This window comes from Amphibalanus amphitrite, unplaced genomic scaffold (genome assembly GCF_019059575.1).
Source record: "Amphibalanus amphitrite isolate SeventyFive unplaced genomic scaffold, NRLGWU_Aamphi_draft 000097F_arrow, whole genome shotgun sequence".
NCBI lineage: Eukaryota > Metazoa > Arthropoda > Thecostraca > Balanomorpha > Balanidae > Amphibalanus > Amphibalanus amphitrite.
This window is the reverse complement of record NW_024881592.1, coordinates 642,460-786,638: the sequence shown is the minus strand read 5'-3', so window position 1 is coordinate 786,638 and position 144,179 is coordinate 642,460. Positions and strand designations below refer to the sequence as shown.

The window sequence follows — 144,179 nt, the reverse complement described above, 5'->3', positions numbered from 1 at the left end:
CGCGTCAACTTACATGATGCGGATACGAACATTAACATGATGACATTAACACTTCGAAGGGCACAACACGGTTAGGACGGAAAAGCAGCGCCACGCGCTAGCTATCACTTTCAGAGATCGCACGAAGAGAGCCCAGCCAGACTCAGACAAAAATAGAACGCCAGGATTAGGCATCCAGCTCAGGAATGAGGTACTCCTCGCAAGTTCCAGCACCGTATGACTGCGCCTCAGTAGTTATATCACGGAGGGAAGACATATTTCTTGGAACAAACGCCAGCACGCTCCTCCCTAATCCCTCCAAGGCACCTCCATCAGCCCTGGCCTCTTCTCCACTTTGTACGTTAACAGCTTAGTATAGCTCACCAGAAGCTTTCGCCAGAAACAAGAAACGTCCTTCATACGCAGATTGTCTAGTATAAACTGCCTACCTCGCTCTGCAATTTCTCGCACCAGGGCGCCATTCTCTTGAGCAAACATAATTAAGTGTTCCAGCTCCTCCTGGGAAGGGTCCTGCCGAACCGGTATGTAGTGCACCCACGGCTTCAACTGCGGGTAGAAGAACTCGCTCCACTCGTCTCCCACGTGAAACACCAGGCTGCCGCAGAGGAAGAGGTGCTTGAAACGGAAGCTGGCGGCCACGCCGCGGAAGTTGAACAGGTAGCGGAAGCGACAGTGGTCCTCTAAGGGCACCTCCTCCGCCGGCGGAGCGCCCAGGGTGTCCTGGTCGGACTTCCAGGCCTGGTTCTTGGTGTACTGCGCGTCTGCCAGCTCGGGCCGCCTCCTGCTGAGAAGTACCAGAGGGTCGCGCTCTGAGGAGGTGCGCGAGCCGCGGAAGAACGCCCGCGCCTCCTTCTCCTCCCAGGGCCACTCCTGGGCGGCTCGAGAGATAGAGACGCGGTGTTTGTCCCAGCGTCCCAGGCCGGTCGGGTAGAGCCCGATGGCCGGCCCGCCCGTCCAGAAGGTCCACGCCGGGTACGTGATGTCCCAGTAGTCGGGCGTCTTGCTGAAGGAGAACACGGGCAGGCGGCGTCCCAAGAACGAGCCCACCATCGGCCAGTCGCGCGTGTTGAGCACAAACTCCGTGTCTGGTAATGTGTCGATCAGCTCTAGAATGAAGTGCTCCACACCGCGGCAGCGGAACTCAAACATGCACTCCTGCTGGCGGTACAGCTTGTGGTCTATGATCTGGTACAGGACACCGTGGTCCTTGGCTTCCTCGACCATCGATTTTGAGATCTTGGTCTTGGCGAAAATCGCGAGATCAGACTTGATGACGTCACTATGACAGCCACAGTTCTCTTGCTTGCACTCAACATATTTTGCCAGACTCTTTTCCACTAGGCTGATCTCCTTTTGCCATTTTGTGTTAGATTTCTTTGTATACTTTGCCTTTTCATGTTCTTCAGATATGTGGGCATCCTCTGCTTCATATTCATTGCAGGAGGTCAAGTGGGTAATCAAGATGAATGATGTTGTAAGCAGGACAAACTGGACCTTCTGAGAGCCCATCATGCAACCATGAGTGAGAACATAAATATCCCTGTAATATCAAACAGTTAATCCACAATAGGCATATACAATAATGACAAGTCACAACAGTGATGAAAAGAACTGACAGTAGCTATGAAACTAGGTGAAATGTTTCTTTTTTTGTGTAAGCACTAAGCAACTCCTATTTTTAGGAAGTATCACCCTATGATAAATTGGATGAGCAAATTACCACAGTAGCTCAAGTCTGAACTTGTGGTGATCCCAAAACCTGTCTCATGGTTCTTAACCATTAAAGATCTGATGACCTGACCCACTAGCAGATACAAGGGGGCTTTTGGAGCATTCACCATCTCCCTGACTACCACAGCATCCAGCAATAGCATAACCTCCATGCTTTTCTTGAAAAAAGAACTCTGGACCTTGACCAAAAACAACTTTGGAAATTGGAGTAACTTTCTGGACAGTATACTTCATTCTCAAACCCATAGGTATCCCAAATCGCTCTGGATCTGCCCATAAACTAACACATAATTTGTCGTACTTCTTGCTAAATGCCATATCACAAATGGTAATGACATAAGAAGTAATTGCATACCTATGGCATTTTCAAATAAAAAAAGACTCTGAAACCATTAATACGATTAATACTCTTTAAAGCAGAGCAGTCAATAGAGCTTAGGAAGCTTAGCTTTCACTTTCACCCTATCACCCTGTCCTCTTTCACCATTCCCTGTCATAAGCGGAATTTAACTTTTTGTATAGGTGCCTATCACCTATGTGCTTGATTTTAAATCTAGCATTAAATTGAAATTTCCCCAAGCCATTCTAGGTAGAATTTTTCAGCTAGAAGGAATGTTAACTACAGTGAGCTAACTACCTATACAAAAAGTGAATCTTTCCCAGAGCTTCTAAATCTATAACCATTCCAGATTTCATGTTTCTTTCCGGTTCAGGTTTCCCCAGTCTTTCTATTCATTCAAGAAGGACTGCAACCAGATAAAATAAATATATCATGAATGGATAATGAGATCAGAGAGTAATACTTCCCACCATGATGCATAAAGCTATGAAATGGCTTTCCAGCCAGCAGGAGCTGCTCACTTTATTCATTACTGTTGCCAGCTACCTTGACCTACTGCCTCAAATGTTTGTTTGTTTTAACACGGTCCAAGACTGAGGCAAAGGAAAAGAAGACGTCTTTCTCTGAAAAGTTGTAAGAACAAATTATTTTTCACGTTAAAACGGTTAAAACAAAGTTGCCTCTCAGCTCTCAAGAGTTTCAAGCAATGGTTAAAGACAAGGTGCACACTTAACAATGACCAGCATCAGCAATATTCAGCATTGAAGCATACAACAACAAGAAGAGAATATGACACCGGCAAATACTTTGAAATTACAAAGATAATAACGCAATGTACCTATAAACAGGTTACCCAAATACAAATCAAAATAATATCAGATCAAGCCAAAGAAAATTCAGACCTCTCAACGGGCCTTGGTAACAACTGGATTTCCATTACGTCATGGGTGATGATGTCACACCACGGGTGACGTTTCACTGCTGCTGCTGCTGTCCACGGAGGGCAGCGTTTGTGAGTGGAAAACAGTAGCAACATTGTAAATGAAGGCAGTATTGGCGCTTATGCTACATATGAAATTTATAACAACATATTGATATTGGTGAATGTTTATTTTTGTTACTTTTCATAAACCCTCCATTTCAGAGGGTCTGCATGCAAAATTTCTGTTATTTTTTAGAGTCAAGCTATTGTACTAAGGGATTTATTTTGGCAATTTAGTCATTTGTTAGGTTATAAGGCTGCAGAAACTTTTAGTTGAGGTTGGTATCCATTATCCAGTTGCAGCTATAATCGTGTCATATTTTGTATCATTTTCTGAACATGTAAACACCTACCTATATGAATTCAAATTTTGTGATTGTAGAAAAGCAGTTACCCTCACATTGCAGCGGGGATTAGAACAATTAACCACACTTGTTATACAAAAAGCCTGTTTGCCATCAATTTTGGGAATCCAAATTGGGTATTGGTAAGGTAGATGTAGCACAAGCTGCCCGATGCACGAGAATGGGTCTTTCTAACCAAACCTTACCTAACCTGACCTACAACCTACAGCCTTAAACCTAAAATTTACAACCTACGACCTAGTCCTACGGTATGGCATATCACAACAGCTTGTGCTACGTCTGCTAGTGCTACCATGACCCAACTTTGTGCCAATTCATACCAACTTGGGATGACAGTCACTGCAGATGACAGATGTGTGCTGACCATGCAGGTCTTTGTTACAATTGCAATTCTATTGTGTTACAGGTTCGGCGTTCTACAGCTGCGACCCGCCATGGCTGGGCCACCGCAGCGGCATCACCTTCAGGGTGGACCTGCCCGTGGCCACCCGCCGGTCGGACCCGCCTGCAGTCCGCAGGGAAGCTGCCCTGCGAGCCATTGCAGAGCTCCCGCACCCGGACGTCACTATCTGGTCGGACGGCTCGGCTCGCGGCGGACGGAACAGGGCGGCGCAGGCGCTGATCCAGTTCCACCACCTCAACAGAGAAGAGACCGTGCGCGCTCCTGCAGGGGCGGTCTGCTCCAGCCTAAGAGCAGAACTGACCGCCATGCGCGAGGCGTTCGCGGCTGTGGCCGGCCTGGAGGACGGGGAGTTGGCATCGACCAAGTCGGTCCGCCTCCTCACCGACTCAAGGTCTGGGCTCCAACTACTTGGCCGCGGCCCAGCTAACCAGACCATGGCCCTGGCCGCCGAGGTGTGGAGGCTGCTGAGTGCTGAGCACCCTCACCGAGAACGGCACCGAGACGGTGCTCCAGTGGGTGCCAGGCCATGCCGGGCTGGACGGCAACGAAACCGCCGACCTCCTGGCTGGCGAGGCCACGGCGGGCGACCAAGACAGCGCACCGATCGACCTGTCGAGTGCGCGGGCCGCCGTCACGCGCCATGTCCGGGAGCTGTCGCGACAGAGGGCAACCGCTGCCCACCCGCACCCGGACCCCACGCCTGGCCACGACTCCCTGGCGCGCTGGGGTCGGTGACGCTGTCCCAGCTGAGGACCGGCACATCACCGCTGACCCGTGACACGCTCCACAAGATTGGCCCGGAAGCCGACGACGAATGCCCCGCGTGCGGGGAGCCCGACCGCGCGGCGCACCTACTGACCGATTGTCCGGCCTATGAGGCGGCCCGCCGCCGCCGCTGGGGTGTCGACCCTCGCCTGGTCGACGTCCTCGGCGGCCCGGCGACGAAGGTCGTCACCTTCATCGAGGATGTTGGGCGGACCGAGCCGCCGCTCGACCCGCCTGCGCCGCCGCCCCCCTGAGCGGGTTGGCAATGGGATGCAGAAGAAGAAGAAGAAGCAACTGCCAGCGCGCCACGGCGGCGAAGCCGAGTTCCGCCGCTGGACCGCCCGCGCAATGGCCAGCACAGACAAGAGACAACCGAATCACAACACCTACAATTACGTTATTATGGTATTGACATTGTTACAATTAACCCTGCTCTTTCGAGCGTGGATGCACGCTGAAATTGTCGCATAATTCCATGCAGCTTCCACCCTTCTGCAATACAAAGTTTGAATACAAAGTAGTCTTACAATAGGTTTAGAACTTATGTGCAGATTGTCGATGCTGGTTGACTTGATGATTGGAATTGTGTTTATCTGTTTATCTGTTTTGACTTAAATATATGGCCATGTACTATGGCCTACCTTGGGAAGTGTCTCTGATTTCAACAAAACATTTTTCATCAGGATACGCTGCAGGGTACATAGTACATACGTAGTGAAAATTTTGAGCATGTATGGGTGCGCATGTGGAGATGTAGACTGCGAATGAGACGGACTACGACGGTTTTTGAACCAATTAAATCTGATTGACAACATAATGTAGGATTAAAAACTGACTGTCAGAAGAATATTCACAGAATATTCACTTCACCCAGTACAACGAAAAGGGAAAGTCAGGAAACAGGCAGGGTACATCTCGAAGATCAATCAAATTGCAGGTGCCGATTGGTTATGGATCATTGTAGCTCAATGTACTGCCTTGTGCTGCTTTATTGATTGAAATTGCTTCCAGCTTGTATTGAAAGAAGTCATTATGGAAGAATTAAAAAGGTTCTTGAAAAATTTAAATACTTTGAATTGATATTTATGCAGAATTATACACCCGTATCATTCTTTACATGTCAATATTTGTATATTATCTAGCATATAAGAAAATAGTGGCCTCAAGTTTCTAGAAAATATCTGATTTTACTCTCAGAGCCACTGCAGATCCCTAAAAAGTTAGGAGCCGTCTTCATTATTGAATGTATAAACCCAAATAAATTATCACTGCTCAAAAGTGGAAGAAATGACAAATGAAATAAAGTTTTCCTACAGCGTTGCAATCCAGATTTCAAGATAGTGATGGGCGCACTAGAAAGCAAGTAAAAGTACTCCACAAGGCAAAAGTAAGGAACAAGAATATCCTTATACTGTTTCAGAATTCGGTAACAAACATTTTTTGTGTGTTTTAAATACCCGAACAAATCGATTCCAGAATCAGTCTTGATAATATTATATGGTTTTTGTATGGTGTTGGTGGTACTTGAATGACCAAAGTCAGTACATGTCCATCACCTTTCGATATTTCCGTGGTGCTCGTTCCCATTTCATAGCTGCTCACGGTGTTTTCTGCTGACGTCATATGGTGCTGCTCCACTAGCGCCACCATACGGCGTCAGCTGGCGAATTATCCAGTTAATACCAGAGCCCCTCTCAACACACGTTGACATCTGACTGCGGCATTTTCGCCTGAACTGCGTTGTTTATGGTTTTTGGGTAAATGCCTGAAATCCCTTCAAGTACGAAGGAAACTTTACTACAGTCTTGCCTTCAATGAAGCTTTCCCTTTCCCGCCCTTATTCAAGTCAAGATTCTTACAGATTCAAGTTACGCCTTTTTTTGGCTACTAGCCGTTTATTGTTTCAAAGTTTGAAATTATAATAAATACATTCCCACCTTTATTTATTGTTTTCATTACCGCATTTCGAAGCAATTACCGCCCGAGCTCTTGGCTCGAACGAAGTTTGCAGTTCCGTTTAATTATAATTAACCCTCGCTGGCACAGGGGGGGGGGGGGGTGATGCAACCCCCCTAAGGTTTTTCGCGAATAACTCGCGTAAAAAGCGGCCGATCGCGACGAAACTTTCAGTACCCTCGCATTCATCAATTTTACACCTGTCAAGTGTCACCTACCCTGATTTCTGAAAATTTCATGACCCTGACCCAAATGACCTTTGACCTGTGACCTCTTTTCCGAGACCATGTTTGGACGGAATCGCGATTCGGCGTATGTCGGCTCGCATTAGCCGCGCGTTTGCACTTTGCAAGCTTTTCGTGGTTTCAAACATTCAAACATGTGACTTGATGTTGCTCCCATGCATTAGGGTGGGTGTCAAGGTCACCTGAAGGTCAGGTCAGGTTATTGACCTTAGGTGATCTCGGTTCACTTTTCGAGTTTTACATGTTTCCAGGCTAGTTTTTTTAGCTGAATTCGAATTTAGCAACCATTTGAGCATTTACGAAGTAGTTTTGGTGCCTTCGTAGCATGGTACGAAGCTGTCAGAGGCGGTTGACACGTACTACGAATACCCGTCACGACCCCTACCGGTTGACCTGACCTGACCTGACCCGACCTGGTCTAAACGCTTAACGACATCATCTGTGATCAAAACTAACACGATATTCGTGATCAGCACCCCGGAAAACTCCTTAGGAGCCACACTTAACGACTTTCTAACAGGTCCCGATATTTCCGATTTTTGGGTCATTGACCTGACCTGGAAGGTCAAACGATGACCTAGGACCTTAGCCCTCGCCGGCGCAGGGGAGGGGGGGGGGTCATAGGCGTCGCCAGAGATTTTCGGTTGGGGGGGCAAAATCAACTTTTGTGTTAAAACTTTCCTTTCCCCAGTCTTTACTCACTCGTTTTACATATCATTCGACGCGCAATGGTGCGAGGAATCAGATGTTGACAAAGGTTTCCTTCTAGCTATGACATGTAATTTTTACAGAAAAATTCGAAATTTTGAAATTTCATGACAAAAACGACTGGTGGAATTATACTATATAGTGGCTGCGATTGCCGACGCACTGTGCAGACGCTCGACGCTCATGATCATTACCCAGAAAAAGGTGAAAAACGTTCCATTTAATCGGATCACCCTGCTAAAACCTCCATTCACGCATGCATGCAGAGGTTTTACGTGAAATGCATAGGACTTATCCCAGCCGCCGATCGTAGCTAAGTTGGGCATTCGGCGGGGAGTGAGTGTCGTAAGTGTGAATCGGAAGCAATTCATCTTTGCTCCAGTGAGAGGAAGTGTTTTGTTCACTTGGGTGTGAGCAAAAGTTTCTCGTTTTTCGTGTGAAGGGAAGCGCTGCAAACGCGAACAAAAACTGTTAAACGGAACCAAAAGTTACGCACGGCATAGCGGCAAGGGATCCCTTAGAGATAGGTTTGGGCCTTCCAGGCCATTTCAGGCCACTCAGGGTCAGTGCTGACTCTCAGAAGCATGCTTAGGATCCCGGAGATCGGCGTGGGTCACCTCAAATATTTACGTGTACGTGGTGCTTTAGGGCTTTTTGAGCCCAAGGTGGGGTCCTCAGAACTGTCAGTGTGGGCGGCGGGCGCTAAGAGACTCAAGGCCCAGGGTGAGCCTGGAGCCCTCGGGTAACAGTGTGAACCCTCGGGGTCTGTGTCGAATCCTTAAGGACCTTACGTAGGGATATAATAAACACTTGTTGCGGACCTCAGAGGGACACGTGAGCTGTGACCCCTCAGATGCCGGCTTGGGGTTAGCAAAGTCTGTCGCCTCAAAAGTTTGACTGAACTAACTATCAGAGGCCAGTTAAGGTTCTCAGAAATGTTCGAAGGCTCAAAGATCCCTGTATGGACCCTCAGAGAACATGGACACCAGTGGGACTTTCAGAGGCCGGTTTGGGCCCTCTGAAAGCTTCTTTAGGGCTCAGTGGAGCAGTGGCGGCGGATTCGATTTTGGCGTGGGGGGGGGGGCAAGATCCCAGTGGAGATGATGTCATAGGCGGATCCAGAAAGGCGTTTTCGACGCTGTAGGGGACATACCCCCAAAAAAAGTGTCCAAAATCCAAAAACTCCTCGGATTCCGATTCCTTACGGATCTACTGCTGAACCGTATAAAGCAAAAAAAAAAAAATCCTGATAAAAGTGTTATTACTTCTTAAAAAGCTGAAACTCTGCTTGAGGCTCATGATGAATAATAATAAGATAAGAATAACCAGTAACCTCATAATATAAATCAGAAATGGAGCCAAAAGGTTATATTTAAAGTTATCGAATATTTCGCTCCTGGAGCTTCGTCAGCGATAATTACAGAAAAACATAGACGTTTTAAACATGGAACAACAAAGAACACTGCAGAATAAATAGCAAACTCATGCTACACTTCGCAAGGGACCGACATTTTTGGCGAAGTTTGAATAGGTACAATATGAATGTATGTATACAGTGTACGTATTTACAATATACACGTATATAGGTACAATAAACAATAGCTTTACATACAAACATAATCGACTACATGTACACTAACGTCTATGTTTTTCTGTAATTATCGCTGACGAAGCGCTCCAGGAGCGAAATATTCGATAACTTTAAATATAACCTTTTGGCTCCATTTCTGATTTATATTATGAGGTTACTGGTTATTCTTATCTTATTAAAAGTGTTATTATTAGTAAACATAGGTATGTTTTGTCTATTTCGGGCGATGCAGGGGCCAGGGGAGTGAGAGTAAATATTTGCTTTAAATGCCCGCTCCCTGGATCCGCCAGTGGACGATATAACGCTTTTCGTATTGCTGTATTAGAAAAAAAAAACTCCAATGGGAAAAGTTGTGCCATAACCCGATCGCATATTAGATGTTGAAGAACGGTTCCAAACCTTTTGAAGTAGGCGAGCGCTTTTCTTCAATGAGGTAACTCGTTACCATTTCCTCTGTTCATTTTACGTTCGATTTCCGTTTAACCTTCCTTTAAAAAGTATTTCTGAGACAGATATCAACTGAAACTAGCTCACAGCGGGAGGAGACCGCTCAAACCTTCAGAGACAGTCGGTCGCATCTAAACCTATTGGGACAGCGATCCGCCAGAAACCCTCCCCAAGGCAGTAGTTCGCCAACTAAGCTCACCGAGACGGGCTGTCTCGATGGGTTTATACAGTTAGCCTACAGCAAGGCTTAACTAAGGCCCAAATGCTCGTCAAGCTGGGAACGGAGGGCTGAGGTGAGGGAGCGTGGCGGTGGGCTGGGGTGAAGGAACGGTGGACTGGAACGAGAATCCAAAAGCTCTGGGTAGGGCGTTTCTTTATTAGGGCTTTAGGGTGCGCTGACTGCGGTAAGGTTCAAATTATCACACCAAATTTTGCCACGACATCTGCCGATTCAGGCACTCGAGAATCAGCGGCCAGTGATATCTGCAAAGACGAAGCATTTCCAACCTAGCTTCAGCCTGCGGTGTCAGGGTGCCTCAGGTGGCTTTAATTACAGTTGCACATACCAAACGACCTCAGTGCAGCCAGTCTGTGGCCGCAACCATTCGATGAAGCAAGAAAGGTCAGACATCACCGACACGATCGTCGGTGATGTCCATTCGTACAAATATTGATATATCAATACAAATCTTGATATTGTATAGTCAGCATTTAGACAGAGGGGGGCCCACTAATGATCAGTGCCCTAACCCTCAAAAGTTTCCAACATTAATTTTTACTTTTTTAATAGTGAAAACTGAAATAAAGCGGATACTGAACTGTGAGCATCCAGTTTTTACACTGGCCCCACACAAGCCTCCGAATGCCCAAAGCAGATCTCTGAAGCCTTTGGGTGTCATACCATACCGTGCATTGGTCAATGTCGTCAATGTGTACGACCTCGGCGTTTACCATTTTATGCGCTGGAAACTGTTGCGCTCGAAGAAATCAGGGGAGTGGCTTATTATGAGCGCTCATCATTCCTAACTACCCGCAAGCGAATGGCTAGCCCTTCCGTCTCCGCTCGCTTGCGATTTGGCATTTATACAGGTAAAATAGAGGCAAACGACCAATGAAGGTATGGGAACTGCATCTCTTGCACACATCTATAAATCGAATCTGAAAAGACAAAAACAAAATGATATACACCTTTTTTCATTGCGAGTCGGCATCTGTGCAGGTCATATAGACTTCTTTCATTTAAGCCGGCAACAGGCGTGGTCTTTCGACATTTGCGCGCCTCTCATCGACACAACGCGCCTTCACGATAAGGGGCATTGAAAATAGGCAGTGTGCACAACTTCGACACTGTTCAGTGGATTTAGACATAGCACACTGAATATGACAACGTCCATCTGATATAGACGGGCGTGAATTAATTTTGACAAAGGTCTTTTAACCCGCGCCCGGCTGGGGGTCCTGGATTTCCACGCCCTGCTGGGGGGGGTGTTCAAACACCCCCCCTTCTAACTCGGCTCCTGGGCCACGTAGCGATACGCCGAAGGCGGCGTTCGAAAGAGCGTCAAAAATAATGAAGAAATCACTTCGGTCAATTTTTTGGTCAGGTCAAAGGTCAGGTCACCAGAGGTCATTGAAGGCAAAATTTCGCCGATTTCCAGGTCGAATGTCGACAATTTCCAAGAAGCCAACGCATAACTCGGGAACCAATAGAGCTACAGCGCCGCGGAAAAGCGCATTCGATAGCCCTATTAACGCCCTTTCTGAGTAATTCCCTCAGATTTGACCTAACGTCAACGGTTTTGCCTGCAGGGGGCAAAAACTGCAAAAATAGCCGATTTTTTCGGAAACAGTTTTTCTGCAATAACTTTTGACCCAAGCCTTGTACGAGCTTACTTTTACCGGCATCGTGTTCCTCTCGTCAAGACGCGTCGAATGAACTATAACTTGACCTTGAAAGGTTAACTTGAAAATTTGACCTCAGGTCAAGGTCATGACCTGACCGGAAAGGGTCATGTTGCATATCAGTCGATCCGTATCGTCGAGCTGAACACATCTAAGGCGTTTTCATCGCTCTAGCATGCCTCTATCAAAAGTTATTTGCGAAAAACTGTTAGATACCATTCGTGACCTAAGATGACCTCAGGGCATAAACAGGGGTCACGGACACCATTTTCATGTTCAGTGTGTCTAAACCACTTGTAGTTCAGTGTTTGGGAGTGTTTATAATGTCCTTCGTCAAAAAGAGGCGCATTTCAATTTTCTCCCATTGACTTATAATGGGGAGGTCGCAAAATTGACCTGACCTTAGGTCATCGATATCAAAATTCTGAGATATACATTTTGTACATGCTATTGCTCTTTGCAATCGCTGAAAGTTTCAAAGCGATCGGTCACTCGGTGTAGCTTTGACAGACATTGAAACTTTTTATGAGGTGAGGTCACTTCAAGTTACCTGGTGACCTTACCTTGAATGACCTTGGTCTGAAATTTTAACAACTTGTGTAGAATTGATGTATGATAAGGTGTACCAAAAACGGCGGCGCTCCGCGCCGCCGTTTTTGAGATATTCGCGAAAAACCACAAGGGGGGGTGTTCAAACACCCCCCCCCAGCAGGGCGCGGGTTAATTTCGTTTACGATTATATCAAACTTCATCGTATACATATAATCAATATGTATGAGTTGAGCGTTCATAATCGACATACCCATAACTGAATTTGGTTTGATTGTCCTCGCGGCCTGTCTCTACGGATATACACTACGCAGATATACGCAGATAATGAATTGTTATCACGTTCATAAAACACCATAGAATTGCTTTTTAGTCTCATTGCACGATACAACACAATTTGGTTTCAATACAAGTAGAACTTTATTTATGTGTGTGTAATTCAACATTTTAAAACAAATAAATACAAGCAGTTAACAAATCAATTTAATCCACAGTAATGGCTCATCAGCTTGAAATGCCTCTGGTAAAAAAAGCAACATGATAAACAAAATTTCATTTGTGTATGGCCAATGGCCATGCCACATAAAAAAAACATTACGTAACACTGCAATAACAATGCACACAAGCAGCACAATCGGTGCTGTAACCGACCGCTCCGCCGCCGCCAGTTGTCGCCGCGCCGGTGCGGTCACCCGGCCCAGGTGTCCTCTCTGGCCAGGCAGGCGCCGATGAACGCGTTGGCGTGTTGATAAGCAGCTGCCACCTTCTCCTGGGTCATGGCAGCCATCGCTTGATCCGCCAGCTCCTCCAGGATGGCGCTCCTCCACGTTCCGATGCCACGGTGTCCTGCCGCCAGAGCCGTGCCGCGATCGTCCAGCGTATACCCTGCACCTGTCCAAGACGCTGCTTCAGGTCTGCTTTGTAGACAGAGAAACAGTTCTCAATGGGGTTCAAGAACGGCGAATACGCATCCACTTTGCCACGATGGACCAGGCGGTGGTCCTCTTTACGCTCAGCCGGCGGGCCACAGCGACGTAATCGTTGCCATCACGGTACGCTTGGATGATTCGCTCGCGGTCCGCGGCACAAACGGTATGGCGGAGTCTCGGCATCTTGATACCGAATGACGCAAGCACACTGACCTGGCTTGAGGTCACCTAGCCTACCGGGAACCAGTAGAGGTTCAAGTGTAAATGATATAGATGACGCCACGTGGTCAGTTTGCTACTTCAGCATAGTTTATCAACACAAAACAAAACATGTTTCATATTTTCATTGTCCTCATAGGCGTCGCCAGACATTTTCGGTTGGGGGGGCAAAATCAAGTTTTGTGTTAAATCTTGCCTTTCCCCAGCCGTTACTCACTCGTTTTACATATCATTCGACGCGCAATGGTGCGAGGAATCCGATGGTGACAAAGTTTTCCTTCTAGCTATAGCATGTATTTTTTTTTTACAAAAAAATCAAAATTTTGAAATTTCTGTACAAAAACGACCGTTAGAATTACAGTGGCTGCGATTGCCGACGTACTGCAGAGGGCCCCTGTGCAGACTCTCGTCGCTCATGATCATTACACAGAAGAAGGTGAAAAACGCTCCATTTGAATTGGATCACCTCGCTAAAACCTCCATTCACGCATGCATGCCGAGGTTTAACGTGAAATGCATAGGGCTTATCCCAGCCGCCGATTGTAGCTAAGAATTGGGCATTCGGCGGCGGGCGGAGACTGAGAGAGAATGTCGGAAGTGTGAATCGGAAGTACATCATTCATCCTTGCTGCAGTGAGTGTTTTGTTCACTCGAGTGTGAACAAAAAGTTTCTGGTTTTTCGAGTGAAGGGAAGCGCTGCAAACGCGACCAAGAATATTTAACGGAACCAAAAGTTACGCACGGCATGGCGGCAAGGGATCCCTTAGAGATAGGATTGCGACTTCCAGGCCATTTCAGGCCACTCAGGGTCAGTGTGGACTCTCAGAAGCCTGCTTAGGATCCCGGAGATCGGCGTGGGTCACCCCAAATATTTACGTGTATGTGGTGCTTTAGGGCTCTCCGAGCCTAAGGTGGGCCCGGAAAGCCCTTTAGGGCACACGAGCTTTCAGAAGGCAGTGTGGGCGGCGGGCGCTAAGAGACTAGGCCCAGGGTGAGCCTGGAGCCCTCGAATAACAGTGTGAACCGTCGGGGTCTGTGTCGAATCCTTAAGGACCCTACGTTGGTAGGGACATAAGAAACATGTGTTGCGGCTCTCAGAGGGACACGTGAGTTGTGACCCCTCAGATGCCGGGTTGGGTTTAGTAAAGTCTGTCGCCTCAAAAGTTCGGCTGAACTATCATAGGCCAGTTGAGGTTTTCAGAAATTTTCGAAGGCATCCTCAAAGATTCGTGTGGCCCTTCAGAGGTCTACGTATGTATAATGTCCTCAAAGATCCATGTATGGGCCCTCTAGAGAACATGGACACCAGTGGGACTCTCAGAGGCCGGTTTGGGCCCTCCGAAAGCTTCTTAGAGCTCAGTGGAGCTCCTTAGGAGCCTGTGTGAAAAGCAGGCTCATGAGCCCTGCGGCACTTGAACGGTACTTGTGCCTGTCGCAGACATTTGACGAGAGCTGAGAAAGGCCCCTAAGATTTCGTGTCACGCTTTGAACGAAAATTATGTGTCAGCACTCCAAAATTTATGAAAATCAGCTACAAAATGTAATAAAGAACCAACTAGGAACATGGCATGAATCATGGCATTGACATTTCCGAGTCTGGAGTCGGAGTCTTGAGGATTTTGGCGACTGCGACTCTGACTTTGGTTTGAACTGCACGCTCCAACAGAGTCTGACCTCACAGGCATTCTCAGAAAGGTACCCCCATTTTTCCCCGACTCCAAAATCTCATAGGATCTGTATCGATCTCAGGGGGTGCCCGGTCCGAGGTTGGGGGGGCAAGCTGCCCCGCTTGCCCCCCCGTGGCGACGCTAATGATTGTCCTACAAAAAAATCAAATGCAAATAAAAATCAAATTATCCATTAACGAAATCCATTTTGTATTGCCTAATTCAATCGAGAAGCGACTAAATTAAGTGAACTAAGACTAAATCTATTGTCAGTGTCGATATCAAATGCCCTTGTCGATATATACTGTGACACCGTTCGAAAATGAACAGCGGATAAACTAACGACATGAAAACTGTCGTACAGTCCAAAGTAAGTCTAACACAATGCTCATTTACCGAACTGGGCCGCCTATGGTTACGGTCAATTGAATCTATGCCGACTCGCAATGAAAAAAGGTGTACATAAAGCGGAAATGGTTAGCATTTACACATATTCAAAAGGCAACGTTGGAAAAACTGTAGGAGCGCATAGCTGCAATATCAGGTTATGGAAATTTTCCTCATGTTTAGGGCATAAATTATGGAGGGGCAAGAATATACGTTTGCCCCTCCAAAAGTTTCTTAGGGAACGATGCCTCCTCTGCCACCCCGTATCCGTCGCCCCTGTAAGCGGTCACTGAAGGCCTGGGTTTCCGCTGCGTCACGTTGACGCTTATAATGCCTGCAAAACTAGGTTGAAGAGAGGAAAACTTCAATTGAACGTGAACGCTTGCCATTTAAGAAAGGCAACGTACCAGTATAGCGCCTTTTGGGGCGACTAACGGAGCGAGCGAGGGGGTGAGTCTTGCACGTGCGAAATTTCGAGGGGGTACCTCCAACTGACTTGTGCACCGCACCCTACTGACCGGTTTCTAGCGATGTGCCAAATTTGAGCACAATCGGCCCAGCCGTTCTCGAGATCTGGGAGCGGCACCCTGCACGTGCGCACGTGCAAAATGGGTCCCAACTGACTTGTGCACGGCACCCTACTAACTGGTCCCTAACCGTGTACCAAATTTGAGCGCCATCGGTCCAGCCGTTCTCGAGATCTGGAAACGACCCCTGCACGTGCGCACGTGCAGCAGCACCCCAACTCTGGCACATGGATATGCAGTGCCTAGTGGGTGCCTACCTACATGCCAACTTTCAGCGCAATCGGCCAAGTAGTTACCGAGATATTGCAACAATTGCAAAACTGACACCTCTTCGTTTTGCGCGTGGCACGTGCATAAGCTCACTGAAAAAAACTTACACCTAGAGAGTTATTTTTGGAGTTTTTCCACTCCAGTTTGGCGAATAATCACGCACCAATGGCATATAATGATTATGTTTTGTAGCGTATTCTTACTCTCTGCATTGCATTAAGGGCGTTTTTGAAAGTTTTTCTTAAACCTGGTACTACAATCATCTCTTTTGTGTTTTAGCAAGTGGTAATTTTATCTTCTAATTTTATCACGTGTCCTTTTTATTCTTTCGGGTTATAAATTCATATCAGTCTCAAAGAGGCATGGGGTAATTTTAGCTTATTTCACAGTGATAAACAAGGTCATTGGAATATATTTGTGCTGAACTCCCATTAGGTGGTAATAAAATTGACAGCTAGAGTACTTTTATCAAAAGTGCATAAAAATAAACCGCTGTGGAGTAATTAGGGTAATTTTTATACTCCATTACGGCTGATAAATTGACGCGACAGAATAAAACTATTATCATGTAGGTGTAAAAATTACTTCCTTCGTGATAAAACTATCATGTCCGGACAATAATTTTATAACCATGGAGTAATATTATGTGGTAGCATTACTAACATTATTCTTCGGGAGTATTCGGGAGCGTATTTCAAGCAATACTGTATCACTTTCTTGATAATCCTATTCCGTTGTGACATAACTAATCTAAAAGTGATTAATCTATTCGTCCAGCACAGTATTATTCCAAGAATAATATTTTCGGAACGTCTCTTCAGTTCGCGACCATTCGCGACCGCCATTGTGCTCAAGTCGTCAGAACCAAGGCCTTCTGTCAGAGAACCGAGCAAGCGTCCCAGTCCTCGAAGGTAAGCTGAAATTACTGTATACTTTGTGTTTTGTTAGTATGACTTTACAGTAATCCGTAGTATGACCATACAATCCAAGAAATGCGTTGACGTAGATTTGCGAACGAAGATTTCCGCGATGATGAAATTCTGGAAGACAAATTGTCAAAACAAATTGACAAATTGTTGTTACAAAAAAAAAAACAAATTGTTAAAACGGTCATATCCGGACATCTACTTTTTGTTGTTTCTATCCTCCCAATATCACGATAGAAGAAAACACGTTTAATGAACGTATTTATATCTTGTTCAGTGTTCACTGCCTGATAAAGCTGTCCATGAAATTAAAAAAACGGTTCTTTTCTTTCTCAAAGGTGACTCTGCGGAAGAACAGCTTCCGACAGAAACTTCGGAACAGATTCAAGAACTGTCGAAAGCCACTGAGCATTGAGCAACGCCGTCATCGACACGGAAAGACGAGCCAGGGGCATCGTTGTGAAAAAGCGTGCGGCAGCTGAAGAGGGGATGCCGGGGATGTTTCCCAAAACGAAGAAGTCGAAGCTAGACATCTGCACCGAAACCGCCAAGTTCAGTGCCAAGCTAAAGCACGCCGATGTCACTCACAAGACATCTGCTCTCAAAGATTCCTCCGAGGTTCGGCGGATATGCCTCACGAGCAACCGAAACCGGAAGACTGGCGAGAAGATGAAGGAGATATTCCCGGATATGTACAGCGAAGCTGCCGTAAGTGTTGCTTTATTCGGTATTTAAAAGTCTTGTCTAATGTTATGTGTGATTGAACTCGAGATTCCTTTACTAACAGGGTAGTTCAGTAGGAAAATTTGACCGCCACGGTGACGTCACAGTGGCTATGCGTAAGCGTGGTGTAGTTAAAATGTCACATTTGACATCAGTGCCTTTTAAGGGTGGATTATCGAAAAACGGGGCTTCAAACATTCATGTAAACGTGTTTTTTATAAACTTCCCAATTATAAGCTCGCCAGTTGACCCAGATGATCACCATCTTCCTATGTATTATGAATGCGTGGGAACTTTTTCCCGCCAGCGCGGCAGCGTGATGTAACGGCAAAGGAATTTTGAAACTCGTTAACGGGGGATGGTTGAACTGAACTAACTATATAATTAGTGGCACCATTTTATATCCGCGCTATCAGGGAACAACATTGGATAGGAAAACATCTGGAAAATTTGTATAATGTTTAACCCAATCCCTCTGGTTTTTCTACCGCCTGCTGGGAAGTCCCCCCCCCCCCTCCCATCTAACTTGGCGGGTCCTAAGCAACGTAACCGTAACGAAACGCTCAAGGCGGAGTTGGGAATCTTGTCACAAACCATGACGAAAGCATTCCAGTCATTTTTATCAGGTAAAAGATCACCAGAGGTTGACACTTGACGTGGCGCGCTTTCAAACTTTTTGTGAGGAGTAACTTACCTGACCTGACCTTCCACAATGATATAATGTTCACTTGATGTTGCTTGATGTTAATTCCATTCATTAATGTGATTTTGCGATGTTTCCAGGTGTGGACTGACTTGGGAATGATCATGGGGCTCGAGGAGGACGTGAAGGAGCATGTCCTGCACAAAATCAGACATACCGCGAAGAAGTATGCCCAGACGATGATAAACGTGGAGCCGGCCGACAAAGACGGTGAGTTTTAAACGGGCACAAGCACACCTTTTCGGATGAGGTGTTCCGCTAGCAACAATCGTGCCAGGGGGGGGGGGGGATACTCTTCTTCTATATAACTGGGCTGGAGCCGATCATCGTAGACAATATATTCCTGGCCAGGGCTGGAATAATGTTTAGATCTGACTGATTTTTTTTTTTTTTAGCGAATGTAAAGTTAAGCCCGAGATATTTTCGATAAATACGAGGTCAGGCCAAAACATTAGCCAAGACCAAGTGTAGGAAGGTATTTCCCACGCATGCTTCTTCCTGCACGATGGAGAAATGACGTTTCACATATCCCAATGGCGTAATACATTAATAGCAGAGGGCAGGACAACTGTTTATTTTCTTGATGATTTTTTTTTACCCCCCAGCCCCCCCAGCCCGCGCGGGGCTGGGGGGTAAATTTTACCCACCCTCGCGAATTTTTGCAATAACTCAAAAACGGCGGCGCGCAGCGCCGCCAAACTTTCAGTACCTTTTTTTACATCAATTTGACACGTTCCCTGAAAATTTGAGCGAAATCCGTCGGAAAATTTTTGAGAAATTGACGTTTTAGTGACGTCATGTTCGCCATTTTCGCCTAAAAAACGGCAAAATTTCAAACGCCGCTAACATCTTCATTTTTAAAGGAATCAAGACGTAACAAAAAAGGTTATACGTAATTCTACTTTGTCTATCAAGTGGCTATCTCGGTTTTTTTTTGTAAATTTTGGATTTTGCCCAAACTTTTTTCAAAAAACTGACTTTTTTGGGAAAATAATTATAAAATCAAAAATTTTAAGTGTATCGAAAAAACCAGAATTTATTTCAGAGATGTGGTCTATGTGCACCTACATACCAATTTTTAGAAGAATCGGTTCAAAAATGTGGGAGTTATTAAAAATTTCATGACTTCACGACACACAAAAATTTTGAAAAATGAATTTTTTGGAAGTTCTAGACCTCGTACGGAAACAAAAATAGCACCATTCGATTCGCCGTGAAAAACTGCATCAGACAGACACCTTTTTAGGCCTTAACAACCAACTTCAAAATTTGACCTCACTTGACCTGACCTTGACCTGACCTCGACCTAAAATTCATCCAGATGTGGTCCATATCACCTATTGAGTGTGCCCATTGAATTCTATGAATAAAATGACCAATAAAGCATGTGTCGCACATGCCCTTTTCTATATTTTGTTTTTGGTGACCTGACCTGACTTGACCTGACCTTGACCTTGACCTCTGAATGATATTGTATGCAGCGAAAGTTGTCTTGGTAGCCTAAGAACACGTTTTGGGCAATCAGTCTCAGTCCATTCTTCGGCAACTACGGTGCAAGGCTGATACTGTAGAAACATGCAATTCGTACCCTTGACCTGACCTTGACCTTGACCTCAAGGCTCAAACTTTAAATTAAGTACATGTTTTTAGTTGTTCGTGATGAGATCTTTCTATTGGCGTTTGAATTTTCCAAATCGGACCATTAGTTCGGGAGATAACAGGGGGGGTAAAATTTACCCACCCCCAGCCCCGCGCGTTCGGCTGGAGACCCCAGCCCCGCGCGGGTTAAAGGAAGACTGCCACCTTTTTTACACAAAACGGTTTTCACTAGACCTAACCCACCTATGACCTACCCTGAAGTCTGTTTCCCGAAATTCGGCCTAGTTTTCAAGATATCCGCAATTGGACTTCAGATTAAAGCCATCACAAATGTGTGGAATATGGGAATGTAACATTACCATGTTAAAATCCCATCTCCCACACTTTTTGTGATGGCATCACTGTGAAGTTCGAATGCGGATATCTTGAAAACTAGGACGAATTTCGGGAAACGGACTTCAGGGTAGGTCATAGGTGGGTCAGGTCTACTGAAAACCGTTTTAAACCGAAAACCGTAAAAGGTGGCACTTCAACGACGGGCGGGACAACATGTTGTACCTCACCTTTGGACAGCCAATCGTCGTTGGTTTTGCTATTAGTCAAAAAGTGTTGTTTAACTCTAGTGATATTGAAAAGTCATGGTTGTCTCCATTCAGGTTGTCTCCATTCATGGTTGTCTTCATTGTCTCCAAATATACCACAGTTACATGCAGTTTGATACCTACTTGCACTCCATTTAACCATGACAGCGGAACATCGGGTACTAATTTCTTATTTCACTGAAATATTTTAACGATGTATAATTATTTTGTAATTATGCACCACGTTTAGTTGTAAGAGTGTATCGTACTACGCAAACGTACTACGCATCGCACTACGATTTTGAGAGTGAAAAGAAATCAGGAAGAAGCGAAGAATCGTCTCCAGATACTGTAGATGGCATAGCCAGCTACTGTACGAACGCGGTTCCTTGTTTCTCTCCTAGGTTTCCTTTACGTTTATTTGTACGATATGCATTGATGCCAACTGACTGCAATATTCTTTTTCACGGCAGACAACGAGCTGCTAGCTCTACTTGCCTATGGTTGTGGAACAACCATTGGCACCTTGGCGGATCCGAGAAACGGGGTTCGTCAGGCAGGTGAGGAACTATCGGTGGACGGCGTGGTGGTCTGCCAACTGCCGGCCACCAGGTTGGAGACCGTGGCCCTAATGACGGCCGCCCACGCTGTCTTCTACACAAAGTTCACGGGGCCCTGCAGGGCCCTGTTCGAGATTCTTTACCGGAGTGTGGGATTCGATGTAAACCTATCTGGCTTATCACAGAAGGTGTGGGAGGTTACCCAGGTAGTGTAGAACCAGCATCGGAGATGCCCACTTCGAATGACTGGCGACCTGTGGCTCACCTGTGGTTTAAGTGACTCGTGACTTGTTGCTCACCTGTGGCTCAAGTGACTCGCAACGTGTGGCTCACACTACTGGAGCCTCTGTATTATGACTAATTCAGCTGCGGCGGTCTCAGTACGCCAATGAGTCTCAGTACGTCTTTCATAGCCCAGATCACGCTCGTTTTATATGCCATCCGTGGCGGTGGTTCTGTGCGCAGATGTTATTCGTTAGCCTCAGTGTTAACCATTCACGCTCGTTTTATCTGCCATCCGTGGCGGTGGTTCTGTGCGCAGATGTTATTCGTTAGCCTCAGTGTTAACCATAACGCCCTTGTGAGTTGTGACCTTGAACGTCCTTCCAGTGATTTCGCATTGCGGACGGCAGAGACGAAGTTTTGCCTCCCAGTTGAGACGCCGCTTCTCAACTAGGAAGCAAAATTACGTCCCTGTCGGCCGCAATGCGCCATCACTGGAAGTGCGTCCAAATTAAGATGTACCTGCTGATGCTCATTGGCTCAGGTACCATTCGTTAATCAATTGTTGGTGTTTCAATACATTGTTTAAATGCATTCCTTATTTTACACTTGGTCATAATATTATCATATCACCCCGCATTATCAGGGGTGGTACTTTTACACCGGGGCTTGATTTTACCGGGGAGTTACTCCGGGGTAAAATTATCGAAAAAAGGAGTGCTTTTTGGCATGGCAATATTATTCCCCGAACGGGAGTAATTTTAGTATTAAGTTAATAAAATTATCATCTGGTGTAATTTTATCCAAAGATAGCATACTTTTGTCCTCCGTCATAAAATTACTCCCTAGCGCGAATAATATAAGCGTTCGGATACTAAATATATTCTATATGCTAGTTTTATTCCCCAAAACTCCCCATTTTAGGCGCTTATGCCAGGTCATAAAATTATTCGATTGCAGGAGTGCTTTTTGGCATTCTAAAATTAGAAAATGGGGAGTAAGTTTTTTTCAGTGAGGGGTCATCCACATGCATCGGGAATAGTCCAATACTTGGTAGAAGGAATGAAGCTACCCTACAAAAATCACCCCGTGTAAATCGGTCAAGTGGTTGCTGAGATATAAGCCTCGCAAAAGCGTCCGCACGGCCGGCCGGCCGGCCGGCCGCTCATACTCAGAAATTTCCGTTAATCTAAGGAAAGACTACGCTCGCTTCGCTCGCTCCGTAATGATAAAGTATATGGGCATCTGGTTACATCTTCAGATGATCGAACAGAATAATCAGGTACATGGTTTCTTGTCTAAGCTTTGTCACAAATTATGGGGGGGGGGGGGGCAAAAAGATACTTTTGCCCCCCCACGAGTTTGCCAGGGGGGGCAGCTGCCCCCCTGCCCCCCAAATCCGCCGCCCCTGCAGTGGAGCTCCCTAGGAGCCTTTGTTTAAAGCAAGCTCATGAGCCCTGCGACACTTGTACGGTACTTGAGCCTGTCGCAGACATTTGACGAGAGTTGAGAAAGGCCCCGAAGATTTCGTTTCACGCTTTGAACGAAAATTGTGTCAGCACTCCAAAAGTTATGAAAATCAGCTGTAAAATGTAATAAAGAACGAACTAGGAACATGGAATGAATCACAGCATTGACATTTCCGAGTCTGGACTCGGAGTCTTGAAGATTTGGCGACTGCGAGTCAGACTCTGGTTTGAACTGCACGCTCCAACCGAGTCTGACCTCACAGACATTCTCAGAAAGGTACCCCAATTTTTTTCCCGACTCCAAAATCTCATCGGATCTGTATCGATCTCAGGGGGTGCCCGGTCCGAGGTTGGGGGGGGGGGGGGCAAGCTGCCCCGCTTGCCCCCCCGTGGCGACGCTAATGGGGGGGGTTGATGCACCCCCTAAGGTTTTTCGCTAATAACTCGCGTAAAAAGCGACCGATCGCGACGAAGCTTTCAGCACCTTCGCATTATTCAATTTTACAACTACCCTGAAAATTTCATGACTCTGACCCAAATGACCTTTGACCTGTGACCTCTTTTCCGTGACCATATCTGGCCGGAATCGCGATTCGGCGTATGTCGACTCGCATTAGCCGCACGTTTGCAAGTTTTTCGTGGTTTCAAACGTTCAAACATGTGATTTGATGTTGCTCCCATGCATTTTTGTGGGTGTCAAGGTCACTTGAAGGTCAGGTCAGGTCATTGACCTTTGGTGACCTCGGTTCACTTTTTCGAATTTTACATGTTTCTAGGTAAGTTTTTGGAGCTGAATTCGAATTTAGCAACCATTTGGACATTTACGAAGTAGTTTTGGTGCCTTCGTAACATGTTACGAAGCTGTCAGAGGCGGATGACAGGTACTACGAATACCCGTCACGACCCTTACCGGTTGACTTGACCTGACCTGACCTGACCTGACCTGACCTGGTCTAAACGCTTAACGACATCATCTGTGATTAAAACTAGCACGGTATTCGTGATCAGCACCCCGGAAAACCCCTTAGCAGAGCAGCCACGCTTTACGACTTTTTAACAGGTCCCGATATTCCCGATTTTTGGGTCTTTGACCTGAGCTGGAAGGTCAACCAATGACCTACGACCTTAAAATTGGGTATCATTGGCTTCCTCTCGTGACGGGCAACACGCTCGTTTTTTTCCGCGAAGCTCTAGCTCCATCAGGGGCCAAACGCGAGGAGGGGGGGTCGTACCAACCCCCCCTCCCCTGTGCCGTCGAAGGACTCAAAATGGCCTGTGCCGGCGAGGCTTAAAATAAGGTAGGTACCTATCATTGGCTTCCTCTCGCGACGGGCAACACGCTCGTTTTTTTTCCGCGAAGCTCTAGCTCCATCATGATGGAGCTAGAGCTTCATCATGAAGCTCTCTCCCTGCAGGGGCCAAACGCGAGGGGGATCGTACCAACCCCCCAACCCCTTGTGCCGTCGAAGGACTCAAAATGGCCTGTGCCGGCGAGGGATATCTCAGCTCAGATAGTGACTGTATGTAGCACACACGGTGTAGGAACTAAAATGCATTTCGCAATTCGCATGCTCAAGCCTCAGCAATCAGCTCGTCCGTTGGTGAGAGGGTTGTTTTAACCAGGGCACTAAAGAGTCGTTTCAACTTAACCCTCCGGGCCTCGCCGGCCGAGGGGGGGGGGCGAGTGACGCCACCTCCCCCCCCCCCCATAGGCTTTTTTCGCGATAGCTCCGAACACGCCGGTGACAGAGAGCTGAAACTTGGCACACCTGACCTTTGATTAAGCCAGATCTTTTGACGCCAACCACATTTTCGAGTCAGGTCAGGTCACTGACCTAGGACGTCATAAGTGAACCTTTGCACGGTCTTCAGATGTCGCAGCTTCGCAACGCCCTCACTGCCAGAGGAGATTTCGCAGGGAAATAACGCTTGCAGAACCTAGTATCCATTAGGAGTCTAACACTTTGCTAACGTGGATTTTTCCTAAAGGTCATATGAGGCCAGGCCATTTTTGTGACCTCACCATTAGGTGCAAGTCTACGGGGATGATGAAAACTGCTATTCTGGCGCCGAAAACGATCTCCAGCTATTTCAAGCACACATAATCGTGATTTGATGCACTCCTTGCAAGTTTTGATGCGTCATTTGTGCAAGGTTGACCTTGCGTGACGTCTTTATGACGTCATTAGGGTCATATTAGTTTTCCGTCAATAACTCCCGATCAAATTGAGCTAGTGAGTCGGGAAAGCCACCAATGGACTCAGGAAGACATGCCGAATCGAATGATATGCGACATGACCTACCGACCAATTTCGTGACCTGGGGGCACTGACCTGACCGTGACCTGAGGTCAACACCCAAGTTGACCCACCCAAACAAAAAGTATATCATTCGACGCGCCTGAGCGAGACGAACACGATGCTGCACAATCGCGGCACTGCGATCGTTTTTTTGCGAAGTTATTCACCAAAAACGAAACCGTACCTTGGGGCACTTGACCTGACCTCAGAGGTCACCGGTTGACCTGGGACCTTAACCTTCGCCCCAGTGGGGGGGGGGGGGGCACATGTTACCACCCTGTCGCGTTTTTTTTTCGTATAAATAAAAAACCGCGGCGCTTAGCGCCGCGCCGCTTGGGGTAGCTTGCTGATAGCCTCTTGAAAGGTCATCCGAGGTCATTTGAGGCTACAAACAGTTTTTTGCCAATAACTCTCGATTGGAAAAAGATAGAACGCTGGGGTTGGCCTCATTGTGTTTGTCTTGCCGAGACGCATCGACTGATATGCAACATGACCTTTTCCGGTCAGGTCATGACCTTGACCTGAGGTCAAATTTTGAAGTTGGCCTTTTAAGGTCAAATTATAGTTCATTCGACGCGTCTCGGCGAGAGGAACACGATTCTGGCATTAGAAATGACCTAGCCTTTTTTTTAGTCAAAAGTTATTGTCGAAAACACTTTTCTTGAAAACAGCTATTTTTGGAGTTTTTGCCCTCTGGAGGCTAAACTGTTGACCTGAGGTCATTTTTTATGATGACCTTATCAAAAGAAGAGTTCAAAAGCTATCGATTGCTTTTCCCAGCGTTTTTCTAGCTATGATAGTTCCTGAGATAATGGCATGTTTTCTGAAAAATATAATGACAATTCGCAAATTTTGACCTTTGATGACGTCTGGTGACCCCAATATTGCTCTACTTTCTAGCCCTCTTAGTTTTTGAGTTAGAGGTGGGTGGTAACATATGCCCCCCCCCCACCAGGGCGAAGTTGGCGGAGACCGCCACTGAGGCGCGGGTTAAAATCGGGTACTAATCTCTGCTTCTCGTGACGGCGCACACGTTCGTTTTTTTTTCCGCGACGCGCTAGCTCCACCAGGGGCGAAACGGCGATGGGGGGGGAGGTGTTCTTCGTACCCGCCCCCCCCCCCCCCCTCGGTCGGCGCGTATGTAGAAAACCAATAGGTCCGACAAGGGCTAACTTCTGTGGGCGTGACGTAGACAAACCGCTGTCACAAGACGCCTTGACATCGAGAGAATTGTCGACTGGAGGCCAACACTTAATTGGTACGTGTCGTATACCGATACCAAACAAAAACCAACTTCGCACTTGGTATATATTTCAAACCTTTCAAAGCTTGTGACATTTTGTTGGTTTATTGAGCCTCACTGCCTCAGTATGGGTAATGCACATCATGTGCGGAAGTCGGTAAAAAGCTAGTGTTGCTCTCATTCATCCCTCTTGGCTAATTTGGTTTCCCCATTTTTCTCGTAGCTTTGGTCGGTAATTAGTTTGCTATCGGGTTCCGCAAATCACCATTGACTGACAGCAGTAGCACCACCCAACACCAGCAGGTTGGAATGTGTCATATGACACCCGATGACCATTAGCTGTGTATTGGTGTAACGCGCACTGATTACAGCATAGCGACGATTGCAACTGCGGCAAAATGACCATTCGACCACGCCGGTCAACAAAAGACGACTGCCATTCGCAATGGACGCTCGGCCTCACGCGTCAGCTCTGAATGTGTACAAGCAGTTCCGCGCGAACAGCCGCGCAGGGAAGCATAACTTAATCGCAGCGCCCACTTTGGTTTCAAACGCTAAATGCTGCGTGCTAGACAAACGCCTACGTCTGTACATGTACACAAAGTATCAAAACAACAGCCCAGCGTAAGAAGCGGAGCGCTCGCTCAGTATTATGCTGATAACGGGCGTACAAAAGCAGCTGGGATCGAGGGTAGTCGGGAGGCGGCGCCCCGCACTCACTCGAGAAAGTATTCAGTAGCACACACAGATCCTCACATCAGATCGACTCAGTCATTCCAGCGCCACCCAGGCCGCACTTTGATCATAAAATGTCGACGGGAATGCACATTGCACACCGTAGCGATATTGTGACATTATCCACTTGTCAGCGTCACGCATCACCCCGTTGCGTCACGTCACACCCACATCCCGTCATACAGCGTGACATCACCAGTCACCAGTCTTCCTCACTTAGGACTCACTTAGGGTCCCTCACATCCTCGTTCGCCGGCTTCCGAACCACTCCGCCCCACAGTTGGCACCAAATCAGTCCACAGAGCCACTGCATCGTGGCTCGCTCTGCTTTCAAACGCGCCGCCTAAAACACACAGTAGGTGGCGCATACGTCCAATAGAAAATAATATAGGCGGCGCTTGTGTCGCCTAGAACTCCCAATAGGTGGCGCGCTCCACGTCGGTGGTATCCAGCCGGAAGGAGCCGTTCTTCTGGGCGCACAGGTAGGATCCGTGCGCGTCCTTGATGCACATGCGTGTGGGCTCGCGCAATTCCATGTAGAAGGGGTACGGCTCGCGACTCGAGGCCGAAATGCCGTCCTCAGGTGACCAGTACAGGCCGCTCTGAGCTGCGGGAACACAGGCAGAGGTCGTTAGGTGAAGACCAAGAAAGGTGCGGTCAATCCTCCGTTCCGTCGTTTCCATCCTCAGGATACTGCAATCCTTCTCCTCCACGCCGCAACCCCCACCGGGAGCTGAACATGCACCTTTATCTCATGCGGGCTGCTCCCTTGGAGCGGCACCGCTGCTCCCAAGGGAGCGCACCCCGTAGCCGGATGCAGAGTGCTTGGGGGCGGGGGGCTGGTCGGCCTGTCCATTCGGACGGGTTCAGCCCCGGCGACTCTCTAGGGTGTCTGCCCAGACCAAGGTCTCCCCCTAAATCCTATCATCCCTCCGGCTCTGAAATGGTCTAATTGGACCGAAAAGGCCTAACCTAACAAACAAACAAACAAACAAACAAACAAAAGCAGTCAAGGAAGGGACCTAGCCTGAACTTAACCCTCGCCGGCCGAGGGGGGGGCGGGTGCCGCCCCCCATAGGGTTTTTTCGCGATAGCTCCGAACACGCTGGCGATAGAGAGCTGAAACTTGGCATACCTGACCTTTGATCCAAGCCGCATCTTTTGACACCAACCGCATTTTTGGGTCAGGTCAGGTCACTGACCTATGACGTCATAAGTGAACCTCTGCACGGTCTGCAGATGTCGCAACTTCGCAACGCCCTCACTGCCAGAGGAGATGTCACAGGGAAATGAAACTTGCAGGATCTAGTATCCATTATGAGTCCCACAATTTGTATATCTCGGATTTTTCCTAAAGGTCATATGAGGTCAGGTCATTTTCGTGACCTCACCATTATAAGTCAATGGGGAAAAATGAAAACTGCTATTCTGGCGCCGGGAACGATCTCCAACTATCTCAAGCACACAGAATCGTGATTTTATGCACTCCTTGCAAGGTTAGATGCGTCACTTTTGCAATGTTGACCTTGCGTGACGTCATTTATGACGTCATCAAGGTCATATTAGTTTTTCGTCAATAACTCTTGATCAAATTGAGCTAGCGAGTCGGAAAAGCCACCAATGGACTCAGGAAGACCTGCCGAATCGAATGATATGCGACATGACCTCTTTCGACCAACTTCGTGACCTGGGGGTGCTGACCTGACCTTGACCTGAGGTCAACACCCCAAGTTGACCTGACCCGGACAAAAAGTATACCATTCGACGCGCCTGAGCGAGACGAACACGATGCTGCCAAAATCGGCGCTCTGCGGCCGTTTTTTGCGAAGTTATTCACCAAAAACTGAACCGTACCTCGGGGCACTTGACCTGACCTCAGAGGTCACCGGTTGACCTAGGACCTTAAAATCGGGTACCAATCTCTGCGTCTCGTAACGGCGCACACGCTCGTTTTTTCCGCGACGCGCTAGCTCCACCAGGGGCGAAACGGCGAGGGGGGTCGTACCCGCCCCCCCCCCTCGGCCGGCGCGTATGTAGAAAACCAATAGGTCCGGCGAGGGTTAATAATTCCAACTCCAGTCCGAACAAAAATAATAAATGATTATAAAAAAAACTGAGAGCGTATATCGACAACTTGGCTGAGTGTCAGAAAATGCATTCCACAAAATTAGTTAGGCCGCGAAAACTTTCATATCACCGTTTCGCGATTCTATTTAAGCCCTGACGCCTTTTTTGCAATTAATCGCTAGGCACTAGGCAACAGCTACTAACATCCTAATTGAGAACTCCTTACCCCTCCCAAAATGATGACTTATCAGTTTCGGAGAGTCTGGAACGCTACAACACCCCTCTACTCGCTATGACCTGACTGACCTTTGAAGAACACCTTTCCGCGATCTCCACGCTCCACATGGATGGTCTCGTAGGTGGCCTTGTTGCACTCCAGCTTAGTGCTGCCCGTCTTGTAGCCTACGAAGCCCTGCTCCGACTTGAGCACCAGAATCGGCCTGAAAAGGTCACACACCGTCAACCGTCGCCGTCAAGGTGTCTCTTTATGACACCATGTAACAAAACAAAGGACTGGAGAGTTTCTTTCATCAAATGGTTGATGAAGAAGTAAGTACCATTTTGCTCATCAAGAGATTTGAAGCAAAATATATAAAAAGAGCCGTTACTCGTGTATTTACCTGAAAAGCCCAGAAACTCATTTGGTTTTAAATGCCAGGACTGAGTTAACCGACCAATATATTTCACTTTTATAACTTGTGTCATCTTTATGTTAAAAACATTTGCCTCTTGGTGGCCTGAAAAGGTAGAGTAGTTTTCTCCAAAATTCATTCGCATCCCCGGCAATATGCCATGTATTCTGCATTTGGTTCCGTACGGCCCGCACCTGTTGATGAGGTAGAAGTAGAACCTGGCCGCCTCCTCATTCTCCTCCGAGTTGGCGAACAGGTGGCCCGACTTCTTGGCCGCCAGACACTTGCCGTTGTTGGCGCGGAACGAGACGCTGCCGTCGCTGTGCCAGAGCATGTCGAACAGGCTGTTGGACGTCCTGGGGAAGGCAAAGGCACAGGACGAGAAGTTAGTCAAGTTGGTGATTCACTGAGATACTGATTCAAATTCATCGAAGCTTGCCCGCGCACCGACGGGGGGGGCGGATATCCGCCCCCCCTGAGGTTTTTCGCGGATAGCGGGAAAACCGCGGCGCGTAGCGCCGCGAAACTTGGTATGACTATTCTCTCATCAATTTTACACATGGTGTGCAAGTTTGAACCTCCTAACTTTTAAGGTCAGGTCACCAGGTCACTTTGAATGACCCAACCTCAAGTCACTTTTTTGCAACTTTGTCACTGTACCAGAGCTACAGTAGATGTCGGAGGCCTTTGAAAGTCGCAGGATGTTATTAGGTCATTAGTAGCTACAATTTGTATATCTCGGAAGTTTGATGTCGGTGACCTAAGGTCAGGTCAATTTCGCGACCTCCCCATTATAAGTCAATGGGGGAAAAATCAACTCCCTGTTTTTACCACTAAAACGGGTCGGAATGGCCCCATATACCATACATGACTTCACATACGATCAACCTTCACTACCTTGAGGTCTGTCTTGCTGTTGGGCAGCTGTAAGGTCATGTGACGTCATCAAAGGTCACCAAAGGTTTTTTTGCCAATAACTCCTTACAGGAACAAGATACAGCCGCGCGGATGGTTTCATTGTGTTCAGCTCGTCAAGACGCATCGAATGATATACATGATGACCTCGAGGTCACGTGACCTGAGGTCAACCTTTGACCTTGACCTTTCGAGGTCAACATATATATCATTCGATGCGGATTGACGAGAGGATCACGATGATGCCCTTAGTTTGTTCCTATCTTGACTACTTCGAAAGTTATTCGAGAAAAACCCTCTCCATATCTAGTGCCGCCATTTTGACTTTTTCGACCCCAGTGACGTCATCTTTGACCTGACCTGAAAATGACCTTAGTAAAAATTGTAGACCTTGTCCGTGCGTATCCGATGCCGTTTACCGCTTGTCGCTATCTTGCTTCGTTCTCGAGATCTCAGGGGGGGGGGGCGGTCATCCGCCCCCCCCCCGTCGGTACTAAGTTGGCGCAGAGTCGGTGCGCGGGTTAATGGTTCAGATGCATAAATGAGATACGGAAGTTCAGTTATTGAGGCAAGCTTATAGCGTAAGAGATAATCGACAAAACTCTTGGACACACAGAGACAAACATTATTCATTTAAGTCCACGTGAACATCGGGCGTTTCAACAGACGTAGGTATACGTATCTAGACACAAAAGGAAATGCGTACAGCGTAACATACACAAGGTCGTCAAAAAAGTGACCAATGACAACGCAATGAAATAGGGCAAATAAGCTGGGAGGGGGGGGGGAGGGACAAAAGGTAGCACAATAATTGCACCAATCAGCGCGTCTGATTGCTAGTTGATGCACAATGCACATACCGTGTCATGACCTGGCGACCGGCTGCTGATTGATTAGTAAAACGACGAGGACACTCGGGGCTGGACCGCCCTTTTTTTATCTAAACCTGGATTGCGCTCAAGGTTTTAACTCTTGTCATCCATAAATAGGGGTCTCAGTGGCTATCACACTGAGGAAAGCTCAATGGACAAGGGTTACGTTGAAAACTGCCTTGGTAAAAGGACACCACACGACACCCGACAAATCCACCAATACACGCTGACTGGACGACAGCTCAGTCGGCACATACTGAGAGAGGTGGTTCTGTTTACAGGGCTGAGCGCGCCACCAGACCTCCCCGTTCAGCGGCGCACGGTCTATCCTCTCTCTGTGAGGACCCTTCCGGTGGTTCGAGCTGTAAAGGCCGTCAGCGGCTAACCGTGGTGATAAAGGAACAGATAGACAGGGGAGATGGATAAACGGAACGGCAGCCAACAGCCGGGCGTCGATTTGACAGATATCTGTCGTAAACCATGGCAAGAAGTAACAACGTTTATTCTACAGTAGGGAATCATAGATTGACAAAGTAAAACTGGGAATCTTAAGTTACCACAATACCCGTACAGGTACCTAAAGCAGCTTGCATACATACCTTTCGGAGGAACACATGCCTACGACCCGTGTTCCTCCGAACTTACGAACCACATCTGCCGTTACACACTTCTCAACCCCAACATCCCCCATCCCTCGTATTGACTGACTTTTTGCCGGAGGCCGCCTGGATGCCTCCGGAGGTCTCCAGGGTCCAGTACTTGTCCTGCATGGTACGGATGTACCAGCGGTGGGTGGTCGGGTCAAACTCCATCAGGAACCGCTCGTGGTCGCTCACCTCGGCCTGGTTAGCGGTGAGGTCCACACCTGCGGCAGAGGAGGGCAGGGAGTGCGGGTCAGGGGAGCGTTCAGCGCAGAGGGCAGCACAGCAGACTTGGGCAGATCAGAGCGGGATGGGTCAGCACGGGGCGGCACGTTAGGGTGGTTAGGTCAGCGTCAGGCGCGCAAAGTGAGAAAAGAAATAAGGAAGAAAACGCGGTGCGTGGATAGGTTATACAGAAAACCGTTGTATATGTGATTTGCCTCAAATTTTCACGCTAGTTTATTTTATTTGCGAGATACATTTAAATTGAAATAAAGCAGGGAAGTATGTCATAGCTCAGCTAAAATGAATATAACAACATGGTTTCGGATGACAAATCGCTTTATGACGGATAAATCTCAACTATGACGAGTAAATTTTAGTTTTCTGCTTGGTATACCTTACAAGACACTTGCTGCATGTTTGACACTGACCCTGTTTGACACTGACGTATCGGTCGTTGAGCGCCGCCGAGAAGCACGCCTGAGGCAGAGAGTTCTCCAGCGAAAAGAGCTCGTCCTTTGTCACAGCCTGGCCACGCGTTTTGAGCACCGCCTGTGAATCAGAGATAGCGTTTGTGAATGTCCACGATTACTACAACACACAAAGCGTTCCGAAGAAGAGTTGAATGAACAATATGTATAAAAAACAGGCAAATGGGAGGATAGCTATCATAGGATAAAGCTAAATACATACACAAGAAATTAGAAACATGGTTATCGTTTACCGCATACGGTTAGATGCCATGTTCATTTGATCACTTTGCTGAGCCTTTGCGCACGACCAAGAGTCGAGACCTATGGGCGTTGCATGGAAAGAAGGGTGCCAAAAGTCGGCAGTGCCCCCTTAATTGAATGTGTTCCGCCGCTACTGGTCGAGACCCCACCAAACCCATCGTAATCCTACCGCAAACCGTCCAACTAGTCCACTTTCAGATCAATGGAGGACGGGTACCCAACTCTTGCCACTTTTAGCGACAAGTACCGGTACATACATGAACCTTATTGCCTATTATAATTTATACGGGAGCATTTACTCACCTTGGATCCTATGGGCGACAGGTACCGCCCGGCCCTGTCCCTGAGCGCCAGCTGGCCGTTGTGGTACTCGATGGCAAACAGACAGTCCTCGGAGCACGCCACCTGCAGGTGCCCCTCGCGCTGTAGGTAGAGGTTGTTACACGTGTGTAGCGCGTAGTGGTTGTCACGGAACTCGAGGGTGAAGAGTGTGTCCTCGCCCCAGGGGATGTTGGCGTCCACGTGAATCTCGTCTTGTTCCTCGGAGAGGTGCGCGAACCGCTTCCGGCCGACGCTGTACAGGTTGACCTGAGGTCGCGCCGCCAGGTGGATGTACCTGAGGGGTAAGGTCAGATGTCACACGAGAGAAAAGATTAGGTACTAGATAAATCGGTCAACCAAGAGAGGTCAGCATAACTACGGTACTTCAAGGTGCGAATTGCAAGCAACAAGTAACGATTAGTAATGAAACATTCAATTCTCAATATGAATAACTCCCTGGAACGCAACTACAATGCGAGATACGTTGTCAAGCTTTCACAAGTGGGCGTAACATGTGCTCAGATTTCACTTCTCACCCACCCCATCTCACACATTTCTCACCACAGCTCGCCGTCGCTCGGCGTTTTGGCGTTGCACAGCAGCTTATCTCCGGCCGCTCCCAGGAAGTACTTGCGCTCGACGTTGCGGAACGCCCACCGACCGCTGCCGTCGTCGGCCACGGCGATCTCGAACATGCCGCCCGCCTCCAGCTCGTCCGACTCGCAGGTGACGTTGCCGAAGGAGTCGACGGCCAGGTACTTGCCCAGGTGGGAGCGCAGGCAGACGTGGTCCTTCTGACCGGCCGGCGCCAGCGTCCACAGCTGCTTCTTCTTCAGAGAGGTGCCTGGGGAAGTGGGAAACAAATGGTGCCGCTGTTTTACAATGGGGTAGGTACCGGAATTGGGATAGATGAGAGTTTGCACTTCGCAGCACGCTTTTTTCGAAGAAAAATGTTATGCCTCGACCCTCGCGTCGTGCTCATTTTACTTCGCAGAGAAGCGAGCTAGCTTTGTGCAGATTGCCAACATCCATACAGCTCGGTCATGGAGTACCTAAGATCGATGTGCTCAAGCGTGCTCTTCATCGATATCGTTTGATGACCACTGAGTGTTCTATTTCATCGTTTGAGGACCACTGGTTATTCATCTAATAGTCTAACGTTTGGTCGATCTGAGTTTTAGCAGGCACCGTCGTCGTGGTAGCGTGGCCGAGTGGTCTAAGGCGCTGGTTTTAGGCACCAGTCCGAAAGGGCGTGGGTTCGAATCCCACCGCTGCCAAAATGCTTTTCCAACTCGATTCGGTGCTAGCCGTTTAGCTTCGTGGTTATCTACCACCCTCCAATTTGACACTCAGTTTTCCACGTCTTATCATCTGAAATGTGTTATTATTGATACAGACTAGATTACCACCCTCACTCTCCTTGTTCCGCTTCCCGTCTTTTCCTTCCACCACCCACCGTTGGCATTGATCTTGTATCCGAAGGTCTCAGCGGTGAGGTACTTTGCCCGGGAGTTGATGACGCCCACGGTCCACGCGCGCTCGTCATCACCAGAGCCGTGCCCTCCGTGCTGAGCGGAGCCGTTCATCTTGTCCAGCTGTAACGACACAGGGAGGAGGGGAGGGGAGGGTCAGGCGGCGGACGCTAGTAGTGCCAGTACATAGTCACAGGGCCGGTGAAGCGGAACCAACGGTGCTGACGGCTGAGTCGATCAGGGGATGGAGCACAGCGATACATAACCTGATCGAAATGGGGGGGGGGGGGAACTGGGGACAAACACGCTTCACTGAAATATAGTGAATAGTAGGTACTTGGGCGATAGATAGGCATTAGCTGGGTGAGATGTCGATAGATAACATTTGCGAATGTTGAAACGTATGAAATGCAATGGTAACGCAATACACCACACTCATGGGTGAACGGTCACATTTAGAGCTTCACTTATCACTACGCAAACAAAAATGCAGTTATTTATTTATCTGACCATGAAATTAGTTCAATGCTCTATGCAGTAGTCATTATTGTGGAGCCACTGACCAAGGCACAAACCTTGGATCATATAGACTCGGGACGATTGACAAATCTACAGAGATTCCCATATAACTTGTCTCGAGCATCCACATCTCAGCTGTTCGCCGCGCACATTTCTCACACTCTGACAGACTGCGTGATCAATCACCGGAAGCACTCCCACGTGACCGGAACTGGACGCTTCCGGCGGCGGCAGTTCCGGTCTGTCTGCAGCGAGCAGTGACGCGTTACGATCAGAGGTCAGTGAACGTTATGATGTTCCAAAACACTTAAAATCCTAAACTTCCAAAACCTTCCTTAACAAAACACTTAAAAAAACTAAAAAAGCCTTATATTGATTTTCACTTCAGAATATAACATTTAATGACGATCTTCAGTGTATCTACGGGTGTCGCAGAGCCTATCGTGGGTGCGTGCCTTCAAGACGTCCGCTGTATAGTGACAGAGCGACAACAGCCAGTACCTCGGAGACGGGGCGCGAACAATAAACACACTACAGCCGTCCAAACAGTGTGTCTGTCCGGGAGCGGACTGGGCACAGCCGCGCGGGTAGACACACAGTCCGGTCAGAACCCCACTAGTGTACACAGAGACCGGTCTGCGACGGGAGCAGCCAGCGGGACGCTGCAGGGCAGTACACGAACGAATTCCAATGACGTTCGCGCGGCCTTGGCGAAAGGGATGGGATGCAATGTGGAGGGATATATTTTCATTGATGGTTACATGCAACTGTAAGGAATGGCGAAGTTAACTGCACATTTTTTTGCATCTAACATAAGAAATGGCTTCCTAATCAAGGTCACCATTGTGCCGTAGAAGTCCTTCCGTGATTACCCATCGGTTTTCCCAATTCCATGTAAGCGCCGCGCCGTGAAAAGTTCTCACTCTTATTAGTGCTGACACAAGTTTACGAGCTTCACCACTCTAACAAAGCTCATCGTATATGTTGTATCCACTCAGGCGGTTGTGCAGTGACTCAGGCTGACATGAGTCGCAGCTGTCTTTGTTCGCTATAGCTTGAGGTGCCGTGTCCCCGTGTCGCGTCGCATCACCGTCTTGCTGGTCACATCAGGCATGCAGCGCTGTGTTGTATAACATCCACATGTTCAACGCCCGTCCGTAGCTTGCGCTTGGTAAGCCCTTTATGGTCGGCAAGTTGGGCCACACGGTCTTACAAGGCGATGAGGCCAGAGGCGCAGCCAGCGAGCTGGTGGCACGACTGATGGATGTGAGCGTACGAGCAGCGTGTCCGTCGCTTGTTTTGGTCGTGGAGGAGACAGGTAACGGCTGTAATATCTCATCCCGATAGTGTTAGCCATCAATGGAGGAGGAATGGGTCTGTCTAAACTGAGTCTGTTACGGCCTTCAAGTTCAGACGTTGGAGTTGACGAAAAAGAAACATTGAAGGGATCCTTATTGGAGCCCAGTGTCTACGCGTAGGCATGCACCAGTATGATCCGTTGCAAGTGGCTACCTACTTTTCTGTAGGTAGTTGGCAGATGCATAACAATCACAGGCAAACAACTTAAGAAATGTGGTGAAACTTTTATGCTTGAAAAATGTGAACGAACATAGTAAATGCAAGGATAGACCTCGCCATCGACGTAAGTGTTTAAAAGCATGTGTTGCATGAGCATCTAAGAACTAGGAGAAATAAATTAATACAATATAATTTATCATTCAGCTTAAATTAAAAGTAAAGACGCATTCAGAATGATACCTAATGAACCTCGAAATTCGAAAATTGCATATCTACAATCAGAGGCGGTGTCCCGTTGCGATAAAGTCGCATAACACCAATCCATGTTCAGAGTTCGATCGGTGTGAAAGTGGAAGGAAAGCAGACCAAAACGGACCTTCATGGCATGTCCCATCCAACAAGCTATCCACCTGCTGCTATGTTCTCGAGTCTCGGCTGTCGACCAACATCGGCGCGGGTGGCTATCGCTCCAGCTGTTTCAGGGTTACGCCTGTCTAGCGTCCACACCTGGCCGGACTTGTCAGACAAATAAATAAATAAGAGTCAAGAGCAAGAGTCGCGAGCTGCAAGTCGTGCACTATGAACCATGTCAGTTGAGACTGTGAGCCGCGCGCCTCGAGCCTTCCCTCAGGCGTTGTTGGAACGCGTGGGCCACTGAGGCGTGGACTGTGTGCTGCCAGCCTTCCCCCTGGGCGATTCTGTACTCTGTACAATAACGTGTGAGCTCTCAGTCTTCCTCAGATCTCTCCACAGACAATGTCCAACAGGTGATGTTCACGATTCAGTTTCACCAATTAAAGATTCCGTAGTGGGTCACATCTGCCGTCTGGGTGGCTGGTAACAAATGGCGAGCAAGTATGGGAAGATTAAAAACACATTGTCCAGGGGGAGGTAGATGTACAAGTGAAACTTTTGGATATTTATATGAAGATGCAGGGAAAGTGAGTGAGAGTGGCAGTCAAGAGTCCATAAACGCGCAACATGTGTGATGCTTTGTATTAAACGCACGCAAATCTCTGGGAAGAAAACCCACCATCATCGCTTATTTTATGCATGAACAACTCAGTGTTCCGCTCATTCGTTGACCACAACCTTGCTCTCTGGCTTTGCTTTTCATGCTTCGCTGCATCCCCGGCCTACTTGTGCAGAATACGGACGAGCGGGGAGCAGTTGATTTAAAAATTGGTGCACAGAACCTAAGGAATATTCAATGTCCAATCGAGGGAGAATGTTTCACCGTTTTATGGCCTTGGTTTCACCTAGTAATTTTGACCAGACATACATTCCACCCCGAAGGAAGCATTTGGATCAAAGTAACGCTGCACTACCGTCAAACATGATGAAACTTCTTAGTGCTTCACGGCTATAACCGTAGATAGGTCAAGGAATTCAAAATATTGCTCACCTTTGGGCTTTGTGAGGGTAGTCTACACATGTGTGAAATAAGACAGGTCGAGATTTAGACAGACCGATTTATGGATAATAGCGTCATGATATCGCTGCGACAACACCGTAATAACGCAAATAAAAAGCAGATAAGTCGTGTCAATAATTTCGCTGTTGCCCGCCTGTGGGCGTATTGAAAACCCGCACAGCCACGCCCATCCACCCCACCCACCGATCATCGTCACGTGACCCGGGACCACATCCGTAACGTGACGACAGCGTGAGTCACGTGACGGCCGGTGGCGTGACGCCATCCCGTGTCACACGAGTCAGACCGCACCGAGCTAATGGGGCATCACCGTCGCCGGCGGCAAACAACTCAGTCACAAACATGACATCAACGCAGGTCGCAGGTACCGTCGATAAACAACAAACCAACACGACTGCTTATCAAGTCGATGAATACCTATAGAATATAGGCGTGATAGCTGTTTCAACATGATACGGTTACAAGGCAAATAATACAATTTTTGACATAGGAACCTGTGAAATACCACATGAGCTTGACAGATATAGTCGGCCCCCGCCGAAGTTAGTTGGTAGCACTGCTGCTCCACGGCGTACATTTCCTACCAGCCCATAGGGTTTACATGTTAAATGGCCTGTTTTCGGCGAGCGATATCTCGGTCAACCTTTGAAGGAATCAATGGTTCTTAGTCTCAAATGATAGATCGATGAATTTTCTTTCGACAATTCCTCTACCATTTTTCACGAAACCCAGCCGATCTTCCACGGCGTACAGGGTAAAGATTTCTCTGCACGCCAGCACCCGCGATCCGCCTCTCCGATCGTCGGCGCGCGGTCCTCGGTAGCGCAGTCGGTAGCGTATCGGGCTACGGATCCGAGGGTCGTGAGTTCGAATCCTGGGAGCGCCGAGTGATTTTGGCTAGAATTGAATGATGTAGATTCTTGAATGTTTGCATAATCAATTATTAATAGCTAATTGAATGTATCTACCCACTAATCGGCCCCTAAAACCTGTTTTTAAGAAATTTAAGAAATGAATGTCACGTGCGCGCCACGACTGCCAACCATAAGCGCTACCATATTCTAGTTTGAACTAACTTTTTGCTAGTCCCGACCACATATAGTAGGTTTTCTAGTAGTTATACTAGAAATTCCTACCAAAGTTCGTCCTACCCTTCACTCAATATACCCTGGATATAGTAGCCAGGGTAGGTTCTGGAACGCTTCAATATTGCAGTACACTGTGAACAGCTGCTGTTAGTGGATGCTGACAAACTTTCCACATCTACTGTCCCCCATTCCTCTGGGATATCTACCCTGGGTCGACCTACGCTCGGCGCCGTAGTTCGGACATACCGTGCCCGTATACCGCAGCTATACTTACGGCGAGAGCCTAAGCGACTTTTGACTTTCGGTAAGAGCCTTTGGCTAAGCGACTTTCTGCATAGCGACTTTCGGCTAAGCGCCTTTCGGCTTAGTGGCTTTCGAAGATGCCTGCATACCTGGTTCACCTGAGGGCTAAGTTCAGGATGCATTTCTCACCATTTTACGAGAACATCACCAGAAGACGCAAATAGGTCCGGGCTCGCCCAGTCCTATGTTGCTACGAGCTTTTAGTTCAGGTAGAGAGAATGGTCAGCTTCCCGGCGCCAAAAGAAAGATCCAAAACATGGGATATAACGACGTAACAAAAAAGGCATCGGAAAACCGACGGGTGCTGACTGCTCGCGGAAGTTTGTTTTGAGTCGACGACTAATGAACAAGATATTTTCTAGAGGGTGTGTAGATTGTGGACTAGAAGGGATAATAGGACTCTGAATAGTTATGCATCCGAGGCATTCATTATTGATTACCTAGCGAAACAAATTACAACAAAGAATATAAAACTCACATGAGCGCATGAGCCCTAATAAACGCGAGACCTGCCGTTATCACGTTTCGGGTTCCACCCGGGAACATAACGGGTCGATGCGATCCCTCTCTGGCGGACTACGGGAGTCCACCAGGTGGAAAGCGGACTCTGACAGCCTCTCTGGCTCTCTGGCACGCGGTCCAATGGCACCGGTATCATTAGATTTCATCGACACTGTGGAGGTACCCCCCAAACCGGACTCCAGCTGGGCGTGGGAACTTATATAAAGGTGCACTGGGAACGAGGAGTTCCCTCCTCTCAATTTCATTCTACTGTGCCCACAGGAACTTGAGATAAAAACTTGCACGAATCCACCTACAAGTTCCGTAAGACGCAAATAAACCCAGGAAAGAATGCTCAATACAACATATCTTCTCGCTTAAAAATCTTCACGACAGGCCAATGTTGTCACATAAAAATATAATTGTACCTATACAATACATTCATCATTCAACCGTATTCCAACCGCATCGGGCTTTCCATTAATGAAACTCCTTTAAGCAGCATGTTCACGCCCAGTTCGAACTCAATAAAAGGCGGTGATTAACGTTCGACCGTTAATTTAACCAGCCGGCGTGGCTCACGGCACGTTAGTGTCACTTCTCAGTCGTAAATCGCCACCGGAGAAAGCCGGTGTCCCGCCTCCGACCGCCGTGATACACGGGCTCATGATTTGACAAAAACACAACAATAGAGGCGGGTTACACGCCTTCACCCAGTGCGCTAGATAGCGGCATGAACTGCCGGATATCTGCTACAGAGTTCCGCTGCTGCGACTGAGACAAACGGCTCTGCCGGGATACCAGCTTCACGGTTGAGTAAAGACTCATGGTCAGAGCGGTCGTGGATATAAAGGGTTACTCAAACAAGGTGTACGCTCGAGCAGAGATCGAGACCAGCGGTCGCCAGCTCTTGGAAAAGAGCGTGGATTGTGTGGGAAAACCGCCTGGAAAGTCAGCCGGCCAAGGCTGCTGTCGCACAGCCAGTGGGAAAGTGGAAACTGACTTCGCTTTGGAATCATGCAGCTTGTCTGGCACGACATCAAGCAGCTTGCTTTTCCTTCCAGCTTTCTTAAAAAAAAAAAATATTTCCATGACTGGAGCAAGGCCGTATATAGGGACTGGAGTACAGCTTTACAATGAGGTAATTGGATGACCTTCACTGCAGCCTCTTCCGACGTCAACGCTAGGCGGTGACACAACCTTCGGAGCAATTTAAACCACATTACAAGTCAAGACGTCCAAACCAGTTCCAGCAACAAAGAATGTCATAGCTTAGCGCACTCATCAGAGCTACAGGGGTATGAAATTCCCTAAAATCCGCTTAAGGAGCCTGCACTACATGTCATGTACTGAGCAGCACTCTACATCCCCACTAGCACATGATATCGACAGGATCACAAGATCACTCAACCGAGGCATATCCACCTAGGGAGGTAGGTAGTGGAAAGCTGACAGACGAGGATGTCTCGCCCTTCCGTGTGGCGGTACTCACATACGGCTGGATGAACCTCATGTCCTCCAGCTCCTCCCAGTCCAGGTCAGACTGACGGCGTATGGACATCACAGGCATCCTGACCACTGCTCTGAGCACGTCTCACTAGCTCAACAACAACTTCTCGTCACCTCACTCAGCTTCAACGTCTCTCACGCGGCGGCACTGGATCTGAGGAGAGTCGGATGACCTTTAAAGACTGTCAGATGGTCCGGAAGGTCCAACTGACGGTCTTTGAATCATCCGACAACCTCAAGGAGGGACGGCGCAAAGACCAAATGCTCTTGGTGGGACTATACGGATACTAAGTGACTGAAAGCGAAAATTATAAACAACTGAAATTCTTAGTAGTACATAAGAAATGGGATTTTTTACGCCAGATAAACATCGGACAATGACATAGTGGAGCTCTGAAGCATCTTGAAATAAGCGCAAGTAAATGCTCGCATTTTTTAGGTGGTCGAAATCGAAAGAATGGAAACAATTAGCAGCTAGTCAACAAATGACTTCCAAACATTTTTGTTTTTCAAGCCACCGAAAGCTTATCTTAGCGCCGCCCTCCCACCATTCTCTATATCTTCCACCCACAACACCACTGCACACCACGCTGGACACAGCACTGACTTCAGGCACGTCTGCTCGTCGCGGAGGCTAGACACCGAATGAACTGACCAATTCCAACGGCTCCGAGCTTTCCAGCCTGGCCAGCCAGCCGGAACGCCGTCTCTCCGCGTTCCGCCTCTAGCTCGGACGGGGAGAGAGACCACAGCACAACACCTGGCGCCCCACGCGCTGCATGTTCTGGGTCGCCGGCTGGACGAGACTGGAGGGCGAGGAAGGCTGGTGTGGTTACTGAAGAGTGAAGAGTGATGGACCGCAAAAGGAGGAACATGATGATGGATGACGACTGAAGGAGAAAGATGACTGAAGGAGGCTGAAGGCCAGTGAAAAGTGGTATAGGAAAATACGAAAATCGAGAGTAAGGCGACCTCAAGATGCTTCAGCGATAGTTGAAGGACAATGTAAGATGATTGACAGAGGATAATGGCTGACAGGATGGTGATGACTGAAAATGGATAAGGGTGAGTAAGGAACCGGATGAGTGACATTGTGGATGAGATGTCATCCGGGACAGAAAAGATTAGGCCACCAGCGAAAGAATAAGAGAGGCTATTATCAAAAGCAGGCGCAGATGCAGAAATTTTCCGCTAGAAATGCGTCCCACAGTGCAGCTGAACTGGGCGGCTACTGGGACTGACCAAACGAGCAGAGAGACGCTTGACGGATGTGAGATATCACCCAGATGGTGGCGTCGTCGGAGAGACATATGGAATGAGCTCTCCAAATAGAGCTATTTAGGTCGAAGAGGCAAATAATCCTCTCCAAATTCTACCTATCCAGCAGCAACGTTAAATAGAAGAATTATCACATGCATGCCATTATTGGATGATAAACAAGTACCAACTCATAGTTTGGTATCAAGTCCAGTAAGCTGGTCACCGCCTTCCTTTGGGTTTTCTATACGCGGAGTCCGACGGCGACGGATAAATCAGAGCAATGCGGTGTGGTGTGTAGGACGAGAAAGTCTGGGTACTGGCGCATATCGCCTGAGCACAGCGTAATTTAGACTGCTATTACAAAGACACGTCGTTACTGTAGAAATAGGTACTTAAAACGTTGAAATTAGCACGTTTTGTCCGCTGATTCCCTCAAAGGCATCGTTTGCTTGTAAGCGTATATCCAGTCAAATTGAGCTAGCTATCACTGGGCAGTCCCGTCTCACCTTTCTCTTCCGTCTCCTCTCGGCCCCCGAAGGCGGCAAGTCCACTCTCCACATATCCACCCTCTCCGCCACCCGCGCACTAGCAGTCCTTCCACAGAGCTTCAGCCCTTCACAGGAGACCACGGAGCCGCGCGGACCACACCGCACTGCCGCAGGCCACCCAACTGATGACCTGCTGACTTCCAGAATGTCTTATAACCACCGAAAATTTCCAGACGATGTTGACACAGACGAACTAAGCCCATCCATCTCATTACGGCCATGCGAGATGACAGCTCACCTCTTCTAATGACTTGCATTGGCGACTAAGCCGCGTTTGAAATAATTCCAAACAGAGCGCAGAATCGCCCGGTGTGAGTCCAGCACCTTACGAATACATCCTCAGGTGCACCTAATCAGTGTCCTATTTCCAGTCAATCATCGGACTAATCCGGGCTTCGATTTGGCTGAGTTGGCAGTTTCATCTGGCCCTTATCAGACCAGTTGATCCGTGAAGAGCAGTCTAAACAGGGCCCGAGCTTTCACGGCGCGGCAGGTGATCCGCCCCGGTGAGAACAGCTGGAGCTTTCACGGTGGTAGGGGGCACCGAATGCTCTAATGAGGTGCTAATGGGGACAAGGACAGGTGTACGGGTATTGGGTGGCGGCGAAGGGAGCAGTGGGCACGGATATCATGGCCACAGTGCACCCACAAATTGCCTTATATTATAGTTATATTCCTACTTTTGTGGTTGGTGCAGCATCGATGACGATTCCCATTCAGTCCATTGTCCAATGCCAAGTCGGAAGCCAAGGTCTAATAATCGACATTGATTACGGATGCGAGTTGATAAGCTTGGCAGTCTATGCCAGGGCTGCAACAACGCCTGAATTGTATACAGTCTGCACATATTCTCACGTTAAACCTTACTACACACGCGTCCCCCACATCACCAAACGTTACTTGAAGCTTCCATGAGCAAGACATGACAGCACATGATAAACAAATTATTGTGTTAAATATGACGCAAGGGGTCCCAGCAACCAACGCCCAGAACTCGCGTGCCTGTCCGTTTCAGCCATACAAGTGTCCACAGATAATCATATCCCCCACCAATCCTTCCTGTGAGAAACACTACCAAACCCACAACTCCATTCCCAACTAGGACCCAACGAACTCACCGGTCCTGGTCCTGGCAGAGAAGATAAAAGCTTGGACGAGCCCAGATGAGCTCAGAGCCAAACTCGGGAGCTCAGACGAGCTCAGAGCTCAGCGTGCAGGACGTGAGCTCGGCACAGCTCGGCAGTGGAGCCAGTGACCTTGCCACTGCCTGTCCCTGTTTCGCCACGTCTGGTTATCTGTGAAGAGAGACGAATCAATTAATGCGTGACCTGTCACATGACAATTAGCACGAGACATTTTACTCCTCAGTGGCGGAGACATTTTATAAACCAGCCAAGGAAGAGTAATTAACACATCACATGATCTTTTCTTTTTCTGGGGCAAAGAACACTCATTGGTCGAACGAAGGGAGGAGCTCACATAGCATGCGATTTTCCCCTCTCAGTGGCTCTCGGTGTCACTGACCCACCCACAACTGAACTGACATTTGACCCCAGTCACGCGACGGGCCGCCACCCGCCCGTCACGGCCACTGTCACGGGACGGTCGAGCCCCGTGTGACGCCGTCACAGGCCTCCGTCACGGTTCGTATCACACCGGTGCTGGGCATTGTGACGCGATGACTCTCAATGTGACGCGCTCCGCTGCGTTCGTAGTACCAGCCCGCCGCGCCGGATTGGCGCAGAAGGGACGATAGGTACTGGCGCGTAGACGGGCGATAATAGCTACTGGAGCAGATGGGTATGGCGGGAAGCTAGCGCAAGACGTAGCCGTGGCAAGAGAAAACGGAGAGAGAACGGATAGTCTGCCTGCACCTTCTGATTTGTTTTGCTAAATGTCCTTCACTGGCCCAAGCATAGGGATCTTTGTCTCTCTCGCCTGTCGGACAGTCGATAGCTTTAGCTGTTATCGGTTTTGTCGCAAAAATCCCATTATACGACAAAACAAAAGCTCGCCGCATTCCACACACAAACACCTGCAGTCCCTGTCAATATCATCCATCGACATTACGAAAAGCATTGAACAAAACCAGGATGGGAAGGTCGACAAGACACAAGTGAGTTTGCCGTCTATCAGTCATTCCCAATCCCTACTGTGTCCTGCCAGTGTCCCTGTCCGCCTAAAGGACAGGTGGACACAGTCCAAAAGGACACTGACCGGAGACACGGTCGGCGGTCCCCGGCGCGCGCCGCCCGAGCCGGGGGCGTTCCGTGTTGGTGACAATTGCGGCGCACGTCAGACATGCGCCACGTAATTGGAAGGCACGCAAACACCGGACGGAGAGTTGACCGACAGCTGGCGGCTTTCACTTCAGATCAGATGCCAATAGCAGGGCAAAGGCAGGCCCACGTCAAAATCTATTTCATATGGAAATTTGATTAGCGAACAGGCATTACCTCATAACGCCTACTTCACCTGTATGTGCTGAAAGCATCCCTACTAAAGACATGGCATAGCCTTTGTAGGGTATGGCGCATATCATTAATGAGATTCAAAGGGTGCATGTTAACAGAAATATCATGAAAAAAGAAAGTCACAGGCTGACATAGCAATTTGAATGGGCAATATGGGCAAATAGGTTCGAGAGCTAATTTGATCCAAACACGGTTCAAGGATTGACACGACTCACAAAGTCACAAGCAGGAAACCCACTATGAACCGAGCAAACAAATCGCCTGGAAACACGCAATTTGTTTTGCTCTTAATTTATACCTATGACGAAATGTACAAATAATTTGATGCAACTTCTTACCAAGAACTTAAATATAACCTCTTTAGAGACCAGGCAAGGTTACACCTCACGAGCAAGGTAAACAAGATCCCGAGTCGCGACATCAAGCCAGACCAGGCGATGTAGCTCGTGCCAAACCTTGCCTCACCGCCCGCTGATAGGTCGCCCGATCGGGCCCTCACCAGATGTGAATACATCACTTATAAACGGTTAGATTTGAATGACGATGATCCTTGGAATGTCGCATGTCTGAACAGAATCTACCTGACTACACATCTCTGGACAAGATACTTTTCAGTACAGAACTTCAGGCTTCTGAATCACTTTAGTCAGTCAACAACAAAGGAAGCTAACACATACAAATAAACACAACAAATAAAACAGTAAAATATGTGTAAGAAACAAACTATAAAAAACACATTTCGACTCCAGACTGTTATGAAGCACTGAAGACTGTGTGGAGTGTAGAGTGCAGTGTAGCGTGTAAAAATTGTCTAGGCTCTCATTTTGTCTATTGTCATTTCGTCATTTTGTCTTTGTGCTATTTTGTCACAATGGGGTTGGGAACTCGATTTTTTAAGAATGCATGAAAATGATCAAACTATTTTCACAGAATTTATGGTGCATACCATTGCCTCATAAAATCAATATGCTGAGAGAAATGGGGGAAGAAAGATAGGAAACTTGTTTTGAAAAGTTCTTGAAAAAAGATGCTCTTGATGCTGTTACGTCACATGTCACCTTCTGCGGTTGACAAATAATGGCGCATCTGGCGCACCACAGATTACATGTTATATCAATGGGTGAAAGTTGTTGTTTGTTTCACTCTGCCATTCGCGCTGTTTTTAACTTTAAATTATGCTAAAACATTTACGGATGAAATGTTCAGTGTCAAAAATTGATGTGTCTGCCGTGTACTATATTCCCACTTAACATTGAGCGCGTGATAAACATTTTATGTACCTCGAATTTTCAAATGATAAAGATGATGAATCGGAGGATGCTGAAAAGCAAAAGCTCATTCCAATATTTGGACTACTTTACGATTAAAATGTTTACATTCCTGTCATCTTATTGATCATTTATTTGTTCTTTTTTATGAAAATAACTTAAGGTGTTGAGAACCGAGGTAATTTCTATCTACCGTGCCTTAAGTTACCAGCAACAGCAATCTATCTACGCCCTACGGTGGCAAGGGAGACTGTGAAAGAAGCGTAAGATGGATTCTAAACAATTCTTTTGTGATATACTGAAGGGCAAAGTGCAGAGAAGAGCGTACAAGCCCTGTTTTGTGCCAGGCTGTTGCAGTAGCACTTATGAAACTCCGAAAACGATCTTCGTTCATGTCCCGAACAACATTACCCTGAGGAGATGATCGTCTGCAATAGCAGGAAGAGCTGATGCAAGTACTTTGAAATCCACTATCAAGTCGGTGCTATTGTTGTAATGATCACTGTGAGGTGAGATATTTTGTGCAAGGGCTGAGTGTAATGCCCAGGAGATGACCTCCATTCGCCCCCTGACCGGTCAGGGTTATAAAATTTGAGTGGATGGCGGTCCGTTTGGGGTTCAGATGTCAATTGTATTTTGTTACTGTCAAACAATACATGTTATGCTGGCAGCGAATGTGTGTAACGTCGGTTTTCGAAACAGAAGTTAGAACTGTAACGGCAGAGTGCTTGCTGGTCTCATCGTAAGTATTGTAAGTGTTGTAAGCAAAAGCATTGTCAATATTTTAAGTATTGTGAGCATTGATGTATGGTAGATATCACCTCACATGATCTCGGCTCAGATAACCCTCCCCGGTGTCCCTGTCAGTAAATGGCACCTGGATCATTACAGATAAGATAATTTGTCATAATTCTTAAAGAATTGGGTGGTTTTGACTCGTTTACCTCGAGGTGCAGGTCGCATTTCAATACTTTTCCATAGGCTTGCAATGTAAAAAGGTCACGACTCTGACCTAACCTCAGGTCACAGATCAAAAATTCTGAGATATACAAACGACACATACTGCAGGTACTGTTTTGAAGACTTGATGAGAGGAAATAACTTCGTGAAAAACTCAAGCTCTGACGTGTTTGCAAACTTTTCTGAGGTGGGGTCAACAAACCCGCTCTGGTTACCTGACCTGACCTGACCCGGCATTTTTTTATTTTTTTTTTTGCTGAGATGTGCGCAATGAGCATTTAGGAAAAGTCACCAAATATGAGCTGAATGTCTCGCGGCGTTTGGCAATTGTACAAGAAAATCCTGAAAGGCCTCCCCGTCCGAAATAGGGTTAATGTGTATATGAAGAGTTGCAGATGCCAAACATACCCAGATCTAAGACTGCAGTTCCCAGCGCCGCTGCAACGTTTTTAAAACAAACATACATAGGACATACAAACATGTTTATTTGCATCTGTTTTGGATAATAGCAACTCATGGCGCCATCACCCGCGATAACTGTTAGGATTTGAGATATATTTTTATTTAGGCCATTAGTTTGGCTGTAATGTTTATTAATATTAGTTGGGCGGAGTTTGACTCAACCCTACCCCTACACTACCCTACATGCGACTGGACGCTTTCCAAGCCCACAAGCATCACGACGCCGAGATGGAATGTAGCCGGGAAATCACCCTCGCCATCTGCTCTAGAGCTAATCGTGTGGGGCGGCGTGTGGGGCGCCGCTTAGCCTATGGGGGTGCACTTCTAGTGGATGGGGGACGGGGGTGCACCTGCACCCCTTTCATATGGAAAGTTACTTCCCTGATTACAGCTCCCCGTATTGCACCTAATCAGGGAACGGCCAGCAAACGAAGGAACTATTTCTGGATGACAGGCGAATAACCGCTCACGCAAGGAGCAGAGCTCCGCCCCGTCCAAAGTGGCCAACAAAGCAGAGACAGAGGCAGCATCACATCTTCCATCAAAGAACTGGTTTCTGGCTTGGAAGATGAGCTCCATCTTTGCATCCGAGTCGGTGCTGTCAGGAATCAGCTGGTCTAATGGAGTGAGAGTAGTGAGACGACTAGCTATTGTATCAGAGCTGCCTGGTCTTCGTAGCATTTGCACCGATTCTTCTCGATCGGACTCTGAATTCTGTCCCTCCTGCGTATTACTTGAGGCATTGCTATGTAGCTAAGTCTTTGGCAGAGTTTCATTATCCATGCTTTGCAAACAGTGCCATAACAACACAGTTAATTAATCACCAAGCTTCTTTGCAAGTTCCAATACAGTTGAATCGCACGCGATTTGAGTGCAAAAATCAAGAAAAGTGCCAACTTGTTCCCGTAAAATATTTTGAATATTGACCTAAAAAAATGAGTAATTTCCAGATAAAATAACAGCGAAATCAGTTTTCGCTTGCCAATAAAACTCACAGATATTGAAGCTCCATTATTAAAGGAACATTTTAGTATATGCCATTCTTGATAAAACTTCTTAGCCACGCAATACCAGCGCAAAATAAAGAGCACACTGAAAACACGACCAATCACTCCGATTTACCATAGGAAAATACATAGAAAATGTATGTCTCAACTGCGCCAAATATACAGACAGTTATATACCTACATGTGACGTCATGATTAGCCCGACCAATCAGAAGCAAGTTGTTTTCAGCCACAAATAATTAATTTCTGAACTAACTAGACATTTTTTTAACAAAGTGATTTTAAATTAAATCATTAAAAATTCTGAACTTTTTTATTTTACCAAAACATACAGAGCATGCAGATAGGTCCCAACCCTATTCATTGTCAGCTATCGGCCGTCGATACGTACGAGTATGCTTGCATATAGTGACACGTGGGATGGGAAGGAATTCCGATTGCTATGCTAATGGCTTAGTGAACACGGGACTCGCTAATGCAGGGGGATGTCACTACTTTGCTTCGCCATAGGTCCAGTACTGATATCGTCGGTTTCGATCCCGGTGACGTCAGTGCTGTCTACATCCGGGAACTTATTGCACTTGGTTCTCATTATAGGTGGCCATATTGTTTTGTCTCGTGACGACACATTTGCGTCATCGGGATCGAAACTGGCTGTAAACAAATCGCTCAGTGTCGCTACCTACTATATATGGCCTTGCGCTAATGTGTTCATTTGTAACAGTCAAAGGTCCCGTTGTGCAGAGTGGCGATAACTGATACGCATCATCATTACAAGAGTCCTTTATTCAGTGATATCATAGCTGATGCAACAGTCTGCTCCAAGGATCTGTGGTGAAGCATTACAGCGACGTTACGGGCGGAACAATTCTTTTCATTTTTAATGAGTAAGGGAAGTGGCAACGGCGAACAATGTAAATGCCTGTATCTTCTTATGTTAGCTTCAAATTATCATTTTTTTAATTAAGAGTTAGTCGCTAAATATGAAAACCATATTACCATAAAGACATAACAACATCTGTTCCGATCTTCTGATCAGTCTCTGGTAATTGTTTGAGTTCGTAGAACGCTTTCTGATACCATCTGCTACGAAAACCTCTTGTGCTTGCCAGGTGGGCCTACAGGAGATGCCGCTTCCCTTTTAAACAGAACAGACACACAGCAGGCGTTATTTACCGTTCAGCATATTTTCTCTTTAGCCGTTTCAAAAACCAGCAGCTATCTGCGTGCCGCAAACTAACAGCTCAGAGGACAAACGGCCTGAGAAAGCATAGCACGAGATTGTGGTAGAGTGGTTGCCGCCTTGACGACTTGCGATGAGGTATTGAAAAGGATACTATGGCGAGGAAAGAAGCTGGCTGCAAAAGCTAACGGTATGTCCGTACGGGAGCAAGTCCGCTGCCTGCACCGTCCTCTTTGTAACGCCATCAGGCAGCGGCTCGCCAGCTTTCAGCAACAAATGGTGACGGCATTGTATCATGTAACAATATTTGGTCTCCGCACAGCCGAGCCGGCTCGATGTAACTATTGCTTAGCCAAACAACAGGAATGTTATTCAGTGTTCGTAAGACCATCGCTCCATGAAACGACCGGCATCTGCGTCCAGTTCTGTCACATTCTGAGCAACAGAGCTTGGCCAGATGAAACAAAATGCATGCAAGCATACGTTGAAAACCCTGCAGTACAGTGTTGCCTGCAATGCTCTCTAAACTAGCTGTGGATGCAAATGCATAATTTTCCGGATGGAAACGTGGAATTATTGAGCAATCTAAAATACTGAAGGCTGTCTTTAGGGAAAGCAGCACAAAAGAACAACCAGCAAGATATCAGAGTGATATTTCAGAGCCAGGACTCATACTCCTGAAAGATATCAGCAAACTTTTCAAGTCACCTTCTTAGCAGCTTTCATTCAAGAGCCCAATGAGACCTCCCCCCCCCAAGCAACTTGCCCATGTCCAAATATATCCTGCCCTTCGACTACGACGTGGCAAAAATACCGTCCGTCTCAATATAGCCCCTGGCAGCGTGAGTGGTCGCCTGGGGTCAGACCGGTCCATCACCGCTGACCGGTCAACATATACTGAGCGGCGGGGACGCCCGTCACTCGACAGCTGGTTAAATCTCAGTGACGGGGGCTGCCTGCCGCGCTGAGGGAAGGGGAAGACGGGGCAGGCGGGTATACGAAAATTAAAAATTTCCTCATTTTGCGCATAAAACGTATGATATATTATGGTAGCAAACTATTATCTTCGATTGTTTGTTAACTAACTTTATATCTGAAATGCTCAAGTCATCAGTCGCCCATCACGCAATCAAAATGCAAGGTCATCAGGCGAATAGCTTAACTCACTTAGAGAGGTTCATTGCGAGCACGAAGGGTAGGAATAACGGCAAATAAATCCACCAAATCAGAATTCCGAAAATCAACATTAACCATAACCTTTCCCCCCAGAAACTGAGATATCGTTGATGGATATGGTGATTAGCAGAATAAAAATGAGGGCCTGAGGGTAGGGCGCCGGCATATCTTATAACGAGGAATATAGAGGCGACGATGGAGTTGATTAAGCAGGGATGTCAGCAGGGGCTTGGATTTCAGTAAATCCTTCTCATAAAATCACCATAAAACTATATAAAAGAGGCCGCCGTGCATGTACGACCAAACATGTTCGCTACATTGAGAAAAGGTACTATATGACTACATGAAACACATATTCACAGCTGTTTTACTTCAGAAAGCGAAGAATGAAAACGTTTACAACAATAAGCGTGACCTTTGCACTGCCGATGACATAAAGTGTAATCCTGGACTAGGGGGGGGGGGGGGTAGTAACATGTTAAAACGACGCAAACAAGAAATTTGCAGTAATGAGATGTCACAAACCTGCTGACATCTCACCGCGGAAAAGTCACAAATTATCTACAAGCATGGTGTTAGTCACAAAGCCTCCTAAGGTCCTTTGAGCATCACCAAAATAGAATCGACTGGCATCTACAAACAACTGAAATATTATAACCGTCAAGCAATCAGTACTTACAGACACAAAAGTCGTGTCTCTCTCTTCTAATCCATGACTGTATTACGAGTCACGACAAGTTTAGGTAGCTGACAGAACCAATTTTACTACTCCACACTCCTGCTAGACTTCTGCCAGACTTCACACTTCACACCTCTGGACCACTGACATCTGACAGAAAACCGCTCTAACACTCAGACCAGACTGCTCGGTCTCTCACGCTGGACTGCTCACCGGAGGCCGGTTGCAATGTCATCCGGTGTGCCGACTCCATTGTACCCCCCCCCCCGCACGCCCCCCTCCGTGTATCGATCTCGACGGGGGGCGTCGACGCCGACGGAGACCGACGACCTGGAGGGGCCGAGGGTCGTCGGTCGGCCCCACGTGCGCCGAGATCGGCCTCAGACTGAGAAAACGGTGGGTTCACAGGGCAGCCGAGGACACTGCGGCAGGGCAAGCATGAATAGAAGACGTCTTGTGGGGCTCGGAATTATTTCAATCTTGAGAAAACAGCTTCATGTGCAATGGAATGCAGATGTTACAGAAATGTAGCTCAACTGAGCAGTGAGCAACCAAGTGCATTTGGAACACAGTGCTGAATTCAATGAATTCAGTGACCAGCAGGCGTGAACCATTGAACATCAATGAGCTACCTAAGAGCACTAAAATGTTCTCCCAGACATGATAAAGTTAATTTTTCACTCAAACGAGCCGCTCAGTGAGACGTGCCATTGATACATCCGACCATCGTTCATATCGAGCCAGAGTCCGAACTTCGGTCGATCTATTCAATTCCACACCAGACCAATGCAGTTATCTCCGCGTCCGCCACTAGAAACAACCACTAGACTTGAAAGATCGAACCGTTCATTGGGCCATTTCATCAGAAAGCCAGCATAAACAACAACAGACACTGCCACTCGCGGAGGAATGCCGAAGTCTTTCACGATATGGTTTTCGTCAACAGTCTAAAATCAACATTCCTGAACAATATAACCGCAAGATCTTGCACAATGCACATGCTCCAACCGCGTTAACCCGGAAGAAGTTCGAATTGCCAACATTTTGCTATTGAATTCCACGATCGCGTCAATAACAAAGCATTGTCTGGTCGGATGTCAAACTGATGGGAGAGCGTGATGGTCATCATCGTGAGGCACACGCAAGCCGCATCAAACGCCTGGGGGGCTGCACGCATCCAACACCCTAGGGGCTGCACGCACCAAATGACTCCTGAACAGCACGGATCAAACGCTCTCGGAGACACAAACGCAGCGAGCTATAATCATTTAGGCGGACGCATGATTCAAAATCTTATACCGGAGAGCATGCCTACACATCTGCGTCGATGTCATGGGTATCGTGCAGTTGATGTCTACATCATATCTTTGACGAATTTTATGGACCAAATGTCGAAAAGTTCCTCGAAATGGGAATTCATAAGGCATAAGGTGGCCGTTTTGATTGGCAATCACCAAATAGCGGTAGCTCACACAAAGGGCCGATTTTACATTTACATGTGGCAGCGCGACCCTAACCACAGAACAAATTGGGCAACCACACGATGAAATTCGCCAATCTGTGGTAGGCTGTATTCCAGACAGGAAGGGCAGGGGACTGCAGCTATCTGAGCGGGAAGGAGCCACCGACGGGAGCCGGACACGTGGTAGTGATAGCTGGCCGGACACAGGATATGTGGCCAGCGGCCTCTGCAGGACTGGGGGAGGGCAGAGTCGCAGACGGCAGTCACCCGCCGGGGGATCGCTACCAGCTGTCTCGCATCAGTTCTTTAGGGGGAGCTGAAACGCGGTCTGCGCGCTTGAAAACTGTGTTCCGGGCTCAACACAGGAGGAGGGTCAAATGTCTCGTCCGTCCCAAAATGTCTGTTTCTAGGTTCCATACAAGATTCACTTGCAGTGTTATATGCCAGCCTTTCTAGTGCCCGTTCAGTTATTCACTGGATGGATAAAAACAACTCCAAAGCATCACGAATCGGTAGTTCGTGACAGGAGAGACATCACGTGATGTCTGCAGCACATTCCAGACCAGCTATTATCAGAGCTTGTTTGGGACAAATCGGTTGCCAGGGGCCGAGTAAAGCAACACGTGATACGGTATATCTTGGAAACGGACTGGCCTGGCAAGCTGCCAAATCCACATCTAAAGCATACAGAAACTAGTTGGGACTGACGACAAGAATAAACGAACTGACTGGCCGAGATAAGTCTGACAGGAATATCACACCTACAGAAGTCTGTAGAAAGGAGTCTGCGTACTGTCAACCCGTTAACGGCATTATAATATTTGCGTTCGCTTAAAACCTATTCATGGACACTAGAACTTGCATAAGTTGCGGATACGCTGCATCCAGCTTCGTTCCTGAACTATCCATCAACTGACTAACGCTTTAGTGGAATAAATCGCCACCCAAGCGGAACAAAACCAGGGAAAGCTATGCAGATTTCACTGAAACATGACACAAGGAAAGTGAACATGACTTTATTAGTGAGTTCATGAGTGAGTTCGGCAGACGGTGAACGGTAAATAATAGCCAGGAGAGAGCCTGCACGACGAAACAGCGTGGGCGCACCTGGCCTGCCGCAGCGCACAGTGACAGGCAGAATCACGCCAGAATCACGCCAGAATCACGATTACCATGCACTTCTCAAATAAAGTAGTTGAAAAGACAGCATTTGCTTTGCTATGTAAACACAGTAATAATGAGCGTCAGAGCTACAAGGAGGAAGGGAAAAGACGAGGAACAAAAAACAAGCAAAAGTCAATTAACAGCCTTAAAAAAAAAATGTTCTTTCAGTGCGGTGGTGGATCCGTATTCCGTGGTGTTGCATAAGCTCTTCTTAGCGGCACCCAGGTTCGTCGTAACCACCCAATAACCATCAATGTTAAATTGATCAATGTCATCTGAAAATGTGTGACGTCCCGAAATAAAGGTGAAATTATGAACAATTATTTGTGTCGATTCATCCATCGAGGAACCATAGAGGAAGGCTTGGACACATGTTTATCACACTGCACCACAACACCCTAATGAGTTATTCATTCATTCTTCTCCCTTTCACGACCGTGGGACTCCACACCCGGTCGGCGGCCATTTGGACCCCTCGGTCGGGTGTTCTACACGCTCCTAGGCGCACTGTCGGCAGGCTGGGCGTGCTCTCCGGGCCGCCACGTGGCCGGTCCGCTGGGCTGATCAATACTGCCGGCTGAACTGGGAGTGTGGAGGGACCGGGGACCCGGGGACTGCGAGAAGGGGAGCTCAGAGAGCGGGGGAGGATGCTGGGGAGGCCGCGCCGCGCGAGATGCGTGGATGGTAGAGATGGAAACAACATCAGCGGCAGTGAAAAATAACGTGAGGGGAGTGTTGATGGGGCAAGGTGATTGCTAACAGAATCAATCACATATCGAGCAACTACACTGGTATGCTAGATAAATTGAAAAGCAGCACACCGGTTCCGAACTCGCCACTTTTAACATTTCTAATGGACGGAGAAGCGAGAATACCCCACAATGGTCAAGCCTAACTTCGGTTCATCACACAGTGCAGAAATTTCGTTGATCAATCCAAAAATCAGAACTAATAAGCGCCCACACTTTGACAGTATCAAAAACATTCCACTGTTATTAAATAATAAATTCACACTGAGTGCTTTGTTTCAACGCAACCTTTGACAAGCGTTAGCTCAATGTCACTTTGGTAAAAAGGCCGACAGTTGGTGCTACGACTCCATCTTTGAGCAGCGGCTGGTGCTCGGCCGATGCGAGGCAGAGTTGGTCGTCAGTTGTTTGGGTAAAACGTCAAAGATTGACGGCCCACACCCCTCCCAGATGAGTCATTGAACGTCCGGCGTATTGGAGTTGTCTGCGGTCAATACGGCTTACGGCGCGGCGCTATCACGACGCGACGGAAGACGAACTTCGACGTAAATGGGAACAAAACTGAGCAGGCCGGGAACTGAGGCATAGCAAAGGAAACTGTGTGGAAGAAGAGTCCTAGACTGGGCTGGAACCGACCGGAAATGTAATTGGACCCCGAAATGGTATTCACAGTAGCAGCATAACCAGTAAGTTCATTTGCTACACGATTACTTTTCTATTAGCTCGCATGCCACACATATCTCCGAAAAAAAAAACAACACAAAATACCGGTGTTAAATTGGTGTAATGAAAATGATGCCATCCGTTTCTCTCCATCGAGCTTGTAGCTGCCTCGAGTCGATATTAGCAATCGATACCATCGCCAATCACAAAAAGCTAAAAAAAAAACTAGCAAGGAATAGGTACTGGGAAAAGACGGGCTAGGTGCCCTCATAGCCATAGCATCCAGCACACCAATCTTCCGGGACAGCCTCCACGCAGCTACTGTGGACGTCAAACCGCGTGGGACGCGACTTTTTCGCAATAACTTTTGAATGCGTTGCCTCTCAAGAACGAAACTTCGGCAATGGACGTTTCAGACCCCGGCCTAATTTTTATTACTAAGGTTTTTCAATGTCCGATCAATATTTAGGGCACTTCCCGTTCACTCGTAATGTTAAGTTTTGCTCCTGAAACTCTCTCGGTGAGCAGAGGCTACTCCACAAGGGCGGAGCCATAGTGTGACGTTGGAGCTAAGCTCCGCCTCGGCTGGCCGTTGCCTGAGGCGCTACCTGACCCGAGACCGGTCAGTCGCGGTCCGTAGGGGTTGGTACGCGGTGCTTCCTGCCAACACACCCAGCCGCATGGCGTACGTTATTCATGCTTGCCCTAAGGGCTGCAAGAAATATGCGCCAAATATTACGATGATTTAAGAGAGAGAGAGAGAGAGAGAGAGAGAGAGAGAGAGAGAGAGAGAGAGAGAGAGAGAGAGAGAGAGAGAGAGAGAGAGAGAGAGAGAGAGAGAGAGAGAGAGAGAGAGAGAGAGAGAGAGAGAGAGAGAGAGAGAGAGAGAGAGAGAGAGAGAGAGAGAGAGAGAGAGAGAGAGAGAGAGAGAGAGAGAGAGAGAGAGAGAGAGAGAGAGAGAGAGAGAGAGAGAGAGAGAGAGAGAGAGAGAGAGAGAGAGAGAGAGAGAGGAGAGAGAGAGAGAGAGAGAGAGAGAGAGAGAGAGAGAGAGAGAGAGAGAGAGAGAGAGAGGAGAGAGAGAGAGAGAGAGAGAGAGAGAGAGAGAGAGAGAGAGAGAGAGAGAGAGAGAGAGAGAGAGAGAGAGAGAGAGAGAGAGAGAGAGAGAGAGAGAGAGAGAGAGAGAGAGAGAGAGAGAGAGAGAGAGGAGAGAGAGAGAGAGAGAGAGAGAGAGAGAGAGAGAGAGAGAGAGAGAGAGAGAGAGAGAGAGAGAGAGAGAGAGAGAGAGAGAGAGAGAGAGAGAGAGAGAGAGAGAGAGAGAGAGAGAGAGAGAGAGAGAGAGAGAGAGAGAGAGAGAGAGAGAGAGAGAGAGAGAGAGAGAGAGAGAGAGAGAGAGAGAGAGAGAGAGAGAGAGAGAGAGAGAGAGAGAGAGAGAGAGAGGAGAGAGAGAGAGAGAGAGAGAGAGGAGAGAGAGAGAGAGGAGAGAGAGAGAGAGAGAGAGAGAGAGAGAGAGAGAGAGAGAGAGAGAGAGAGAGAGAGAGAGAGAGAGAGAGAGAGAGAGAGAGAGAGAGAGAGAGAGAGAGAGAGAGAGAGAGAGAGAGAGAGAGAGAACTTTGTATTTACAGACACTTAGTCCAATGCTACATAACATGAAGATTCATGGCACTCCCAGAGCATCATTCCATGCCGCTCTTAGCGGTGATCGCCGGCGTATGTCACTGTCAACCAGGACATTGATGATCGCGTTGGTGGAATATTCTAGAATATTCTGACTAGCCAAAGAATATTCTGACAGCATTGTTAAGACACACTTTGAATTTTCTTATAACCGCAGCACTATAAGCACGCCACAAGTGAACACAGTACACAGAAGCACAGTAGGTCGTGAATAAATACTTTTTCACAGCATAAGTACACATGCCAAATTTGCGAATGAGCGAATTGGTTCTACAGCACAGCATACGATATTGCTGCTGAATCTCAAGATCATCACGCACATTGTCAGTCATGAAGTAACCAAGATATTTGTACTCACTTACAACTCTTAATATTGTGCCACAAAGAGACAGCTCAGGAGTTTTAAGATTTTTCAAAGCCTTTGGACGCATAATCAAGCATACAATTTTCTTTGTGTTGTACTTGATATCATACTCCTCTGCAAATCGTTCGCAAGTATTCAAGAGCACTTGCAAGCCATGGTGAGATGGCGAAAGAAGGATGACATCATCAGCATAAGCAATGTGATTCATGCTGCCTAAATAACGGCAGCCAACGCCAGTTTCATCCAGTGCTGAAGAAAGAGAGTCTATATACACATTGAACATGAAGGGGGAAAGTACATATACCTCCCTGCCTCACGCCGTTACTTACATTAAAACCGCCAGTTGTGACACCACCCCATTTGACGTGAAAAAGCTGAGTACCGTACCATTCAACTAGAAGTTTAACGAGGCTTTTATCAATTCCACGCTTTAAAAGTTTGTCATAGAGTTTCCAGTGATTCACTCTATCAAAAGCTTTTGATGCATCCAGAAAACAAACATACACGGCACTATTGTTTCTAAGGTAATAATCTGAAATTTCTTTGACTGCATATATTGCCATATCAGTACCATGAGCTGGCTTAAAACCAAATTGATGGTCAGTTGTTTTTAGGTTCTCCTTGCAGCGCATAAAGATCAACGTCTCTAGAAGTTTAGAGCTAACACTGGCCAAAGCAATTGGTCTGTAGTTGTCCTTCTCCGAGATATTACCAGATTTATCCTTCACGATTGGGACCAATACAACTTTAGTAAGGGCATGAGGCAGATGCCCGTGCTTTACCATCATACTGAAACATAGCGAGAGGTGAACAACACATGATTGAGGTGCGAACTTTAAATGCTCCGTCTGTAGGTCGTCGTGCCCTGGGCTACGACCTGATGACAGATCACGTATCGATCTGGAAACTTCAGCAACCGAAATAAGTGGGATATCAGGAAGGTCAGCATCAAGCTGTGACAGTACGGAAGGCCTTAAGCTTTGGTCCGTTACTGAATTAAGTATTTCAGCAAAATGGCTCTTCCACATTTCACCAATATTAGAAGCACCAGTGACCCCACCAACCGTAGATGCTAGCGGTGGCGAACTGTTGAGCTTTCTAACTTCATTCCAAAAAGAGGATACATTTCGTGGATACCTGGCTAGCTTATCGGCCATCGACTTAGCCCGTAGATCTTTTTCGTTCCTAAGGCACCAACGCAATGAATACTTGAATCGAGCTTTAGCCAGTCTCAATTGATCATAGATGTAGCCATCTCTTGGTTTACCTACGAACGCCCACAGACAGTATATGTCCCCGAGAACTGAGTGGGCTTCTTTGACAAAGTCATTCCACCCTGGGATGGCCTTGCCATTCCCTGTTACCGCCTTGACAATGCTTCGGCGTGAAGACTCGCGCAGGCATGCCATTATGCTCTGGTAGTATTTGTCTATCTCATCTGAGTGCCTTCTACAAGCAGCGTCTGTGCAATCAAGGACATGGTACGGTACGTCTACGTCCTGGAGAAATTCCTCGACACAACTGCGGTACATCGCTATACTATGTTCGTCAAGAGACGACCAATCCACAACCCATTTAGTGCTCCCAACCTCTTCGTTAGGAGCTGTCACATGTCCAGGATCAGGGGTCGCAAGCGTTACGGTCATGGGAAAATGATCAGAGCCATGAATGTCACCAGAGATAATAATTTGCTGAACAAGATCGTAAGCACTTGAAGTACATACAACATGATCAAGCCATGATTCTGAGGCATGCCCATCATTGACATGAGTAACGGAATTTCTGTCAAGAAGTAAGTCGTCCGCTACAATCAAACTAGAGTCATCACAAAAACATTGAAGCTCTCTGCCAAAGGCCGTAAGTTTAACCAGATCAGCGTTGTAATCTCCAAGTATATAGACGAGTGGAGAGTCAAACTCTTCAATGATTGCTCTTATCTTCCCTAAACAGAACACAAACTCCTCAAAATTATGATTGGCGTTATAGGGCAAATAAATTCCAAGGAACAAGATCTTAAACTCGTTAGAACAATATTCCAGACCAATAATTCTGTCGTCATCAAAGGTCACTACTCTCATAAACGGTGCATACTTTCTTTTCCACATTACAGCTACCCCTCCATAAGGCCTCCCTATAACAATATTATCCTCGGGCTTCATAGAAGATACGCCATACGCCATAAAATCAGAATTGATATTATTTAAGCTCGGAAGATCGGAGGGAAAAAGCCAGTGCTCTTGCAAGAAGATGATATCAGAGCTGTCACAAAGCAACTGAATACTACCAATATTACGTTTCGATGACTGACAATTGTATGTGCTGACCTTCATAAAATTTACAGAGAAGAGGAAACACAGTAAAAATAAGGCAACACTCATGATACAGTTCCCGAGTACCCCAGCACGCATCCTCATACTGTAGCAGTCGCATGACCTTCAGACAGCGCGTTATCGGCTTTCTTTGAAAAGAAGCGTCGAACTAAAAGCCCCTGTGCCCAAATTTCAGGGTCGAGAACATTGTCAACTGACGGATCTGTCACGTCTAGCCTGTATGACTCATAAGAGTCGTACTTGGTCTTCAGCTTGGTCACGACGACCTCCGCTGCCCCTACCTGTTCCTTTGCATACTCCTTAACCCTCGCCCGCACATGGGGGGGGGGGGTGGTTGCCACCCCCCCCCCCCAGGTAGTCTTTCTGCTCTGCACTCAACATTTTTAGAGCTAGAAGGCTGATTTTTCGTATAGCTGCTCCTCTATCCTTTCTTGATATCCTCTGAAAATTTCAAGTTTCTGTGATTTTTGGTTTCGGAGATATGACCTTGTTAATCAGGTCATGTCATGACCCAAATGGCCAATTCTCAACATCTTGCGCTTGCCATGGGCCTTGTGAGCTTTTGACACCCTGATTTCGGCCTTTTTTTGCCAGTCTTACCTCCCACCTATCATGGAACATGTTGTTCGACGATGTACAGGGGTCAAGGTCAGGGTCAAGGTCAACCTAGGTCATCTAAGTTTTAGGCAAGCTGAATTTACTTTTTGTGAAGTTTTTTGACTGCATTTTTGGTAAAAGCTTCTCAGATCATGATTTCATGTAATATGGACCCAAAAACAATCGGTACACACATCAGTATACACACAGACACACACAGACATACAAACACATATAATTGACCTTGACCTAACTTGACCTGAAATGACCTCAGCAGCAAAATTCTGGTCGGGTAGTGTGACAAAGAGGTTCTAGCTGGCTTGGCACCAGAAAACAGCATCGTCATCGGTATTTGATAAGCAGCGCACTTGATATCCAACGGTGACCCAAAACAGCAATATTTTTTAGTTTGACCTGACCTGGAAGGTCAATGACTGACCTGAGAAGGTAAAACTGGGTATCATTGGATTCGTCTCTTCCCAAAGAATCTTTTTGGTCTTTACTGCTAAGCTCTATCTCCAACAGGAACGAAATGGCGCGGGGGGTGGCAACCACCCCCCCCATGTGCGTTCTAGGATGGGAAAATGGCATGTGCGGGCGAGGGTTAACCACCTCAGCATCAGTACCAGGGGGCAGGCGGGACACAAACAGCGACAGGCGCTTTACACTCTTTACAGATTTGATCAGACTGGACATCTGTTGTCCGACAACACTTTTCGGCTCAGCGTTTACTCGATAAGTCGATTTGACAGCAGGAGGCTTACCTCGTTTGGCCCTGTTGGCCACACTCCAACCCTCAGCACCAGGAGGCTCCGCTGCCACAGCCGCGTACGAGGCAGCCCCGGCACCGTCATCATCACGCCGGGGCTGTTGTGGGCCAGCAGCGTCCCGGCCACTGCTGCACGGCTGACCGTTCGCATCCCCACCTACCGCAGGGCCTATTGCCGAAGGAGTGACAGCAGCTGGCCGCGGTCGGGGCGGAGCTGCGGCCTGGCCGGCGGAAGAACTCCCAGCAGTCGCAAGAGCCTTCGGAGATGCAGTGGGGATGACAGGCGTCTGTGACATCACGCTCTCCACTTTCTTCGACATGTCGACACTCACTTGCATAATGCTGTTCATCATCGTTTTCATTTCCGTCATCTCCATTTCCATGAGTTGCTGTTTTCGCATCAGCGCGCTGACATCGATACAGTCCACCGACACTGGCGGCAGCTTGTTCAGGTCAAGAGCGACGAAATGTGGAAGCTCAGCTCTGTCGCATTCAAGAGCCATCTTGTAGATGTCCTGCAAGTTTAAAAGTTTCCTGTTTTGTCCACGTCGACTACCTGCCTTGATCGACTCGGGTACATGACAACACAGCAGACTCTTGGCGGCCTCGACTGCTTCATCGTTGAAAGCTTCAGATATAAGACGAACCAATGCATCTTGAGGGAGAAAATCAATTTTATTCATTACATAACATAACAACTCGTTAATAATAGTCGTCATGTTCACACGCTCACCGGTTACGCTGCCGGCAGCAGATTCCTCTTCAGGTAGATCGAAAGATCTTGCAACACAACGTCACGTTTATGTTGATCCAAAAAACGTGCAAGATTGTATGCAGTCGATCTCGATCACGGAGCAAGAAAACACGTAGTTACCTGTTTTCCAGGATATCTTTCATCTTTCTATCTTCAAGCGAGCAGCCTGACGATAGCCGCCATCCGGGCTGATATTTCACTTAGCATTACGAGTGAACGGGAAGTGCCCTAAACATTGATCGGACATTGAAAAACCTTAGTAATAAAAATTAGGCCGGGGTCTGAAACGTCCATTGCCGACGTTTCGTTCGTGAAAGGCAACGTATTCAAAAGTTATTGCGAAAAAGTCGCGTCCCACGCGGTTTGACGTCCACAGTAGGGCAGTCCGCTATAACTGGGATATCCATCCACCCCGGGGCAGCCCCTCCCCACGTCTATCCCTGGGGATCGCGGTGGGCCACATCAGCCCACCGTGCACCGCACCGTCCAGTCACGCCAGGAATGTGGCAGACAGGACGCGCCCTGTGCACGGCCCGGCTGAGCTGACCGTGTGTTTGGGTCGGCTGCACCGTGATACAACACGGCCAGCGCTGTGTCGGATGGGATCGGTGACAGCCGGGCGGTGTAAGGTGGCGAGGGAACGGAAAATGAACATGAGAAGGTTCGGTCAGTAACCGTGGTAATGTCATACAACTGGAGATTTGCAACGCATCTGGCCTATAATTTATAATCACCAAATTCAGGAAGGACATGTTATAGGCCACAGTCAATATCTAACACTTGCAGATTCCGAAAGGGTTTTGGTTTTTAGAATCAGAAAGTAAGCTGTGCATTCGTGCAACGTGCACTGCGTAGTCAGATGGGAAACACATACAACTAATGAACATTAGTAGTTAATGCATCTCCGGAAGAGGTGGACGAGCCCGGCAGGCCCCTCATCCTCGGGTGAGGCACAGGTCGCGTCCAATAGCTCACCTACCTACCAATTTATCAGATCACCGTCAGAACTGCACGCGACTGACGGGCAGTGGTCGATGGGATGGGCGCGCACGCGAGCGCCAGTACTGACCCAGGTGAAAGTCAGTGTATGATCATCAGGGTAACGCCACTGATTGTCAGTCTAATGCAAGGTCAGCAAGTTGATCAGGAGTCACCTGACTAGCGAAGGTAATCAGGTCCATGCCAGGCCATCAGGTCATCGCTATGGATCATCAGGTCACCTGCAGGTCAACAAACAAGGTCACCGTGCCATCAGATAAGATATGGCAATTTGTAGGTCCAACAGGTCATCGCAAGGCAGCCAGACGAGTGAGAATAGCGTGAGCCATAGCGCTTCTGCATCCGTCCGGAACTCCTAAATAGAAGCGCAGGACACGCGTCCAGAACCTTTGACCGTTGTGTAACAGTAATCTCATGACTATAACGTCATTATTTTCTTAGGAGTTTGCTTTGCTCGCACAGCCTCCAAATTAACTTTATAAGATGTCAAGTCTCCAAAAGAATGGAGAAGAGGCATGATAAACTTCTATAGAAAAACCTTTCCCGTTCAATTTTAAATAAAGTCATGAATAAGTGGATGACATGGGGTGAATATTCAACACTGGTGAGGTGAAGGGCCGCTGAAATATGGGAAAAACCACCCGGGAGCACCGTTACTCTTTATGGAAAGCAGCTACTTACGAAATCAACACCAACAGCATGCACCGGCACACATGCCCGGCAACCACAAAGCTTGAACAGAAGCTATGAAGTAAAAATCAGGGAAGACCAATCCAATCTAGAAATCGTGGGAGAGTAAAGCTGCTCCGTAGAACGCAAAGAAAGACAGTGAGAGTGGCATTCCGACAGAGCAGACACTTGAGTCCCAACAGGTTGGACAGAAGAATCCCAGGTGCTCCCGACAGTAGCACCGCACGGCACTTATCACATTTTTGTCGGGCCAACAGCTTTCACTTTTGCCGTGACATCTGAGTTCTGACGCATGGATAATGCGCGACTCGCAAGTACTCATGCTTCAGCAAATTGTTTAACTACCAAAACGTTTACAAAAAGGGCATTAGATAGATATGATACATGAGTGAGCTGTCTTTCCTTCAACGTCACGCAGTCACCACGTCAATGGCAGACATTAACTTCGTCACGAGCGTGTAACGCGTTACAGAGGTCACGTCACAACATCGTCACACAGTGCAGCGGCCCAGCGTACGGAGCCGTCACGGAGGTCACGGGTCGTCACGGACCAGGAGTAACACCGTGACGAGTGCACGTGGAGGCCCGGACACGCATCGTCGCGGATCTAAGAGCCATCAGCCAAGAACGTTGATTCCACCTATCCGTGCTTCTATCCACAGGATACTGAAATCCTTCTCCTCCACGCCGCTACCCCCCTCCGGGCTGGACAGGCAACTTTATCTCATGCGGGCTGCTCCCTTGGAGCGGCACCGCTGCTCCTGAGGGAGCGCACCCCGTAGCCGGGTGCAGTGAGTGCCTTGGGGCTGGGTGGCCTGTCCTCTGGACGGGCTCAGCCCCGGCTACTCACTAGGGTGCCTGCCCAGACCAATGTCTCCCCCTAATTCCTATCTTCCTTCCGGCTCTGCAATGGTCTTGTCGACCGAAAGGGCCTAACCCAACAAAACAAAAACAAACAAACGTTGATTCCGAACGTTGATTCCGCCCGCCCTTCGTTGGCGGGCGAGGTCCTTACCCCCCCCCCCCCCACTTCAGAGGAGCTGGGGGGGGGGGGGCTATCAAAGAGGAATGGTGCGAAGGATGGAATCCTTTGTTGCTCATTTCCGTCGTGCGGCACCTGAAATGGCGAGGTGAATGTTCCACGCCACGTGCCAGTGACCTGATATTGAGACCAGAAAACGTTCGGAGGGAAAAACTGCCTTTGTTCGTCGTTCATTTTAATTTCCTCGCACAGGTAAGATAAGCCAACTAATGTAATATAGTTGATTTCTAGAAGAGCATAGTTTCACCCTGGAAAAAAAACATCACGAGACACATATAACACTCATCTGATTCATGCAGAAGACGGGGAGCTGGAACGCCCGAAGTATAAAGCGGAATGTGGCAAACAGCCAGGTTCCGTCATGGCCAATGAATACCGCCTACATGACAACAAAACACTGCGGCGCGGCAGGCGCCTCAGACTACACCTAATGAGCGAGCATATGCGCACAGTCGGCAGCTTATGTGGGAACGGGGCTGAGTGACTTGACCATGTCCAAATTGAACTGGCCAAGATCTCCCACATATAAAAGAAGCACCTTCAGTTCCCAAAAAAACCGTGATTAAAGTTAGTTTGCTTTGAAAGACCAGCCAGTCGCTCATTGTAGATTGCACTACTTAGAAACCAGTCGCTTCACTGTTCAAGACAATCATCCATGCTCCCGACCATCACGCGTCTCTTCCCCCTCTTCTACTTTCTCTAACCCTCTCTTCACCCGTTCACCGTGCTCGTGCTCAGCAGCGCGCGGCGCCTGGTCACGGGTCACCGTTCACCAGCAGGTCACCGGGTTACCGGACCGGGCAGACGGCAGGCGGCGCGGCGGTGGGCAGCTATTTCACGGGGAGTGTCTTCACTGCACACGACGACAGATGGTCAAACGCTGCATGTCGGCACGAGCTGTAGGATGAGGATTGGCAAGGGGAAAGTCTAGAACTAGAACCATAATTGTTTTATGCATAGGGGAGAGTGGGGCAAAGCGGCCACCCTAACGCTTCTCACGATGTCAACGCTTGATTGTTAAACTTGGAAAGATTCTTTCTATACCAATGTGATCCCTATTAAGTTGCCTTTTATTTCAACTGCGTTTTATTTCCAAAGGCGTTCACATATGAAAGATATTGACAAAACTTTAAACCTACGCATATTGGCCACTTTGCCCCATACCCTGGGGCAAAGCGGCCACCGGCGTCTTCTCAAATCCCGATATGAGAAACAAAATAGTTGCCTCGTGTACGACTAGGGTATTTGATGGTGACAAGGTTAAGCGAGGATGGATTTTTACTTTATCATTTTCCACCTGTAGGTAAACAAAGAAAGGATTTTCATGAAAATAAACATTTAATTGCATTATTTGGTAACTCATGCAACTGAAAAGTGGCCAAGATGAATGCATGACGACACATTTGAATATAAATAATGTTTATTATCCAGATGGAAGCAGCTTATGGCCAAATGGGGGGTGGCCACTTTGCCCCGGCCACTTTGCCCCGCGCATACCGTCCGAGACAAAAATATTCCAGCTTAGCTATTAGTGGGGTAAAAAACATTAAAATTGGTAGAATACATGTACGATAACCATGCAATGCATGGACAAGAACGCTTATAAAAATTCCAAAGGGTTATGGAATAACATAACATTTAAAAATTGCAAACATAGTTGGTAACCTGGCAAGAAATGCTTTTCCGTGTTTCACAGAACAACGGTGATGGGCCTGAAACCGCGGTCTGGCTCATTCGAACGACCGTGAAGAGAAGTATAATTGGAAACCATAAATTGGAACTGACGCCAGCTATGAAGGGCTAAAACGATGGGTGGCCGCTTTGCCCCGGGTGGCCGCTTTGCCCCACTCTCCCCTACCTATATGAGAAATCAGGCAAAGGGCACAGCACAGGTAGTTCGAGATTAAATATCGAAGTCAAACAACATCATCATCAATAATGTAGGTATAAGCTACAGAGCGATCTTGCCCAGCAAGTAGCAACAAAATCTCCGGTTCTCGCAACTGACTGAGACCCATTAAGGCACTGAAGCCATCGCAAGTCTGCATATATGCTGCGACTGATCACTTTATGACAACTCAAACTTGGAGGGACCACCAATCACTCTAGCCCCACTGACAGGACCCGCAGCAACGACCACCAACTTGGGTCACATCACCGCCGGGAGCCCATTTCACTTAGCTGCTATCAGAGACATGTCCCTGGCCCCAGGCTACGACACCTATCGGTGACATCTAAACCAACAGCGACGTGCATGGCTGAACAGCTGCTGCGGGTCGACAGAGGCCGATATCACGGGGACAAAAGGTGGAGGGGAAACATTGTGACCCACAAAAGGCTGCGACTTGCGTCACAATGCTCCATGGTATGTCACAGGATGAGAGGTAGATTCCTTACTTAAATCACAGTAATTCAATCAGATGACTTGACCTCCACAGGCCAGACCGAAACAGACGCTCAAAGGAAACGGAACTTTTGCACATCTCGTAGTTGGAGCAGACAGGCGGAAATCACATGCAGCTTGCGGAAGTCATGTGGTTATAGGATGGCGGCAAGGATGAGATGGAGAGTGCATGCCGGTGGTCGCTTCTTCCGCGCAGTTCGTGCTGCAGGAGCCGTTTCCTGAAATCCTGGCAAGCCTGAGGTGATCAAAGTACCAGCCACTAAGCATCAGTCACCTCTTAACCCGCGCCCGGCTGGGGGTCCTGGATTTCCACGCCCTGCTGGGGGGGGGGGTGTTTGAACACCCCCCCTTCTAACTCGGCTCCTGGGCCACGTAGCGATACGCAGAAGGCGGCGTTCGAAAGAGCGTCAAAAATAATGACGAAATCACTTCGGTCAATTTTTTGGTCAGGTCAAAGGTCAGGTCACCAGAGGTCATTGAAGGCAAAATTTCGCCGATTTCCAGGTCGAATGTCGAAAATTTCCAAGAAGCCTACGCATAACTCAGGAACCAATAGAGCTAGAGCGCCGCGGAAAAGCGCATTGGATAGCCCTATTAACGCCCTTTCTGAGTAATTCTCTCAGATTTCACCTAACGTCAACGGTTTTGCCTGCAGGGGGCAAAAACTGCAAAAATAGCCGATTTTTTCGGAAACAGTTTTTCTGCAATAACTTTTGACCCAAGCCTTGTACGAGCTTTTTTTACCGGCATCGTGTTCCTCTCGTCAAGACGCATCGAATGAACTATAACTTGACCTTGAAAGGTCAACTTGAAAATTTGACCTCAGGTCAAGGTCATGACCTGACCAGAAAGGGTCATGTTGCATATCAGTCGATCCGTATCGTCGAGCTGAACACATCTAATGTGTTTTCATCGCTCTAGCATGCCTCTATCAAAAGTTATTTGCGAAAAACTGTTAGATACCATTCGTGACCTAAGATGACCTCAGGGCATAAACAGGGGTCACGGACACCATTTTCATGTTCAGTGTGTCTAAACCACTTGTAATTCAGTGTTTGGGAGTGTTTATAATGTCTTTCGTCCAAAAGAGACGCATTTCAATTTTCTCCCATTGACTTATAATGGGGAGGTCGCAAAATTGACCTGACCTTAGGTCATCGATATCAAAATTCTGAGATATACATTTTGTACATGCTATTGCTCTTAGCAATCGCTGAAAGTTTCAAAGCGATCGGTCACTCGGTGTAGCTATGACAGACATTGAAACTTTTTATGAGGTGAGGTCACTTCAAGTGACCTGGTGACCTGACCTTGAATGACCTTGGTCTGAAATTTTCACAACATGTGTAGAATTGATGCATGATAAGGTGTACCAAAAACGGCGGCGCGGAGCGCCGCCGTTTTTGAGATATTCGCGAAAAACCACAAGGGGGGGTGTTCAAACACCCCCCCCCCCAGCAGGGCGCGGGTTAATGCACCTCAGTGGAAGTGGGGCTTTGGTACGTAAATCGATCGGCCTTTGAAACAGCAGCATACCAGAATGCTGGCTATGTGAAACAAGGCAAAATGTTTTGGAAATGCTACCATAGATCAGCGTAAAATTGTCAAAGGTAGCTTATACGCGGCGAAGGAATATTTAGACTGTCATATGTATCAGTTATCATTCCACGCTACTTTGTCAAAAACATCACAACATACCTACCTCAGTCACTCATCGCCGGTTTTAAACAGAATTCAATTTTGAAAGGATTCATCTCATCATGGCACAGCTATTGAGTCCGCCACTCTCTCTGGCAGATTCAGAGAGTGCGGCGATACCGACGCAGGTGTTGTGTTCTTGGAACTATCGACAGCGATATCGCTAACAGATGTGTGACGAATCGGTCACAGTTTGGAACCGACACTAGTGAGATTGGTCGGAGGAGAAAAAAAAAAATAAAGCCGATGCTTAACGTTTAACGCAAGGAGGGCATTTTATGTATGCCACTGAACAACCTAAACATACTCGTATCTTTCCATGAGATATGAGGTCATTTCCCCATTCTCTGTGGGCCATCAAGCTTCCGATCTATGCTCTGACACGGTTCAGAGCACAGCGGCCCTGAACTCGACCCCTGCGGAACACCACACCGGACGCCAGCCGTTTCCGGCCGGAGAGGGAGGACCAGGGCGCGAAACCCTGCGTGAAGCCGTTTAATACGCCGGCGGCACCACCACCATTAGCCGCCGTCACGTGCATGGCACTGCCTTCCGGATGACTAATGTCATTCCTGTCGCAGGAAAACGCTGGAATAACGCTGGAGGTATCCAATTTTACAGGCCTAATATAATGCATGATTTATAAGAACCAGCATCAAGTTCTCGTGCATAATGAGGTGGTAGCTGAGCGCGGTTGTCGAGCACCGATTCAGTTGCCCATTCTGACGACGATCACGCCCTAAAGGCGCCACGAGATGAAGAGACACCAGTTCCAGGCGCCCCTGTCGGCTCAGTGCCGACAGTGGACATTTTTGATGATCTGCATTTTCAAATTTCATCACATCCAACATACGCTATAGAGGAACATTTTCAACGGGGCGTGATTGCAACGCTCCCGACTATGACTACATCGCTCAATTTTGCGGGTGTCATTATGAGGCGTTGTACCCTCGCTTTACCTTTGGCTGCACCGACTGCCGGGCGCTGAAGATTAGCGGCATGCACACTGCACACGGCTCGCCGCCGACCGGCCCCGATGGAACCTCTGATACCGCAGATTTACAGACACCACAACACCAGAACCGGTCTGTCGACGCCCCAAGGCTGGTACAGGGCTCAGCCGGATCATTACCAGAGAGCTAACAACGAGCAGGGAGACTGGAGACGTCAGATTCTGGTCCTCTGCGCGACGGGCATTAACGCGATGCAGTTCACGCGCTGGTGAGCAGTTGAATGAACGTTTTCTCAGCACGTGAATTCGTTGGTTTACTTTCACGAGGAACTGTACAGCCGGGCAGTCAGGGAGACGTATGATGATTGGTGGCGTTTCTCTGTTCTGGATAAGCATGGCAAAGCCTCAGGTCGACACAGGAATCAGGATGAATGCACATCAACCGCATTCACCAGCAATCATAATCAACACAATACACATGTAACTTGGAGCCTCTGTACAAATGTGGTTATGGCTATTGGCCAGAGACTTAGCCCATTATCAATATTAAATGTTTTTCTTTTTTCTTTTTGCAAGTCGATGTGGGCGTAGCTCAGGTGCATATTCCGATCGCAAATGTTTTTGAACTGAGCCTTCGAAGGTGTTTGAGGCATGGGCTCGGCCACGGTCATAGGATTGGGGGTTCAAGCCCAAAACATGTACACCCTTGTACATTAGGCTACATTACGAAAGTCAAGTTATTGGGGAATCCGGACACCCGCGACCCCCCTTGCAAAGTCCCTGAATTAAAAAAAAACTTCATGTTACCCGGAAGACGAAAAATGGCAGAAACTGTCCTGTGCTTTGCTAGATGGAATGTCACCAACAAAGAAAGTAGAAAACTGAAACATGAACTTTTGCAAACATGGACCCAATGTATAGCGCTGTCCGTATCGAAATATCCCACATACATTCCCCAGAGACAGGTGATAACTGGCTCCACTTCACTGCAGCACTCGTCTCTCCCGGGACTTGTTTTTGTTTTCATTGGCTGAAGGATACGGTTCCAGTTTAGCCCCGTCTAATTGGGATGCAGTGACCAGTGTGGAATTTCTGTTCAGGGGAGGTCTGAGACTTCATTTTTCTCGAGTGCGTGCGGGAATCGGCCGTACTAATGCAAACACATTTCACATCGGTCAACTGCCAAACCAAAAGAACCCCATATCCCCTCAAAGACAAGTGAAATCCATAGGAAACAATGTAATCGACAGACGCGACTCAACACACCGACCCTTCTTTAGGTAATATGTAGCAAAACGTTGGTAATCACAAAACTCCTGAACTCAATATCCGGTGTCCACTATCGAAAACATTTGTGGGAGTCGGTCAGGATCGGTCTGGTATCCGCGTGTGACAATATTGACCGCCGGCGGGCCTGTGCACATTATCGGTGCTGATAGAGGGCGCGACTAATTGGTCTGATCAATGTGGCGATTTTCATACGCATAGTGACAGGTAGCTGCAGGCAAAGCGCAGCTCTGTAGGTACACTGTGGTAGAGTGCGCATACGAGTACAACATTTGGGTGCATGGCAAATCTAAAGTATGCACATTGCACAATAAACCTACACGTGATAAAAACACACAAAGGATCAAGTAATACAACGCCATCTGGAATATTTTAGTCCTTTCTCAAGATCGTAGAATAAATTTGCCGTGGAGCCTCTCCTACCGCACCAGTCCACAAACAAGCACCGAGTGTCGGTTTTACAATCACCAATTGTTGATCACTCCAAACCAAGGCCGTCGGCACCGTTAGTGCTATGCACGCCATCGCATAGCTCACGGTCGGACCTTACGGTGACCCTTTTACCACCGCCGCCCACACGAACGATCAGGAAACCTTTTAAGTGCCTTTTAGCACACCTCGTTCACTCAAGCCCCAAGAGAAATTGATCACCAGCCAGTCTCGACTCTCCGCCTTTACTCCCTCTTTTATCTCTTAGCTGTGTGACCATCCGCAAATCAAGTTTCGACTCCTTTAACTGCACAATTTCGGAAGACTTTCATGGGCGTAGGAACCTAGCGAAAAGTGTGTGTGTGGGGGGGGGGGAGGCAGAGAAACTTCAATGTCACTTTGTGGGAGCCCCAATATCCCTATGAAGAAATTCTTCGCAGTTTTGTGCTCATATCACCTTGCTGAACCATTTCCTGCTCTTAGCTTTGTATTTAAATCAACTATAAAGATTTTATTTAAAAAATGGTTGAAAAGTGGGGGGCATGCTCCCCCCTGTTCCTACGCCTTTTAAGACTTTGCCAGGACAAGAACTCCGGAAAACGCTGAATTCTGCCCGAACTTCAACCACTTTGCACGGTTCGCGTTAGTCGTTACAATCACAGACTTTGATAAAAAGGGCGGGTGAACTCTAGCTCGACTCTAATAGTCAAAGAATGTCTCTTGTGTGCGCTGCCGGATCCAATGGTTGGAAACTTAACCACCGTAGCATCGATGCTTGACGGCATATCACAAGTGTTGGCTCAAAGCCCATGGGTATTGCCGGCAATTGCGTAATCCGAATTCCAGACGCTAGACGCCGGAAAGTCTCAAAACCACCGCCAACGATAATATGCAGCTGGCCTGTGTGCTAAGTTCGAACCCGGCGCGGCTTACTGAATAATGATGCCATGCGCATGACATTGAAAATGTCACAGACTACTCCGTAATAAGGTGGTCTATGAAAATGTGTATAACATAGGTAACCTTGCATCAGCTGTATCTTTATGAATAATTTCCAAGATCATCGCAGCCGTGTGCGCATTCACATCCGTGCAAAAACGGGCAATTAAAAGCGGACAATTATTACCGACAAAACGGACAATTAAATCGATGCAACAGCCTGTTGCCTTAGCGACCACGCACAATGCACCTATGATTGCCAAAGAAATAAATACAAAACAATCTAAATGAGTCAGAGCTGGTCAATGACACTGGTTATTGATCATTGATCGAACACGAAAAGCTGGCTACCAAAATAGGCCATGCCATCAAAAAAGAGAGTACATATAGTAAGTAGCAGAAGTGATCGCCTCAGCACGACGGTAGGTAAGCACTGCACTAGGGCTCTCATCACCGCATCAGTCGTCTCGGTTTGCTGCCTCAGAGGAAGACAACGGAACTGGTAATGACCTTCCTGAAGCCATATTGGTATGTGGCGGCTCAGAAATCGAACGCCGCCTAATCGCCCTGTTTTTCCCACAGACGTTCCCGACTGCGGGAAGTCGGCGACAGGATATCGAATTATCGTCACCGCCCCTTCCCAACCACCGCCGAGAAGGCGTCACTGTGGACTGTGGAGTGTGGACACGCGGCTCAGCATGTAACCAGGTAGGACGATCACGATAGCAGCAGAGATAATAGGACGGCAACTGAGACATCAGGGCGACAAGAGTAAGACAGACATCAGGATAGCAACAGAGGCATCAGGACGACGACGGAGACGCTGAGAGACAACAAACATCGGGATGACATTGGCGATGGAGATATGAGGCCGCCGCCACTTCGACTACCGCCGCCGTGCATGTGGATTACGATTGGTATAGATCCGCACTCAAGCAGTCGAATTCGGTTTTTGTTGTTGAGCGGTTTGCTAGTTGTCCTCATCATTTGACTTTATCTGTCCTCAATATAACATTCATAACGGAGTATCAATTGATTTTTTCCTCGTGCCTTGATTTCCGCAATGAATCAATGAGCAAAAGTTGAGACTCGAGATCGCCGGGTTGGCCGGTGTTTCTCATTGTTTCCGCATTAGCAGCTCGTTAATCGGTTGTTATTCTCCGGGCGCCCCGCCGTCGCCCAGGGCTCGTACAGATACAGATACAGATGTATTCAAAAGAAATCCATACAATATGGCTTTTCATTCTTCTACGTCAGTTACAATGCGGACACAATGAGGACACATTTACACTAAACACACAAACCCATCATACATACACCAACTGCTCACAGCGCGTCAGCCGATCTCTGACCTATCCGTGCTTCTATCCTCAGGATACTGAAATCCTTCTCTTCCACGCCGCAACCCCCCTCCGGGCTGGACAGGCAACTTTATCTCTTGCGGGCTGCTCCCTTGGAGCGGCACCGCTGCTCCTGATGGAGCGCACCCCGTAGCCGGGTGCAGTGAGTGCCTTGGGGCTGGGTGGCCTGTCTTTAGACGGGCTCAGCCCCGGCGACTCACTAGGGTGCCTGCCCAGACCAATGTCTCCCCCTAATTCCTACCATCCTTCCGGCTCTGCAATGGTCTTGTCGACCGAAAGGGCCTAACCCAACAAAACAAACAAACAGCCGATCTCACGAGCCGCCTGACAGTACGGCGGAACCCAGGCTCGCCGGGAACAGCTTGCACACTGTTCAGTAATCTCACTCCCCGAAAACACATTCTCCTCCTTCCAGCTTCGGTACGAATGTTGGGGCATGTGATTAGCCCCGACTGTCGTGTTGCATGGGCATGCCTTTGGTCCGCTCTCGGTCCAATGGTGTTGTACAGGTACTCAGGCTGTCCCGTCTCAATTATACGCGCTAGCGCACACACAGTGTGGTAGGCAGCAAGCTGCTCTGCGTTCAGCCAGCGGAGCTCCTGCAGCGCCCCGCTGACATGGTCAAAGCGTCGTTTGCCCGTCACGACTCGAACACAAAAGTGAACAACTTTCTGAATCCGGCCGAGCTGGGTCACACCACATGTGCCGTACACGGACAGGCAATATCGCACCACTGACATCGCCAGCGCCTCCACAATCACCTTCAATGTCTGTTTCGGTAGCACGTGACGCGCGTGTGACAGCCCTATCAGAATACCCGTACATTTCCGTGAGATGTATGTCACGTGAGCTTCGAAATTGAGGTGACGGTCGATGTACACACCGAGGTTCTTGACCTCTCTCGAGTCGGTAATCATGTCCCCGCAAAAACGGACAACGACAGGCGACAGTGTTCGGAGCATTGCAGGCGTTCCTAGCACGATCATCTGTGTCTTTTTAGTGTTTAGTTTCATGCCGTTGTGGCAAAACCAGTCATACACATGACAGAGCGCGTCCTCCATGCTACCGATAAGCCTCTGGATATCGCATTTACGGCCGGACACTAGGAGCTGCGTATCATCGGCGTACTGCACTATTGTGACGTCACTGGGCAGCCTCAGGCTCAAATCATTTGCAAAAAGCATATAGAGGATACAGCTGAGCGCTCCTCCCTGGAATACTCCTATGCTGTTCATTCGAGTGCGAGACAATAAATGACGCCCTCCGGTCGACTGCACGCGGACCTGCTGCGTGTGGCCGGACAGATAGCTACGAAACCACTCAGTGTCGATTCCGTAGAGGGCAAGCTTAGCCAGCAGCTTAGCATGTGACACCACCGGCGGGACTGGGAGCACGGACACCCCGTGGGACTCTGGGGCGGCCGGGCGCTCCCACCTGTTCCCACTCCCTCCCGCTCCCCGCCCCTCCCCCGGCACGGGCTCACCGGAAGTTACCAGGGGTTCACAAACCAGGCGCAGTGGGAATTGACTCGACGTTAGCCAGTAAGTCAGGAACCTGCAGTCAGGGTTGTGGAAGCGATTTACATATGTAGGGTTACGCTAGGACGGTAAACAGATGGATGTGCATTTGCTTGCAACTTCTCAATATTGCTTTGAGTTTTGCTGTGCACTGAGGATATTAGAGCATAGTCCCTACTGGAAACAGCACCCTATACCATTTTGCGGTGGCGACTTGTGGTAGGAAGCCACACAAGGCTCCTATAGGGTGGTTACTTATGACGGACATATAATTATAGTAATATCGCACCGACATGCAAACTACGTTGAACACACCAGTCTCTGGATCAGTACGGTTAAAACGCATCCTACTTGAGTTTTTGATTTCAGACATCACCCACATCAGATCCTGTTTCTACATTACCAGTCACTTCTGCACCAGGCCCGCTGATAACACTAACCAGGCCCCACAGACTGGCCGGCTGCCTCTGCAGTAATTAGCGGCATCGTGTTTGCTTACCGAAGATAGGGTGCTCGGCAGTGGCAGCCCGGAGTGTCTGGCATAGCTCGGATACAAGGTTTGATGACGTCAGAGGTCAGTGCAAATGCCATCGGTGATTGGATGCAAATGTCAAAATAAAAACTGAAATATATATGACTGCAAAATGTATGTTGAAGAGGCGGCGGATTGCTCTCAGCTCGAGGATGGGGGCACAAAATGTAGACGTCGTGGCGAAATATAAACAATGAGTGATTGAAAACAGAGAAGCGGATTCGCTGCCTCTATCTCAATGTGAACCGAATTATAGAGGGAGACGGGGCGCGGCAGGCGGCCATACAAGCCATCATATGCACGAGGTCATACTCAGTCGGATCGTCCCTACACTGCATGGGTTCCACTTCCATCCCCCAGCACCCTCCATCCCTCCCTCAACCTCACATCACCGCAGGACGACGGCAGGCATGGTAAATAATGCGGAGCTACCCTCACCCTCCGACCGACGAAAACAACAGGTCCACCAATCGATAGAGTTCGACGGACATCTGCGTAAATTAGTTATGAAACAGAATCAACAGTCGATAACCCGCACACGCAAGGAAATACCACTTTGAAAACACTGTACCACCATCAGGAAATGCTTGGTCAACGAATGTTTGCGAGCTCTGCAGAGCTACCCCAGGCGGGTCCCTGGTTCCTGTCCACTGTGGCAGGGCGCGAGTCCATCTGTGCTGTTTCTCCCCTCCTCCGACACCCCTCCCCTCCGCGGACGACCCCTCCACCGCTGGGGTCACCCCCTGTCCACAGGGGCGAGGGTCCGGTGTCGCCCTCGTATCCCGTGGGTATTTGCACACAAGGGCAGAAACTACGGAGGGGGGGGGGGGGCTTTCAGGCAGGCCGTCACGAATTACCGACTGAGGGCACAAATAACGTCTCACAGGGATGAGGATATCATATCCCGCGCCCTGGTGTGGGTCTGAGCCACCTTCGCCCTGGTGGGGGGGGGGGGGCCAAAATGACCCCCCCCGTCTAACTCGAAAACGAAGAGGGCTAGGAAGACGCGGAAAAAAGCAAACGAAAGCCCATAACAAGTACGTTCGAAAGTATTTCGGTCATTTTTTCGCTAAGGTCAATATTGAGGTCGCTAGAGGTCATCATAGGTCAAATTTCAGTGTTTTCGGTGTTGCCGGACATATTCCGCTGTAGCTCGGAAACTAGAAGAGCTAGAGAGCCGCGGAAAAAAGCAATCGATAGCTCTTTTCAAGCTCTTTCGCCAAGGTTCGTCAGATTTGACCTCAGCTCAACGGTTTGGCCTACAGAGGTCATGCAAGGTCAACTTGGCAAATTTCGTTGAAAATGTTTTTAACTATAGCATGCATTCACGAGAAAATAGAGAAACGATTCATGCACCATCGTGCTTGGCTCGTCGAGACGCGTCGAATGATATATAGTTTGACCTCGAAAGGTCATTTTGAAAATTTGACCTCAGGTCAAGGTCATGACCTTACCGAAATAGGTCATGCTGCATATCATTCGATCCGCATTGACGAGACAAACACGATAAACGTCGAACGGAGTCTCTATCTCTATTCAATAACAAGTAAGTGCAGAAAAACCGCTGGTGACCTCTGGTCACCAGGGAGATGACCTAGCGTGACCTCAGCGAGGTCACAAGCAAATGGTTTCACATGGGCTGTGATTTGCTGACCCAGGACACTTCAATAACGAAATATAGGAACAATCACGCCCGATTTAGCTGAAAAACAACTACTTTTCGATTCTCCCATTGACTTATAATGGGGAGCAGCGATGACCTGACCTGACCTTAGGTCACATTTATAAAAAATCCGAGATAGCCATTTTGTAGAGCTGGGTGACATCTTCAAGTACTGTAAATTTTACATCGATCGGATAAAAGCTGTGCCTTTGAGAGAGCTTTGAACTTTTTTAGAGGTGGTGTCAGTTTTGGTGACCTTGTGACCTGACCTGACCTGACCCGAACCCCCCAAAAAAGGACATGATGTAAAAATGTTGAATAAACAGCTATACAAAGTTTCAGGGCGCTAACTCAAGTGGTTTCTGAGTTATCGCTGAAAAACCACAGGGGGGGGGGCCAAAATGGCCCCCCCCACCAGGGCGAAGGATATGGGACTTGGAAGAACAGGAGAGAGGCTGCGGCAGTTTTCGGTAGCCATGTAACTTCAAGTTAAAGTCGATGAAGGCATTGCAGCCATTAATAGCGTCGAAAACTTCAGTCTCGATTGCGACGTCTCAACGCCAGACTGGAAGCATTCCACGGTAATCCACCGGGGAAACTTCGCCCCTAATTTTTATGGCGGCCCAGAAGACATGCCCAGCGCACATGATGAGCGGTAGGCCACTGCCCCAGCCGCCGCGCCGGCCTGGAGTTGAATCGATCGACCGGCCTGCCGGGCCGCGGGCGGCGGGCGGCAGAGCTGGGCTGCCTGGAGCGAACCGGACCTGGCCGGGCCGGCAGGGACCGCTACTCGGCGTCATGGCCGCAGTCGGTGGCGCGGAACGACGCTGCTGCATCTCTCTGGGTCGACAGGTCTCTGATGGATGTATTCCGGAGTCGGGTGGCGATGGGGTACCAGGAAAACCGCCGCGGGGGGGGGGGGGGGGGTTCGATCAACTGGTCGGGAGACAGACACGTGGCGGTTCGCCCCCCAGCGCCGGCAGAGGGAGGGGTCAGTGCACCACTCTCTCTGGCCACTGGGGAGAGAGTATCGGTAGGAGAGAGAGAGGGTGGGAGGGGCGGCAGATGGCTTACCTGAGCGGTGAATTCCAGCGACGCGGAGCGACACCCCACACTTTCACTACCGACTCGCAACTAGCGTGGCGTCCAGCCGGTCTTCTGCTACAGCCACCGGCAGCCAATCAGAGCGCTTGGTAGAGCCACGCCGGCTCCTGCGACCAATCAGAATGCAGTACACAACTGGATCCGTATACACGGCCAGGCCGGTGTAACCGGTGTAACTTCATGCATTTGACTTGGAGTTGGAGTGTAAACCAAGTGTAAACTGTAAGCGTTATGCAGACTGCAGTGGCTACACTATGTGTTTTCTGCGTGCGTTTTTTGCGAGTTTGCGTGATTTGTGGAATATCGTTCTAGAAAGAAACGACATTTCGTTTTTGTTATATGTTTTTCATATAAACTTTTAATTAACATTAACGTTTTATCAACTTGTTCTTGTGTATACTTATTTAAGAAGTTTAATTAATAATAACCTTTTTTCTAGAACAATATTACGCAAAACCCGCAAACACGCAAAAAACGCACGCAGAAAACGCATAGTGTAGCCAGGTCTTTAGTTGCTCCACCGCAGGTATGATAGTTTTACAACACATCGGTGATCGGAGTAATTCGAACTTCGGGGCTCAGGTTCAAATTAGGATACTTCTTGAAGATTCATGAACGTGGTCTGTAGAGCTCGGAGTGGAAGCGAAGTTGGGGTAATCAACATTAAAGGGACCCTCCCACCTTAACATTAGATTTGAGTTGAGATAGCCAAAATGGGGTCCCTGGCTCACAAGTACCGGTTTCGGCACTCACAACATCGAGAAATGCCTTAAATCGGAAATATTGAATTTCAAAATTGCAGCATTTTGAATTCAGAGGGCTAATGCATAGGAATACCCCTCTGAATGTGTGACGTCAGCGCAGATATCTAACGATTTTTAAATGTTTGACTAAAACGTTTTGTAGCACGCGGTGCAGTATATGCTGCTTTGCGCGCAACAAGTGCCGCACTTTCAGCTGCCAAAATATTGCTTCCAAATAAAATCGCTTATAGGAACAGCGGAGATCCCAAAAAGTAAACAAAAGTAAAAGTTCCTATTCCTGTTCCTATTCCCTGCCCGCCAGTAGCGCCACCTGTATATGAACTTGCACCTCATCATGTTCACTGTTTGCTCAATATACCGCCGGTGGAAACCGGTCATAGATTCAAGTCTAATATCTTGAAAATCGGTGAATATTTTTCGGTGAAATTTGGTAGATATTCGTTTTCGCTCTTTCTGAACCGAGCGACATCACTTTCATGCCAATTCATAAACTTTTTTGAAGGTGGGAGGGTCCCTTTAAACATAACGGGCACACGTGCAGGCGTGCAGCCCAAACCATAGGCGGCGGAACGGCGGGGCACTGGGGCAACGTGCCCCCTTTGATTTTTGTATTTTAACATTAGCCCATGGGCATTGCATGACAAGAATGGGCCAATGGGACCAAAAGTCGGCAGTGCCCCCCCCCCCCTACCTAATTGAAGGTGTTCCGCCGCCACTGGCCCAAACTGATCATTCAGAGACACCTCTTAGTGTGAATGAGGTATTGGTTCGAGGACTCTCTTCGGACGTTGACGGCTTATTTGGACATAGTGTGCATGAAGTATGTTAAAACTTATTTTCATAGTGATTTTGAAGACTCATCTTCTGTTAGTGACGACAAAATTTTGGTTGAGTGGGTAGGTATGTACCTACGGTACGCAGCCGAAAAAACGGATAGAAGTAAAAAATAATGCTATTAAAAATGTAAGACTCATGCTTTAATATGCTCACGAAACAGTCACTGCCCACTGGTGAATCCAGGGGAGGGGTGGTGGTAGGCAAAAGGCATTTGGGGCAACTGCCTCCCCCCTCACAACCGTAGCGCCCGAGGCGAGATGTCGACAAAAATTGAGTTTATTCGACAATAAAACGAAAACTAAACAATGTTTGGGGAAACGCCTATACGGGTGAGGGTTACCGTGCCTACTTTTGTATTACATACTTGAGCTGAGCGATACATCTTTTGTTCTCTCAGCCCATGCGATAGCTCTCACTGATAAATGAAGGCAAATCTGATGACACCACGTCATCTATAGAAGTTCCTTATAAGCGCTGCTTCATGAATTCCTGCTAGGTGGCAGTAGTACATATACAACAGGGGTTACGGACAAAAGTACGTATCGCTAAAGTACGTAGGACAAAAGTACGTAAGCAAAAGTACGTAGGATTTAAGTACGTATCGCAGAAGTACGTACAGTATAAAGTACGTATGGACAAAAGTACGTCAGGGACAAAAGTACGTATCGCAGAAGTACGTACAGTATAAAGTACGTATGGACAAAAGTACGTCAGGGACAAAAGTACGTATCGCAGAAGTACGTACAGTATAAAGTACGTATGGACAAAAGTACGTCAGGGACAAAAGTACGTATAGCTAATGTACGTAGGGTAAAAAGTACGTATGGACAAAAGTACGTCAGGGACAAAAGTACGTATCGCAGAAGTACGTAGGGTATAAAGTACGTATGGACAAAAGTACGTCACGGACAAAAGTACGTATAGCTAATGTACGTAGGGTAAAAAGTACGTATGGACAAAAGTACGTCACAGACAAAAGTACCTACGTATGGCAGAAGTACGTAAGGGTATAAAGTACGTAAACGTATGGACAAAAGTACGTCACGTACAAAAGTACATATAGCAAATGTACGTAGGGTATAATGAAGGATAAAGACGCAAGGTAAAGACCTTGGGCAAGACGCCCCAGATAATCTATTTTGCTGCATAGGCCTACCAGGCCGACCTAAATTTTGTGCTACATCACCTGGAAGGCCAAATTTGTGCTCAATGTATTCTTTGGACATTTTACTTTAAATTCCACCCCTCAAATTCATTCACTTATGATCGGACTCCCAGCTAGGAAGTGATTTGTGAAGCAACTGCAAATGGGACATTTTGCCCCAACCCCAGGGCAAAACGCCCCACGGCCTGAGGCAAGAAGCCCCATACTCTAGAGTCTAGCTTAAAGATTAAACATGGTAGTTGGCTAAATCTTATATGAGAGATCCGTTAGACCGCTGGAGGCACGGCACTGAAGTTAGCACCTTCCATCCTATCAGGTGTTCAGCTATGACACTATTGTATGAGCAGGTTTTTCACGTGCCTCATAAGGCCAAATAATAAATTATTGCAATGCAAATCAGTTAACAATACACTTCCTTTGCCATACAGTTGTTGAGAAAAATACATATATATAAATGCATAGAAACTTGCTGTTCGCCAGCTACCGAACATTAGGAAGTGGGTAGTCCGAACAACACATGAGGTAAAACGCCCCATGGGCCATGGGGCTTTTTGCCCCGCGACCTACTGGGGCGTTTTACCCCATCATGTAGTTCGGTCAGCGAACAGCGCCTTGCGCTCCAGCAAGACATAATTTAACACGAACCAACCCGGCATTATAAGCGTTAGACAATAGTTGTTCAAAATACATAAAAGTCGTTAAAGGTATTATCAGGGTTTTTTTCCAAAATTTCGGACTTACTCAGTGAAACGTGTAGAAGAAGGTGACTGAAGCCCCAATCCAAAGTCATTCGTCTCAAAATTGCCTAATTTTCCAATGGTGGGCCTCCAAAGTTTTCGCGGCTGCCAGCCGCGTAAACTTGCGAGTACTTGGTGGTCCATCTCTAAACGCCCATAGGGTTTACACTAGCGGAGACTTTTCTAAATATTTCTAGGGAAAATATAATGGATCTAGGGAAAATATAATGGATCTAGGGAAAATATAATGGATTACATGCTCCATTATATTTTCCCAAGACAAAATAGGGAAATATAGCATAGGTCCGTAACACAACGAACACAACCTTCTTCTCATTCTTCTCAGCTTCTCATTCTAGTTATCCTGTGGGTTATCAAAATAATTCAAATTAAAAAATTGTGTTGTGTGCGTTCAAACTAAGCTCATCCCGAGTGTAATTCAAGAATGTCTTAGTTCAAGTAATTAAACTTGAAAGTGATATAGCTCAAGCAATGAAGAAGCTTGGATGGAACTAGTGTTGAATCAAAGTTACCCGTATCATTTTTAATGCTAAGTGCTGAACGTTACCAATAATTCGAGACATCCGTTGTAAGATGTTTGACGCAGATCAACTTTGATCAAGTGAAGAAAATAGATTTCAGATGAAATAATGTCAATGTTCAAGGCTGAGCGACTGGCAGATTTCGGAGTGAGCACGAGTGGCCTTGAGACATTCTGTTTCTGTAGGTACTCAAAATAAATAAATTATCATGTTGTGTGCTTTGAGGTTAAGTGTTATCAGTGGTGCTTCATGGTTGTGCTTTGTTGTTGGTGTATAGGCATGTTTTGAGCACATTGCAGCATATATTGGTCGTGTGTAAAGCAACTGATCTCCGCAGACTTTGCACTTACTTGCAAAGCCTGCGGACTGACTTTGCAGACTTTGGCTGACAATGAGCAATGCATTGCTGACTGATATCATTTATTCTGTGTTTGTAGCACAAAGTACAGAAGTGGCACATACATTGTTACTTTGAAAACCTGATGTGAATTTTGATGTAGAAAATTGGTGGCTGACGTTGAGTCCTGACGTATTGTGAGTAGTGTACATCTGGTGCATTGAGCGCAGACTTGAGACCAGTGACGTTTGTATCAGTAGACTGTGTTTGAGTCTACTTATATGGGTAGTCATAAAGCAGGCGTCACACTTCTTTTTGCAACCAAGGAGATGCGCTATACCCAGAGATGCTTTCTCACCAAACGTTACCAAACCAAACCTAACCTACAGCGCCTCTCTTCGTTCGTTCATGGTTGCAAAAAAACAAGTGTGACGCCTGCTATACTACTACCCTTATATGGCCTTGGTTTGAGTGTGGTGACTGAGTAAGCTGGTGTGTATAGCCATGCAATAAGTGTTTTGAAATATATTTTTGGGACAGTATTGAAATGGTGTGTTTTGGCCATCTGGCATGGATGATGGAAAGTCACTAACTCAACTTCAGGAACGCTTCTTCATTATGCTCATCTAAAGCACAATGATCTATTTTCTCTTCGCAAGGATTGATTCCTAATTCACTGTCAATTATAACCTGGGCCAGAAGGTTTCGCTGAGCCACAGGGTTCATACAGATTCATCCACAGTGCTCAGCAGTGTATGTTTTCAGATTTCAACAGACTGTATTTTTTTCTGTATGTACATATGCATCATGCAAGGGTACAACAGATGCGGTATTTGGTAAGCAGTTGGCAGCAAGGTGGTGTTTGTACTTATTGGCAGAACTAGTTGAGCAGGACTAAAACTATCCTAGTTTCTCTCCAGTTTACTCAGATCCGTCTCAACACATTGAACATATTGAAAGCGTTCATCCATGAAATGTCTGCATGTATACTCATTTCCGAGAAGGCACGCTCGTCGCTCATCCATTGCCGAGCAGGCACGTGCGTGCCCATCGCCGGCGCGCATTAGCGCGCGTCCATGGCTGGGGCGCACGCGCGCGGCCATGGCCGGCATGCACGCGCGCGCGCCCATCGTCGGCACGCAAGCGCGCGCCGCGTCCTTACCCGGCGAGCACGCCGCGTCCGTACCCGGCGCGCACCCGCGCGCGTCCACAGCCGGGGCGCACCCAAGCGAGTTCGTACCCGGCACGTACCGGCGCGCACCCGCGCGCGTCCGTACCCGGCCCGCACCCGCGCGCGTCCACTGCCGGCACTGACAGACCCTGACAGACGGGCGTGCTGCCGTCGGCGGTCCTGACAGATGAGCGGCGGGCCCAGCTCCCGCAGCTCCGGCAGCGGGCGGCAGCCATGGTCGGCATACACGCGCGCGCGCCCATCGTCGGCACGCAAGCGCGCGCGCGTCCATAGCCGGCGCACACCCGTACCTGGCGCGCACCCGCGCGCGTCCGTACCCGGCCCGCACCCGCGCGCGTCCACTGCCGGCACTGACAGGCCCTGACAGACGGGCGTGCTGCCGTCGGCGGTCCTGACAGATGAGCGGCGGGCCCGGCTCCCGCAGCTCCGGCAGCGGGCGGCAGCTCCGGTGACTGTTCCGGCAGCTCCGGCAGCGAGCAGCGTCTCCGGCAGCGCTCAGCAGCGGCGCCAAGCAGCAGCAGCGGCTGAGCCAACAGGCGGCCGCGGAGGCACGCCCCCCCCCTTTGCACATTGTTCGTCCATGGGGATGTCTGCAAGCACGCCCATTGTTGAGAAGGCACGTGCATCCATGGCTGAGCACTGAGCAGGCACGTGCGACCCCTTTGCACATTGTTCATCCATACATATCAATATAATTTACCTTATGATTAGTGTGAGTCTTACAAAATCTTAAACTCAGAAATACCACAAGGCAGGCTGCCTGGGTGAGTTGCTAATATGAACATAATGAACATTATACATTAGTGCAGTACCTATAAGCATCCATGCTGTGTGAAGGACTTGGCCCTCACGTTCATTCGTTTGGTGATTGCACATGGTGGCATGTGTACCAATTGTTCTCCCTAACCCTTCTTACAACTTTGACTAGCAAGTAGAAGCTGGCAAAATGCAAGGAGCTTACAAAGCATGCCTATATGTAGATAACTGAGGATGATTCTCTCAATTGAAGCATGATCCGCACTCAGCAGCTTCTTCTGTTCTGTTCCACAAACTAAAACTGAAATGCCTCAATTTTCCTCAAAATATATTCATTTATCACTCATAAACAACAAAAATATACATTAAGTAGGTACCAGGGCAATAAAAAACATACAAGTTACATATTTTTTCATGTACCGTCCTTTCACAGCAGCAATATGTAGAAACGCACCAAGACGTTCACGGAGAGCCCACCCATAACAAACTATAGTTGAAGCCGGGGCTCTGCTGCAGCAGCAGGGGAGACGTACAGGACACAGAGGTCATGTCACAACATCATGTTGTACAACCTGTTGTTCGAAAAAACAGATCAACATAGATCTTGAAAAACTGTAGGTAGCGCTTTCTTCAGTCACTTAGGTAAGCTTTCTCGCAAGACGTTACATTAGATTGACCACTCTTGACAAAATAATCAGATTGAAACTTAGCTCTTGTGCCTGATGCACTTACATTTCAATTTATTGAAATAAAACACTCAAATTTACCCTTGAAAATTGTTGACATTTAAATGATATTAATCAAGATTTGATGATCAGCAAACAAGCTCAAGCTATTCAAATCACACCCAAATCAAAATAATAACTTTGGCAATGTTGAAACTCTTGCTGTCTTATTGAAAAGCAAATCTTCAATTTGTTCATATCCAAATTCAATGCCAAGCACTGAAATCTTGTTGCAAGGCCCTAAAAACAACAGACAAAAACAAAACAGACAAGGCCCGTCTTGTGGAAATCGACAGTGCGGTGCGGCGGCCTTGGCGAAATTCCCCAAGGCTGCTCTTTGTTTACATTTTAGTGATGGGCCAACTTGGCCGCCCAAGTACTTGTTTTGCGTGAGTAAGTACAATTTTGTCAATTTTGAAACGGCTATATCTCGCAAATTTTGGTACCGATTTACATTTTATGCATATATTTAGAATCGGCAGAGTCTGGGGAGTTCATTGATTGGAAATTTATGCCGATTCCTTTCAATTTTTAAACCCTGATAATCCCTTTAACCTGATGTGGACTACAAAAGAACGCGAGGATGCATAATCAGATGACCAAACATAAAAATCACTAAAAAAACAACACATTTTTGGCTATATCTCTCAGAGAGTTATCACAATTTCTTTCCAGAATGATCATATAGTGCACGTTTGAACAGAAGAGAGGACCTTTCCCCAGTCAGTTCCGAGAGATATCGGTGAGGCCGCCAGGCGTTTTACCTCGGCGGGGCGACTTGCCCCGGTCTACCCTACGTGTGGACCAAGTACGTCACGGACAAAAGTACGTATAGCAAATGTACGTAGGGTATAAAGTACGTACCCCACCCATGGGGTAAGTTGATCAATGTGTAATACCTTTCTTATTCTTTATTTAATGAGCATTTGTTACAAGGCATACTAGGAACAAATTCATGTCGTTGTAAGTGGTTAATAAAGGAGAAATTAGGAATAGGTAAGTTACAGCTAAAAGATTTTCACGTTATTTAGGCATGTAAATACCAAGAAAATTAGCAAGTTTTCAGTAGGTACATTAGCAAGTAGCAGGTGATACAGCAAGCTGGCAGGTGAACAATTGATACAATCAAGCCCCAGGAAAGGGAACATTGGGAATAGGTAAATTAAGATTGTAAGATTTTCACGGTATTTAGGCATATAAATACCAAGAAAATTAGCAAGTTTTCAGTACATTAGCAAGTAGCAGGTGATACAGCAAGCTGGCAGGTGAACAATTGATACAATCAAGCCCCAGGATACGCGTCACAAGCTTTTCACGGTATTTAGGCATGTAAATACCAAGTAAATTAGCAAGTTTTCAGTACATTAGCAAGTAGCAGGTGATACAGCAAGCTGGCAGGTATTTTGGCAAGTTCAACAAGTTTTTCGCGAATATCTACGCTTCTAGACGTCCGATCAACACGGGACGAACACCAATCGGTTCCAAATTTTCTCATAAGTTTTTCGCGAATAGCTACGCTTCTAGACGTCCGAACAACACGTAACGAACACCAATCGGTCCCAAATTTTCTCCTTAATCACTTTATGGCCAACGCGACGCGTAGCGAGCCAAGATATCTTGTTTGGTACCTATATGAATTTATCATGAGTTCCCTATAGTATGGCAAGAGGGCAGCAATAAAGAAAAAGTGGCTCAACTTACACTACTATACCCTACTTCTAGCATACGTACTTATACACTACGTGCTTTGGCATACGAACCGTACGTACTTTTGGCATACGTACTTTTTACACTACGTCCTTTTCATACGAACTTTTGCGTACGAACATTTGCGTACGTACTTTTGGCATACGTACTTTATACACTACGTACTTTTGCAAACGTACTTTTGCGTACGAACATTTGCGTACGTAATTTTGGCATACGTACTTTATACACTACGTACTTTTGCATACGAACTTTTGCGTACACTGAAAAAAAATTACACCAGAACTTTGGAGTAAATCTACGGTGCCAAAAAATCCAATATTTTCTGGTAAGTTTTTACTCCGGCGTAAAAACTCGAGTAAACTTACGCCGGAGTAAAAACTCACCAGAAAATATTGGATTTTTTGGCACCGTAGATTTACTCCAAAGTTCTGGTGTAATTTCTTTCTCTTTTCGAAGAATAATTTTACCACCCGTGGTAAAAATAGCAACCATAACTTGCACCAGTGGAAGAGTAATTTTACTACCCATGATATAAATAGTAACCTAATTATCGTCAAAATACACCCCGTTTGGAGTAAAATTGCACCGTGCCCAAAAACTACACCAGCCCAAAAGGTGTGAAAATAGCACATAAGCAATATAATAAATTTAGCATGTGAGAGTAAATTTACACTACGGTGTATTTATATCCAAATTATTTTTTACACTCTTGGTGCAAAAATAACAGGGGATGTGAAATAGGTATTGCAGTCGCATCATCCTGCATGGAGGGGCAGAGCGCATCCTTTGGAATGGACCAGTCAGGACATCCAAAAGATGCGCTCATAATCCCCTCCAGGCCTTCGGGATGTGCAACTGCATACCATGCATTACAGAATTCACAGCCCCTGAAATATTATACAAACGTCATTCAAGCAGATACAAGTGATAAAGCGCAGTGCAGGTGAGTGCACGGCGGCACGATCGACAAATTGAATACTATTCTATATGAAGACTCTGCGCGTGATTTTTATCGAGTTGCAAAGGAAACAAGTTCAATGAAAGACCGTTTATTCTGAGCTTTATCACATGGTGCATGTAAACTCCTGAAGGTATGTACGTGCGTTATCACAACCATTGCAACGGACTGAAACGGACTCATATGCCGTCTGTGTTTCTATGATATGCTGCGATATGATGCTTCGATAGCATATTCAACAAAAATAAAATGTCAGAATAATATTCATCGGAGTAACTTGAGTGATAGGTACATATATGTTCAAAAAAAAAAAAAAAATACATGCAAATATTTCGACACACTTTGCGGTAGTCTTTTTCAATGCAAATGGCACACAGTGCTAGTTTGTTAGGCACAACAAAAATCATCATTTTCCCATGCGATCGATAGAGCCGGATCCTTCACTACGATTATTAAACTAATTTATCACATCAGCGAAAACTACACTATTTACTATTACCACATCTAAATTTATATACCTGTGACTCCAGTCACAGGTACTTGTCCAGGTCCATGTCCAGGTACTTAAACTTAGATATGGTAGTAAATAGTGTACATATAGTGTTTTCGCTGATGTGATAAATTAGTTTAATAATCGTAGTGAAGGATCCGGCTCTATCGATCGCATGGAAAATGATGATTTTTGTTGTACCTAACAAACTAGCACTGTGTGCCATTTGCATCGAAAAAGACTATCGCAAAGTGTGTCGAAATATTTGCACAGCGGCGTATTTAGAAAATCGCGAAGGGGGGGCCAAGGGTTTGGAGGGCGCCACCTCACCCAAGGAGGGCGCCATACGGTCGCGAGATAAAAAATCACTCAACGGGGGGGGGGGGGGGGGTTGGGAGGCGTTTTTTACCATGCCACCAGTTTTTTTTTTTTGCGTAACCTCGTATAGGTCGTGCTGCATTGATTTTGCATCGTGTGTATTCTTTATACTCCAGGTCACAAAAGGTCAAGTGGTCTTGAAATGCTGCGCCGAAGGCGCGCGAAATTTTTGAAAACAACCTTTTCCTCCGCTTTTTAGGCACGCCTTTTATACGATCACTGTTCAAAGCTCCTCTCGCTCTTTTACCAAATTTGAAGGTATAAAAAATACCTAAGGTTTGGTCGGGCCGCTGCCACACAAACTGTATAGAAAGCTTGGCTCATGGGTGTCGATGTATAAAAGTTTATTGGCGGTGGCATATCTACGCACCAGATCACCGTATCGGATTGATACCGGAGCGCGAGATGCGTAAACATCATCCAAATTACCTCAGACCAGCCTTCATAGCCTTCTCACAGGTGCATACAGTGTACCCACATAACCAGTTTCAATCACCGAAACTTCAGATGCCTGCTGTTGCGGCCGAACCTGTTGACAATACTTAATCGTAATACATATAGATGCCATGATGCACGTAAAGTAGGATCAATCCGTTAAGACCAAAGACGTGTTTTATGCATCGTAGAGCGTAGATAGTTTTGGTAGGTATAGGTACTTCATTCATTGTGCTGAATGCACGTTCATTTGTGGCAGTTTTCACAGGCAAGACATCAACTATGTGCAATAGAACGACTAAGTTGAAGAACATGCCAAAGGAGTAAATAAATGATAGGAGGGCAGCGATCAACGGATGTTGCCAATAGGTAGAAGGGCTGCGATCCACAGGAGGGCGCTAATAGGTAGAAGAGCCCCGATCAACATCCCGAGTTTCGACAGTAGGGCACCGATAGGTAGGAAGTTGGCGAGCAGCAGGAGGGCGCCAATGGATAGAAGGGCAGCGATCAACAGGAGGGCACCAATAGGTAGGAGGGCCCCGATCAACAATCAACAGGAGGGCGCCACCAGGTAAGAGGGTGGCGAGGAACAGGAGAGCACCAATAGGAGGGTGGCGATCAACAAGAGGTCGCCAATAGGTGGGAGGGCGGTCATCAACTGCAAGTCGCCAATGAGCGGAAGGGTGACGATTAAAATGGGGGTGGCAATGGTGAGGAGGGCGCCTTTGCTCAAGAGGATGACACGAACAGGACGGCGTCTGTGCGGAGGGCGCTGGTCAACAGGAAGGTGCCAGTAGATAGGAGGGCGGTGATCAACAGGAGGGTGCCAGTGGTTAGGAGGGCGGCGATCAACACGAGGGCGCCAATAGGAGAAGGGCCCCGATTAGCATTCAACAGGAAGGACTAGGGAACCAATAGGTAGGAGGGCGGCACTGAACAAGAGGGTGCCAAAAGGGAGAAAGGCGGCCTTCAAAATTTCACATGAGGGCGCAATAGTTAGAAGAGCGCCAATAATTATGAGGACGCCGATCAGCAGAAGGGCGGCAATGTGTAGCAGGGTGGTGACCTACAGGAAGGCGCCTTCGGGTGAGAGGGCGCTTATTTACAGGACAGCGGCTTACATAGGCGACCACCGTTACGCTTAGAGAGCTACAGCCTACACATGTGGTTGGAGGGCGCCCGAGGGAGCCCTCCAACCGTATTTGGAGGGCGTATTTGGAATGGGCGTCCTCCGAGGGCGCCTTTCATCCGTATTTTCCCTGTAAACACATTCGCGATTGGAGGGCGCCCTCCAGTCGCGATTGTTTTTCGATTCGATTATATCACAATTGCATTTGCGATTGGAGGGCGCCTTCGGCGCCCTCCAATCGCAAAGGGCGCCTTCGGCGCCCAAGGGGGGGGGGGGGGGCATGGCCCAGTGCCCCCCCCCTGCCTACGCCCCTGTATTTGCATATATTTTTTTGAATATATACGAGTATGTACCTATCACTCAAGTTACTCCGATAAATATTATTCTGATATATAACATACTTGAGTAAAACAAGATGACTCTGAAGTCGTATAAAAATAAAATAGGTACCGTAAACCGGGGTCACTTTGAACGCCTAGGTGACTGAACTGAACGCCATTCCAGTGGCGGCACCTGGCGGCCGGCAGAGACAGAATTTTGCATCTCATGTTGAGAGGAGCTGCTCAACTGGGAGATAAAATCTCGTCTCGACCGGCCGCAATGCGCCACCGCTGAAAAGGCGTTCAAAGTTACCCTGGTTGACGGTACAACACAATACACGTAAGTATCCTGGCTGTGGCCACTTTTGTATGGCCCTGGCTATGGCTACCCGCGAACAGTTCCAGTGATCATCACGGCAGGGAGGTCGCGAGCTCGATTACACTGGCGTGTTTGTTTCGCACACTCGCGTTCACCACTTTATTTGAAGATATATTCCCAGAAGAAAAAAAATATATATTCCAGGTGATGGAGCTAACATTCCGTGATCGAGGTGATGGGCTCACATTCCGCGATCGAGATTTGTTTGGTAAACGATGGAGCGTTTAAATACGAAAGGTGAGTTCCAGCACCTGGGATATTGTTTTTTTTCGGGAATGTACGTTTAAACTCTACATCCACTGAAACTACTCCTACACCGTTCCTACACTGTACTCCTACACTTCCACACCGAGCACTGTCTTCGCGGCCTTGCTGAGCGGAATCCTGCCTTTCACCGCCCTATAATAGATGACCTCCATCAGGGTTTTGGAAGGCCCTCTGAATGGGCAGTAGAAGACCGCATGAGCCGCAGCTGCTGCGGCCACAGCTGCCAGCGGTGCCTCCTGATCAAGCGGGAGTTCCGCTCCCTGAACCTCCAATCCTGAACCCTCAATGCATCTCACCGCATTCCGGGGGTCCGCCAGCTCCCCCACCGTGGTGCCGCAGCCGTGGGCGAGGAACGACATGAGTTCTTCGTCTGTGAAAAGCGAGAGAAATATAGATGATTCCAATGCTACTTTAAACGTTGCGCTATCCACCAAGGTGCAGAAGTTTTAATGGAGGATGGAAGAGGAGTTTCTATCCAGAGGATAACTAAAAACGTTTTCCTGGATAACCTGGCGTGGAACAGTTAACCTATTCCGAGATATCCCTTTAACGCAAGCGCGAGCGTTTAGCGATCGGCATTTTCCATTTGCGACTGAGCGCTAAAAACCACGTCAAAATTTTTGTTCTATATAGGGCATCATAGGTGCAAAATTTGAGCGAATTGGAAGGGGCCATGGTGTATGTACATTAGGGTGGGGCGAAAAACACTTTTTTCGGAAAGTGCAAGGTATAACTAGTGAAAAACTTGGGCCATAGTTTCAAATGAACACATGCAAAATCTTAAGCCGATCGGTCAAGCCTAGACATGAGCGCATTTGCGATGAATGAAGGTCTGCAAACGCTTTCAGGCGTTGCAGTCTCTAATGCTAAGAAGCCGTTGCGATTGGTGTGTAACACCGGAATAAAAGCGATTCGCGAGAAAAGACGAGATCAGTGGACTAATGATGGCGTATTTCATCAATACTGAATCCCACGGGCCGACCCAGGGTCCCTTTATCATTAACATGGATCCGGATCCTGGATCTAACGAATCCCTGGATACAGGATCCGGGTGTCTACATACATCCTTATATTATATTTTCAAAGTCAATGGCCAATGCATAGGCTAATTGTTCATCCATGGATGCCGAATCCTGGATCCAGTGGATGCCGAAACCTGGATCCAGTGGATCCCAGGACCAGAATCCAGGTAGCTACATTCGTTCATTTGCTGTGTCATCAGTGATAAGGCAGATAGAAATTTGCCTGCAAGTACGAATTCTCGCAGAACAGGTTGGCTAAACGTTTGCCCTCGATACTGAGAGCAGCTTCATTCGCCAATATCAGCGGATCCTCCAGCCTCTCGAATTGGGCGGGGATTTGCTGTCAGCTGCTGGTTGTCCTCATGCCGCTTTGCGCCGATATGACCAACAGCGCGGTGATGCCTTTCGGCTTCCGGTAGCACAAACGACACGGTTCAGCTGTTCAGCTGCCTTCGATACACCAGCTTGAAATGAAATACGTTTTCAGTCTGAAGCTGACTGGATTCCGCTTGTGTCTAGTCCTTGAACAGGTTGTTTTCTTCGTGCCGCTTCAGCACTACCGTCAGGGTGAGCCCTGAGCCGTCATGTAGCTGGACACTTATTGTAGCCATCAGAACTGACTGTAGCTTCAGCGGCTCGATTCTCTCTGTCTCTCTTCATTATGAGCCATTGATGATCCATGTCAGATAATATGTGGACGGCACCGGCTTTAGCACACCTTCTCCCTTGATACTCGAATGGAATGGACCGCAAATTTCTATCTCCATTATCACTGATGACACAGCAAATGAACGAATGTAGCTACCTGGATTCTGGATCCTGGGATCCAGTGAATCCAGGTTTCGGCATCCACTGGATCCAGGATTCGGCATACACGGATGAACAATTAGCCTATGCATTGACTTTGAAAACTAATATAAGGATATATGTAGACATCCGGATCCTGTATCCAGGGATCCGGTAGATCCAGGATCCGGATCCATGCTGATGATAAAGGGACCCTGGGCCGGCCCGTGGGATTCATTATTGATGAAATACGCCATCATTAGTCCACTGATCTCGTCTTTTCTCGCGAATCGCTTTTATTCCGGTGTTACACACCAATCGCAACGGCTCCTTAGCATTAGAGACTGCAACGCCTGAAAGCGTTTGCAGATCTTCATCCATCGCAAATACGCTCATGTCTATGCTTGACCGATCGGCTAAGATTTTGCATGTGTTCATTTGAAACTATGGCCCAAGTTTTTCACTAGATGTACTTAGCACTTTCCAAAAAGTGTTTTTCGCCCCACCCTAAAGTACATGCCTTGGTGATCTGTCCTGGAACGCTCCTATAACGGAATGATTATACACTTACCACTGTTCGGTCTGGAATCAAGACCTAGAAGCAGTCGACTGGCAAACTCCTGGCAGAGCCGACGCGTCTCTTCAGTTACCTCCTTCTTCAGCGCCTCGTCTTCTTCGACGCCCCTTATCCGGGCCAGTTCCTCCCATAGCTGAAAAGAGGGGAACAGGAGGTTGGACTTGGCACCTGCTAACTATGATCCTGCCTGCAGCCCGTACATTCATAACTTTAAAAACACATACAACGATAAGAAAATCGCACTGTGATATTGAGAATACCACGCTTGAAGGCCAAAAAGTAAAAGAAGACATGCTAATACAGAACAACCATACTCTCGGTGATATATAAACACAACTCATGAAGTTGCCTCGACCATTTTTCGCTTAACAGGAAATCCCAGGCAAAAATTGACTATTTCGGACATTACCGGATAAATGCAACCGTAACTCGAAAACTGGAAAAGTTAGATTGACCGCACAACACATTCGACATGTCTTGCGAACTGGTTTCGAAAATAAAAATGCATGAAAAGTTGGTGGGACAAGTCTCCTGGTGCCGATATAACCCAATTTGGTGGTGAGAGTCTCCATTTTGGAATTGGGATGTTCTATTAATTTTGTCCCATTTAGATGGACTTGTTCGTTGAAAAATGCCTAAAACGTGGTTTAACCCTCGCCCGCACATGGGGGGGGGGGGGGGTTGCCACCCCCCAGGCAGTCTTTTTGCTCTGCACTCAACATTTTTATAGCTAGAAGGCTGATTTTTCGTATAGCTGCTCGTCTATCCTTTCTTGATGTCCACTGAAAATTTCAAGTTTCTGTGATTTTTGGTTTTGGAGATATGACTTTGTTTTCAGGTCATGTCATGACCCAAATGGCCAATTCTCAACATCTTGCGTTTGCCATGGGCCTTGTGAGCTTTTGACACCCTGATTTCGGCCTTTTTTGCCAGTCTTACCTCCCACCTATCATGGAACATGTTGTTCGACGATGTACAGGGGTCAAGGTCAGGGTCAAGGTCAACCTAGGTCATCTAAGATAATTGCGTTTTAGGCAAGCTGAATTTACTTTTTGTGAAGTTTTTTGACTGCATTTTTGGTAAAAGCTTCTCAGATCATGATTTCATGTGATATGGACCCAAAAACAATCGGTGCACACATCAGTATACACACAGACACACACAGACATACAAACACATATAATTGACCTTGACCTAACTTGACCTGAAATGACCTCAGCAGCAAAATTCTGGTTGGATAGTGTGACAAAGAGGTTCTAGCTGGCTTGGCACCAGAAAACAGCATCGTCATCGGTATCTGATAAGCAGCGCACTTGATATCCAACGGTGACCCAAAACAGCAACATTTTTTAGTTTGACCTGACCTGGAACTTGGAAGGTCAATGACTGACCTGAGAAGGTAAAACTGGGTATCATTGGATTCGTCTCTTCCCAAAGAATCTTTTTGGTCTTTACTACTAAGCTCTATCTCCAACAGGAACGAAATGGCGCGGGGGGGGTGGCAACCCCCCCCCCCATGTGCGTTCTAGGATGGGAAAATGGCATGTGCGGGCGAGGGTTAAGCATTATTGTGATAGATTAAAAAATAAATTTACTAGACAGAAATGTGGCCTGGTAAATAGGGAAAGACTGATTTGTGATGTCACAGATGACAATTTTGAGCAGAAGCTGAAGCCTGCAAACCTAAAATAGAAGCCAAATCCCTGATTGAACACCTCACTTAGCTGCGTTCCTGGATCATTTTCCCTAAATAGCAATACACTAATTTGAATTAACACCACATCTCAATCTCAATATCCACACTTTGACTTACCTTCGCAGTTCGACTTGTTGCTCTTCGCAAAATCACCGTTTTACACTGCAGCAGTGAGAACCAACCGCAAACTGAAACACCAGAAAATGGCGGCAACCGGAAACCATGTGCAGCGTGCACGTGCTACCTATAGTGCAAATTTACAAATATAGGTGCAAAATCAACTTTCAAAGAGTAATTTCACTCCACCCCACCGCCATGCTGGTTTGCTTTTACGCTTTATTTCAGACGTTCCTGACGCCCGGTATATTTTTATGTCTCAGATAGAAATTTTACTCTGAATATGTTCTAAAAATACTCTGCTTACCAATCATGGAGTAGAATTACACTAGACAATTGGTGTCAAATTACGCTTCGTTGAAAATAACTCTTAGTGGAGTATTTATGCACCCTATGAAACAGAGCGTACAATGTATGAAAGAGTGAAAGTACACTTCTCTTTCCTATAATGGAATAGTAATGCACCCAGGTGTAATTTTGCACTCACTTTTTTAGGAAAAGAGTATAAGTACTCCTAAAACTGGTGTAAACCGGATAGAAATATCTTGCATGACGGGTGGTAAAAATGTAACCCAGGTGTACTATTTTTTCAGTGTACGCTTTATTTCAGACGTTCCTGACGCCCGGTATATTTTTATGTCTCAGATAGAAATTTTACTCTGAATATGTTCTAAAAATACTCTGCTTACCAATCATGGAGTAGAATTACACTAGACAATTGGTGTCAAATTACGCTTCGTTGAAAATAACTCTTAGTGGAGTATTTATGCACCCTATGAAACAGAGCGTACAATGTATGAAAGAGTGAAAGTACACTTCTCTTTCCTATAATGGAATAGTAATGCACCCAGGTGTAATTTTGCACTCACTTTTTTAGGAAAAGAGTATAAGTACTCCTAAAACTGGTGTAAACCGGATAGAAATATCTTGCATGACGGGTGGTAAAAATGTAACCCAGGTGTACTATTTTTTCAGTGTACGAACATTTGCGTACGTACTTTTGGCATACGTACTTTTTACACTACGTACTTTTGCATACGTACTTTTGCGTACGAGCATTTGCGTACGTACTTTTGGCATACGTACTTTATGCACTACGTACTTTTTCATACGTACCTACTTTTGCGTACGAACATTTGCGTACGTACTTTTGACATACGTACTTTATGCACTACGTACTTTTGCATACGTACTTTTACGTACGAACATTTGCGTACGTACTTTTGGCATACGAACTTTAGCGCCTACGTATATTTGCGTACGAACATTTGCATACGTACTTTTGTCCTACGTACTTTAGCGATACGTACTTTAGTCCTAAAATCATACAACAGCTAGGTTCACTTTCCAAGCTGCTCAGCGCCTCAAGGGCATCGTGGTGAGCCTTATCGACTAGTAGTTGCTCTCAATCGGCACCAGGTGGCAGTGTCATGCAAGAGCTGCTGCTCATTCAATGCACGCATGGTTATGTATGTACATACATAGAAGCGTACCTACTAATTATTCGCCAGCTTCAAGAATGTAGATGTGTTGATAGGTAATACATATCAGGGTATATTGAGTGATACATATTACCTTGCTTAAAGGAAATAGTTCACTTTTTAACATGGGTTTTGAGCTGGAATAGCAGTTCCGTAGCTTGGGCTGAGACGAGCATAAATCAGGAGCTTTTACAGCCCAACGATCACCCTAGGCAAAGATATTCTATTTCTCGTCCCGAAAAAGGTGTCTTGCGTTGAGGATGTGTGCCTTGCATATATTTCCATCCAGTATGAAAAGAGCATGGGTCCCGAAAATTCTTCAGAAACTAGAGAAATTATCTACGAGAACTCTAGAGAAATTCTCGTACTGATCAATTAGGACATTCAGGGGAACATTATCAGATCGAGCAGATCGCCCAAATGCCGGTGGCTGCGATAATTTCTCTCAGGGGCGTCGCCACGGATTTTTGAGTGGGGGGGTCGGGTTTCTAGTCTTCACTCGATGGGTAGGGGTGTTTTTTTTTGCCACACTTCCCAGTTTTGTGCGTGCGTATGTGTGTGTGTGCGTGTGTAACAAATCGGCGCGCAGCGCCGCCAAATTTGGTATAGCCTATTAGGTAGGTATACCTACCTACATCACTTGCGTAAAAATTATCACTGGTCACTTAAGGTCAGGTCGCCATGTCAAGTTCAGTTATACGGTATACCTCTATAAAAACTTTCCCCTCTCGCCATTCTTGTAGCTTTTCTCCCATAACTTCGAAATTTGGTACACTGTATAGGTACCTAATGTATGGGGTTATACCTACGTGTCAGCAATTCATGATTCTAACTGAGGATTTACATCTATGATCTGAAGGCAGTTCAAATACGTGACCTCATCATTAGAAAATAATGAGAAATTAGAAAAAGCACGAATGCCTCCTGCTTTGAAAAAGTTCGTCAGAAACGCAAAATATCTTTGGAGCCATGACAAATCAGCTCATCATTGCCAGGGACAGGGTGCAACTTATGGCGAGTGATGACTCGAAAGGTCATTAGTGGAAATGTCCATCGATGGCCACCAGCATTTTTTTCTACAACTTTTGACGAAGACGCGGTAGAGCGATGACAGCACCTGGAAGGTGTTCACTGTTCAGTGTTCAGCTCAACAACACGGATCCATTCATATGCAGCAGGAGGTCCTTTTTCGATCAGGACATAACGTTGACCTGAGGTCGTTTTAACGTTAATTCTGAATGGTCAAATTTTAACTCATGTGACGCGTCTCAAAGAGATCAAGACGGTGGTGACAAGACAACATATGTACATACCATACAAATTCACGGAATCGAAAGTTATTGCAAAGCAGATGTTTCGGCAGAATCTGTCCAGTTAGCTGTTTGCCTTCTTATGGGCCAAACATAGACCTGAGATGAAATCTAACGCGAAGCTAGCGAAAGAGCGTTAAAAGAACTATCGAATAGTTTTCTGCTTCACTGTAGCCCTTCTATTGGTGGTTTCCCAGTCGCTAACGTATATCGTATACTAAACTAACGCTGAGGCATGCTTTCGACCCCTGATCGATCTACAGGTTTGCGGAAAAAAAGAGCATGCTGCCCGTGACGAGAGAAAGCCGATGATACCCGTTTACAAGTTTTCGGGTCATCTCAGGACTCAGGTCATCGCCAATAAGTAGAGAAACTCGGAACCTGCTAGAACTTAACGAATGTAAGTTGTGATGGTTTTTCGAGGTTCTGATTACGAATGTTATCTTAGTTTTGAACGAAGATGATGACTACATGCATTTGGGGTAGATCAGGTCAGGTCAGATCGACCAGTACCTAATAGTGGATGACCACCACCGACTGCTTCCTAGCATGTTATATGAATAAGCAACACAACTACTTCTTAAATGTTCAGATGGGCGCTAAGTTCAAAATCAGCTCCAAAAACTACCCTATCAATTAACCCGCGCGGGGCTGGGGTCTCCAGCCGAACGCGCGGGGCTGGGGGGGGGGGTAAATTTTACCCCCCCTGTTATCTCCCGAACTAATGGTCCGATTTGGAAAATTCAAACGCCAATCGAAAGCTCTCATCACGAACTACTAAAAACATGTACTTAATTTAAAGTTTGAGGTCAAGGTCAAGGTCAGGTCAAGGGTACAAATTGCAAGTTTCTACAGTATCGGCCTTGCACCGTAGTTGCCGAAGGATGGAGTCATGGACTGAGACTGATCGCCCAAAACGTGTTCTTAGGCTACCAAGACAATATTAGTTGCATACAATATCATTCAGAGGTCAAGGTCAAGGTCAGGTCAGGTCAGGTCAGGTCACCAAAAAACAAAATATAGAAAAGGGCATGTGCGACACATGTTTTATGGGTCATTTTACTCATAGAATTCAATAGGCACACTCAATAAGTGATATGGACCACCTCTGGATGAATTTCAGGTCGAGGTCAGGTCAAGGTCAGGTCAAGTGAGGTCAAATTTTGAAGTTGGTTGTTAAGGCCTAAAAAGGTGTCTATCTGATGCAGTTTTTCACGGCGAATCGAATGGTGCTATTTTTGTTTCCGTACGAGGTCTAGAACTTCCAAAAAAGTCATTTTTCAAAAATTTTGTGTGTCGTGACGTCATACAATTTTGAATAACTCCCACATTTTTGAACCGATTCTTCTAAAATTTGGTATGTAGGTGCACATAGACCACTTCTCTGACATATATTCCGGTTTTTTCGATAGACTCAAAATTTTGGATTTTATAATGATTTTCCCAAAAAAATCAGTTTTTTGAAAAAATTTAGGCCAAAATCCAAAATTTTCAAAAAACCGAGATAGCCATTTGATAGACAAAGTAAAATTACGTATAAGCTTTTTTGTTACGTCTTGATTCCTTTAAAAATGAAGATGTTAGCGGCGTTTGAACTTTTGCCGTTTTTGAGGCGAAAATGGCGAACATGATGTCACTAAAACGTCAATTTCTCTAAAATTTTCCGACGGATTTCGCTCAAATTTTCAGAGAAGGTGTCAAATTGATGTAAGAAAAGGTACTGAAAGTTTGGCGGCGCTGCGCGCCGCCGTTTTTGAGATATCGCAAAAATTCGCGAGGGGGGGTAAAATTTACCCCCCCCCCAGCCCCGCGCGGGTTAAAAGCACGTTATGAAAAAGTGAACTAAGGTCATCTTTATTTGAATCAGGGATATCGATTTATTTTAAATAGGTGATTAACTCGAGCGCACCGGAAGTTTTGTTGCAATCGGCTCCTTTTTGCGCGACTTCTTTGCGAAAGCCCGAGACGGTTCCATCTGACTCCCTTTCCCCTACATGTGCACTGTACAGCTAGTTGTGACGGTAGCCATGGGGCTGAGGCTAGTTTGTAGTTTTGTAGTTAGGTAGGTACTGATCCGACGAATCGACTGCGACCATTTTTTTTTTTAAACGATCAGACGAACGCTCGGGGCAGTTTTGGCGCGTCCAATCCTTTGAGGGATAAAAAGGTACTAGGATGGGGGCTACTTAAAAACATTGTTGTGCTGGTGTTTCCCGCCCACAGCTAATTGACCTTTAGGTAATTGGCTAATTGGCTTTAAGGAGCTCTTGAAGCGATTTTGAATCTGATGTATTTGTTGGTGTTGCTGACGCCTGCTTCACTGACATAAAAGCTAAAAAAGCATACTCAGCATCGCAAAAAGTGGGGGGGGGGGGGTCGACACCCCCAGTTTTCAAGAGTGGGGGGTCACGACCCCCCCGACCCCCCCGTCGGCGACGCCCCTGATTTCTCTGTTTCTGAAGAATTTTCGGGACCGCTCTTTTCATACTGGATCGCGTGTGCCTTACAGAAACTGAAAAGTTCTTCCTATGTGAAAATATAGAAAATAATATTTTGTTATAAAAAGGTTTTATTTTCTTTGCTGATTATTTTGAACATAAAAAATCATAAATCCGTTGCAAAAAAATAATTTCGTGAAAGTGAACTATTTCCTTTAAAGGGACTATCCCACCTTCTAAAATGTTGTTAAAACCAGTTAAATTGTGCCCGACTTTATAGATTGGATGACCAGGAATACGGTTCTGGCATTTATTTTTCATTAAACATCTTAGGCTTCCCATATTCCAAACACAAACTTTCAAATATGTGACGTCACAGCCCAAAATTACCTCCTTCCCCAGGCCACATTACTGTCATAAAGCTGATTCTTTTTACTCTGTAGATACCACAACAAAGTTCAGACCAAGTTTTAAGCGATTTTTCAACGAACAAACCCATTTAAATCAGAATGACTAAACGAGGTGACGTCACACTAACGGTCGTTCCATGTTGAAGATAGGGCCTTGTACAAGGCCCATTTTCAAATGAAGGGAACGAATTTCTTCACCACCAAGAGGCCGCGGGGGTTGCAACCTAGACGGATAGTGGTTTCTGAACCTCGCCGCAAACTTGGCTATCTCAACTCAAACCCCATGTTAACCCTCGCACGACCAGGCCATTTCTCATAACAAGAACGACCAGGGGGGGGGGGGTTGTTATGACCCCCCCCTGGCGTTTCGAAACGGAAGGTCGTAGAGCTTAGCGGAAAAAACCAACGGATGGCTCTCAACGAGATCTCGCGATTGGTGGTATATTTTTTGGTCCTAGGTCAACATTTGACCTACTTATGACCGGTCAAAGGTCAAATTTTCCGAAAAAATCAAACTTTTTCAACTTTCCGCGGCGATTGCGGCAAAACGGTGGGAGATATCGACTTGAAACCTTCACTATCGTGTTCCTTGATCAATTCTCTATCGTTTGGTATGTATTTCGTTTCCCTAGCTCTAAAAATGGCGCGTTGGGAGCGCCGGAAGTCGGCAAGGTCACAGTCGGCGGCAGAAATTCGAAAAATCAAAATTTAAATTTTTGAAATCTGATTGTATTTTTGGATTTGGGAGGTCCATTTGCTCCCTATAGAAGCTAATATTGCTGCATATTCCCATTGAGGTGACAAGAATTAGCAAAATAGTAGTTCGGGCGCTTTTCAAAAATAGTACCGGACGCTGTTCCTCTTGTGACGTCATAGCTCCGTGACCTGACCTGACCCGGTCAAATTTCTTATACCATATGATAGCAAATACTTGCCCCAACATGCATGGGAAGTTTCATCACGATCCATCAACCGATGTCCGTACCACCGGCAGGAAACCTCGGGCGTTGGCACTCAGTTTGTGAAAATCCGACCGGAGGCTGTACCTCTTATGACGTCATAACTCCGTGACCTGACATGACCCGATCAATTTTTTCGGCAAAAGATGCGCAAAGGTTGCCCCAGAGGGTATTGAAAATTTCAGCCCGCTACGACAAGCCGTTTAGCGTGCACTTCGAAAAAACCTCAGGGGGGGGGGTTGATACAACCCCCCCCCCTAGGCGTTCTAGGGTTAAAGGTGGGATAGTCCCTTTAAGGGAAATAATGAGGGAAATATGTTGTGTGGTTGGAAATTATTTCAATTTTCAACTTGCCTCAATTACATATTGCATGAAATCGTAATTTCATACCACTTTGCAAGGTCCGAGGTGGACCTTGCTTGCTGTCTTACTGCAGAGGGAAGGGGGGGGGGGTCCAGTTTTGTCACACCCCTCCAAGAGGGCCGACCAAGCCTTTGAACCGGCTGGCCCCCTTGGATCCACCAGTGAAAAAATTAACCCTCGCGGGCCCAGAGTTTTTCGCCCCCCCCCCCTCCTGGCGAATATTTGCGATAGCTCCCGAACGCTTAGGGATAGGAAAGCGAAACTTTCAGTACCTTTTCTCCCATCAATTTTACATCTTCTGAAGTAAAAATTTGGACCTAGCCCCCTTGATGACGTCACAGGGTCGATTTTTCTAGACCCCTGCACGGCAAACTTCGGCGTCACAGACGCAAACTTCAAATAGCCGCTAAAAATAGAGTTGTAGAGATAAAGACAAATTACGAACACGGTTGTGTAGCATTCGACGTAGATATTTTTTTTGGTGACCTGAGGTCAGGGGTCAGGTCAACGACGCCGAAATGTGGTTTTAGTTTTTCGCAAATAACTTCGACAAAATGGCCCTAAAGCGACGGCAGTGGTACACTCGGGGGCAGATTGATGTTCCACCACTCCCTACCTATCGGGCTCCCGTGCAGTGGTGGAACATCAATCTGCCCCCGAGTGTACCATCGCATTCGCCTTGTCAAGCCGTGTTGAATGATATATATTTTGTTTGGGAAAGGTCAATTTTTATGTTGACCTCATGTGACCTCGAATGACCTTTGGTTGACCTTTACACATGAAAGGTCGTGTATGATGGATTCGTACCCGCTGATCACGAATCTGGCATCTATTTTCCTCTAACCCTTTATTTAGAGCCTCCGGATGGCAAAATTGTCTTATTTATCATTACTAACTTGAATCAGTGAAATAGCATATAGCAAGGATACTCTTCTGTGACCTTGACCTTTGAGCAGCCTTGTATCGTAAGATGAACCACAAATAGGGACCTCATAGGCCTCAAAACATTTCAAAACATCTGGGAAATTAGTACGCAAGATGTACGATAAAGTGCAAAGTTTGAGGTCAATTTTGAGCATGACCTTGACCTGGACCTTTGATTTTTAGCACATTTACGGAATCCTCAGATTCTCTTATTTCGTTTGACCCCCAATTTTGCCGGTTTTATGCATCCTGCCGTCCTGTAGAACGCTTACTTTGAGATCACTACACATGTGCCGGTTTTTGCCTTTGACCTTGACCTCTGACCTTGAAAATTGAACTGAGGTCAAAAGTTTTAGGTGCTTTAGAATCGTCTCGTAAGGACTTACGTTTGGTATCGCTTTTGTTTCCGTAGCTCCCTTATTTACGGAGTTAGACAGGGGGGAGACGAAAACGCCCCCCCCCCGGGCCGCGGTGGTTGGAGGGATTACCCCCCGGGCCCGGCCGGGTTAACCCTATTAGTGGCAGGGGGGGGGGGGGTTGTTTTTATCCACCCCTCAGGTTTTTCGGGAATATCTCCGAAACCGCTAAAGCTACGATGCTGAAATTTTCTGACTTTTCCTAAAACTAAATTGGGCACATTCCCTGAAAATTTCAAGTTCATAACTTTACCAGGGGCGGCTCCAGAGCACTGGGAATTGGGGGTCCTATTCGTGAAGCGAGTCATTTGGGCGAAGATCACGATGCTGCACCAGTTTTACGAACAGTGAATGAAAGGTATCATGTGATAACATATACAAAGTTATTGTGCATCCTCTTTTGACACGTTTTTGCTATAATAGGCGGATCCAGGCGTCCAAAAAGGGGGGTTATTTTTTACCTCCCAACATAGGTGCCCTGACACCGCCTATGCATGACCAATACAATTTTAGTCGTTCTCTCATAAGAAAATTGTAACATAACAAGACCATTGCCACCCTTTTTAGAAACAGTACCAACAAAAACCTTATTTACTATACTTTTTGTGTACCCCCAATCTCAATGATCTGTATCCGCCTATGATTTTTGAAAATGCATATTTTTAGGATCCATGTGAATTCCTGGTTCATTCTCTATCGATCGGCAAAAGTTGCGTTAAGATTGGTTCAGAAACCTGGCCGTGATAAACAGTCTAAAATGTATCTGCAATTTGCCCGTTTTTACCCCCCTCTACCCCCCTATTGACATTTTTTAATTTTATTTTTTTTTAGAAATGTAGATCTCGTTGAGCCAAATCGAATGCCGTTTGAATTTTGAAAATCGGCCGGTTAGATCTCGAGATATCAAGGGGGGGTCGTAAACAGCCCCCCCCTGCCACTAATATGGGGTAGCCAGGAGCCTGCCACTAATAGGGTTAACTTCTCTGCACGCTACCTCTGTCATCAGTCATCACGTCAACCCTCCTCCACACTCCCCTCTCTACCAGGGATGACGTCACCGGTATGTTGGTGACGTCACAGCCGGCCCTGTGGGCGCCACCTGGCGGCTCACCTGGGGTATACCGGTGCCGAGTGAGAGCCCCGGCAGCAGGTGGGCAGTGAGGTGGTCGTGCCGGGGGTGAGAGGTGCGGTGAGACGCAGAGTGAGGTGAGCAAAAGGCGGTGTGAATCCGGAGAACGATAACGTGTCATTGAGTATAGGTGTGGCAGCGGGCGTCAGAGTGCCAAAGCCCAGAAGATTGTGTCGCCGAGTGTCAAGTGTCATCAAGTGTCACTGAGAGTCAAATTCCGCATTTTACCAGACTCTGCAGTGTTTCGAGTTAGGCAGCTGTGAGTGTAAACGCTGAAAGAACGGTCGGCTCGTGATAAGTCATTTTTTACCGAATTAACATCGGAGACAGAGTGCCTGCTTACGACGAAGAGAGACGGTGACGTAAACGGTAAGTTGTGTCTACTATCCCTTGGGTTAGGGAACGCAGCAGCAAGGTGCGCACACCTACATTTTGGGGAGTCTAAGAGTGATAATAAAGCACCAATCAGCTCTGATAGCTTTTGTTGCGTAACATTACTGCATTTCTTTACCTTTTCCGTCCTCAATTTGATAACAGAAGCAACTTCTGTAGATCTTACTTGATAATGCGTCGATGAATGTGTTATTCGAAATATCCGATTTGTTACTTATGATTCGTTTCAAACCTCGCGGCTTGAACGTTGATGAACATTGTGCCTACAATACATATAGATATCCGAAAATACCTCATTACTTCAGGTGATTATCTACATAGTATGCCTATCATGAGTTATGACGTAGATACTTGCTTCGTTGCTTTGAATATCTTTTTATGTTTACTTGGTCTGTTTTTTACTTACAGAACAGTTATTACAACAGGCCGCCGCTCTCTATTTCCTATGCATAATTACATTGCATTGTCCTAAACGTCTGCACAAACCGATGCAAACCATTAAGCAATGTTTTCTGGTGCTCTTTGTAGTCTAGTTACAATCACACTGGTTAATAACTAGCTCGACTTAACCCTCGCATGTGTGCGGCGTTTGCCAGCTTCTAATGTGTAGGGGGGGGGGGGGTCGGTTGGACCCCCCCCCCCTTGCCGTTTGGCCCCTGATCGAGCTAGAGCTTCGCGGAAAAAACGAGCGTGTTGCCCGTGACGAGAGAAAGCCGATGATACCCAATTTTAAGGTCCTAGGTCATTGGTTGACCTTCCAGGTCAGGTCAATGACCCAAAGTCGGGAAAATCGGGACCTGTTAGAAAGTCGTAAAGTGTGGCTGCTAAGGGGTTTTTCGGGGTGCTGATCACGAATATCGTGTCAGTTTTGATCACAGATGATGTCTTGAAGCATTTAGACCAGGTCGGGTCAGATCAGGTCAGGTCAACCAGTAGGCGTCGTGACGGGTATTCGTAGTACGTGTCAACCGCCTCTGACAGCTTCGTAACATGTTACGAAGTCACCAAAACTACTTCGTAAATGTTTAAATGGTTGCTAAATTCGAATTTAGCTCAAAAAACTAGCCTAGAAACATGTAAAACTCGAAAAAGTGAACCGAGGTCACCCGAGGTCACCAAAGGTCAATGACCTGACCTGACCTTCAGGTGACCTTGACACCCACGGGAGTAACATCAAATCACATGTTTGAACGTTTGAAACCACGAAAAGCTTGCAAACGCGCGGCTAGTGCGAGCCGACATACGCGAAATCGCGATTCCGGCCAAACATGGTCTCGGAAAAGAGGTCACAGGTCAAAGGTCATTTGGGTCAGGGTCATGAAATTTTCATGGTAGGTGTAAAATTGATCAATGCAAGGGTACTGAAAGTTTCGTCGCGATCGGCCGCTTTTTACGCGAGTTATTCGCGAAAAACCATGGGGGGGGGGTCCATCCGACCCCCCCCCCCTACACATGCGAGGGTTAAAGCAGCGTGCAAGCTACCGTGACGCTGCATGCACCACGATGAGTCAAGGTGCATGGCTGAGCATGAATCAGGCTGAAGCAGTCCTTGAGGTGGCTTCAAGGCTCTCAGACATTCGGAATTTATGTTGGTGACCGGAGCATGATCACTGATGGATACAACCATTGAAATTTTGTCCAGTGAGTTGCATATACTTCTTGAAAATGCAACAACACCTAGGTGACCTTGCATTGCAAACTGTGACACATATCCGATCTACACTCGTGTATGGAAAACTCAAAGCCGGCCCAATCTCCTATTATACAGCCCGTCTGGAACGTTAGGGGAGCAGAGCCGAATTCAGTACTTTCCTTGCTCCGGTGAATGTGTGTAGGTGAGTGTGTGTGGGTGGGGGGGGGGGAGGGGAGGGACGGAAAATGCACTGTCCTAGCGCCATGCTACCTCTTTTCTAATAGTGTTGGGTTGGGATGCATCGTCTAAGCTAAAACTCCTCCCCCACTCTAGTCTGTGAAGCCGGGAGGGGTGAGTCGCCGTCGCGATCCGACAAGGAAAGTCCCTCCATCTTCGGCACAAAGACCTTCCGTCGCGGTTAGGTCTGAACTCTAATGTCTAAGAAGGGGAGGCAGTGCGATTGGAAGGGTAGTGATGGCAAGGAGAGGGCCTCAGCGTTACTTTATACAGTTATACACAGTGCAGCACTGTACGCTTTTGACGAAGATACACAAATGCGATAGAAGTAAAGAGATTTGCTTTAACAGTAGCCCAAACATGCATTGTGTTTACTGTTTCTCAAAGCGCATTGTGTTATGCAAACCGATGCACCAGACAGTTCAAGAGGCAAGCGGCTCGGCCTTCTGTCACCAATGAAATTCACTGAGGAAACTCATGTTGCATTAAATGCATCCACATTTGTATTATGTTTTCCTGGAAGCAGAAACGTTGATGATATTTTTCTGCGACTTTGCTGCGTGTTTAGTATACATTGAACTTAAAAATACCCTGCCACTGTGACCTTTTCCTCTAGAGATGTGCGCAGACACGCTCCCTGGCAAACAGCGTGGCTAGGACAAATGACGCGCCTGTCTGCATTGTGCGCCGTTTTAGCGCCATTGTCTGACAGATTTGTAACGGAACGTGCGCGCTCAGAAAGTGAAACGGGACAGTGCAGGTATTGTAACAGCCGATCTGGCAAACCGAGAGTGACAAACTGTAAGCCTGTTAGCCTACCTCCTCCCTCTGCATTCCTTCCTCCTCCCTCCTCTCTCTCCTTCTCTCCTCCCTCCTTCCTTCATTCCTCCTCCTCTCTCTCTCTCTCTCTCTCTCTCTCTCTCTCTCTGTCTCTCTCTCTCTCTCTCTCTCTCTCTCTCTCTCTCTCTCTCTCTCTCTCTCTCTCTCTCTCTCTCTCTCTCTCTCTCTCTCTCTCTCTCTCTCTCTCTCTCTCTCTCTCTCTCTCTATCTCTCCTTCCACTCCCGTGGGATGCGCCGACGCTCCACGGCCCCGGCCCTCCCACGCTGTCCTAACGGTACGGCCGCTGCCGTTCGCGAACCGTGCCCAGTTTCGGCAGCACAGACAATGGTGACGACACGGGGACGAACGGACGGACGGCAGATGGTGAACCAGAGTGACCGACGATAGCAGACAATCAATGAAGAACACTGGATTTGCTCTGGACGGCCCTGGATTGACCTGCGCCTGATTGCATGCTGGATCAGCTGAATATGTGTTTGCTGATTTAGTTTGATATTACATATCAGATATGCTGGTGATAAAATATGTCAAGGCTGTGGAGTCGGATTTGGAGTCGGACTCGGAGCTGCTCGGAGACGACAATTCTACCCGGAGTCGGATTCAGAGTCGATTTTAAGAAGCCGGAGTTGGACTCGGAGTCGGACACACCGAAAATGCATCGACTCCAAAGCCCTGAAATACGAGACTGCGAACATTTATCCTGGGGGACATGAAGACCAAACAGCGTCCCACCACGCAGCTTTTCCATCGCATCCATAAACGGGAGAAAAATCGACCCAGTCCACCTCTATCATCATCAGAACAGGCCTATCAATCTCAGAGTCCACCCTATCCTACAATCATCCCAAAGTTAGCCCACATCGCCCACAGCCCGCCCCCGGTTACCCGTGTTTGGCCTATAGTTGACCCACAGCCCCACCACAACTCACCCACAGTCCGCCCACAGTCCTAGAGGTCACGCTCGTGCCTGTGTCACCAGGTCACCAGCCTACTTCCTCCCCCGTGGCCTCGTGGCAGAAGCCGTAGAACAATGACCTGTCGTGTCTGTTCCCCTGTTATAACGAGACGGGCCGCCTCCTTTGTGATATCAGGAGCGAGAGCCGGATCAGGAGAATCAGCGCTGGCATGGGAACGTGTCTGATATCAAATAACTACAGTCGCTGTCAGGTGCTCTGAACTGTCAGCCTTTGGAATTTTCCACGTAAGTTGTAGTTAATGAAGCGCTGTAGTTCATTGAGCGCTCTAAACGCTTATTACCTATGCTTTTGTGAAACGGGTTTAGGCTAACTTTTCGTTAGCCTAAACCCGATTTTCAATTTATTTTAATTTACCCTAACTTTTTGGATAGCATAAATTAAAACTAGTGTATTTTGATAGGAACAGCCCAGATCCGAGTTTATACTAACTTTGGAGCACGTTAGCCTAAACCAGATTTACCCTAACCCGGCCAATTAAACGATTCTGTTAGTTCATATTTTATCCACCAGAGTTTGCTTCATACTCAAAGGCCTTCCTCGTCCAGTAAAAGATCTGGCAGCGATGTGCCACGTCGATTTGGAAGCACGACTGAGCTACAATTTCGGCGCAGCTGTTTGCACGCCGGATTATATCTTTTAGCGTTATTGTTGTTGCACGTGCAGTTTCAAGGATGGTGGTCGTTGTGTGTCTACAACAGGTAAGCTAAATATTGTTCTCCCTAATATATGATAGATCAGGTTGAGTAAACAGCCAGAAGAACTCCACCCACCCATATTGTTGTCACTTGTCTCCTTGTTTTGCTTTGTTTTTCCACCTACCTTCTTGCAAAAACTGCCTGTAGCTAGCTTGTGCCTGCCATGACATGACTAGAGTCCATACCGGTATCCCTTTTTGCTTTATCTTGGCGGCTATATAGTTGTGTGAAGATGGCGGATACTAGGCTCATGTGTTGTTAATGGTTACATCACTTTTCATTTTGAAATGAAGGAGCAGGGCATTCTTACAATTGTAAAACTAACCATACTTTGTTGGAAGCTGCTCTGTTAGGTTGTGCATCAGTTGGGTAAAGGACGAGGCTCAAATCCAAATATTGATCGACCAATGAAAGGTTGGAGTGGGCAGGGCCATGACCATGTAACGAAAAAATGGATGTGATTTTGTGCATCCTAGCTTTCAAATGAAAAAATAAGACATTAGCAAGTTGTAATTCACACAAGGCCTGTACTCACTCAGCGCACAATTAGCTGGCGGTCCTAATGAAGTAAGTTGTGACTCAAGGCCAACCGACGTTTGACGGCAATTGCTGATCGACAGAAACGTGCCAGAAAAAGTGAGTAATTAAGAGATGGTAAATAGTTATAATTTGTATTAATTTGTTTACAATATTGTTAATTATAGCAAAATTAATTATTATTCAATGGTTACTGTTTTGTATTTATTGTTTTAAAAATAAATTTCTAAACTTTTTTCATAGTGCCGATCCATTTATGGAATGGCCAGCTGATTGTCTGCCAAAGTGGATGCCCAGAACCTGCAAAAAACATCGTCATTTTCGGGTGAATGTGCGTACTTTCGTCAAGTATTACTCGTTAACTATCATTCCTTTGGTAATGGAAGCTTTTTCTCTTCAGTGGGTGTACTCAATACCGCAAGTATTGTCCCGTTACACTGAATGCACCCCGTCATAGCGGGGACTGCATTTATGCCCATATATGGTTATAGGTACAAGATCCATTTATTGATCAATCAATGTTTTTATTTCTGCCTCATAGTTTCCCCAATTGGCATGCTTCTTGTAAAACACTGATTGGCAGTGCTGCTAGCAGGTGGCAAAGAAAAATGATGAAGCTAACCACACACAAAAAATACAGCCAAAATAATGACTGTGTTTTATGCAAAGCATGGTAAAAGACAATCAGGAAATTGATTTTTTTATGGAGGCAATCTGGTGTCAGAATCAAACTATTGATTCCACAAACATTAGTTTGTGTTTTATTTTTGATAGTTTGGCTATTAACAAAATTGTATAGGCGTAGGAACAGGAGGGGCCAGGTGGGCAAGTGCCCACCTACTTTTTGAGGTGGGGGGCCGGGGGCTTCAGGGCCTCCTGTAAGGGATTTTCGCTGGAGGGGGGGGGGGGCAGAGGCTCAAGGAGCCAAACCTAGGGTTCCCTCAAATCCTGTTTTCTCATCGGATTTAGGCCACTTATTTTTAGTCATAGCCCTGACACGATTATCTTTTCTTAACTAAGAAAAATAAAAATAGTAGCCTATCTTATCCATGCTTTGATATTTATTTGTAACCCTTTCACATTGCCCGACCAGGTGGTTGCAAAAATGAAATACAAAGGAAATACGAACCTCCCAATTTTAATGCTATCTTGCTCAAAATTTTGCGCTGAACCTGAATCCCCTGTCAGCATTTGGGGCCTGGGGGTGGGTCTGGTCAGGTAAGCTCAGGTCAACCAGTGTCCAGTAGCTAGCCTAGGTGTCATGCCAGGTAGCCAAAGTAGGTGTCAATCACCACTGAAAGGGAGCTTCGTAACATGGGAAGCTTCGTAACATATTTTTTGGCACCAAAACCTCTCTTGAAAATGGATCCTAAATTCGACATCTGCAAAAAGGACACTAATACATGTTGAAACTTGAAAAGGTGAAGCAAGGTCATCTAAGCTCAGTAACCTTGACCACCTGACCCTAATGCGACCCTGACACCTACCATAAGGCATGGTATTACAATCATTCCACAAGTTTGCGCGTTTTTTTTTTTTTTAAGACACAAATAGTCTGAAAACGCGTCGATAATGTGTGCTAACACGCAGAATCGCGATTCTGCCATGCCATGGTCTCTAGAAACACGCCATAGGTCAAGGGTCATGGGGTTCGGGGTCATATAATTGTCATGATGTGTGTAATTTTGATTAGCTCGTGAATGCGAAAAGTTTCGCCGCGATCGGCCACCTTTTACAAGTTTTTTTTTTTAACTGAGGGTCATGGGTGGGTCTATCCGACCTCCCAATAAGCGCGACGTTCAATTTCTCTCAAACACTCAGGGTATATTTTAACAAACTGACTGCGTCCCATTTGGGGACGCAACCCCCTGCCTTTGGGACGTAGCCCTCGCGAAATTTGAACCACTGCGTCCCACACTGAAATGACAGGGTGTCAGCGGAAAAGTGCTAGCAAAAATAAGTAACATGCCTCGGTCTTTTACTGTGTAACAGATGTTGCTTTTCGATTGCTTTGTGCCCTGATTTACTATGTACCTAAGCACAAACATACCCTCTCCATTCCTTGTGCCTTGCTCTATCCTGAAGTCGTACACCTTGTTATATCCTCCCCTACTATACCCCTAGGGTATGTGCCCTGCCCAGTGTCCTGTCCTTACGTCTTGTACCTTGCCCTGCCCTTCCTTCAGGCCCTGTGCCCCGCCCTGTCCTGCCCTCAAATCCGATACCTTATGTACTCTGCCTTGAAGTTGTATGCGCTGTCTTCCCATCTTTACGCCCGTGCCCTGTCCTACCCTAGTTTGAGGCCCTGTGCCCTTCTCTGCCCTCAAGCCTCGTACACTTGTCCTGCCATCAGACCCCGTGCCCTGCCTTGCCCTCAGGTGCTGTGCCCTGTCCTGCCATCAGGTCTTGTGCCTTCCCATGCCCTCATGCCCCGGCCCAGCGTCCTTCCTCAAGCCTGATGCCTTGCCCTGCCTCAGGCCCCATGTGCATGCCCTGCCCTCAGACCCTGTCGTATTCTGCCATTAAGCCTTGTGCATTGTCTTGCCCTCAGACACCGTCCTCGCACTAAGCTGCTGTGCTCTGCCCTGTCATCAGGCCTTGTGCTGTCCCATGCCATCAGCCCTGTGTCCTACTCTGCCCTCAAGCCGTGCACACTGCATTTCCCTAAGGTCTCGTGTCCCACTGCTCTCAGGCGCTGTGCCCTGCCCTGCTATCAGGCCTTGTGGTGTCCCCCGTCCTCAGGTCCCGTGCCGTTTCCCGTCCTCATGCCCTTACCTGTCCTCACAACCTGTGCTTTGTTCTGCCCTCATGCCCTGAGCCTTGTCTTGCCCTCAGGCCCTATACCCTGTCTTGTCATACATTCAGGCCTTGTGCCCTACCTGTGTCCTTATATCTTGCTCTGCCCTTAGGTACTGTTTCTTGCCCTGCTCTAAGATCCTGTGTGTGTGTGTTGCCCTGCCATCAGGTGTGGTGTTCATCAGGTGTTCTAAGGCCCTGAATCTTGCACTACTTTCCAGCCCTGTGTAATGACAGCCTCAGACCCGCGCCTTGCCTTGCCCTCGGACCCTGCAACCTACCCAGTCCTCACGTGCCTAATGTGTCTTATCTTAGCCTCATGGCCAGTGCCTGCCCTGTCCTTAAGGCTCAGACTCTGTGTCCTGCCCTTCCCCGAGGTCCTGTTTAGAGATGTCAAGGTCGAGCCCGCAGGCCTGGCGCGGCCACCGGGCCTAATACCATTACCAAAACGGATTTGCAATGGTCTTTTGATGTTACAAAATATGTGATAGAATGACTATAATAGTATATAATAGTAGATTATAATAGTAGATTGGCAATTCATAGGCGGCGTCAGAACACCGAAGTTGGGAGGTGAAATCGACTTCCTTTTCTGCTTTCCTGGAACCGCCTATGATCCATCTCTTGTGATCACTTGTGAGCCTCTAATACCCGAAAATAATGTTGATCCACCCACAGAATGAATACCTACAGTTATAGTGCACCAGCATAGTGATCTTCACCCAAATGACTCACTTCGTGAATAGGACCTCCCAATGGACCTTCCGATGCCCTGGAACCGCCCCTGATCAGGGTATCAACTTGAAAATTTCAAATGATGTGCCTAGTTTAGATCTAAGAAAAGTCACAAAATTTCAGCATCCTATCTTTAGCCGTTTCGAAGATATTCTCGAAAAACCTGAGGGATGGATGAAAACAACAACTCCCCTGCCACTAAAAGTGTTAACTGCCTGCCCCCCCCCCGCCCCAGTGACGCGATTTTAGCTCCACTGGGGGCCAGCGGCATCACTTGCAGGGGCCACGGCCCCCAAGTTAACATGCTAGAGGGGGCACTGGGGGCCAACCATATGTTTTGCCGCCCCCCCCCCCATACACTTTTTACTCGGGACCCTCTCGTCTCGAGTTGAGAGGACGTTGTAACCTTCCAGAATAATCAAACTCAGTAAAAATAAGTTCCACGTATCTCCATGCACGGACTCCAAGGGACCCTTGTTGATCCAAGGAGGCCCTCTATCCATACTCGTCAGCGGAGGCCCCTGAGACTGATGGCCTGAGAGGCGCTAGTGAATCTGAGGAGGCCGGAGGCCCCAATATCCAAACTGGTCTGGGAAGGCCCCTGACACTGGCGGTCTGAGAGGCCCGTCTATCCACACTAGAGGATGTCCCTGAGACTGGTGGCCTGGGAGGCCTCTCAATTTACATTAGTTAGAATAGGCCCCTGACACTGGCGGTCTGGGAGGCCCTTTACCCTCACTAGTCAGAGAAGGTCCCTCTATCCTCAATAGTCAGAAGAGGTCTCTGAGACTGATGGTCAGAGAGGTCCTAGTGAATCTGGGGAGGCCCCTCTCCACATTGTTCTAGGGAGGCCCCCGAGACTGATGGTCTGAGGGGCCCTTTTATTTATACTGACCACAGGAGCCCCCTAAGATTTTTGGTCTCAGAGGCTCTCCTGTTTATACTCACCAGAAGAGGCCCCTGGGATTGATAGTCTAACAGGCCCTTCTATTTATACTAGCCAGAGGAGGCACCTGAGACTGGTGGTTAGAGAGGTCCTACTATTCGTAATAGGTAGAGGAGGCCCCTGAAATTCAGGGTATCAGAGCCCTTCCTATGCATACTAGCCAAGAGAAGACCCTGAAATTAATTATCTGAGAGGCTGATCTATTCATACTAGCCAGAGAAAGCCCCTGGGATTAACCCTCGCCCGCACATGCCATTTTCCCATCCTAGAACGCACATGGGGGGGGGGGGGTTGCCACCCCCCCCCGCCATTTCGTTCCTGTTGGAGATAGAGCTTTGCGGTAAAGACTAAAAAGATTCTTTGGGAAAAGACGAATCCAATGATGCGCAGTTTTACCTTCTCAGGTCAGGCATTGACCTTCCAGGTCAGGTCAAACTAAAAAATGTTACTGTTTTGGGTCACCGTTGGATATCGAGTGCGCTGCTCATCATATACCGATGACGATGCCGTATTGTGGTGCCAAGCCAGCTAGAACCTCTATGTCACACTATCCGACCAGGTTTTTGCTGGTGAGGTCATCTCAGGTCAAGTTAGGTTAAGGTCAATGATATGTGTTTGTATGTCTGTGTGTGTCTGTGTGTATACTGATGTGTGCACCGATTGTTTATGTGTCCATATTACATGAGATCATGAAATGAGAAACTTTTACTAAAAATACAGTCAAAGAAACTTCACAAAAAGTAAATTCCGCTTGCCTAAAACGCAATGTTTCCGGACAGTGTCCCAAAATTAATTGATTTGGGTGTGAAACGACATCCAAATGAAAACCATTTTCCACTCTCAATTCAACCTTTCAAGATCAATTTTCCACTCCGAGCGTAAAAAGCAAAGGGCATATGCGTGCATGATCTTAAACAACATATCGATGCTATCTATCAGTTTTTTTGGTGAAAATGTAAGCTATCAATTTGTTTTTACTCCACTCTTATCCCTCACATCTGTTGTTAGCTTTACCTTGCCGGCAATTTTCCACTCTCTTCACCCTGTCTACGGAATAATTTTCCCCTCTTACACCCGAGCTAAAATATAATTTTGGGACACTGTTTCCAGATGACCTAGGTTGACCTTGACCCTAACCTTGACATCTGTATATCGTCGAACAACATGTTCACTGATAGGGGGAGGTAAGACTGGGAAAAAAGGCCGAAATCAATGTGTCAAAAGCTCACAAGACCCATGGCCAACGCAAGATATTGGGTATTTGTCATTTGGGTCATGACATGACCTGATGAACAAGGTCATATCTCCGAAACCCAAAACCACAGACACTTGACATTTTCAGTGGACATCGAGAAAGGATAGAGGAGCAGCTATACGAAAAATCAGGCATCTAGCTCTAAACTAAAAATGTTGAGTGCAGAGCAGAAAAAACTACCTGGGGTGGCAACCACCCCCCTCCCCCCCATGTGCGGACGAGGGTTAATGATCTGAGAGGCCCTTCTATCTGTACTTGCCAAAGGAGGCCCCTGAGACTGATGGTGGCCAGAAGAGGCCTTCGAGACTGATGGTCTGAGAGGACCTTCTATTCAAACTATGCAGAGGAGGTCCCTGAGAATAAAAGTCCTAAGAGCCCTGCGGCGGCACTGGCCGTTAAAAAAAAAATCTGGCCATATTTCGGCTCGGCAGGGCCCCACAGAGCTCGTGAGAGCACCTCGAGGGCTGCTAAGTAGACACGCTTATCTCCATAAGGGTGCCACACCAGCTTTTGAAGGCTCCTTGTAGGCACCTAAGGGCCCCTTCCGGCCTCTAACGGCTCCACCCGCCTGTAATGGCTCCACACCAGTGTTTATGAGCGCCACACACCGGCGCCTTTGAAGGTCATACCTACCATTGTCTCTTAAAGGAAATAGTTCACTTTTCACATGTTTTTTTTTTTTTACTGGAATAGCAGTTGCGTACTTTGTAGCTTGAGCTGAGACTAGCATAAAGATGATTGGCTCTTTGTGGCTTTTACGACTCAACAATCACCCTAGACGAAGATATTCCATTTCTCCTTCAAAAAAGAGTGCCTTTCAGAGGAATGCGCGCTTTGCAGAGGAATACAGTCACCTCATCGTCAGCCAATCAGCATGGGTAGGTTTGAACTACACAATATGATTGGTCAACGCGTTGTAAGGTTCCGCGATAAGCATAATTTTATATAGAACATAGTTCTTCCTAGATTAAAATATGGAAAATAATCCTTCATACAAAAAGGTTTTATTTTATTTTCTGATAATTATGATCATGAAAATCATTAATCTGTAGTAAAATACAAATTTCAGGAAAATGAACAATTTCCTTCAAGGCCCTATATCGGTGGCTCTGAGGGCCCACACCGGCGCCTCTGGGGCCCACACACCTGTGCATCTCAACTCTCAAGGCTCTATAGGTGCATCTGAAGGACCCACACCGACACCTCTGAGGGCCCCACACCAGTATCTCTGAGCTCTAAATGCCCCACACCGGTGACGAGGAGTGAGGACACACCGGCGCCAGAGAACACTAACGGCTCCACAAGGCCACTGAAGGCACCACACAAGCTCTCACTGAGCTCTAATATCCCATACCGGCCTCTGAGGGATACCGGCCTCTGAGGGTCTGAGAGGCCCGTCTATCCACAGTCCACACTAGTCAGAGGAGGTATAGTATCTGAGACTTCGGACTATTATTATCAGGGGCCTCCCATGCCTAGTTTGAATAGAAGGGCCTCTCAGACCATCAGTCTCAAAGGCCATTTCTGGCCACCGTCAGTCTCAGGGGCCTCCTTTGGCAACTATAGATAGAAGGGCCTCTTAGATCATCAATCCCAGGGGCTTTCTCTGGCTGGTATGAATAGAAGGGCCTCGCAGATTATTAATTTCAGGGTCGTCTCTTGGTTAGTATGAATAGGAGGAGACCCTTAAGTTGATGGGCCTCCTCTGCCTTTTATGAATAGTAGGTCCTCTCAAACCACCAGTCTCAATTGCCTCCTCTGGCCAGTGTGAATAGAAGGGTCTCTCAGACCATCAGTCTCATTGGCCTTCTTCCGGCCAGTATAAATATAAGGGCCTGTTAGACCATCAATCCCAGGGACGCCTTAGGTTAGTATAAACAGAAGAGTCTCTCAGACCATTTATCTCAGGGGGCTCCTGTGCAGCTGTGGCTAGTATAAATAAAAGGGTCTCTCTGACCATCAGTCTCAGAGGCCTCTTCTGACTATTGAGGATAGAGGGGCCTCTTCTGACTAGTGAGGGTAGGGGGATCCCAGACCACCAATGTCAGAGGCCAATTCTGACTAGTGTGGATGGAGGGGCCTCCCAGACCACCAGTCTCAGGGACCTCCTCTGACTAGTGTGGATAGACGCCAGACGGGCCTCTCAGACCGCCAGTGTCAGGGGCCTCCCCAGACTAGTGTCGATATTGGGGCCTCCTCAGATCCACTAGCGCCTCTCAGGGCATCAGTTCCAGGGGTCTCCGCTGACGAGTATGGATAGAGGGCCTCCTTGGATCAACAAGGGTCCCTTGGACTCTGTGCGTGGGGATTCGTGGAACTTATTTTTACCGAGTTTGTTTATTCTGGAAGGTGACCACGTCCTAGACGAGAGGGCCTCGAGTAAAAAGTGGGTGTGGGGGGGGGGGGGCAAACACATGGTTGGCCCCCAGGGCTTCCTCTGAGATGCTAGGGGGGGGGGGGGGCGTGGCCCCCGCAGTGATGCCGCTGGCCCCCCAGTGAAGCTGAAAAGAAAAATAGGTCCTCTCGGCATCACTTATCATTCTGCTAGGGACTTCATGGTGGTGAGCCGCCCCGCATGAAAACTGCGCGGCTTGAATCAGGCATCAGTACACGTTCAGAAACCGAGCCCTCCTGTGCCGTCTGGTTGAGTGGCTCTAACCAATCGCTAGCCAGGATGTTGCGCCGGTAATACTTATCACTGATAGTGGTTTTCTGTGGCGTCATGAACAGCTTGAATATTACACAGCAGCTGAACATGCTTCAGGTCTAGATTTTGGCCGGATGTTTGACGCCGGGCGACGCCGTTCGAGCTGCTGGCAGCCCACACATGGTCAATTTGACGGCTCAACGGATATCGCAGCTCGAACGGCTTCACATCCGACCAGGCCACCTCATTCATCTCTTCCTTCGACCAGTGGACACGCCCTGGCCTAAGTCCAAAGGTGGTGGACTGGTTGTTTTCCCGTCAATTTCATTGTCTTTTTCAGTTTGAAGGGCAGCAAAACCAAGCTAAAGGGCGGGTAATGGTGAATCATGATGTGGGACCTCTTACTATATGCCTTGGTAAGAATTTGAGTCTGTTTGCGTTTCCCTGTCGCTATCTTGACAACTCTTCTCACCACTTGGCAAAGGGCGCCTTTTGCGATCGAGGCCGGACTGAGTCTGCCACCAAGTCCCAGTCTGTTACGCCTCAGGCAGATGTGCTACTGGCTGCTGCTGATGTCCAGCTGCTGACAGACCAGCTCCTGGCTCATGCCACCATGCCACCAACACTTAGCCTTACTACGAAACGAGAGACTGTACTCCCTTCTCTCCACTTCCTTGAACGAGAACTATCAAATGAAACCGTTGGCGACTCGACTCTTACTCAGAGCAAGAGTTATTTCGCAAGGTCAGGTCACTGCTGAGTTGAGAGCAGATACCAGAGATATGTCTCATGAAGCTGAGCTGGCGGCCGCCGCGCCGGTGCACGCGTACTTGCGCTCGTGACATCCGTGCTGGGGGCACTCGTATGTGAACCGTGGTGGCGTTGCCTCTGTGACCCGGGGGCTACCTGGCCGGCTCGAATACGCGGCGATGGCGGGCAGGGCGCCCGAGTTCGATGCGGTCGTTGAGTGCTTCGGTGCTTATACGCGGCGGTTAAATCAGTACTTTGTGGCGCAATATATCGGGAGTGATCAAGAAGCAAAGAAGCGGGCCGTGCTGCTTTGTGCGATCGGCGCAAAAAACGTTCGGTCTGCTGGAAGATCTTATCGCTCCAGCCACTGTAAGTGAGAAAACATACGATCAGCTGGTCAGCGTTTTGCACAGTCCGCATCCGGATAAATCTGAGCCGGATAAATCTGAAATAGTGGCCAGATTCCGGTTTCATTCGTGCTTCAGGAATGACGGTGAGGCAGTTGCTAATTTTCTAGCGCGGCTTCGTAAGCTGGCTAAAGACTGTTCGTTCGCACCTAATGTCCTTAATGAAATGCTGCGTGACCGTTTGGTCTGTGGCATACGGAACGAGTTGCTGCAACCTTGCTTCTCAGTGAGCCGGGGCTGACGCTCCAGTCGGCGGAGCAGCTGGCCCAGGCACACGAGTCGGCGGCAGCGAGTGCGGCTGAGCTCAGCGGCGGTGCTGAGCAGCGAGCAGATGGAGCCTTCGTTCATCGGCTGACTGGTGCCCGGGGTCCGCTGCGGCTGCGTAGCAGTTCTAGGGGTTCTAGGGCTACAGGGACGGCGGTGGCGGCGCAGCGGACTCCAGAGCTGGTGGTCGGCTGCGCTCTCAGCATGACAGACGACGCCCGGGCCAGCACGGCGGCGAGCTGTTTCAGGTGCCTGAGGTATCATCAGCCGGACACGTGCCCGTTCATCGATAAGGTGTGCTACAGCTGTGGCCTCAGGGGTCACGTCCGAGCTGCCTGCAGGAAGAACCAGCAGCACCTCCGCCATGTCTCGGCTGATGGCGACGCGTTACAAGGGTCGGACGCGCAGGAGGGTAGCAGAGAGGACGGCACTACGCAACCGAGGAGTTCTAGTCCCGGGACCGGTGAGGAGGTGTACAGCATTTTCACTGTCCGGACCGGCCTCGGTGTCAGGCGACCGCCGCTGATGGTGCCGGTAGCGCTCGACGGTCAGAAGGTCGAGATGGAGCTGGACACCGGGGCGACTCTGTCGGTCTGCTCTGACGCCGGGTTTCGGCAGCTCTGGCCCTGTGGAGGGCCGAAGCTGGAACCGTGCTCGGTGAAGCTGAAGACCTACAGCGGTGAGCAGCTGCCAGTCATGGGGCAGGCTGCAGTGAACGTTCAGTACGGCGGACAGGCTCAGCGACTACCTCTCATCGTAGTCGAAGGTGGCGGGCCCTGGCTGTTCGGCAGGAACTGGCTGGGACACATCAGGCTCGACTGGCCCTCCATCTGTTGAGTGACTGCGGAGACCCGTGTGCAGCCCATCCTGGACGAGTTCGCTGACGTCTTCAAGGAGGAGCTGGGCTGCTATCGAGGCGGGGAAGTCGGCATCGACGTAGACCCGGACGTCCAGCCTCGTTTCTTCAAGCCTCGCACCGTACCGTTGGCCTTCAGGGAAGCTGCGGACGCCGAGCTGGAAGACCAGATCCGTGGCGGACTCTGGGAACAGGTACGGCACAGCAAATGGGTGGTTCCCTTGGTGGTTGTCCCCAAGGCTGGAGGTCAGTCAATACGGGTGTGTGGGGACTACCGCTTGACCGTCAACAGGGCTGCTAAGGCAGAGCAGTATCCCTTGCCGCGTGTGGAGGAACTGTACTCAAAACTGTCGGGATGTACCATATTTTCAAAGATCGACTTGAAAAACGCGTATAATCAGCTTCCGCTAGATGAAGAGGCTTGCGAGTATCTCACGGTAGACACCCCGAGGGGTCTTCTTCGACCCCTTCGGTTGACCTTCGCCTATTCGAGTGCAGTGTCGCTGTTCCAACTTCCAGCGGACGCTGGAAACTGTCCTGGCTGGTATCTCTGGCGTTCGGGTCTTCTTGGACGACATTGTAGTCGCGGGTGTCGATGCCGCTGCGCATGACGAGGCCCTCCGGCAGGTTCTTAGACGGCTGGAGGAAGCGGGTTTTAGGGTCAACAAGGCCAAGTGTAGCTTCGGCGTCTGCAGCGTGACCTATCTGGGGCTTAAGATAAGCAGCCGTGGTGTGGAGACCACCGACGAAAAAACGGCCACGATTGTCCGTGCCCCGGAACCGCGGGATGCTAAGGAACTGCGTAAGTGGCTAGTAATCAACTACTATGGGAAATTCCTTGAGAACCTGGCGAGTGTCTTGGCTCCGCTCTATCGTCTTCTAAAGGCAGATCAGCCCTGGCAGTGGGCTGAGGCAGAGAAGTCTGCTTTTCGGAAAGCCAAAGAGATGCTAGTTAGCCCTCCTGTACTAGCCCATTTTGATCCCGCCCTTCCGGTGGTTCTCGCCTGTGACGCGGGACCGGTCGGCATTGGCTGTGTGTTGAGTCAGCGGACGTCACAGGGCGAGCGACCTGTGGCCTACTATTCGCGCACGTTGAATGACACCGAAACTAGATACTCACAGACTGATAAAGAGGCATTAGCTGTAGTGACCGGCGTTAAGAAATTTCACTATTACCTAGCGGGGCGAACTTTCACTATACAGTCAGATCATAAGCCTCTCATAGGCCTCATAGGAGAGCAGAAACCTTTGCCCGTGATGGCGTCACCTAGGATGGTCCGCTGGGCTCTGATGCTTGGGGCCTACTGAGTACCGGCAAGGATCTAAGCAAGGCCACTGTGACGCGCTTAGCAGGCTGCCTTCGTGCGAGGAGGCTTGTTCGAGCGTTCCAATTCCGGCTGAGACTGTCCCTTTACTTGAGTTCATCGACTCATCCCCATTCCCCAGTGAATGTGTCCCAGATACAGTGGTAGACCGCTCTGGATCCCGTGTTGTCAGCGGTACATCGATATGTCAGAGATGGCTGGCCGGATGTCAATAGTGTTTCCCTCAGCCCTGATTTTCAGCCGTACAGGTCCCGTATAGGTGAACTGAGTGTGCAGGATGGCTGTGTTTTGTGGGGGTCACGAGTGGTGGTCCCGCCGCAGGGACGGGGTGCCATGTTAAAGTTATTACATGAAGGTCATGCTGGCGAGTGTAGAACCAAAATGTTGGCTAAAATGTATGTTTGGTGGCCAAAAATCGATGACGACATTCGTGATATCGTGAAGTGTTGTGTGAAGTGTCAGGAACTGAAGGGCAGGGCCCCTGACGCTCCACTGCATCCTTGGCAGTGGCCGACTCGACCTGGCAGCGAGTCCATGTAGACTATTGCTCGGCTAACGGATAGATGTTTCTGGTGATAATCGACGCCCACTCCAAATGGATGGACGTCTACCCAACTCGTTCCTCCGACTCACTGATCACGATTGAAAAATTACGAGCGTCGTTTGCGTGCTGGGGAGTGCCAACAGTGCTAGTGACAGACTACGCCCAGTGTTTTGTATCACAGCAATTCAAAACGTTTTGCAGTGTAAATGGGATCAGGCACTTAACGACACCCAGCCTATCACCCAAATCAAACGGCTTAGCCGAAAGAAGCGTGCAAAGCTTCAAAAACGGGCTGTACAAACAGATCTCGGGGTCCATTGAGACCAAGGTCTCTCGATTTCTGTTTAGGTACCGCACAACACCGCATACTACGACCTCATGTACGCCCGCCGAATTATTTCTGGGTCGTGTGCCACGCACTCATTTAGATGGTGTGCTACCAGATAGGCAGGAGTGTATACGGAGACAGCAGGAGGCTCAAAAGACGTACCGTGATCGAAATGCCCGTGAACGATGTCTGAACCCGGGTGACCCTGTGTATGTGCCTGCTGTCGATAGATTGCAGGGATTGGAGCGTTGTCGGTGGGCGCCCGGTCGCGTAGTGTTCGTAGAGGGAGTTAAGGTCACTGTGGAGCTAAATGACGGAAGGGTGATTGTGCGGCACGCCGACCAGGTTCGTGAGCGATATTCAGCTGTTCCGCATGTCGCTAACGATCCTCTCCGTTCCAGAGTGACACCGATACCTGCTCCTGATCCGGTCACGGAGAGCGCCGCTGCATCTGCACGGCATGCTCCCGTTCCCGGACAACTGGCCTCCACTCCCGACCGGCTGCCGGCTCCTGATCGAGCGCCTGCTCCTGGCCGGCCGCCTGTTCCGGCGCCGCCAGGGCTGGCCCGCGCCGGGTGTGACCACCGTCCCGCCGTCCGCACCCTCTCCCAGCGCGCCGCGGTACCGGCTGAGAGACCGGTCCACCCTGCGGCCCCCAGACCGATACGTGGCGAGCTATGAGTAGGCGTTTTGTTTCAGTTGTTAGTTGTTCTGTGAGGTGCGTATTTATTTGCTTGTCCATGCGAGGTGCGTATTTATTTGCTTGTCCATGCTGTGCAAGTATTCGGGGTGGAGGAGTGTCATGGAGCTGAGCTGGCGGCCGCCGCGCCGGTGCACGCGTACTTGCGCTCGTGACATGCGCTCATGACACTCGTATGTGAACCGTGGTGGCGTTGCCTCTGTGACCCGGGGGCTACCTGGCCGGCTCGAATACAGTTTGGACCGAGACACCGTCTGTGATAATATGCATTCATCCAATTTTCCAGCTTCCACATTAAACAAGAAACTGTGCGAGCAGATATGGCGAAAAAATAGATGTCCGGATAATTTCGTTACACCCTGTATGTTCTAGTGCAAACTAATGCTATGATGCTAGGGGAGTGGCTGCAGGCTGGCGTAGCGCGTGCGGCCTTACGGTGGTTGGGTGAACGTGCCACCTTCTGCTGTGGGGTGGGTGGGATGGGAGATCCTCCTTGACCCCGTGCCGGCCCCGCCACCTGTGCTGCGCCATCTTTGGGCTGGCGACGGTGTGGAAGCGCGTACCTTCCGTCAGTTTTCCAGGCATCTGAAGTCTGAACTCGGCGCTGGCCCTGTCGTCGATGTCTGCGCGTGAGCCGTGACGGGTGCCACAGCCTGCTGGCACCGGCGGGTACGTGCCGTGTACATGTGGTGCGGACTGCGGGACCGACTTGAACCACTCGAAGCCAACGGAGACCAGCCACCCTCATTCGCTCAGATTTATGTGAACGACCCACGAGCCGAAATACTGAGGCCGAGGACCACGCACGCATTGTGGCATCACATAGAGAACACCTATTACATCCGGGAACGACTCCGATCGGCCATTTTCGGGAAATTTACCGTCCGCGGTGAATATTCCTGGGAATATGCTCTGAACGCATCAACCGAATTTGATGTTAGTGCCGGACCCGTGGACTCGGAACTGCGTCACTAATGCCTGTTCATAAATGTAGCGCGGCGTGAGCCATCCATGGACTGCGTGTTTCTTTTTTCCAACCAAAGGTAAGCACTATACCTGAAGATGCTTCTTTGTAACCAAACCAAACAAAAACTAACAACCTAACCTAACCTAACTTGACCTAACCTACAGCCTTCAAACCTACAACGCGCCAAAAATTTCAGCCGCCGGCGGGATTCGAACCTTCGGTCCTCTGAACACGGGGCGAGTGCGCTAACCAACCACTTCACCTCGCAGACAGCTGGCCGGATAAAGGTATTGTAAGTCACTTGACAATGACGCACTGGGATATACTCCGTATAGCGCCTTCCTTTGATTGGAAAAAAGAATTACTCACGCCCGTGGACTAGCCTCTTCAACTCCGTAGCAGTGTCTCCCAATCTGCGGAAAGTTCAGCTGGTCGCATGATAACCGTGGCGAAGTTTTCTGGCTCTGTTTCAACGGCTCCTTCATATTCCCTTCATATCAGCATAAGCCAGATTTAGGCTAACTTGCAATTAAACGATCAAAAATGTTAGCTTAAGTTTCGTTAGGGTAAATTAAACGGTGTTTTATTTGGTTAGGCTAAGCCCGAAAAACGCGTATACATGCCTCCTCCCTCATCCCAAGCGAAAGTTGGATTTTTGGAGGAGGTTCTGCGTAGACATATCTGGCGTATACCCAATACCAGTAAAACGCCTTTTGGGCGAAGAACGAGCGAGCGAGATAGTGAGCCCTACAAGTACGCAAGGGCGAGAGGGTACTTCCAACGGACTTGTGCAAAGCACCCTTCTAACCACTCAATATACCCTGCTTCTAACCGGTCGCTAGCGGTGTGCCAAATTTGAACGCAATCGGCCCAGCCGTTCCTGAGATCTGGAAGCGGCATTCTGCACATGCGCACGTGCAAGCGGGGTACAAACTGACTTTTGCACGGCACCCTACTAACTGGTCCCCAACCGTGTACCAAATTTGAGCGCAATCGGCCCAGCCGTTCTCGAGATCTGGGAGCGCCCCCTGCACGTGCGCACGTGCAGTAGCACCCCAACCTTAACACATGCAGATGAATTATCTGATGGAGACCTAACTGTGTACCTACCGAGTTTCAATTCCATCGGCCCAACCGTTGTGCCGTTATTGAGGTTGCAATTTTGGGGGTTCTTAAAAATGTCCAACTTTACCACGCGCCACGTGCGGTGGTTGGCAAGAACGCATGGTGGCCATCACACCACAGAACTTTTACGTCCAAGTGACATTCAGTAAAGAAGACCGCTTGTCAATCGGATGTCCCGTTCCTAAGATATTAGCTTTTAAAGAGCGTCCCCACGGCCGGCAGGCCGGCCGCTCATACTCAGGATTTTCCCTTAAAGGTAGTGTGCCACCTTTGAAAGATTTCCCATTTTATTTTTCCTAGGATAAGAAGCTTCTGTTTTTACCTAATATCGCAAAAAAAAATCAAAAATGGGCCTGGAATAGTGCCTTTTTCGCCTAAACGTTTTTCGGTTTTTAGATATGTATAACAACTGTAGTGGGCTCACCTGCAAACAGGCGTCGGGCAACAATCGCGAATGCGGCGCACTTGTGACAATAAGCAAAGGTCATTATAGTGTTACGACCATACGACGTACGGGAATGAGTTATCAGCTGTCTAATCGTAGACAACACAATGTCGAGCCTTAAACTGTAAGCCCGTATTGGTATTGTTTCTTTTATTTGGCTGTCGAACATTATTTATGGTTTGAAATATGATTTTATGTAAAATAATTGATATGAAAAAGCCGTCTTATAAGTTATGACCCCATTTCACCACACGCAAGTGGCGGAAATGACAATGATCAGCTGACGCATTTTTCTTGGCCGAGGTCAGAGCGCGCGGCCCGACGCACCACGCGTATTTGGAAATTCCGACCTCGACGAGCATCAGAAGCCACCTAACAGGCGTGTTCGAAACCGCAGGAGATGATGATGAACGGGTTTATCGAAACTTGATTGGATGAGCATATCGGTAATAGCGATTTCAGTGTGTGCATTTATTGTTCATAGTGGTGTGAAATGTGGTTGGGGTACGACCGACAACCCGTCGGGGCGAATTTCGCACTGGGGTACTCAAAATTTGAAGAATTTAAGACGTTTCCATGAGTTTTGAAGGTATGGATAAGTTCTAAAAATCCGGTTCTCCTTATCTGGGCCATTAACTCCATACGGTCCAAGAAAGCTGGCACACTACCTTTAATTCAGTATGAACTCGCTCGCTCGCTGCGCTCGCTCGCTCGTAACAAATGTGAATTGAATGAGACTTGAGGGAAGTGGAAATGATTTTAGTGATCGATGAGGATGGGTTATCTTTTAATAGCAATGTTCGATATAAATCTATAGTTTATTTATTAGAAAGAGATTGTGAACTCTAAATTGCTGTTTGCGCACCATAAATCGCCGACCATTACAGCCCGCAAACAGCTGATTTCCTCGCAAAAAATGTTCCCGTGGCTCCTCTGAAACGGCTCTCCTCCAAGCTCATCCAGCCTCATCCAAATTTTTTTTGGGAGGAGCGACGGGAACAGACCCATAGAGTTCAAACAACTAGCTTACACATCATGCCTACAAATAAGTCGGCAGCTACCGTCGTATCCAGTAGCGCATCTCCAGTTTGTTGGTATGTGACGTGCAGTGAATAGTGAGCGGTCCCCTCCCCACCAACAGTGACGCCATCGGGCCGGATGGGGAGGGGGAGGGGAGGGCACGGGACGGGTACCGGCAAGGCTGCAGCGCTCCGTCTGGGCCCCAGCGCTTCCTGGAACTGAGTGCAGTAGCTGTTCGGAAGGTCAGTCCGCCGGAGAGCCGGCGCTGCCGTATTTTCCGTTCTCCGTCAGCCTTGTAACAGCCGAAAAGTGGCCCGATCTTTTCCGTGATCGTCGTTATCTGTCGTATTTTGACAGGGTTTTTATCACATGAAACTGCCATAATGGGGAGCGGCAGTTTCGCACGACATATATAAATCATGACTGCCAGGGAGGTGATATTCTTTAGTTCTTTTCAGTGGCTCAACATAAATAAAATCACTAGTCACTGACGAAAGGAAATGAACCATGTTTTCCCATAAATTGTGCATCCTAGAATAATGACGAAAATGGAGAAGCAAACTTAAGCGTATGCTCATAACTCTACCCACTTATAAATAGAAAATTCACTTCTTTTGATCAACTACCAACATGTTTTATTTCTAAGGGTTATCGAAATTTACCTCAGACTCGTCAGACATAAAATATTCACGATACGTGTGTTGTATCATAAGATTGGCTAAACATAGAGGCCCTATAGGACAACATTTTTAGATACTAGGCACAGGTAACCGTCGCCGGGCCAGGGGAGTTGATGCACCCCCCCCCCCAAGGTTTTACGCAAAGAACATAAAAACGGCGGTGCGTAGCGCTGCACCAAATTTGGCATATTATGCAAATTTGGCGGCGCTACCCGCATATTTTGCATATTTTGCAAATTTGGCATACCATCTGGAGCAGCCTTTTGGCATCTTCTCTGAAAATTGCAGGTCTCTGTCATTTCAGATCAGGTCACCAGGTAACCATAACCGGTACAATGTCAGGGTAAATTTGGACTAAGCGGGAAAGGACTCGCTGAGTTTATCGCTAATAGCGTGAGAACCGTAAGACCAAAATTTCACCAAATTTCCACCATCAAATTTCAGACAAAGCTTAGAGCACCATTTGACACGTGTCCTTGGAGTCTTGTGCTCTAGTGACCTCAGGTCAGGTTACAAGGTCACAAAAAACAGGACATGTTCAAAATGGCACTGTAAATGCGTTATTTTGTCAATGAAATCTAGAGGTGTTCATCGATTTGATTCAAACTGGCAGGGTATGCTAAGCTCACCGAGTTGTATAGCCTGTATCCCGTTTTTTTTTTTTTTTAACCCGCGCACCGTTGCGGTCTGGCAGGTTCCACGTCCTGTTGGGGGGGGGGGGGGCAAAGGGCCCCCGTCGTATCTCCGGAACCAATAGCCGGATCGGAAAAAAATCAAACGGCATTCGAAAGAGCTCATCGAGATGCACAAGATAGGATATCGATGACCTTGATATTTGACCTGTGACGTCACATGGGGTCAAACAAGGTCAAATCAGTCCAATTTGCAATGACGAGAAGTCGGTCATAAAAATGAAATCTAAGTTTTCAAAATGAGTCTGGATATGATGTATATGATACATCTGGCATGTAGATAGTCACCTGAGGGGATGATGACCTGTAATGTCATAACAGGGTTCAGCCTCGACCAATCAGAAAACACTTTCGTGAATCGTGAGGAAAGGCATGTTTAATTGTGAATATTCGAGTCTTTATGAAGACATGTCATATATATGCAATCACAGAAAACTCCTCGACATTTTTTCTTGGACCTACGACGTCACAGGAAGGTCAAATAAGGTAAAATTGCACCGGTTTACAACGAAAAACAATTTTTTTACGTAAAAGTGACTTAACTCACTTAAAGGATCATATTCAGTCAGCAAGAGGTTGATAGGAATAATAAATACTACTTCTGACTGATTTCAAGCACAAATAACGAAAATATTGTGACGTCATAAAAACAGTCGCTAATTTTTCAGTCATTCAAATGGCTATATCTCAAGCAGTTTTAGAGATATTTTGCTAATTTTTGGCACGTGTAAGGCGAGTACGGGGTTCTCTAACATATATTCCGTTTTGTTTTTAATTTCCCAAAATTTCAAAAACATCTCAAGAAATCTAAATTTGGAGTAAGAAGATCCCTAGATCTAGGGATTTTTATATTTTGGAAATTTCGAGACAGCCGTTTTGTTAACCATGCTTTTTTTACCTACGGTCCAATTTTTGAGTCGCTAAGTTGAAACCCTGATTTTCCGCGATTTTTCTCCGTGAACACATTTTTCGACGAAAAATTGCCGAACATGATTTCAGTTTGACCTCTATAGCTCGTGATCTGAGATGGCCTGGGACCAATTTTTTCAGGGGTTGTGTAAAATTGATGTGCGGTGGGGTACTGAAAGTTTCAAGTCAAAATTCGCAGCCGTTTCTGATTTATCTGCGAAAAACCACAAAGGGCCCTTTGCCCCCCCCCCCCCCCAACGGGTAGCGGGTAAACTTCGAGTGACCTGAGGTCATCTGGGGGTCACGACAAATTTTAAGAAAATTTTTATGAGTGGCCCCAAATGTAAAGAGATGCTCCACTTCAGCGTTTTTAGTGTTGTTTGGCTCCATCAAAGATGAATTCGGTGTTTGCTTGCTGAAAAAAATACTTAGGTCAGGTCATCTGAGGTCAAATGCGGTTGAACTACGTTTTTGCTAATAACGTCACACACAATGATGCTAGAGCTTCAAACATTATGTCACTGTGTTCCTTGGGATCAGCCAAATCGAATGATATGCGATATGATGCATTTAGTTAAGTTGAACTTATTATTGAACAATTGAACAATTAATTTAATTAACAATTAATTTAGTTGAACAATTAATTTAAGTTCACTGAAAAATCAGGAAATTTTTAAGTTCACTTAAACTTGTAAGTTGTAATACGGTATGCCATGCGATGCGCACGGACGTGCTGAGTTCACTGGTGCTTTTGGTTTCGCTCTATCTTAATTAGATCAAAAGTTATAACTACAAGCGAACAACTTTTGACCTCTTTCAACGAAATTTTTACATTTATATTTTATACCACCCAAAATATTGACCTAGAGCTACTAAATTCGAACAGGGGTGAGATCTTCTATGGGTCCACCTAGCTTGTAAATTTGGTGTTTCTAAGTGCCATAGGAGCCAATCACCAGGGATGTCGTACCCCCCCCCTCCCCCTGGCCGTCCGTGTTATTAACCCGCGCCCCAGTGGCGGTCTTAGCCAACTTCGCCCTAGTGGGGGGGGGGGGGGCATATGTTACCACCCACCTCTAACTCAAAAACTAAGAGGGCTAGAAAGACGCGGTAAAAAGCAGTCGATAGCTCTCAATGCGTACGTTTGAAAGTATGTCAGTCATTTTTCACCTTAGAGCAATATTGGGGTCACCAGAGGTCATCAAAGGTTAAAATTTGCCAATTGTCATCATATTTTTCAGAAAACATGCCGTTATCTCAGGAACTATGGTAGCTAGTAAAACGCATTGAAAAGCAATCGATAGCTTTCGAACTCTTCTTTTGATAAAGTTGCTATCAAAATTGACCTCAGGTCAACGGTTTAGCCTCCAGAGGGCAAAACTCCAAAAATAGCTGTTTTTACGAAAAGTGTTTTTCGACAATAACTTTCGACTGCAAAAACCCACGACATTTATATTGCCAGAATCGTGTTCCTCTCGCCGAGACGCGTCGAATGAACTATAATTTCACCTTGATAGGTCAACTTGAAAATTTGACCTCAGGTCAAGGTCATGACCTGACCGGAAAAGGTCACGTTGCATATCAGTCGATGCGTCTCAACAAGACAAACACAATGAGACCATCTCCAGCGTTCTATCTCTTCCCAATCGCGAGTTATTGGCAAAAATCTGTTTGTAGCCTCAAATGACCTCGGATGACCTTTCTAGAGGCTATCGGCAAAAATGACACCTTGGTCATCACGGGTGGTCCAAATCATTGTGATTCTGAAATATTTTGACTATTCCTATACGTACACACAGATCTAGAGGCATTTTCATTTTCTCCATTGACTTGTAATGGAAAGGTCACGCCACTGACCTGACCATAGGTCACAGATATAAAAAATCCGAGATATACAAATTGTAGGTGTCCATAACAGAATACAATCCACCAAGTTTAAAACCTTTCTGACAAACACTGCAGGCTGGACATGATTGCAAACTTTTTTTTAGGTTTGGTCAGTTAACTTGACCTGGTGACCTGACCTGACATGACCTGGGGTCAAAAATTTCACACATCTCGTGTAAGACGAAACAAATCCAATTTAGCCTGATTTATGACGTCATCGACAACACTGATGTCAATGCCACGGAGTCAGGGTTGTGCTTGACTCATGAGTCGAGTCAGAAATCTGACTCAACTCTGACTCAAATGAGTCAGATTTGAGTCGAGTCGGATAAAATGTTGAGCTGTTGAGTTGAGTCAGAGTTGAGTCGGACAAAAATATTAAGGTGTTGAGTTGAGTCAGAGTTGAGTCAGTAAAATAACTTTTGACATTGAGTTGAGTCAAGAACATTTAGGAACATGAGTCAGCTGACTCAACTTTTTAGAAACAATATATACTAGTATAAGTTTTTCATTCTCCCCCCCCCCCCGCTTAACAACTTAGGCCTGGCCCTGCTGCCGGATTTTTTCACCCCCCCCCCCCCGCTCAACAACTTTTTTATCTGAGTCAATTTTGAGTCAACACACTTGACTCAACACTTAATTTGAGTCAAGTTTGAGTCAACTCATTTTCATTGAGCTGCTTGAGTCATGAGTCGAGTCAAGGAAAAAAAATCAGCTCCTTGTTTGAGTCAGAGTTGAGTCAGGGCATTCTGAAGTTGAATGATGAGTCGAGTCGGCAAATTTTTTTTGAGTCGAGCACAACCCTGCACGGAGTCATGAGGTTTCGTCGATCGCCGTTTGATTTTATTTTTTCTTTTAATCAGTGCAGTGGTTTTGGAGCCAGCAGGAATGGAGGGGGCAAAAATGGTCCCTACCCGAGCATAAACCAGCGTCCCCAAACGCGCGCTAAAATAATTTTTGTCACCTTGCGCCACGATCTGCGCACGACAAAAGGATGCGTTTTCGACAGGATGTACTTATTTGAATAACATTTGTTAACATAATACAAAGAGTTCGCAATTCGCATCGATCATGGTGGATTCAGGCAATCCATTCATGTAAATTCCATAAAGAATGACGTTAATTAAATACGCCACCGTGAGCTCGTGTTATTCAATCATCGAGGAATTCTGTAAATATGGCTGTGTTATATCACACAATCATGTCTGCCTGAGCATAGCGGATTCAGTCTTCTGACTTGAGAAAGCTGTAGGTAGGTACGTCTTTCTAAGAGTGACGCGCTAATTTTTAAACCAGTAAAACGCCTTTTGGGCGAAGAACGAGCGAGCGAGATAGTGAGCCCTGCACGTGCGGAAGGGCGAGAGGGTGCTTCCAACGGGCTTGCGCAAAGCACCCTTCTAACCGGTCGCTAGCGGTGTGCCAAATTTGAACGCAATCGGCCCAGCCGTTCCTGAGATCTGGAAGCGGCATTCTGCACGTGCGCACGTGCAAACGGGGTCCAAAATGACTTTTGCACGGCACCCTACTAACTGGTCCCCAACCGTGTACCAAATTTGAGCGCAATCGGCCCAGCCGTTCTCGAGATCTGGAAACGCCCCCTGCACGTGCGCACGTGCAGTAGCACCCCAACCGCAACACATGGGAATGCATTGCCTGGTGGGTGCCTACCTGTATGCCAAGTTTCAGCGAAATCGCACCAGTAATTACAGAGTTACTGAAATGGGAACAAATTTGGCACCTCTTATTGTTGTATTTTGCACGTGCGCTTGGGGTGAACCAGTTCGGGTGAACCACATGCATCGATAGTATCCTATTTTGGGTAGAAGGGATGCTGCTACCCTACAAAAATTACCGCAAGTCAATCACCCAAGCGGCTGCTGAGATATGAGCCTCTCAAAAGCACTACTTTTGCAAAACATCTTGAACACCCTTGACTTTTCCCGTGGCACGTGCCACGACGGTCACTGAGATGTATCAAAAGTAGTCAATTACGGGGTAGAAGGGATGGGGCTACCCAACAAAAAAGACCGCAGGCCAATCGGTCCAGCGGTTGCTGAGATATAGGCCTCTCAAAAGCGTTACAGGCCGGGCCGGGCCGGGCCGGGCCGCTCATACTGAGATTTTTCCGTTATATTGAAAAGACTTCACTTCGCTCGCTGCGCTCGCTCGCTCGTAATCAAATATGCCGCAGGACGACCTTTTAACGATGGCATGACGACTGACAGTCATCAGACTATTTTCATTACAATTAAGTATATGGTGTTAAGGTTGCAAATTCAGTGTTAATCCTGAGCGGATGCACGTCATGGATACTCCCAAGCAGCAGACGCAGCGTGCTCCGTTTCTCTGTTTTTGCGGAAGTTTCGATGTCGAGCGACTGGTCCTTTCAAACGGGCGTCCGATCCATATGATACGTCCCATACAGTCAGGCTCGATCACATTTCACGAAAAACATGTCATTAGTAACCAGACAAGGGTCAATATGAGCTGCGATCTACACACTGGACGGAAGATTATCTATATGATGGAAGCCAGACTGGATATTCATTCTGTGCGGGCCGCGGCCCGCTTTTATCTGCCGACTGCTACTGTCACATGTTTGTACCGTAATCTATTTATACAAAATTCTATACCAGTCTACCGGACTGGATTTTGGACTGCCAGCAGAATCAGTGAAACCATGGTCCCATTTCGTATCAATGAGATATACTTAGGTGGAAAGGTCAACCCATAAGAAAAAAATGCATCATAAATCAGAGCAAAGAACAGTGTAACGCATCGTAAAATTAGATGTCTTTATAAAGAGAACGGTGCAACCCATCATAACTCATATAACCTAATGAGCACTAACTCGTGCCATTGTCCCAAACCAATGGCCCATATCAAGCTGACCTTTAAGGGCGAATTTATGAAACATTTGAAGTGTTTTGGGAAAAAAACACCCACACGCAATCCTCCACTTGCCACCATCAAGATCAGTCTATCCCGATCGGGCAACCATCCTATAGCGCGAGGTAACGACGACGAAGTAAAAGTGGATCACTAGCTTGTTCAGCATGGCAATCAAAACCGAAAGATGCTAACTATCTATTTTAGTCAATTAAAAGTTGCCTTCCAACTCAATGATTTTTGTTTTTTTTTTTTTACTCTAAAATACATGACAGATGCTACCGTGCTGTAAAAAAAACTAAAGAAAGACAAATTTATGCATAATAATTATTATGCTTAACACTCATTTGCTAGCGTAAACACATCCATTTTTTGCCACTCATAGTTATTTTGGAAAGACTTTATTTCAAACTACATAATAATGGTTTCTATGTTTTTGTATAGTTCTGGCTAGTTTGGCCAAAAACAGCATTTCATGTCTTAGGAATGGGGTTCGCTTGTTTAAAGGATCTCCATTCAACCCTTCATAGCATTCTCCCTAAGTGATATAAATGAACACACATGCATGCATTTTATAGGTTGAAATCATTACATTCCCAACAATACATTGCAGAAGACCGTTAATATATGTACAAGCAACCTTCCACGAGCCTTTACAGCAGCCCATAATTGGATGGCGTGTAATTCTGAGTGGCAGAGAGCCTTGTGGCGAGTAATTCGCAAGGCAAATAATTAGTGGTAGCTAGCCGACCATAGCTGCTGGCGTGTTGTATGGTCCTTAGCTCCGGTAAACAGTGGGAGCTCACCGGAGCTAATCAGCGTTACGTGGCCGTCGGAACTTAAGTGGGGGACTCCGTAACCGCCAGGATGCCCACAAAACTATTATACACCAGACGGCATTGGACCGGATGCAGTAGCGTAGGTATTTATTTGACTTGGATGCTGACTTACAAACTCGACCACTCCAAATTGAACCCGGTCTCCGCTCCTCATTCATATCATTCGTATCAGCCATATTCCCAGAATAAAACGAGATGTTTTCATGCTGCACTTCATTGGCCAAGGCATTGCCGTTTTCTTTTTTACTCTACACATGCAGAGGATGGTCAAGATCCCAGCTAGGGCAAGTGTTGTAGAATCAATAAGATGTACAATTTCGTACGTACGACTGAAATAAATTTCGCTACCCAAGAAAGCTTCAAACTTTCCCCATATGCGCTGCTTTCACGTCATTAGCAGTGAGCACCAAGGCAGGCTGCTACAGGACCGATCAAACAGCTTAGCATCATGGATAAAAGCCCATCACGTCCGAATTGCAAACATTTAAGCATGGTCGTATACAATTCACCTCAAATGTATGCATTATACAGATACACATATGATGTAGATTGGATAATGTTATATTACGTTTTTCAGCAGTATTTAAAATTGCACAATTACGTCTTATTTTGTTAGTAAAGGGATGGATGATTTGGCAGTGATCTGAATCCATATAGTTTTATGAAATTCTCCTGTTGGTTGAGCTTATTTCAACCCTATCCCGAAGTCGGTGTCGGTCATTTTGTCACTCCGACTCCAAGTTGCATAAATAGAACTCTTCAGTCTCCTACTTAGGACGACAAAATTTACTTTGACCCCACAGTCTGTTTGAAAAGTATCCCGAAAAACGCTGATGGGTCAGGGATGGGCCAGAGTATTCCACCCTGGTCAATGCCCGCGGGTCCAGGGTGTGATGATTACAACTCTTTACTTTACTGTATGCCTTGTCATAACACTCTGCCTCGACAATATCGACGGTTAGCCTCGCGGTAAAGTAACGTCACACACGGAGGGGAGAGGTACAATTTTGATATTCTTCATGAGACAAAACGCTATGGCAAACGACTAGCAATGCTGTACAAGTTTTTAACGCATACCTTTTCCTTTTCGAACAGCATGAGATGCCTCAAGTGAACTCCCCCCTTAAAAATGCATTTAAATGCAAAAGGAAAGATGGTTCCCTAATCCCTACCGTTTTATTTACTGTAATGCTCAGCAATGTCAATATTGACGTACTACTTGAATCCGAGGCTAGCATTCAAATACTAAATTAGTGGTGTGTTATGCCCAGCCCAGTGTACAATAACACATTCCTCGTAAACAAAATCAACAAAAACAAGACACCATAAGGGCCGCCCCACACTGGAACTCGCATGCGGGTTGCGAGTTTTTGGGTTTTCGGGTTTATTCAAGTTCAAATCATACAATCTAAGCTGAGTGACCCACACTACCATCTAACAGGCGAGTCTGCATGTTTTTAGCTTGCGAGCGACCTTGCATCGCATTCCAATAGTTGATTTTGAGTGAACTTTCGATTTTCCTCGCTGCGAGGTCTGCGAGTTCTGCGAGGTTTGCGGGTTTTTCGTTGGAGCCGAATTTTGGTTCGTTGCGCTGGTATTGCGACTATGTGTAATTTTCTGAAGGTGTACCGGCTTCACTGCATTCACGAAGTTATCATAAAGAACGGTCTAATCACTCTATGAATTAGTATTATGCCCGCAAACTCAAAACCCGCAAACTCGCAACCCGCATGCGAGGTCCAGTGTGGGGCGGCCTTAACTCGAAAGAACCCTGCCCGGCCTCTGCTAGTGATACGCATCTCCGATACGGGCCGCCCAGGCCGGCCGGGACCGGCGCGGCGCGGCGCGGGGTCCGGGGAGAGGCGCGTACGAGACGGCCGAGGGTCGGCGCGGCCGGCCACTGTCGATCGACCAACTCACCTCACTATCGCCGACCAAACTCACCTCGTTATCTGGGACATCGGCCGGCCGCTGAGGTCGCACTCGCTCCTGGTCCTCTATCGCCTGTTCGGCTTTCTCCACCTGTTCGTCAGGGTCGGTGGCCGGCGCCGGCTCGGCCGCGGCCAGAGGGGCAGATTTGGCGTCGGGCGGCGGCGGCGGCGGGCTCGCCGATGGGGGCAGGTGGTCGTCGGAGCGCTCCGGGTCGCTGGCGGCCGACGCGCCCCTCTCTCGTTTGCCGGCCGTGTCCATGACGCCGCCCTCCGTCGCCCGAGTGTGCTCACTGAAGCCGACGCCTCCTCGGCCGGCGCTGGCGGCCGCTGGTTCCTCGTCCGGCCGCGGCACGGCGCTGGCGTCGGTCGGGTCACTGGCCCCCTGCACCATAGCTAACTCGTGGCGGATGCTGAGCTCGGGGGGCACCGGTGAGGCGCACGGCTCGTCGCTGGTTGTCGCAGAGTCCTCGCAGAACGAGATATCGTTCCGCGGCGGGGGCTCTGGCCGTGCTTGCTCCGCAGCCTCGTCAGTTTCCCCTGCGGACTCTGGACGGGGCTCCGCCTCCGACTCCGCCAGCTCCTGCGCCGCCACTGAGGGGGACGCCGTACCCGCAGGGCTAAAGCCCTTTCGGTCTGTGCGCATGCGCCGCAGTGTGTTGCGCGCCTGCCTGCGCAACGCTTCGTCGATGCCCTGCATCCGTTCTTTGCTCTTGCGCACGCTTTTGCGCAAATTGTCAACGCTCAAAAACTTACGGAGCGGCTTTTTCTTGCGTCTCTGCTTGCGCTCTTCGACGGGCTCATCGTCCGTGACTCGCGTCTCCTCTCCGATGATAGTGATGGGAGGGCGGGTCCTGGGCAGGGTGGCCGCCGCCGCCGCCGCCGCCTTCTCTGCGTCTGGCTCAAGGTAGACGCTGTAGTGGAGCCTCGTCAGAGAGAAGGTCCTGGCGCGCGGGCGGGCGCCGGCCTCGGCGCCGGCCGCGCCGGCCCGGTCCGACGGGAGGTCCAGCTCCGCGGCAGCCGGAAGGTCCGGCTCGCTACAGCTCCGATCGGTCTCCACCACGAGCTGACTGGAGCTGGGCGCCCGCGGCACGGCACCGCTCCGCCCGCGGCGCCGCTCGGGGGAGGGGCTTCGGGCCGGCCACCAGCGCCCCCATCTAGCCGAACCGCCCAGCATGGCTTCGGGCTCGCGTTACTCGGGTGGGGAGCGGCGCTGCAGCGCGTCGACCACAACCACCGGCGCCGTCCTCAGCGGCCCGCGGCCGGCAGACTGTGGCAGAGGCCCGGGTCACTCGCACTGCCAGCCGCCGCCGCCGGCCCCCTCCTGCACGGACTCGAAGGTGCGCACTGCGCAGCGCTCCTCTCAACAAACGATACCCGCCGGCTGAGATCTACTCTGGTTTAGCATTTCTGGTTAGATTATTTTCTTTTAGGATTTGATTTAACCACGACTTACACATGTGGTTTCATTGCATGTGTCTTTGTTTGCTTAGATCGCATATTTTTGTAGTTTTTGTTTGCTTGCATAGCTCATGATTTTCATTGCGCAGCACATGAACAGGCATTTCTTTTGCGAAAATGAATGGAAGAATAATATTGGTGAGGTCTAAAGTCACCTCAAGTCACAGAAGGGAGCCATAGTTAGTTGTGAGTCGACATGATTATTTTTGCTTTCCTCAAGTTACTGTTTCGTATCAAGTAAGCTATTCATGTAATGTGTAACTGCTTTAATCAACAGCAAGATCAGGAAAAAATGTTTAAGAAGGTTTAAAAAAGAAATCACTCGACATATACGATGAACGTAAAGCATCTCCGTGCAGTCTGGAAGCCTCTCCACCCATTTCAGCATATTACTAATGAAAGGTCGGGAGCAGGAAGAGCGAGCGAAGTTATTTGTAGTTGTAAAAAAAGAAGAAAAAAAAAACTCAGCATGAGAGGCCCAACCTAGACTGTTTTTTTATTTTATTATAAGTTATGTTTTCATCTCGGCAACAGCTCCCGACCGAAATAAGGGCACCAGATATAATCATTTTTTATCATTGAGTTGCCTTCTTTGTATGATGCATCGAGGTCCCGTCCCGTCCCGACACATATGCGTCAAATTAAGGGTATCAATTTTTTACCATTTACGAGAACATCGCAAGGATTAGACCAATGAAGATGCAATGCAACTGCATCTATCGTTGGGACCTCTACCCGGTAGATTCAGTGGGCGATGCATTTTTCCAAAGCTGTTGCGCCGTATAAGGAATATCTAGCTGGGTGACACGTAAATCTCTAGTTGGGATCTCACGTTGCACAAGGGCACGAATGCACAGCCCTGCACTATCGCATTCGTTCTTTCATCGCCTAAAAGGCGTCTTACTGGTTATTGTTTCACAATGTGCTGTCGAAATTACGAATAAATTTGATTGAGATGAGCAGAAGGCATGATGACAAAGGCTTATTGATATGCAAGATATAGTGGCACAATGATAAATGATTGCTAGCAACTAACGATTGCATTGACAGAGCCTTTTGTGCCTTACAAAATCAGCTCTAGATAAGATAAAACCTGTGCCTGAAGTGTTGAGATCCAGCCTTCCCACACAAAAGCCCAAATGTTACGCAATGTCAGATATTAGCCATTTCACGACTGTTATTTGGCACACATTTGGTCACATTTGGTGCGATTCGGTCAAATTAGGTTCATAGTTTATTTCTAGCAGTTTCCAGCTTATATTCCACTAGTAGCTTATATGTAGCCATCCGTGATTTAGGAAAACATCAGACTTTATTTTTGCTTAAAACATTGAAACTACTTAATGGTATGAACATAATTGCTGTAATGAGAAAAGTGATCCCTATAGACTACGGAGGAACCCTTATGATTGCTAAATTCAAAATTTAGCTCCAAAAATTAGCCTAGAAAAATGTAAAACTCGAAAAAGTGAACCGAAGTCATCAAAGGTCAACGACCTGACCTGACCTTCAGGCGACAATGACATCGACCCTAATGCATGGGAGCAACATCAAATCACATGTTTGAATGTTTGAAACTACGAAAAGCTTGCAAACGCACGGCTAATGCGAGCCGACTTACGCCGAATCGCGATTCCGTCCAAAGATGGTCTCGGAAGGTAGGTCACAGGTCAAAGGTCGTTTGGGCCAGGGTCATGAAATTTTCAGGGTAGGTGTAAAATTGATCAATGCTAGAGTAATGAAAGTTTCGTCGCGATCAACCGCTTTTTACGCGAGCTATTCGCGAAAAACCTGAGGGACATCCCTCCCCCTGTACCGGCGATGGTTTTAACCGGCAACCGCCCGAAATGAGATCAAATGAACTGAGGGAGTCTCCAGGCTGCCAATCTCTGCGCGACCCCGACTGGTTGAAAGACATGTTGAAAGACGTGCTGGGTAGATAACGACGTCGTCGCGCGTCGGCCACCAGGAAACAAGAAAAATATGCAAATTTCTTCCGTATATGGCATTACCATTCAATGATGGCGTTGCAGACAGACACGCTGCCAACTTCGTTCAGCTCGCTGAAGTCATTCTTGTGTAACAAAGCATGCTTTTTTTCTCATATGTATACCAGAACCAGGGGTGCGGAGCCGGAGCCGGAGCCGGAGCCGTGAAATAATATAGTCGGCCGGAGCCGGAGCCGGAGCCGGAGCCGTCAAAAAAGCGGGCGACTCCGGCTCCTTTTTTTGAAGAGGAAAAAATTATTGACCTAGTTCGGATTGACAGCTCAATGCAGTAAAACATGCGGTATTCAAAATATAGAAATCGCCTTGTTATGCAATTACAGAAGCAACGTGCACCAATCCCATAGTCTTGTTTTCTTCCATCCGTACTTAATTGCATGGGGATGTACTGAGTATTGGAGCTGGAACCGTAGCCGGAGCCGCCGGAGCCGGACCATTTTTCTCGGAGCCGGAGCCGGAGCCGGAGTCGATTTTTTCTCCAGAGCCGAAGCCAGAGCCGGAGTCGTCTGACATTTCCACGGCTCCTCATCCCTGACCAGAACATAATGTTTACATACGCATAATGTTAACGTTCATTTCCTATCGATCGATCAAATGTCTCTGATTTTGATCGTTTGACATTCAGTCGGCTCTTTATAGTTCCATGACAGTCCTTTTCTGGAAAAATGGATTTCAGACTAGTGTGGGATATTACGGATAAACAATGCCCTCTGGCAGAGCTCCGGTGATATTTTTTATTAGCTTACGGACACACATGACTGATATGATTCTGTAATTAGCTGATCGAGAAGAGACACATTTCATAGAACAAATGCTCTCAGTCAATAAACACATTATCTTTCGATGCCATTCTGGAATAATTATCCTGAGCCATCCTGAGAATTTAGTAACGCAGCCGATACCTCTGCAGAGGCGTGATGAGCTGGCCGGGTAATGCTATCAACTCCATATAACTCTCCAACGGACGTAGGCACGCGATGTGACTGGTGACTGGTGACCAACGGACACTACAGACAGCACTGTTGTGTAACCTGCACCGAATGGAATTGCAGAAGTCACAGACGTCTTATGTAAGATTTCGTGACTTGATGCCGGGATCAGGAATGTGTTCTTGTTTACATAACGCTCGGTCTATGGCCAGCCAGTTTCGAATGTTGACCAGCAAGCTAAGCTATCCTTCGGATAGAAACCACCAGTTTCAGGTGTGGATGTGCATTATGAAATGCCCCGAAGCGCTGGCATCGTACGGAGACGTCCTAACTAAATTCGCAATTCCAATTGACAATGCGCATTTTAACATTGCACAAGCCCACAGTCCCGTTCTCGCTCTTTCTTATTAGTCGTTTTCACGACGGCCATCTGGTACACATTTGGTGCAGATTAGATGCAGATTTGGGGAAGTTCTGGTCAAATTAGTTTCATTGTGTTTCTTTAAAGTTATCAGTTTTTGTTTCACAAATGCTTATATAACTCTTTTTTGATTGCCGGAAGTTAGTTTCGATTAAAACACTGAAATAAAGTCACGATAAGAAAATATTTGTTGTAAAAGAGGTTTGGTGCAGATTTGGTCAAATAAGTGCATTTCCAGATCACCCGTCGTGAAAACAGCATATATCTCGCGCCGGGCTGGGGGTGGGGGTGTCTGAACCCCCCCCCCCCCCCCCGGCTCTTGGGCCACGTAGCGACACCCGGTAAGCCGCAATACAAAAAACGTCATTAACCCGTGCCCTGGTAGGGGGCTATTTTTTGCCCCCCCCCCCTCC

The 144,179-nt window shown here is 47.6% G+C and overlaps 3 protein-coding genes, 1 long non-coding RNA gene and 1 other non-coding gene across 15 annotated transcripts in view; 1 reads left to right on the top strand and 4 right to left on the bottom strand.

Moving 5' to 3' along the window:
- The window catches only part of LOC122380379 (O-glucosyltransferase rumi homolog), a 6,867-nt gene extending 566 nt beyond the window's left edge, over positions 1-6,301 (bottom strand). Inside the window, exons 1-2 of one of the 6 annotated variants that reach the window (XM_043363489.1) lie at positions 6,278-6,301; positions 1-1,540 (exon numbers count right to left, since the gene is read on the bottom strand). The exon at positions 1-1,540 is cut by the window's left edge and continues 566 nt beyond it. In XM_043363489.1, coding sequence (XP_043219424.1) covers positions 289-1,540; positions 6,278-6,297 — 1,272 coding nt within the window. In that variant the 5' untranslated portion in view covers positions 6,298-6,301 and the 3' untranslated portion in view covers positions 1-288. Of the gene's footprint in view, positions 1,541-2,592; positions 2,818-2,843; positions 2,852-2,909; positions 2,995-6,277 lie in introns of those variants that run through there. The other 5 variants (XM_043363491.1, XM_043363495.1, XM_043363493.1 and 2 more) reach the window with 5 other exon arrangements.
- Positions 6,302-26,638: 20,337 nt separating this feature from the next.
- On the bottom strand, positions 26,639-80,014 carry LOC122380377 (protein singed-like). 6 transcript variants are annotated; one of them, XM_043363476.1, is made up of 11 exons: positions 79,924-79,988; positions 44,720-44,896; positions 34,905-35,043; positions 34,010-34,292; positions 33,431-33,743; positions 32,825-32,945; positions 32,239-32,395; positions 31,788-31,892; positions 29,938-30,099; positions 29,418-29,551; positions 26,639-27,651 (listed from the first exon to the last, which is right to left on the bottom strand). In XM_043363476.1, exons 3-11 carry the CDS (start codon positions 35,032-35,034, stop codon positions 27,452-27,454), a joined length of 1,605 nt encoding a protein of 534 aa, XP_043219411.1. In that variant the 5' UTR covers positions 35,035-35,043; positions 44,720-44,896; positions 79,924-79,988; the 3' UTR covers positions 26,639-27,451. The 6 variants fall into 6 exon arrangements, with proteins under 6 accessions (XP_043219411.1, XP_043219412.1, XP_043219414.1 ...); XM_043363477.1 differs by lacking the exon at positions 79,924-79,988 and adding an exon at positions 52,811-52,920; XM_043363479.1 differs by lacking the exon at positions 31,788-31,892 and having other exon boundaries at positions 79,924-80,014.
- Positions 34,646-34,725, top strand: Trnal-uag. Its single transcript has one exon. It is a non-coding gene; the product is annotated as a tRNA-Leu (tRNA).
- A 13,151-nt stretch (positions 80,015-93,165) lies between the features above and the next one.
- On the bottom strand, positions 93,166-97,539 carry LOC122380403. Its single transcript, XR_006256320.1, has 3 exons — positions 97,273-97,539; positions 95,454-95,592; positions 93,166-93,444 (listed from the first exon to the last, which is right to left on the bottom strand). It is a non-coding gene; the product is annotated as an uncharacterized LOC122380403 (long non-coding RNA).
- A 41,267-nt stretch (positions 97,540-138,806) lies between these two features.
- The window catches only part of LOC122380410 (cell surface glycoprotein 1-like), an 8,804-nt gene continuing 3,431 nt past the window's right edge, over positions 138,807-144,179 (bottom strand). The window contains exon 2 of the mRNA XM_043363563.1: positions 138,807-140,555. Coding sequence (XP_043219498.1) covers positions 138,807-140,126 — 1,320 coding nt within the window. The 5' untranslated portion in view covers positions 140,127-140,555. The remainder of the gene's footprint in view (positions 140,556-144,179) is intronic.

What these genes read in the sequence shown, in the direction of transcription:
- LOC122380377 (XM_043363475.1), bottom strand. Translation starts at nt 41,854, where the DNA reads ATGCCTGTGATGTCCATACGCCGTCAGTCTGACCTGGACTGGGAGGAG. An exon ending in TGTCGCCCATAGGATCCAAG is followed by an intron (nt 32,946 to 33,430) that starts GTGAGTAAATGC and finishes TCTGATTCACAG; the next exon opens with GCGGTGCTCAAAACGCGTGG. An exon ending in ATACGTCAGTGTCAAACAGG is followed by an intron (nt 32,396 to 32,824) that starts GTCAGTGTCAAA and finishes CCTCTGCCGCAG; the next exon opens with GTGTGGACCTCACCGCTAAC.